Source organism: Chelmon rostratus, chromosome 13 (genome assembly GCF_017976325.1).
Source record: "Chelmon rostratus isolate fCheRos1 chromosome 13, fCheRos1.pri, whole genome shotgun sequence".
In the NCBI taxonomy this organism is placed as follows: Eukaryota; Metazoa; Chordata; class Actinopteri; order Chaetodontiformes; family Chaetodontidae; genus Chelmon; species Chelmon rostratus.
Genome location: NC_055670.1, coordinates 23233819 through 23369016, shown reverse-complemented (window position 1 = coordinate 23369016; position 135198 = coordinate 23233819). Strand labels below are relative to the sequence as shown.

Here is a 135198-nt window from a genome sequence, read left to right as displayed (position 1 = left end):
TGGTCTTCCTCAGGGAGTTGTGTTTGCTCAGTTGTCATAGAGATAGCAGAGCTGATGCCATGTCACGCCACCTCTCCTCAATCAAACTCCTTCTGCTGAGGAATACCATGAGATGTGGGTGAAAGCTCTAGAAAACAACAACAATTGTTATTTTCAACTATGAATATTATGCTCCATTTCTGCCAGTAGATCCACCTGAATCTGTGGACCATATTTAATCTGTTAATCCAGGTTCATTTTAAAAACAAAAGATCTTTGACATGAATTCTGTTTTTTTACTTTTCAAAATGATGCACCTCCCACCCGGATATAAGATGTACACCAGCTGACAGCTCTCTGCACATCCAGCAGCTAACGCAGCATGATTTTTCATCATGACAATGTCAACAAATGCACAATTTAAAAAAAAAAGGCTCAAACTGAAGCTAACTAGCTTAGCTCACTGTTGCCATGGCAGCATTACTTCCTCTTTGAGTGATGAAATCCATTCATTTTATGTTTGCCTCTTCGTGCTGTGCACATGTGCTGACATTTTGTTAGCATTCAGTTAGCATGAGCTAAGCGTGACGCTCTCATTAAGTGCCTCCAGTCTGTCGGAAACTTCTCTTCATTTGTCTTCCAATCGTACTTTGTACATTTCTGATGCTGAAGGACTGAATGAGCTTTGACAGCTAGCACGCTATCCTCCAAAAATAGCAGCACCACCGGTGAATGCTCCGTGATTCCCATCACCTGATGGTGTTTTTCTACACTGTGGAACACGAGAACCGGAAAGCACAAACAAGCAGATTTCGCTGTATTGAACTATTCCTTTAAGCAGCGACAAGGATACATTAACTACTCTGTTGTTTAGATACGAGACATGATGATTAAAAATACTTCATTATCATTCATCATCTCCACTGAAGCAGTCTGAGTAAACTGTGATTCAACAGGACTCTTCCATCGCACTAAATCATCTTGTTGCCATATGGAACTGTGCTAATGATGTCTTTGTTAGGCTGAGGAATAAACTGGGATTACATAAAGAGCTTCTGATGCCAGAGCTCCTCTTACATGCAAACACGATTGTTCACGCGTGCCTTGTGTGTGGGTGTGCTAATCAATGCACGCTTGAATGTATGGCTTTGCATTAGCATCTTCACCAGAGGAGCACAGAAACACAATGAAGCCGTGATTATTATCCTCTCTGATGCTGTTACAGCTTTTTTTTACACATGGTATAATTTATTCTATTCATTCTGAGTTTACACAATTCAACCCTGAAAGTGTCAAAGTGATGAGCCATCCACAATTTATTGTTACTAACTAGTTCATGTGTTAGAGGGATATGTGGCATTTTATTGATGGCCACAAGGTGGGGCTGTTGGTACGAGGCTACAACATCATTCACAAGCTCATGGAGATTTCGCGTAAGTAAGTAAGTTTCATTTTGTTTTAGACTAAAGAATTGTAGGAATATCGTGTTATTTTGTTACTGTAGCGCCCCCTGGGGATCGAATTATAAGAAATGTTACACACTTGTGCAGTGTGGCTTTTTGTGCAACATTCACAAACTTGGTGGAGTCTGAATGTAGCATTAAAGAGTTAAAGCTTGTTAAGTGCATCAGGCCGCACTTTGGTAACCACTGGCAAACAATAAGTGACATCCAAAAACAAACTCGCACATTTGGCTCAAAGTGGTGACAGTTTGTGCCAAAACAAGCAAAAATCGCATTACGGCTACTAAGAAATATAAAATGGCAGAAAAAATAATTAATCCAAGGAACCTGCTGTCTTCTACTTTAATAGCTCGAGCCAAAATTGCTCAATAACTGACCACATGGTGGCGCTATTCAATACATGCTAAAATATACTGAGCACCATGCCATGAGGCAGCTGTGTTCCAGGTGTGATTGCTTTACCACATGTAGTATTTGAGACAGTAATGAATATATGCACCCTCCTATAGAACCCCATTCAAGAGGATATTACAGTAAAAAATGAATATCTGAATAACAAGAGATACTGAAAAGGAGTAAGTCCACCGTGACGCACACATGATTTACATGTGAAGACTGGAATAATATGAGGGATGGAAGTCATGAAAATTAACTGATAAGAAATGATGAACTGAAAACAGAGGGCTAAATGAAAAACGGAGTGATAAAATATCAATCGATCTGATTAATTTAAAGCTCAGTTAATTAAAATAATGGTGACAAAAATCCACCTACATCCACCGTCAATCACAACATAATATCACCTTTTATCGTTGAAAGTGGTCTGAAGGGAGGAGGCGACAGAAACGAACTGAGGAAAACAGAAGTGATGAAAATGATGTTGAATTAATGTGTGTGAGCTGAAAAACAGGCACATTCAGTTGATTTGATAAATGTGACTGACATTCAACTCATTTCAATCCACCTCCATCTGTATCAGTTCATTTCTGTTACTTCACCCTTCAGAGAGTCACGTGTCTATCTGCAGTTATTGACTGAGTGTGTGTGTGTGTGTGTATTCGTATATGTGACAGCATTTCAGGCTGAAACAAAGAATGTGCGTGTGTTTGTGTGCCGCAGTCATACATCAGAGGTTTCAGGTGGAAGTAATGACGTCCAGGTGGTCTGCGTGTGTGTGCTGGTTGATTGATGTGGGTGTTTTTGAATGCAGCTGATCCGCTGATGAGCTTTAAAGTCAACACAACAAAAGCTTTTTCCCTGAATAGATTTAATGAGCTCCTGTCACACAGAAAAGAAAAAGGAATCAGTGAGGAGGCTACAGATGATGCACCAGGAGAGAGTTGGTGCTAATCAGCAGGAGTATAACACCTGCAAAACACTCAAAGTAAGAATGACCTCACCTGCAGGCAGGTATGAACAGGGTCACCTGTGGAGGCCGCTCATTCAGAGCAGCACAGAGGTCAGAAATATATAACAACACTTCATTTTACCGGCAGAAAGATATTTCTTCACAACTTTTACATTTTTGTCAATTTTGATGATAATTCCTTCAAGAAAATTTGGGATTAAGTCTCCACACCCAGTTCAAAATGCAGCCGGATGGTTCTAATGAGGACAAAGTGGTTCCACATCTGTTAAGGCTTAACTATCTTAGCTACAGAAAGCAGTGGTGCCATTCAAACATTTTTTTCAGGTGTCCGAACCCGGGTAGCATTAATCTTAATCTTACTCAAGATTTAAAAGCCATATATTCAAAATATGAAATTAACATTTGTCTACAGGAGATGGAAAAATACATTGATGCTTTATTAACAAGAACATTAAAGATGTGCACAGAACAGACCTAAACCAACAGGATACTGATGCTGACATCATTTATAATACAGAAACATGGTCGCAACACAGTGCAGCTCATAATAATATTTCAAAGCCAGGATGGACATTTTACCATAAAGTAAAGTCTCAGTCCAGCTAAAGAAATACTTTCACTTTATATTTATCACAGTTCATTAAACAGCATTATGACATTATGACATGTCAGTTAACCAACAGATTGTAGCCTGAATAAGAGATGCGCAGTTCATAACTTCCAACATCTTCAGATTTGCTAGCCAGCTGTCACTGTGTGATCGCGCTAACTGAGGAGCTTAAATTAACATTTTTCCATTCATTCTCGTTAAATGAGTCCCCTCGTTTAAAGTTCAGTTCAACTAGATTTCAGATTTCTACCAGCTGAATGCAGTCAGTATCAGACCGGTCTGCTGGGACCAACAGCAGAGTTAAAATAAAGCTTGAGAGTCTGCTGGTATGGAGCATTTAATTAGTCCGAGCTGCTGGATCGCTTTCCGCCTCGCTGCTGTTACTGCGTGTCGGTGGCCAGTAACGAGCAAGGCCTGAAGGGAGCTGTTTGTGGGCTCCCTGAAGCTTTGATCAAACTCACACTAATTGGTGGGAAAGCAGCTAATGGTGTGAAGGTCTGTCACTGTACTCGAGCTATTATCGAGCCAGCTGACGGTTCATTCCCACAGTCGCACCTTAACCGTAGCAGGTTAGCGGGCAGGACTGCTGCCTGGAAGCTGAGCACCCTGTCATCTCGTGGCTTTGAAACACCAACTGCTGCTTCAGTGAGGTTACCTGCTGGGGGAGGAGAGCTGGAACAGCATTTTAAATTGACAGTGTGTGCTGAGGTGATCTGTCAAAGACCAGAGAACCACATAAACACTTCACGAAATGTTAAAGGGGCACGCTGCCAAGTTTACGCCGCGGCGCCGTTATCTTAGTTTGGTCTTAGAGTTAATAAGAGTGAGCCTGGCAGGGGGACCAGGAAGCGAGGGACACTATCATGTGGCATTATGGAAGGAACTAAAGGTCAGGATAGTTCAGGCACTGCTGTTTCAATTTTTAAAGCTGCACCGAACGATTATTTTCATTATCAAACAACTATTTTCATGATTAATTGATTGAACCATTTAGTCTGTACAATGTCAAGAAATGGTAAAAAGAAAATGCTCATTATAATTTCCCAGAGCCAAGTGTCCAAAACCCAAAGACTTTTCATTTAATATCACACATGACAAAGAAAAGCAGCAAATCCTCACATTTAAGAAGCTGGAACCCGCAAATATTTGACACGTTTGCTTCAAAAATGATCAAAATACTTCTTCTGATGAACGAATGGATTTACCGACTAACTTTGATCATTCTTTTTGAAATCTGTCCATCCTAAATCCCCTCTTCTGTTTTTACACTGAATTTAAAATTAGATTTTTGAGCATAACCCTAACCCTAACCCTGAAGTAATTCTTCTAAAGGAATATATGAGTAAAGTAATCCATAATACTGAATATAAAAGTCTCAATCGACACTCGCCCTCTGCCAAACAAAGCAGCATTTACAGTTCTAATGAGATGTGAGACTAAATCTGGCTCCACGTGCCGCCCTGTTGGATTCATTTTGATCTTTGAGGGACTAATTAAAAGGCTCCTGAGCTGTCAGTGCTCACAGTCAGCTCACTGCTGCTGTTCACTGTCAGACTGAGCTGTGACGCCTCATGTTTAGTTTATATCACCAAACCTTTATTGTACATTTGCACATTTTTCCTCACTTTGCAGTGAATATTTAGCCTGCAACAGGTTTGCATTTATTCAAATTAAAAGTAAAACAGTTTTGCTGTGTTTGACAGATCGTTGTTTGTGTCAAACTCGACAATCAATTGAACTCTGACCTTCGACCTCCTCTCCTGCAGGTCAAGCCACCAGCGAGCCTGACAAGAGCCTTCTGATGAAGGGGTCTGGTGGGATCAGCCTGGGAGGCCTCAAGTCCGTCCTGGAAGACACCGTGTCGCCGGCCTTCGGCGCCACCATAATCATCATCATCACGGTCATCGTGTCCGGCAGCGCCTACCTCTGCTTCCTCAAGTACGTCTGCGGCGGCTGCTGCAAGCCCATGCAGGTGGCGCCTTCCGCGGACGCGGAGCCCAATAAGGTGGAGGAGCAAGTGTAGCGAGGCGGAGAGACCGAAAGCCGACGGCGGCAGACGGGAAGTGGCCGAGAGGAGAGAACAAATTCACACAATGAATTCAGGTCATGTCAAACCACCGGCCAAGGAGGCTAAATGGAATCGATCGATCAATCAGCGGCGGCCTCTCTGGCCGCTGCAGATGTGTGACACTCCTGAACACAGAGTCGTTGTTTGGTGGCGGCAGAAGCTGCTCAGACGAGGCTGTTTTCCACATTTTGTCTCCTCTGGTGAAACCCATCTGTAACACGATGTTTGTTCCACAAAAATGATTTGTCACAGTTTCCTGAGTTTACAGTTTTCTTTCTATAATCCACTGAATCAAGGGCTCAGACGGTTGTACCCTGATCCAGGACCAGTGGCGGCTGACTGTGTAGAAAACAGCGATTCATTGCAGGGTCAAACCAACAGCCCTGGAAGGCCAGACGCTTGTTTCCCCCGCAGGCTTTCAGGACGAACAAATCGAGCAAATAACACGAAAACAACCAGGAGTCTCCGACGACTTCAGGGGCCAAACCTCAGGAGCTGCGAGGCTTCACGCAGACTCTGCTGACGGGCTTTGAGTCAGCCCGACCAGCCGCTCCACCGTCTCATGTGTCAGTCTGAATATAATGGATGTGCTTATTGTGCTGTTGATTTATTTGTGGCACCGTGTGTTAGAAAACCAGAGTATCAAATGATTCAAATAAAAGCCTGCGGCCGAACAAATGATGGCCAGTCGTATTGTAATCGCTCACATCATAAATTCACTATAATGTTCATTTTCACAGCACCAACTGTCACAAGCTTTGAGCCTATGTGTGAAAAGTGGCTCATCAGGATTAAAGTATTTTGTCAGGAGTAAATTAGCCTTAAATCAGACCAAAAGTCCCAAAATGGACAAAGAGTCTAGAATTGATTGATGAAAAACAATGAAAATCAGTGCCCAGAGACAGATGGGGTGGGGGTGGGGGGTTGCTTTTAACACCAGATAGCCCTATCAAGGCAGCTGAGGAGCAGCTCATAGAGGACAGGAACAAATGGACTCTCAGAGGTTCTGTCTCAGACATTCAGACTCAGATTCAGGCTGATTGGAACAATATTTCCGGGTTTCACTCTCTTCCTCTTACACTAAAGTAGACCCCACTGAACTGGGATCACGTGTGGAAATGAGTTTCAGCATCACATCTTTGCAGTAACAGCAGCCCTACGTGAGTCCAGGTCCAGGACACATTGTGATGGAATGAGTATAAACTGTTCCCTCACATGTTACATGTGGGTGTAAAATGTGCCAATCGACTGTAGTTGTTGTTGTTGTGGCAGTTTTTGTCTCTTTGTTCCATTTTGTATGTTTATCTTGCTGAAATTTACTGAAAGTGTAGAAATAGGGAGTGTCAGACGAAGTGGCTCCTGGTTCGGTTTGTCCTGTTGGTCCATTGATTTGCTGTCAGTCAGATTGTTCAGGTTCTTCTGTTCAGGGTGTAACACTTGGTCCCCTTTGTTCCCCTTTGTTCTTCTGTTGTTTGTGTAATGGAGAAACCCTGTGGGTGCTGCTTTTACATGCAGTGCCTCCCAGGCGAGGGGTGAGCTAGTTAGTCATTGTAGTTAGCTGAGGTAAAGGACTGGGTCTCCTGTTACCCTGGATGTGGTTTTTCCATGTGTCCCAGTCAAGCTTTGTGGTGAACTTAGCGGCTGCCTGTGTGAGTATAACTCTCCTTCAGTCCTTCAGAGTCTTCATCAGAGAACTCTGAGGTTAAAGTCCAAAAAAGAAGCGAAAGCAGAACGTGAAAACCTGAAACGTCACTCGGTTGAGTTCTTTATTTGGAGGCTGGCTGCAGCTCGTGCTCCAGGTTGATATCTGATCCAGGAACTTTAACTTCTGCACAGATAAGAGGATTGTTGGAGTTGTGATTGAAGCAGCAGCTGCAGTTTGAGAAACGTGTGCAGCTTTTTCAGTGTTCCTGACGATGACATATTTAGCTCATCTCAGCTCAGTCAGTTAACTCCTTCCTCGCAGAATATTTCATTCATGCTTCCCTCTTCATATCAGTGCAAAAGTGCCGTACAGATCTTTGTTCTTTGGTGGAGAAACTTTGCTGCCTTGTGTGCATGCAGTCGCTGACACTTGCTGTGCTGTGGCGCCTTCGGTGCTGCGGGGACCTGCAGACTTGACTGACGAGCAGCTTTTGTTTGCTAATGCTTTGTTTACGACGTACTTCATGAATGCAACGCTGCTGGGCGTCCACATGCAAGCGTCAGACATCTGATCAGAGGCTCGACCTCTGGACACTGAAGTCAGCTCAGCTCAGAACTGGTGATCATTGAATGTTACTGTGTGTCTTATACACTGTTGTGTCCTCTGCTCTGTTGTGTGTAAATATGTTTTGTAAATAAATGCCAGGCAAGTAGAAGGCCACGAAAAAAAATGTAAATAAAAGGATAAAATAAATGTACAATCAATGTCTTAACGTCAAGTCCACTGATGTCAAATGGCAATTTTCCAGTCACGGGGCTTCTTCTGCAGCTCTGGAGGAGCTTTGTCAAGTCTGAGAAAATAACCCTGAAGATAAATATGCAGGTTGTCTGCAGTTGAATTTGGCAATCCAGATATTTTATTAAAAAAAAATATGCAGCAGCGATTGTGAGATAAATGATTTGCAACAGAATAGAGCAGAACAGGAAGGAAACAAATTAGAAAAGGATCAATTGCTATGGCTAAGGCTAGAATAATGTGTGAATTATGATATATGCTGCAAATACACAAAACACAAGCAAATGACATCAGTGGAAACTGTTCCCAGGACACAGCTGGGACACCGACCTGCAAAACCAGGTTCCTCAGCTGTACCCAGCACCTGTGTGATGTGCCTGCTGTAAGCTGAGAAGGTGATAACTGATCACGTTTCCACACCTGAACAGTTGTCTCTGCTCAGAATTGATGACTGCGCATTAATTAAAAGCTGTTCTACGTGACTGTGTGTGAGCGTGTCGATGAAAACCAGCAGCGTATGGTGGAGGTGTGACTTCCCGCAGCTGTGAGTTCCATCTGTGGGATCTGGCAGGGGTTCTGACTCATGCTTAAAACTTTACTGATGCTCCACCACCAACATTCAGCCAAAAAGAAAGCCCTCAAAGTCGGTACTTTAGTGGAGCCTGACCCTCACTACAAACCTTTTTATGGTCACATCTGGACGACTGGACTGCACTCGGTAAGTTTGCTTGCAAGTGTGCTGCTCTTTGTAATGTTTACATTCGGGTTGGGTGTGCAGGTGGAGATTGGTGACGCAGTTCTATCTATGAATGCATGTATGTGAATACATGTTCTTAGCGTGGACCCCAGGAAGAGTTGCTGCCTGCAATCAGTTAGCTTAGCATAAAGACTGGAAGCAGGCAGAAACAGCTAGCCTGGCTCTGTTCAAAGTGATTAAACACAGCTGGCAGCCTATGAAGTTCACTAATTAATGTGCTGACTCTGTTTATTGTGTTTAAATACAGGAAGCTGTGGTCTTACAGGAAGTTGTGTGCTGGAGTTATTTTTTGCCCAGGTCAGTGACTTCCTGGAGCTTTCCCAGCGAGGATCAGGGAGTCACTGATCCCTGAGCTGATCGGCTGCAGTCGGCCAGATGACAGCGGTACCAAAACGACCGTTTCCCTCAACCGTTGGTAATTTGTCACGACTGTGATTTTTTCATGGTTGCCAGAGTGAGAATGTGAAACACGCTGCACTGGGTGTGAGCCACGGTTTATTTGTACACTCCATGAATGTGATTACCTGCTTACTGTAAAAGCTGTGTATTATGGAGCAGATTTGTCCTCGACCCTGAACTCACACTGACTACAGCACAGACAAAAACATACAAACAGTCAAATGTCCGGCGGCGGAAAGTGACCTATTCTGGCATTTATGCACAGTTTTGTGTTTAATGAGGCTGATATTTGATAAATCACTGCCTATAATTGTCTGTCCTTTAACTCCAGCACTGTGCTCTCACTCCGATACGTTCCCTGTCACTTCTGTAATGTTTATGGCCAAGAAACGTCTCACATTAAAAGCAGGCAGATGAAAACACACAGTTTGACTGTTATGAAGGAAAAATTACGTCATTTTCACCTAATTCTAAAAATAGTCACGTCATCATTTGTCCTGTTTTTGCATTTTATCAGAATTGTGTTTAATTGCAGAGATGAAAAGCAGCAGGATGGATAGACGGGTCTAACAGTCATCCTCTCTGTTTAGGAGGCAGCTGCGTCTCTGTTGCGCTCGCATTTAGGTTTCCATGTGCTCCGGCTGGCAATTACAGCATCATAATGCCCGATCTGATCGTCAGAGCATCAGGTGCCTCATTCATTATTCGCCATCAGTGGCTCATTCAGAAGCTGCTACGAATGCAGCAGTAGTAAGAAATGTCTGTTATGAATAAAGCTGCTTTAGATAGTGCTGCAGCAGCTTCCTTCACCACTTCACCACCCCTGTTGCCTCAGCCTGACATGCAGCACCACTTCATTTCGTGCTGCCTGACACTTTAATTACTGTGTTTAGATGTGAACATGAGGCGAAGGTAATGAGGCAGCTTTTACATGCATGTGTAGATAATGGCTGAGGAGGTTTGCAGCAAGATGTCACAAAATCGTGTCAACATATTAACTGTGACCACAAGCAGAAACAGGAAGCAGATCGATAGAAGACAGCAAACTAGAAGTCAATACTACTGTTTTCGGTCAAGCGGTTCCTGCTTGTGATTAATGAACAGATTAATTAGACTGCAATCGTCTTCATCAACCAAGTCTTTTGAAAGACAACAAAGAAACAATAAGAACTGCGCTGAAGAGAAGCTGAAGGCCGTCTGTCTGGAAAACATGTCGTCACCTGACTATGAAGTGAAAAGAAAAATAAAGGAAGGGAAAGAGCAGAACAGCGAAGGGGAAATGAAAACCAGGGGGAGGGACGGCTACACAAAGACAAGTCTGTGTTTTAAATGTCATATGTAAATCAGACTGATAGTGGCGATCCACGTCGACGTGTTTTTATTTGATTTCCTCAGCAGTCAAGAGTGACACATGCTGGATCTGCTGGATGAAGGTCAGAACTGAGGAGACTTCAGGGCCTCATTTAGACAGAAAAGCCCCTTTTTAAAGACGAGAGGAGGCAAAAGCGTGATGGGGTGATCTGTGTTGGACAGCAGCTGAAGAGGAGGATGATTGTTTAGCTTTCTTCAAATCGAAATCTTCTCTTAGACCGCTGCCTTCATAGATAGAAAGAAAAATATCACAGATTCAGCTGGACACGAGCTGTATGTGCAGTTTATTACGAGTGACACTCTGCGGACTGTCCTTGGTCTCTTACAGCAAAGCGAGGGAGCTGATTGTGGACTTCAACAGCACTAAGCCTCCTCTGAGGGAGGATGTCCAGGTGCTTCGCTCACCTTTAAGTGCACCTGCAGGCTGCAATGGGCTGAAAACACAGGAAGCCTCTACATGGAGGGCTAGAGCCGCCTCTACTTCCTGCAGAGACTCAGACGCTTCAACATCTGCAGACTGAGATGCTGCAGATGTTCCACCAGTCTGAGGCAGCCAGTGCTGGCTTTAATGCTGCAGAGATGCTAACAAGCTCAGTGAGCTAGTTAGAAAGAGGATGTTATCTATGGATCCAGGTGTGGGTGGGAAAGGGATGGAGGGATAGTGGATCACTGGAAATGTTTGTATTATATGTCTTAGACTGTAAAATAGATAAATTAAACATTCAGCTTTGCTCTCACATTAAAACACATTAAAAACAATTCTGTGCACAGATAATGGCTGAGGTGTAAACTCAGCTGTGAGAGACGGAGGTTTGCAACAAGATTTCACATAATCATGTCAACATACCAGCAGACCTCAAAGCAATAAGAGTAATCAAGAAATCAATACTAATGTTTTCAGTCACACAGTTCCTGCATTCCTGTAAAATGCAAGCGAGTGCTGAAATATCATTATCACTGTCGACAGAAAGCTTTACCGCTAATCATGTATATTATTTACACTCGAACATCACATATGATGGCAGGGCGGTGCTGAAACATCCCTCACACACCTGATGTTGTTGCAGGCTGGAGGACATTCAGAGGCGAAGAGATGGGAGTTTGGGAGAAAAGGAAACTGTAAATGGAGTCATGTGGATGACAGGAACGGTGCTGCTGAGCTCTGTGCGTTTGACTGTCAGCCTGAGAAATGTCACCGTGACCCAAAGATCAACGTCTGGAAATAGTGTAAGTAGAGCCCATTGCCTGACCTAGCTGTCAAAGATTACCGCCTTCACATTTCCGCTGCTGCCTTGAAGGGCAGCAGGCAAATTACATCTATTCAGCAAGTCCACTGGAGGTCTGAAGAGCTGAAATGACTCTGGAGCCGTTTGTTAATAGCATCTCTGGTGGTTTCCACTTCTAAAGCAGAGTGCTACATAATCAGAGGAACTTTCAACAGTTTTCACTTCAATTGTGTTTCAATTGAATTGGAAAAAAAAATCAGGCAATGCTTTTGCGTGGCTCTGCTGGATTCACGGTATTTGCATTTAAATTAAATTAATCTTATTCCTGTTTAAAAGGGCAAGTTGCTGTTGCTGCTGATGACCTCCACTATGGCTGCCTGAGAGATATATCCATTAACAGACCATAAACACATGAAGACACACACATTAAGACTTTAAAGTCTAGCAGAGACAATCATGTCGGACTGAACTTGATGTATGAAAAGATGCATGAATGATGAGTGACATGAAGGTGGGTCAAACATTTTAAAAACCCTGTGGCAGCGGTCAGTGTGTGTGTGTGTGAGGCTGGGTGCCCTGTTAGTGGATTTGAAAGTCCAGCCTCTCTTCTGAGTTCCAGAATGAAAAATGATCCTTCCAAACTTCTGCAGCTCGCTCACCTCATCTCTGAACAAGATGAACAGCGAAGCAGACGCGCTGACAGCTCCGCTGCAGAGGCAGGGATTCACAGGAAACAATGCAAACAAGGAGAGTCACATTCACTGACATCAGCCTGTGTGTCCATCACAGCTGTGGTGAGTTACTGTAATGCAAAACGCCAACATTTCTCTCTGCTGCTTTAAGAGCGTCCATCTGACAAACCATGGGGCGACTTTAATTATGAGGCAGCCACAGCAAATGCAACGTATCTGTGCATCTGCACAACAGGACCTGGTTGCTTTTGCAGGTTTTCATCAGTGGATTATTTTCCATTTTAGAGAGGAATAATGGAACAGCCAGGAGGAGCCACAGAGAGCCATTACATGAAGAGCAGCAGGAAACTGGCTGCAGACCTCCGCCTCCTAATCAGCTCCTCCTGCGCCACCCTGCTGCATGAGATCAGAGGGAGTCGCCCACAGAATCACTGGAAAAATTATCAAAACATGAGTCCTCGCAGGCAGCACACCAGCTGCTCTTCCTCTCCGCTGAATGCCCGTTGCGATGCCATTACCACCAGTAACCACAGGGGGAGCCAAACCAATCAGGATGAACTTACAGCTTTAACATCTGAGGTAAAGGTTGCAGGTCTGTCAACGTTCAACAGGCTGAGTTTGATCCTGTGGCTGTGCTGCACAGAGCTGAGATGAAGCCTGTGAGTGTGTGTCTGCCTGTTTCTTCAGCTGCTGTTGTTGTTGATGCTGATGAGATGAAATTCAGATCAGGCTCCAGAGACTCAAGCTGATTGATAATCAAATGTTGTGTCATTCCAGCTGCATTTGTGTTCGACATCTGCAACAAAATCATTTTCTCCATTCACTATTTATACAGCCTCTGGTAGGAACTAGCAGGTCAACCGGTTATCTATCCTTGCCTTAGCTTTTCAACTGAACAAGTTTGATGATGGAACATTTGACAGTGGCAGATATTCCAGCAACCCCTGAATGCAACATTTGCTGGACTGTTGTGATATGTGACATCTAGTGTGTCAGTCCAGAGTAAAAATGGCTTCCACCTCTGTGCTGTGGCCAGTGGCCATCAGATAAGGCTGGTGTTATGCTCTGTTTTTCTTATTAATCGTATCTTTGGTTCACGCACACACTCTCTCCAATCTATGTGCTCTGCCTCAGTCCAAGCTCCCTCCCATCCCTCAAATCCACTGGAGAGGCAGGAAGCAGGTCTGGTCCATGTTGCTGGACGTGGTCAGCTCGTCTATTCCTTGAAAAACTCTGATTTTTATTCAGATTCACCTCCAGCGTCTCACTGTTCCAGTCAGGAGCAGACCGATCACACTCTGGAAGCTACGGCCCGACTGCTGACCCCCCTGGTGAAGCTAAAAATATGGTCACATCAGCAGGAACAAAAGTGCTCCACACTCAGCCACCAAACAGGAAGGGATGTCACAGCTCCAATATGGGTAGAAATAAACACAGAGCAGACTGAGCAGTGTATGAGAGTGATGCTGGTGGGTCATCACTAGGAGAATAACTGACTGACTGTGATCGGGTCAAAAGCTCCAAGCAGGTAAGTGGACCTTCACTGTTATCCCAGCATGAACGAGACATTTAACAGCTCTCAGCTCTACAACAACAGACAAAACTTCACCTACTGACCATGTGGTGTAGTTGAAAGATCAGGATGAAGCGATTAAATGGACTGTGAGTGGAAACTGTAATGTTGAACTGAGACTCGCTGAAGTGAATGACAGACACAGTGAGTACTGAACAGTGCTGATACAGAGCACTGGAACCTTTACTCTGGGTGTGGCCAGCAAGTACGCTGCTCAGGTGAGTCCTGGTTGGTAACGAGAAGCTCTTCAGTCACGGTTTTGAGGAAGCGCTAAACTTTTACAGTGTTTGGAGTTTGGTGAACAACCAACCCTGAAACAGGAGGTTCAGGGTTGATATTAAGATGCTCTTTCATTGTGTTGCTGTGAGGTTTTAAACTGGGCATCCCATATTGAGGTAAATGAAGAGTGAAAACCTACACAGTAAACAAAGTAAAGACCTGAAGAGAAGCAGAAGCGCTTTGTGTGGAGTCTATTCTGCTTCTCTTTCCAGTCATTTCATGTGCCAAATATTATCAGGATGTCTTTAAAAAAGAAGGATCTCTCAGACTCTATTATAAGATGTGACATGTTTCTGATGAGGGGGAACAGAATAGGGGCCTCACAAAGGAAGCTGCAGACCCCCCCGAGAATATAATCTCTCCTGACTTCACACTTAATAACACACCTCAGATTGGTGGCAAGCGTGACGTCAGTCCCTCATACGAGCTGTGACTCCCCGCGGCACCAGACGTGGGCTGAGGCCCTGCGTGACGAGCAGGTAGAACAGTGGGCTGTCGGAGGTCGGTGGGCTCTTCGTCTCTCTGAGAGCGCCACACTGACTGAAGCCAACAAGCTTGTGTGACTATTAGATTTTAAAGCGACTGTCACCGGCGCCGCCCCTTAAAGGAAACATTTAATGAACACACAGCAGCTGAAGCAGAAGGGTAAACTCTCGTCTCCACTGGACCTCGTCAGTTTGTCTTAGAAGACGTTTCGCCTCTCATCCGAGCAGGCTTCTCTTACTCCTCTTCCACCCTTCTGAAGGGCTAACTCTTCAGGGCTGGACTCAGCTGTTTACCTGCATCTCAAGGAGAAAGCACACTCCTTTGATGATAAAAATGTGCATATTCTGGACAGAGAAGACAGATGGTTTGAAAGAGGAGTAAGAGAAGCCATCTATGTCAAGGTTGAAAAACCATCTCTGAACAGAGGGGGAGGTCTGAGACACCACCTATCTCCCACATACAATGCTGTCCTTTCATCTCTCCCAAAGAGATTCAAAGATTTAGCCTCTGAGGATAAACAACAAAGCCATTCACACATGTCTCAAGGAGCCCCCCAATGACAACAATGGGACACTAACGAGGCAAACGACTGTTGTTGACACCCTAGGATTACCCCCGCCTCTAGTCTGGCTGTGCATGAACTGATGAAGCCTGCTCGGATGAGAGGTGAATCGTCTTCTAAGACAAACTGACGAGGTCCAGTTGCGAATGATTGAATGCCTTAAAGTTTACAATGACCTGGATGAATGAGAATATTCACAGGCATCTCGTCTCCACCTCACGCTGGTGGGTTTGAGTCTGCAGCTTACAAGCAGGTGTCAGCCATGCTACAGGGCTACAACCATTGGCTGGATGGCCGTGACATTTTATACACACATTCATGGTCCCCAGAGGATGAAGACTTCAGTGATTGCCTGACTTTCCCTCTACCGCTACCAGAAGGTCAAAGTTTGCAGATGTTCACGAGCCAATCAGAGGGAGTCTGGGCCGGGCTTTGCAGGCTCACACGTGGGAAGTTTGAGAAGCTCAAATGTGCAACTTCGGTGAACTTTGACAGGTATTTCACCCCCGACAGGTGATGCTCGTTCGCCTGCATGTGTGACTGAATCCTGCCCACTCAAGACCACAGTTTCCTGATGAGAAAATCACTTATTTCGTAACGTTTATCTCATTTGTTTAAACTTTGCGGTGAAATGACTGAAATATCAAATTCAACCACACAGAAGCTGAAAATCGGATAAAATTGGAAAAACTGGAATGAGTAACTTTATTAAAAGCTGGAGTCACTCGAAGAGGCAGAAAGCAACACTGATGTCAGATGAACATAAAAATACTTCTATACATCTCTCCAAAACATGACGTGTTTGAAATCAGTCTATCAAAGAGCTCACAGACAGCGTTGCACCCAGTCTGTCAGAAGAAGTCTGCGGCGGAGGGTCGGCGTTTAGGCGCACTCTTTGGAGTGCTGGAGCTGGTCTTCCTGGTGCTGCCGGGGGTCTTTTTGACTCTGGTGGAGAGGGGTGTGGCCGGAGACTTCAACACCCCAAACTTGGGTTTCTGCTCCGGGTCAAAGGGCACTCGTGACGACCCGTCTGGACTCACCAGCAGGCTGCGATCAGTCTTCCTAAACTCTGCACACGACATAGAGCAACAGCAGCAGATTGTCATTGATTTCCACAACTATCATCCAGGGTTTTTTAATCGTACACAACAAACAGCTGAAAGGTGATTAAACTGTTGCATGATGCCAGCTGAAGATCATGTGATGACTGAAAGCTCCAGAACTGCTATGTGTGCCTGTATGATGGACTACTGAGGCTAACTAGTACTATTACTGCTTCTGTGTTTCTCAGTAAGCTCTGAGACGCCTGCAGCGCCCCAACCAAATCCAGCTGAACACAAATTGTTTTGTTCAGTTTAGGTGACCTTTTATGACATGCCTGTGTGCTACCATGGTTACTGAATGAGCTTGCAAAATTGCAAAGATCACTTCACTCACAGCTGCAATGACTGCCACCGTTTTGTTCCGGACAGATTCTGAACGTGTACTCTGCTGCAACTAGGAGTTATTTTAGGGCCATTTAATCTTATTTTCTGGTATGAAGTGGACGAACATGCTCCAGCGTTTGTCTGACATCTCACTTTCTGCTACACAGACACAAACACATGACTGTCAGTCCTTTCTCTTGGGAAATGTCCAGGCAAACACTGAGGCTTCTGTCCACAGTCACCAAAGTCAAGAAAAACCTGTAAAGCCTTTGGTAATTACACTGCTGGCTGCTTTTGTAAGAGTCACTCGGGCATCAAACTGTTTCTAATGACTGTTCCCTCACAGAGGCCACTTCTGGGTCAAAGTGAGAAGAAATGAGTCACAACCTGGTGCAAAGTCCAGTGAATTGCCCAGCCCGCACTCTGCAACACTGAGATACACGTTGACCATCTGCGATCAAACGCATCCGGTTTCTTACCAGCTGTCTTGTTGTTCTTGAGGCCGAAGGTCACCTTCTTGGATTCTGATTTTGGAGTCTGAATCTTCTGTGGAATGAAAACACAGAGGAGAAGTCGCACACGGTCACAAGCATCAGAGAACGGCAGACCTGCGCTGACGAAGAGGTCTGGATTGATTCGACGCTTCACAAAGTTTTCTTAGCAGCCAAGTGAGAAAGAATCAGTTTCTAAGTGGGATAAAATCTTTGACTCCGTCTGATCACCTTTGCTTTTCTGTTACTGCTTTTTTTTCCACTCCAGAACGCTTCAATACAAATGATCGTTATTCCTGAGCTCTTAGATTCTATTTGTATTCCGTCATTGACGGGAAAGAAAGGACTCAGGCGTCTCCGCCATCAGAGCATGTACCTTAGGCCAAACCTCCATCAGTGCCCCCAACAAACACACTGGCTTAAACCTGGAGAAGGATCCTGTGTGCTGCACAGCGGCTGTCCACTGGGTACTAAGTGTGACTGTATGTGACAATTAAGGGATTAAGATAGCTGTAAGCATTTTTTATGATAGTTGCAAGATTATTTATTTTAGCATTATTTGCTATCTTGCAGTCTTCTTCCCTTTTCTTGTGCTACATTGGCTACGTTTCTTGGCACGTTAGCGTCACCTACTGTCGATCAGGTATAACAGCGCTTGACCGGGAGAAGGGTTGTGCATGTCATCACCCGTTTGCTCTAAACAGGGAACTTCCATCAAAACACTGCACCATAGCTTCACGTCTAGTCAAAAACTGGGTACCTTCAACTCATAACTGTTCAAAAACAGAACCAACTGTAGCCTAAGAGGTTACCACAGAGTTCAATCATCCCTTTAGTGATAAGAAATGACCTTTATTGATCCCAAGGGGAGAAATTCATCTGTATCAATAAGCTTTACATAGGGGCTATTTTTTGCAGGGGTACTGTGTTGGCCTGTATTCAGTTGAATGGCTGTTCATTTAACTGTGTGTAGCCCTGCTTTAGAAAGAAAAAAAAAACTCTGTTGAGCCTGTGATTGGGCTCTTTATTGACATTCACACTTCTGTGAGTTCAATGATTGAATAAAGCAGCTGCGCAGTCTATTTAATCATCGTTAAGGTGGCTCGCAATTGCTTGGCTCATGACCGCTAAAATGCTACCATGCGAGGAAGCTGGACTCACAAGATCATAAAAGCTGAGAATCCATCTTTCCAGGTTTCAAGCTATGCATTTGTGGCCAAACCACAGCAGTTTGGACCAATCAGTGTCCTACGAGGAACTACTTGCAAAAAGGGGCGTTGTTTCAGTGCGATTGTTCATTCGAAAACAATGGCGGCTCCTGAAGAGGTTAGCGTAGATGCTGCTGTAGCATCAGTTTTATCAGAGCTGGAGAGTTTTTCTTCAATGAAAGAAGAGCAAAGGACAGCACCGAAGGCTTTTTTGTCCACAGAAAAGATGTTTTCGCTCTTCCCCTGACGGGTCGTATGGTTTGTTGATTTGATTGGTTGAAGTTAGCTTGTGATAGACAGATGAAATAAATGTTCTTTTGTGTAGCATAATTATTATTATCATGGTATTAATTATGCAGCAATGCCTGAGATTTAGGTTGGGAAACACTTGTCTACAGAGCAGAATTACTAGATTCTCTTGAAAAATGCAAACAGCCATCATAGACTGGGAAACCAATGAGTTGACAGTATAATGAAGTTATCGTACATTCAAATCTCTCTCACAACAGTAGATTAATTTAATTTATTACAGTAGAACTCCATTTGCATTTCTTTAGCTTTTTTTAAGACCTGTCATGACGGTCCATGTAAAAGAAAAGGCTTTACGGAGAGTCAGGAGCAGCATGGAGTGAATTCATGTTGGATCTTTTGTCCTGGTTTTCAGAGACACCTGAAAACGATCTGTTGTAGTCTGCATGAAGCAACTCTCTGATGTTTAGTTCATCACTTTTACCTTCTTGCTGGCCCGCGGGGTGCTGGGGCGTCCCTTGGTTTTGTAAAAGAGTGGCATCGGGACTGCAGCGTCGCTCTGAAAGGTGATGAAGTCAGGCGCTGACCCAGAGGGAGTCTTCGCCTTCTTTTGTGGCTTTTTCGTGCTCAGGGGTGTAGACAGCTCTGCGGCATCCTGAAATGGAAGATCAGTTTTAGACGTTAATGATGCCTCAGTGTTAAATTAATTCTGATCTCATCTGAAACATCCAACCTCATAAAGTACTCACACTGACGAGCTTCGTCTTCTTGGCGACGGTCTCTTCTTCAGTGAGGCCGTTGATGGATGCCACCGCCTCCACCTCATCGGCCTCGAACTCAAACACGACAGGGATCTTTCTTTTCTTCCTGGCTGATTTCCTGGAGGGGGAGACGACCTGGGCTTTGTCCTGCGGGAGCTCAGCATCCTCACCGCCAACCACCTGCACCTGGGTTTGATCTTCGATCTCCTCCACCTGGGCTGCCGCCGGCTTCGTTTTCTTCTTCTTTGCTGGCGTTGTCATGCCGATCAGCCGTTTCTCGGCGTCCGCCACCTGCGTGGTTTCTGACTCTTTTTGATTCCCTTTCCTTTTCGTCTTCAGCGGAGTTGCAGCACTTTCGTCTGCAGGCGAAGCTTCAGGTGTCGTGTCCTCCAGCTTGTTCTTTTTCTTTGTCTTCTTCTGCACCGCGGAGGCATCTGGTGACGCTTCCTCGCCAACTGAAGTGATTTCAGCATCAGTGTGTGGTCCCTCCACCTCCACCTGTGTATCAGCCTCCACCTTTGTCGCTTCATCAGCCTTGAGGTTCTTTTTCTTACTCTTCTTCTTGGCTGCAGTTGTAGAAGCTTCTTCTGCGCTCACACCATTAAGCGCTGGGTCACCCTCCACCTGCTGCAGATTCAGGCCCTTCTTCTTCTTCTTGCCGGGGGTTGTGGTATCGGCCTCAGGTGTGGGCTCCTCACTACCGACAGGTGTGCTCTCTGCTTCTGCACTGAGCTGTGATTCGGCCACAGTCCCGTCTTCTAACCCCTTTTCTAACTTCGCCTTCAGGGCCTTCTTCCTTTTCTTCTTCTTCGTTGAGGCTGCAGCGTCGCCGGGCGTCTCTGTTCTCGCGGGAGTCTGCTGCTCCTCTGCTGCTGTCAGCTCAGAAGTCTCCTTGTTCTTTGAGGACTTTTCAGATTGCTCCTCGTTGCCGGTCGTGCCTGGCGTCGGTGTGACTGTGACCGAAGGCTGCTTCTTCGCCTCAGAGAGGAGCAGAGTTTCTGACTGACCCTCTGGAGGAGCTGCTTCTGAGATGTTTACAGACTCCTTCTGTGAACCTTCGGTCTCTTTAATTGGACCCACAATCTGCTCCTGTTCGCACCTCTCTGCATTTTCACCACCCTCGCCTCCACCCTGCGCTGCTTTCTTCTTCTTCTTCTTCCTCTTCCTCTTTTTCTTTTTGTTTTCATCATTCACAGTGAGGTCGGCGGGTTCACTTTCAGCTTCAGCCGAGTGCTCACTTTGCTTGTTGAGTTTTGAAGCCTTCTTTTTCTTCCCTGAAGCAGCAGAGACACAGACCACTTCAGTTCAACATCAAATACTTTTCACACGGGACAAGTTTCTCGTAATTAGACGGAAACCTTTGCAAGTTCAATTTATTTCTGAGAAAAAACAGCCTCAAGGACCAGATGCGGCACTTTGTTGAGCATCAGTGTAAATTGTACTTGTGGGGTGTTGATGCAGTTTCTGAAAGGGTCAAATCACTGCAGTAATAAATCCAGAATAGTCCTTTAAATGTTTAAAAGGCCCAGTATGTGAGGCCAGGTCCTGACCTCTGAATCATCACCCAAATGTCAGGTCTGTTCACTGTTCACATCACAGGTCTGATGTCGTGCTCACTGAAAGCTGGAAAACATCTACCTGTTACACAGTTGGAAACATGGCTGAAACTATGGATGCGCTTTAGAAAAATAACTCAAAGTGGCCGGCTGCTCAATAATTCCCGTCATTACTTCACTGTGATGTTTGATCTTCACTGTGCAGAACGATGGATGTGCAGAGTTTGACACCAAAAGGTTGCTTTCACATTCATCTGCAGGAGGAGGAAAGCCTGGAAACCAGTAAAGGTTCAATGTGCTACTTGTGGAAACCTTGTTATTTTAATTTATCATGTGCTTGTGGCTCATTCTTTTTCTTTCCTATAGATATTTTAGTTTTTATTAAATTTTTCATCGTTATTATAAGTGATATTTTACCAACGATTAGGAGAAATAAAAGACTCACTCCTCACACTCACTTCCTATAACAGACTTACATGAGTCTCATGTTTTAATGCCTTTGTTCATTATCTGTGGTGTGAAAACCTCACATCTCCTCACATTCAGAGGAATAAAGTGTGTGTGTCCTGCTCATAGTTCAGTTAGCAAATCCTGAGCAGCGTCTCTCCTGATTGGCTGCTGAAAGCATCGATGACAGCCGACAGGTGAGGTCACAATGTGTTTAAGAGCTAGCTGTAGTTTTGTCCAGAATATGACTTCCTGAGGTTTCTGACATTTCTCACTCTTAATTGGTCTTTTTGTGGCGCTCTGACTCGAGGGTCTGAGGATGGAGAAGGACGCTGAAGCGAAGCAGCTGAAAGAAAACTGAGTGTAAAATTATGTCTAGAGGGTTCAGTGCTAACGCTATCAGCTAACGGGCTTCCACTTCGACTGCATGAAAACTTTAAAGCACGACAGGGCTTCCTGATGTTTGTCATTCACTGACACTAACATGCAGGGAGCTCAGCCTGATGATCAGAATACTGATGCGATCATGTTTTCTGCATTAATCAGAGTGTCCTGCTGAAAGCGGCTGCAGTCGTCCTGCTGCGTTCCTCCGTGTTAATATAAGAGCTCAAACAACACCTGTCTGCTTGTTAGCGATCAGTCCTGCCAGCGTTTCCAGGTAAGCTTGATGATCATGTATTTTATTTATTTATCTAACCATCGTATTTGTGTTCAGCTGCTGTTTTTGTCTGTTTCAGATTTTAAAGCATTACACGAGATAAACGCACCAACATCAGATACCTTTACTTTTCTTGGATGCTGGCGCTCCCTCCTCATCCTCCTCCACGCGTCCACCCCTCTTCATCCTCTTCCTGCTGGCGAACATGTCATCGTCCTCGTCAGTGGAGACCTCCTCTGGATACTCATCCTGAGGGAAGACGCCTGAGAGGGAGAGACAGAGTGAGACGGGACGAGGTCCGAGTTCAACGGCAACGATTGCGTTTTCATCGGCGTGAGGAAAGGCGGCACGATCGTCAGCTCCTACCTTCGCTGAGGTCACGCAGTCTGCCGTTCAGCACGAAGCCAGGCGAGAGAGGAGGAGAAGGAAGATGTGTTAGCAGCAGGACAAACAGCGCAGGTACAACTGCTGCATTAGATGGAACAAAGGTTCACGACTGAAGGCAAGAACCTCCTCAGCAGCTCAGAAGGTGAAACTGCCTCACACGCCACTGTGCTGACTGAATGCTGATTGGCTGCTGTGCAGCAGAGCAGGAAATACTGTGCAGTGATCATTCCCTCCATCTTCATCTATAAATACGACCTCAGCCAAAGCTCTGGGAGCAGTAGAGCTGAGTTTGTGATGAATGAATGCATCTGATTTCCTTTTTAAAGACGCTGAAGCTGGTGTGCAGAAAATAATCTGTTTAAAATAACACCCCCACACCCACATACTGCTGTTTTGGTGAACGTGGAAAGAAGTTTCTAGCTTCTGCCGTGTTACACGTGGTAATACATGAACATTTCAAGGGTTTGATGATCCCAGATTTCTTTAAACAAATGTAAATGTTTTTAATAATGAAATTATATTTGAATTATTGATCTTTAAGCGGTTTTGGTTTGCCGTTTTGGTTTTATTCTAGCTAGATTAAATGGATTAACAGATCTATTAAGAAACAGATTAACACATGAAGTCTTTCAGTTCTGGTCCTGTACAACTGGGTTCTTGTGTTCTTAGTTTTGGTTATGAAAACATGACGGACAGACAGGCAGAGTACAGACAGACAGACAGGCAGGATACAGGCAGACAGACAGACAGGCAGGATACAGGCAGACAGACAGACAATCAGACAGACAGGGTACAGACAGGCAGACAGGCAGGGGACAGACAGGCAGACAGACAGACAGGCAGGGTACAAACAGGCAGACAGACAGACAGACAGGGTACAGGCAGACAGACAGACAGAGCCTGGACTCACACTTTGATGATCTTGTAGAGTCTCTGTCTGTTGTGGCTCGGTGTGTTGCTCCGACTGGCTAACTCAAACAGCTTGTCTGCCAGAGCCGTATAGTCAAACTACAAAAGAACAAACGCCTCATTAAAAACAAGCCGTCGCCATCACGTGTGCCACATCTCACAGCTCATACGACCAACAGACACCAGGAAGCAGAGAATTTAATGTAACAATGATGACAGTTTAGAAAGTTTTTAACATGCAGAACCGAGTGTGCAGACGTTCATCTGGGCGTAAAAAGAGAAAGCCCTCACCTGTAGGACGGGTCCGATGTCATCGTCACATGGTGCCTCTGTGTCAGAGTCCTCCAAGTGAAGCTCATCATCATCATCCTCATCTCCCTCGTCGTCATCTTCTTCCTCCTCCTCTTGGTTTGATTTATCGCCTGAACACATCAGCACAGCTTAACTCTCATTAAAAATACTAAAACACCCTTTGGTAATTAGTAAATCTGTATGTGTAATTGTTCTGGACCTGCTGTACCGTTAATCTGCTTCACTGTCTTCTTCCTGACGACTGCTTTGCCCGATGGTTTCCCTTTCAGTCGGTCTTCTTCGTCGTCTTCTTCAGAAGCCTGTCCTGAGTCTGAGTCCGAGGCCCCAGCTGCTTCCACCTCCTTCATCAGATCTTCGATAGCGAAGGGAGCCTGGTTGATAATGGTGCTGAAGATGCTGCTGCAGACGGCTCTGAAAAGAACCCGGCTGGGGAGACAGACATCAAAAGAAGCAACACGTGACACGGTGAGCGGGTGGACCCCAGGCAGCATCACAATAAATCAAGCGGATGTGGACTCACTCTTTGGTTTTGGCTGCTGTTTTGCAGAACGGCTGAATGAAGATCAAGTTCTGATCAGCGGTGAGCTGTGAGGAGAGAAGAAAAACCACGTGTGGATCAAAACACCGCTCATGTATTCCATCATAACGAAACGCTGCAACAGCATCCCAATGTAACCTTCCTCTGCGGCTGCATGACCATTTTCTACCTTCATCATTAATCCAGTCCAAGAACTCAACACGAGCAAAAAAGGGCTTTTAATAGCATTAGAGAGGATTAATGAGGGACCACTCCAACCTTGAACGGACCCATGGAACAAACCTCCTCCATTACAGCCACAAATTACAGCCTGAACCCACACGCCTGTCATTAAAGGCTGATTCCAGGAAGTCTTGAGAACAGCAATGTCTTACCTCTGCTGAACCCACGGCGGCCAGTTCGCTCATGTAAAGGTCCAGGATGTGGAACTGCAGCCCGATGGGAGCATCGCCGCTGCTCTGCAGGACCTGTGCTGACAGCAGCTCCAGAAACCTGGAGACCACACTGAGGGCACAGAAAACACAATCAGTCCATTCAAAGCGACAGGAGCACAAAGGCTCTGAAGACAACGTCTTCATGCATTACCTGCTGTCCCAGGTCCTCCTCTTCAGCATCTCAAACGTCTGTCTGAACACGAAGCGAACCAGCTGAGGGACAGACAGGCAGACAGTGTGAGACCGACAGAGAGACAAACAGGGAGAGACAGACAAACACGGAGAGACAGACAGAGAGACACAGACAAAGACAGGCAGACAAGGAGAGACAGACAGAGAGAGACAGACAAACGGAGAGACAAACAGGGTGAGACAAACAGGGAGAGACAGACCAACAAGGAGAGACAGACAGAGACAGACAGACAAGGAGAGACAGACAGGGAAAGACAGATAGAGAGACACAGACAAAGACAGACAGACAAGGAGAGACAGACAGAGACAGACAGACAGGGGTAGACAAACAGAGAGACAGACAAACGGAGAGACAGACAGAGAGACAGGCCAATAAGGAGAGACAGACAGAGACAGACAGACAAGGAGGGACAGACGGGGAGAGTCAGACAGGGAGAGACAGAGACAGACGGAAAGGGAGAGAGAGAGACAGACGGACAAGGAGAGACAGACAGAGAGACAGAGGGACAGTCAGGGAGAGAGACAGACAGGGAGAGACAGACAGACAATGAGAGACAGACAAGGAGACAGACAGGGAGACAGACAGGAAGAGACAGACAGGGAGAGACAGACAGACAGACAGACAGACAGACAGACAGACAGGGAGAGAAAGACAGATAGACAGACAGGGAGAGACAGACAGAGACAGACAGACAGGGAGAAAGACAGGGAGAGTGAGTTCAGTGAGTCCAGAGAGAAGCAACAGCTGCTTTTACAGGTAAAACTCATCCTCACACTCACCTGGAAGAACTTGTCCATCCGCAGCCTGTCGATACCTGTCCACTCTCTTTTGATGGTCTGCAGGAAGCTCTCCAGATACAACAACTCTGCAGGGAACAGCACACCTACATCACGATCACCATCATCATCATCATCATCATGCTGTCACTAAATCACATGACATTAAATCACACGTGGGAGACTTACGTCCATCTACATCCTGGAAGCTGTGGATCAGGCTAGAGATCTGCTTCGAAAGCTCCTCCTGAGGAGGGAAAGTTAAGACTGCATGAAACATGTCATCAAGGAGGAGAGACGGACTGAACGCCATCACAGCCACGTTTAAACATTCATGACGAACATATGCAGATCACTTTGACGATTTTATCAAGACCAGTGTGGAAAATCTTTTTTTAATATTTCTTTTCTATTAAAACATTCAGCATATTTATTTCCAGCTCATAATCAGTCCCTCAAGCCATTAATTCATCGACATTAATTGAACAGTCATTGATAATAAGATAATCACTGCAACCATAAGCTCAGCAACAGTCACTGGTTGCAGCCTCTCGAATGTGAAGATTTGCAGTTTTTCTGTGTTTTGTATTATTTCTGATTTGTTATGGACAGTCGTCTTTTATGCTTTGAGCTTGGAGGAAGTCCTTTTTTACAAATACAGCAGATGTTATTCTGTAAGAAGGTTGGCACAAAAACAAACTGTACATGGAGAACAAAACACTGTGCAATGTTTCATCCAGACGCAAAGAAGACATCACCAGTCAGGCATCGAACACTTCGCTGCAGCGTCTGTGGGTGTGTGAGTGTTTTTAACAGCACTTCAACTGAATGGAAAGAGATATAATGCTGAGAGGTGCTGTCAGCTGAGGACAGAGGACAGTATGAAGGTCTGTAATTCAAACACACGGACAGCAGTGAAACACACCTGGAGCAGCGGTTTGTCCTGCATCCACAGGCAGTAGAACAGACCCTTCCACAGCTTGAGCAGCTCATCACCTGTGAATCCACCTGCACAGAGGACGCAGCACTGTGACACATTTCCAGGATGCAGCAGCTCAGTCACAAACTGCTGACTGCAGAGCACACTAGATGTTATTCTTGTACATTTCACAGATTAGACAACTAATCAATAATCTCTTCTGTCAGTGAACATAATCTCCAGATACGGACCTGATTGACTGTTTAAACACAAAATTACGTTGTGCTGCAACAAGTCAGATAACAAGGCTCATGTTCCGGTTGTCTTTGCTACGGTTAATTAGTGGTCAGCGGTAACATTAGCTAGCAACAAATAAATGAGGCTTTCATCTAACAGCTAACTGACCTCCACACGTGTACAGTAGCTACCGTTTATTTCACTGACACCCAAATCCGCGACAGACTGGGAACAGTTCCGTTTCAAACAGCTGTTTTTGGTTTGAAAGCCAACTAGTCGGTTAGAAACTTTAATGCCTTGTTTCCACTTTCAGGCAAAGTTAAAGCTGGCTGAGTCTCTGAGCTGCGGTTAGCAGGCTCTGTCAGAGCTAGCAGGCTAACGCGGACAGGTTAGCTTACCTGTCGCTTTCTGAGACCTGACAGTTATGTACTTCCTCAGTTTCTTTATCGCTTTGGTCCGGATGGGTTTCTCGTTGGAGGCTAATCTCTGTGCGAACTGGACCTCCGGCTCTTGAATCGCCGCCATGTTCACACGGATTCACGTGGGGACTCCTCGCTCAGCTCCTTTGCCTTGCCTTCTCGCCTTCCCACGTTCCCCCTGTGCGGCGCGGGCTGATGACGTCGCACAGCGCACGTTGCGCTTCCGGTCAGCACCGCAGGGCGGCAGCCTCTGACTGCTGCTCGCCCAGCTGTCACCGCGCTGTACGGACGTGCAAATACCACAATCTTCATCATCTGAAACTCAGAAACGGCTCCTGTGCAGCCATGATAAAAACATGATGAAGTATTCTATAAAATGCAGTGCAGTGCTGCACAGACTGCATGAAAATGAGCTGGCCTTGATGTGCCTCTAATGCTTAAAGACTGTTTTTTTTAACAGAGGTATAGTAGTTAGGCCTAAACTTTAAATCTGAGTCACATAATAATTTGAAACAGTTTAACCATGAATGCATCAGGACCCCCATCACATGTCCACCCCTCAAACAGCCTGACCCAGCACAGCACAAAGCACTGGACATACAGTACACCTGCAGCTTTCAGGCCAGTTTGCTCAGTTTATAATACCGTCCTGTCTCAATGGAAACTGTATCGATGAGTATCAACACTTGGATATCTGGAATGATGACAAACTCACCTCTATAGTGCACGTCACAGTATTCTTCACTGAACAAAGGGCGAAGATGAGGTTCTCATGTGTTTAGATTAACCTGGCTGGAGGACTAAAATGAGCTGTGGGGCCCTATTGACTCCAGACTACACCTGTCGGTTATTTACATTTTAACACTTACACCTATGCTGAAGTCCTACCAGACGTCAGGTTAATTAAGGACGATGACTGCACAATACCAACTGAAGCTGTGAAGGAAACAGTCACCAAACACACGCTGGACACAAGATTAGAAGCAAATCAAGCCTCATTTAAAGGTTCTGACTAAGATCCTGGAACTTAAAATATGGATTTCTATTTTTCTAATTTAAATACAAAATTCAGGTACTTGTTCTTTACTTGGGTATTTCCATTTTATGCAACTTCCTACTCCACCATATCTCAGGTAAATGTACTTTTTACTCCACTACATTTGTCTGACAGCTTTAGTTACGAGTCCTGTTCAGTGAAGAGCTCGTATCTCCAGATGTGTTGATGTTGAATGTTTGTGATAAACTGAGAGATGATGTGAGGAAATTCTTAAAATATTGCAGATTGTGTTGTTGTTGTATCATCTCAGTGAGATCTCCAGAAAGACCAGAGACCATAAGAGGGCATTCTGTCATGTTTTATCTACCCCAAAGGCACCAAAGAGGGAGCTTTTCCATGTTTTATCACGTTTTATCTAACTTAGGGGCATCTAAGTTGGCATTTTATCATGTTTTAGCCACCGTTGGAGCATCCAAGTGGAAATCTTTGCACGTTTTGCCGGGTTATGACGTCAGAGCAGCAGAGAAGCGCGTGCGCCGCCGCCAGTCCAGCTGTGTGTGCGCGCGTGTGTGTGTGTGTGTGTGGTGTTGAGGTGACAGTCGCTAACGTTCACACTACAAGGAAGTGGAGGACACGCTCGGCTGAGGGCAGAAACGGACGCAGAACCGTCGACTCCTCCGGCCAGAGGTAAGATCATCAGCGGGAATGTGGCGAAGTTTGTCCGGACACGAGACCAAGCGACGATCGGCGGTTGGACGTCTGATCCAGCCGCGGTGCGGTTTAGCTAGCTGTCGTGAAACTGAGAAGGAAGCTCGGCGTTAGCCTGCGATGTAACCGCTTTGTTTCCAGCGGCGGGGGGGAAGGTTTCTCCCTGTCGGTACATTATTGTTGACTGGAGCTTGTTTTTCCATGATGGCTACCGCACATATGATACACATGCGGGAAATGTCGCTCATTAGTCCGTACAGTAGCGTCGGATACTGTCCACGCCTGCGGGGTCAGATGCTCTCCTCTTCCTCTGTAAACACTGGAGTCGTGTTGGATAAAAAGGGGGATTTAAGGTCTGCGTTCACCCTCTGGCTGGGTGCAGTTGGTGTGGTTTGGACATTATTGCTGGGAAACAGACCAAGATGCACCATGAGCCTCAACCAGGAAGCTCTTTCTGTTTAGAGATTTACAGCCGTATATGGCAGCAGTGATTATATTGATGAAGGTCCAGACATGCATAGACCTCCTGGCTGTAAGGTGACCAGCCCCCCGGCTCCACTGTAGCAGACAGCAGCCCATCTTGTGCAGCTGCTGTTCCCCTCTGCAAAGCATGTAATGATCCACATGTGATGATCCAAGCAGGTGGCTGTGTGGAGCAGCTGAGGCTCAGATGGTGTACCCAGCAAACCTGAGCCCAGGTGTGTCTCACAGGGTTCAGCAGCTTTGAGACTCAGGTGAAAGGTGTTAGTCTGAATCTAAACACCTGGTCAAACCCAGGTAGAGAAAGTGTGTGAAAAATTCTTCTCCCCTGACGACGGCTAGTGTTGTGCCGTAGAGCAAAGTGTCGTACCCTCTGCAGGTGCTCCTGTTCACCTGCTCACACAGGGTTTTATGTGTATTTACTCCATCCTCAGTAAACCTCTGTGACTCGTGTATGAATTAAACTGAAGTATGTAAAGTTTAGAGTTTAATAGAGCTGCAGCCAGTTATTGTTTTCATTATCAATGGATCTTTTTCATTTTGGGGTAAATTGATGAGTATTCTGGTCTCATAATTTCCAAACCCAAATGATGTTTTGTCAGACTTTTGTTCTCCAGAAAAACTACTTGAGTTAAGGATGCATATCCACACATGGTAGAGAATAGAGACCTGGACAAGGTGTTTACATGCTGCAGCATCCTGTTTCAATTGGAGCGCTCTCACTGGTATTATCAGTGGATGATCAGGCTCATCCATGCTTCTCAAAGCAGCGTGTTTACATATGCAAACACATAACCAGGATACACCAAAAAACCTGATGGATCCTAATTCACACACAACAGCCTCATTTAGTTTATACAGACAAAAACAGCAGTTCCTTAACCTTGAGAAGCTGGAACCAGAGAATGTTTGATGTTTTCACTCGATAAATGACTCAAATAAAATAAAATCAATTTGACGGCACATTTTCTTGGTTGTCAGCGCTCGATTTGCATGAAAGCTCATAGTTTGGCTTTCGGCTCTGTTGTAGATTTGACTTGTGTGTTGATTTAAAGGAGGTGAAGAAGAATTTGTCCTTTTCTATTTCCTCGCTGATGGATGTCTCCACTTTCCTGTCTCCTTCTTTATCTCCTCTGTTGTACCCTTTCTCCTCTGTTGTCGTTTCCTTTTCTTCTTCCCTCTCACATCACCCCTTCCTCACCCCTCTCCTTCTCTTATGATCTTTTCAGACTCCCGGTTTTCCATCCAGCTCCAGTGCCCCCCGTGTCAGCCATGTGTCCCCTCACTGCCCGGCTCCCAGCAGCTTCCTCTGAGATGAAGATGAGCCGAGGCAGCGCCGCCACGCCTGCATGCACGCCATAAACCTCATCAACGTGAGCTCACATCAGCTACCCGTCACTGCGATCATCAATATTTGCGTCGAAACATGGCCACAGTTCCCCCTGGGATCCGCCTGCTGGTGTCCTTCGACAGGGACCAGTGGTGAGTCTGAATCTGTGTGTGTGTGTGTCGTCTCTTTACATCGTAGTCCTCCTCCTCATTTCAGCTCACGGTTTACACGGCACACTCTCGGATATGTTGAAACATGGACATTTCAGTGCAGCAGTCAGCATGCAGACCTTTCTGGGTCTGAGCAGGAAGGTCAATCGATGCGTTCACATGATATCTGCAGCTGTGGCCGGTGAATAGTGGCTAAACCAGTACAGGAAATACTACATTCTGCAGAGGGCTTTCAGCTGGCCAAACACACCCTGTGGAGGTAGGGTGCTCCGCTCGAGAGCACAGCTGAGTCTGAATCGCTGATGCCTGCATTAACCACACTAATGTTTGATATAATGATAATGTAATATGATACTGGTCTTTATTTATTTATTTATTTATTACAGAGCACTTTCAAAGCCCAAGCTACAAAAACTGTCCACATAAAGGAGCAAATTAAAACCCAAAAGATATAAAATCATTAAATTTTATAATTTTCAGAATAGTAATGTTCCTTCAACACACACACTGTTGTTTATTTTGACTCAATCCACCTACACAATCCTCAGGCACCGAATGTGGATCAATCCGCAGCTGAAAATAGTCCCCGACAAATTCAGTATTAATGGATTAATACAGCACACAATACTTGTTTGAATAGATTCAGTGTTGGTTTCGGGGGGTTTGTTAACAGTAAGAAAAATGTAGAATATCAGCAGGCTTATCCTTGAAGGGGATTTGGTGCTTCCTGATTTTAAACAACAAGTTAATATGTAAGACTGAAATTACACATCTCGCCTGCTAACAAGCACCCTGTTATTAGCTGATTTGGGACGTCTGCTGGTGTTTTTTCCATCGTAACATTTTGTCTCAGTCTGTTCGAGCCAGTTAAATTGACAGAAATCCCAAACTTACGTTGTCTCTTGTGAAAAGTAACATCTTATATGCAGCTGAGTAGATTTTCATTCAGGTAAAATGACACATTTTTCATCTAAATGCAGTCGTAGTGAGGTTTGTGGAAGCTGTTCAGTTCCATCGAGAGCCTGCCCGGGTTGAGTAGTTCTTCAGCCAGAGGGTAGATTTCACCTTCAGTGAGACACGTGCATGACAAAGCACTACTATATATATGTAAGCCCCCTGAAGCATATACAGTATCCATTAAAGAAACAAGAGCCCGTGTCAAAGCGCTGAACACTCAGGCCACATCGGGATGCTGAATAGTGTCTTTATGTGCAGGACGGTCTTGTGGATTAGTCTACTCGCCTGGTCGACCGTGAGTGCACAGACAGGACTCCCCCTCAGACTTTGCTGTCTCATTCATTCACTTTTTATCAAATCTTCTATCTACTCTTCACTGCTCGTCCAGATCTCCTGGTTCTTCCGCTGCCAGCTCTATCTTTAGAACGTCTTCTCTTCCCACCTGAGGTTGTCCTGCAAGAGTGGTTTCAGTTTCATACTGTACATGTATGAAGTGTGTAATGAGTGTGTGTCCTGTCAGCCAGGGGAGGAGGTGCAGGGAGAGGGGTGGTGTGTCATCGCCGTGCTGCTAACTAGGATGGTTTTATTGCCTTAGAGATCAAAGGGCAGTGAACGCAGCACCGCCGACTTTGACCTCATACCAACATGTTAAACTGCACCAGCGTCTTTTCTATGCTTACACAAATACGCCATTGATTGGTGTATTTATTGCTGGAGGGTTTACCTGGAGTTAATTTTAAGTTGCTCTCTGATTTATTGTTCTAACTTCTCAGGTGATCAAGGGTTTAGGAGTCCTGATGTGACTTTGAGGGCCATAATTGATCAATTTGACACAGATAATGATGCCTATAAAGTTATATTGTTGAGTCAGATGTTCAGCAGCTAACCTGAACCAGCTGTCAGAGCATGATGTGATCAGAGAGGTTGTCTGTGAAGGGAGAGGCTCACCTGTTCTTTGAACAGCACATCTGTACAGTCTGATCTCTGTGTGTGCAAACAGTGAAATGAGACAAAGGACAACATATTTGCCCGAGTGTAAATAATACAAACTGCGGCATACAGACAGGTTATAGGTCAGATAACAGCCTCTGATTATCTCCACCGTGGTGAACATGGTGGTGACGCTTGGTTATAATATAACTCAGATTGTGGCCTCTCGCATTTGAAAATTAGACTAACTCAAATTGCAGTTTTTAAATTAAATCATTCATCGTGCAGCCCTGAGTATCATGCATATTGAGGGGCTTGTTGCTTCGACACGTGCCAGCCAATCAAAAACAAGTGCTTGTCGTGGTAGTGTTTTTATGGCAGGAATTAAATTTTGTGAACTGGATCATTTTTCCCTGTTGGTCATGTGCAGCTTTAGCACACAGTATGTTGTGTGACAGCTGGGTCAGCACAGTGTCTTTCCAGCTGTCTGGCTGTTGCTCTCTGTCAGCCTGCCATAGTCAGGACACACTGACACACACTGGAACACACACACACACACACACATACAGCTTGCCCACCAGCTGTTGCATAAGAATGTGTCTGTTCTCAAACCGCTGCACCAGTGTCTGCTGCAGGAGGATCAGCCTGATGTCTGTGCTGCAGGAGGATCAGCCTGGTGTCTGTGCTGCAGGAGGATCAGCCTGATGTCTGTGCTGCAGGCGGATCAGCCTGATGTCTGTGCTGCAGGCGGATCAGCCTGATGTCTGTGCTGCAGGCGGATTAGCCTGATGTCTGTGCTGCAGGAAGATCAGCCTGATGTCTGTGCTGCAGGAGGATCAGCGTGATGTCTGTGCTGCGGGACAGACGAGTAGTTCTGTAGAAACAAACAGAATGAAATGCAAATTAAACATTGAAGTTACAGGATGTCCTGCATGTATGAAACAGTAGGAGGGTGTGACATTGACCCGCGGTGAAATGTTTGTTTTTGTATGTTTGGCTTTGTCATGAGTACCGACGGCTCGGTCAGTGTTCTTCATGATATCTGTGCTGGTTCCTGCTGACCTCCTCGTGGACTCGCTCTCCCCTTAGACTGCTTTGTAATCCAGCTGTCGGCTCAGATATTCTATTTGGTCAGTATCTGTCTTTATTAAGGCAGGATAATAGTCTCATCACATATCGTTCAACCACTCCTGAAATAGCTTATTCTTTGCGCGCTTACATATTTCACAATGGTTCTCCCCGTCGTCCGATGTGTGTCGTAATCTCAGTCAGCCAGATGCAGCAGGACAGTCTGGTGGTGATTACATAGGTTTCATGTGTTTGCTTGTTACGTAAAAGGACCAGGAGAGGCCTAATGTCATTCACACACCTTCCAGTTTGTGTTAATGTTACACAAATATCCCTGAATACCACCTGCTGTCGATCGCGTCAGTGGCTACCTTTAAGATGTGGAGTAATCTTTGTGAGATGATGAGTGCTTCGTCTTAGATGAAGGAGTGAACTGCCAGCGGTGTCCTGTCTCACCCCCTCAGTTCAAACTGAAATCAAACATGCTGCTGTGATTTAGTTCAGAGGTTCAGGGGGGGTGTTCTCTGGTCCCTCAGCGCTCAGTGCTGCCCTCTTGTGTCTCCTCTCTGCAGGTACAGAGCTCTCACCTTCATCCTCACCTTCCTGCTCTACACCAGCTTCCACCTCTCCAGGAAACCCATTAGCATTGTCAAGGTAGCACACACTCATTGTTATAATGCACACTGTGAAGCACATTCCACAGCATCCTTTTAGGGTTGGGCCCATGTCACAATTTCAAACCGGTTTGATATGAAGCCAAATAGCGGACCAGCCAACACCTGACTCAGCCACTCCTGAGTGGAACACAATGAGATGAATAAGAGCGTAAACCCCACAATCAGGATGACTTAGTGACACATCAGCTAAAGTTTAATATCAAAATAAATAAAGAAAATAATATTTTGGCCACGTGCAATATCAAAATAGGTTCTAAATCAAAATTTAATGTGCTGAACCAACAAGTGAATCATTTTACACAATAAAACCATCGTACAGAAATGCAGGGTTTCTGTCCTTTTGACTTGAAACCTCGCTCATGTTGGCCCCATTAAAGTTTCTGCATTACACAGCTGACACAAACAAGGCTTCGTGCTAAAGTAAAGCTTCTTGTTACCTGCTTTGTATTGACAGAGCGAGCTCCATAAGAACTGCTCCTCCGTCAGCGAGGTCGCCACCGCCGCCTCCAGCGGCGGCAGCCAGCTGCCCTCGCTGCCGTCTCCCCACGCAGACGTGGACTGTAGCTGGAAGCCCTTTGGTTTGTATCTGCTTTGTTCCATTTTAGCTGCTTTGTTCATTAATATATTGAATCAAAATGCTAAATGTTCTGCTGTTGGTATGTTGTCTCTTCAACATGGACAGGTTTGCTAGAAATGTAAAAATCTGAGTCTGATTTGAATCCGTACACAGCTGCTTTTACGGCTCATTTTCTGTGGCTTTGCTGAGGGACGGCCCAGTGAACACAGCGAAAGACGTCCTGTCCTGAACTGTACTTCTCTTCTTATATTCTCAGATAAAAGGAACTACAAACAGCTGCTGGGAGCCATGGACTACTCCTTTCTCTGTGCCTACGCTGTGGGAATGTATCTCAGGTAATAACAGGAGAGGAGGGCGTTTTTTTTTCAGACATCACACATTAGCTAAACAGCTAAAAGAAATGTACACCTGGCATTTAAATCAAGACTGTATCTGGATACGTTATTTGAAAAAGGAAAAAAGCAGAAATCTGCTCTCCTTTTTCTCCTTTCACCAATTCAAACCTAATGCCATCTCACCTGTTTTGTAATCAGGTGGTACATTTTCTTTAACTCCAGTGAGTGAACTGGAAATGCTGTTCATCTGTCAGTGTCAATAATTCCTTTAAAACCTGTTGTAATTGTGATAAATGATGTTATTGTCATTTTAAGAGCATTTTATGCCGCTGATATAATGATAATTTATCTTAATAATGCATGTGCACCTTTTCAAAGAGGACAAGCTTGCTGCTGATGATGAAGATGTTGTGTTTAATGCAGCGGCATCATCGGGGAGCGCCTGCCCATTCGGCTGTACCTGACAGTGGGCATGCTGACCAGCGGCCTGTTCACCTGCCTGTTTGGACTGGGTTACGTCTACAACATCCACAGCCTGGGCTTCTACATATTTGTCCAGGTGAGACTCATCATAATTCACAAGGAAATTAATGAAGCACCGCAAGCAGCTCTCTGCATCTCAGAGGGATGCTGGTGATGTAGTGCCACATAGGAAGATAAATAAATAACCCAGCAGGCCAAATCCAGAAAGCACCACAGATGGGTGTTCACACATGCACACAAACATCACCACATGCACTTAGACATGGTCACACCGATGACGTGCAGCCAAACAACAAATGCTTTTTTAATACCTCTCTGCAAAATGAAACCTGTCCTTGTTCATCCTCTCATGATTTCAGGTGGCCAACGGCTTGGTCCAAACCACTGGCTGGCCCAGTGTGGTGACCTGCATCAGCAACTGGTTTGGAAAGGGGAGGTAAGGTGTGGTCATTCTGTGTGCTGCAGACCTGCTCTGTAAACCACCTGTCAGAGGAGAGGTCATTACCTCTAGAAGAGGAATGCCAAATTTTTAGTTTCATGATTGATCTTCGCCGTCTCTGCATTGACCGGCGACACTTTGTTTGTAGCTTTAGAGCATTTTCTCAACACGTTAACTGTCACTGCTCATCAGCTGACTGAGACAAGACAGCAGCTCCTGAAGAGCCACAGACGACATTAGTTTTCTGCCCAGCGTCTTCTTACCTGCAAACGTGTCTCCTGTTGCGCCTTAGCTTTACCGAGCAAACATTCACCAGGTAAACCTGCACCAGCTCTGTTTCATTGTCAACAAACGATGTGACCCTTTCGGCTGCTTTGGGAAAATGTACTGAAACTGCTGCAGCAGGAAAGCCTTCGCTGCCTGTCGAAGTCACCTCCGCCCTGCTGTGTCTTCCTGTCAGGCGTGGACTCATCATGGGGCTGTGGAACTCCCACACCTCAGTGGGAAACATCCTGGGCTCCCTGATCGCCGGCTACTGGGTCTCCTCCAACTGGGGCCTGTCCTTCATCGTACCGGGGCTCATCATCGCAGCCATGGGCGTCGTCTGCTTCCTCTTCCTCATTGAGCGTGAGTGCAGCCTCCTCATTGGCTGGAGGGCTACAATATGTTCATGTACATAAAGCGCAGTAATTAGTAATAATGAGTTTCATGTTAACCTTATTGTGTCTTTCTCCCTCTCCAGATCCAAATGACCTGAAAAGCATGTATGCTCAAAGTGTGAGTACATCCTGAAACACAATCAGTCTGTCTCCTTTCAGGACTCATGACCCTGCTGGATTTGTGGGGCATAAAATAAGATTAATTATTATTCAGATTGGTGACAAACCAAAGGAAAAACCTGTCAGTGGAGAGAGGTGAGCACTGAGGCTGAAGTCATTTACCACCACAGGGTCGATACAGTGAGAAATGGCTCTTTCACACAGTTATTGATGCTGTTTATAACAGCTGATTTATCAGCAGTGAAGGTATCTGCTGCTACTTAACATTTATTTTATCAACATCGAGTAAAACTTTCACCTTAAAAATGCACCTCCGGGTGAGCAAACACTAATGTTGTTATGATGGTGGATGGCTGTTGGCACATATGGTTATTCTGTTTTCAGACAGTTGTTGACTTTATGATGAAATAAAAACTGGCCTCCATAAAGTCCTATTTTTTAACACTGAGTAAATGAATACATGTTTCCTGCTGCTCGGACATGTGACTCACACACATGCAGGCTCTGACTAAAAAGCACTGTGACATGAGGGACATACATGAAGAGCATGATGCCTGACAACCGTCACCATGGCTACACACACACACACACCTTGATTTTCGAGGCCTTAGTGACCATGCCTTCAAAATAATGTGAGCTGTTTTTAAAGATGTGCGTCTTCAGCGGGAACCGCAGCGAGAGGCGGACTAACAGGCTGCTGCTGTTGATCTTTTCATGGCATTCATAACACCAGACTTCTCCTTTAATGCCTGAATAAACACACTGAAGCTCGTGTGAATAATGACGTGATCTGTTGTTTCTTCAAGCAGGCTACAACCAAGAGCTGGAACGGTGTAAACGGACACACTGAGGTGTGTCTGCAATACAAGGACAACAGCACCCAGGTGTGTGTCGCTATCTGCATGTTGTGTATATGTCTATCTGCGTTTTTCAGACATACGTGTCTGTTTGTTCTTTTTATTCATTAATAGTTTAACTGTCAAAGCCTCTCAGCTCATCTGCTTCATCAGGACTGTTTGGGTTTCATCAGGTTTGATTGATGATGACCAAAAACTGTCATCACCTTCTGATTTAAATGTTGCTAGATCCTGATTGGTGCACAGAAGTATGTGACATCATCTTGCTTCAAACCAGCGAGATAAGAATACAGTCCATCTGTCATGTGGGATAACTACAAGTTAAACTCTCCTCATCGTTAAAGTTGCATCTCTTGTTGTGTTGTTGTGTATTTAGTCCCACAAGGTAACAGCCAGAGACTCAGTGAAATTCAATACCTGAGCAGCAGAAGTGAAAAATAACCAGATCACAGTCCATTAAAGCACTGCTTTAGATGGTACAGGTGTGCCTGATGAACTGGCCACTCTGTGTGAAGAGTGCTGGAATGTGGATTTTCCTGCTCAACACTGCACTAAGCTGCACTTTAACTTGTTATTGTGATCCATTCAGGTGTTCTGCTATTACCAGGGTAGTGTTCAGAACAGGAAGGTCAGTTGTTCAGTGCGTCCAGCTGTCTCATGGTTGCTTCAGCAGCTGTTAGTCTGTCAGATGTTGTGGGATTCTGGATGGACTCTGGAAAAAATCAATCCTCAGGCTGAATCCAGATGCCTGTCCACAACCCCCACCCCCCCAGGCTTTGTGTTCTGGACTCTCTGTAAGCTGCAGGAAGAGGCTTCTGTGGTCAGTCGTAGAGTCTAGGACTGAGAGGCCCTCTGTGAGGGGGGCCTCGGATCATCTGGATTCGGCCTCAGGGTTTCTTGACCCTTTTTGAAATGATGGTTGGGTCGGGTTTACCTCTTATTGTTCTTTCCAAACAGCCACTTAATGCATTCATCTATACGGTGACCCCGCCCACCTATTACATCAAATGGGTTAAAACAGTCCTAGTGTAACGCTTGCATTGAATTGTGTGTTTGTGGGTCTTTTTTTTTTTTTTTTTGCCAGAATAAAAGTTTGGTGTTGTAATTGGTTTCTCATTTGGATAAAGTATCTTAAATTCATTTTCTAGCTTCACAGTTAAGTTAATTCTGTTCCGATCTTTCATGTGTTATCACATAATTTATAATGATTTCAAATTATCTTGAAGTTGCAGCCAGAACAATTAAAAAAAACATTAAAAAAAAAAAAAAAAACTCCCGAAGGCGGCGTGCCGTCATCGTTCAGCCCCTGATCTTTGCCTCGTGTGCCCCCTCCAGAGCTACGACACGGAGCTGTTGCTGCCCAGAGACAGCGTGTACGTCCCCGTGCAGCCGGTCGTCGTGGTCAAGAGGGAATCGGAGCCGTCCCCCATCAGCTTCATGGGAGCCTTACGCATACCGGTCCGTTACACACACACACACACACACACGCTGGTTCATGCAGGCTACCAAAGCTGATTCTGTTTCCCTGCTGAGCATCAGTCAGTGAACATCACGCGCATGCTGCTACTTTAATCCTGCATCTCACCTGTAAAGTTATGTCGAATGTTAACAAACAGAACGTTTGCAGTCGTGTCTGTGTCACCTGATGAATGTTAGCATGGCTCCAACAGTTCGAGAGGTAGTTATTGTAGGAAGGTTTTGCTGCATCGGACGGTCAAACCAGGCAGTCGCTGAAAATCTTCTCCACCGACAACCTTGTTTGAATGTGTTTGTGTTTGTCTCTGCAGGGGGTGATCGAGTTCTCTCTGTGTCTGCTGTTTGCAAAGCTGGTCAGCTACACCTTCCTCTTCTGGCTGCCGCTCTACATCACCAAGGCAGGTGAGGACCAAAGCAATTTATTATTATCATATTTTTCCATCCACACCAGTTTACTAAATACACATATTCCAGATGTCACATCACCCTGAAACGGAGGGCAAGGACCTCCCATATTTAGCTGGTTGAGGCGGCAGATATGGCTAATGGTTAATCTAATAACTAACATCACACAAAACAAGTTTTAAGGTAATCAAGTTGATGGAGAACAACAGAAATGGAGATTCACATTCTTTATCTTTGACTGCAAACTTAAACATGTAAACCCTTTAAAGTAAATGACAGGCAGTGACTAACTGCCATGGTCATATGTTGAAGGAGATGTAGAGCAATGAGCGAGTGAGTTGTGGGGGAATCAGTCAAAAGAAAAAGGCTGAATATCAGCGCGAGTAAAAGCAATCAAGACGGTTAAAATAATAATGTTAAACTGCAGCACATCCCTAAATAATACTGAGCAGGCTGTAGACGTACAGCACTCACATTATCCTCATGAACTTACAAATAGCATGCGAGTGAGGAAAGAAAAATAAAGCAGTCCTCAAAGAGCGATGGCGCCGGCGCCTGCAGGGGGTGTCGACAGGCTCTCTAAAACATCCCGTTGTCCCAAATCCACAGGGACTTATTTTTGTGTTTTTGAAAACTTGGAGTTCCCCTCCACAAAGAACTGAATCAGTCGATCACATTCCTTCACAGCAGACCAGGAGAAGTGTTTCTTTGTGCACGAGGGTGTTGTCATCGGGACTGTGAATCTCCTGGTTTGATTTGATTCAGATTCAGTAAAAAGAGGTGGAGCGCGGGTTGAACTCTGGGTATTTCACACGGCATTGTAACATCACCTGCAGCACGATGCAGCATCTCAGCCCGGCGCCGCTCTGTGGCCATCTGAGTAACGTCACCTTGTTATTGTGCACCGCCTCCCACCACCTCTCAAGTGTCAGACAAAAGACTGTGTGTGTGTGTGTGTGTGTGTGTGTGTGTGTGTGTGTGTGTGTGTGTGTGTGTCTCTCAGCTCACCTAGATGCCAAGAAAGCCGGAGATCTCTCCACCCTGTTTGATGTGGGAGGAATTGTGGGTAGGTGCTTTTGTTCACAGTTTTTCTTGATCTTATCTTGAGAGAGAAAGAGAGGTGTGTGTGTATGGGTGCGTGAGTGCGTGCGTGTGCGTGTGTGTGTGTACGCGCGTGCGTGTGTGTGTTAGTATGTAAGATGATGCTAAGGTGCTTAAGGTTATGGTTGTGGTTAGTCTCCAGGAAATGAATGTAAGTCTATGTAATGTCCCCGAAAGTGATGGAAACCTAACGTTTGCTTGTGTGTGTGTGTGTGTGTGTGTGTGTGTGTGTGTGTGCGCGCGCGCGCCCGCGCCCGCACAGGGGGGATCTTGGCAGGTGTGATCTCTGATAAACTGGGGAAGAGAGCGACCACCTGTGCAGTCATGTTGCTGCTGGCTGCTCCCACAGTAAGTTTCCACTGTGCTGCTACACTCGTTCATTAAATATCCAACCAGCCACAAAGTCAGAGTCAAATCATCGAGTCACGTGACTTCAAACAGAGTTAGATCAGGAAGTTCAGACAGTTCTGTGGTCAGTAGCATCACAGAGTGGCAGATAAATACACCAACTCTCAGCTGAAGGTGTTTGGAGATGTCAGTCAGATGTCAGTTACCCTGCAGCACTTTACAAACAGTTCATCGTGCCTCTGTTTGCATCTGGCGCCCCCTGCTGTGTAGCACCTGAAGTGGCAGATAACGCTGGAGACGTGTGAACGTAACATCAGGCTGCTGCCGTTTAGTTCAGATGTGTGAACAGTGACTGCACATGTGAGTTTTGACCATCATGCTTTGTCTTTGCCCTGCAGCTGTATGGCTTCTCCATGATCAGTGAGTTTGGCTTGGGCCCGACCATTGGTAAGTCTGCTGGTGCTGAATGATCACATAATTCATTCATCAGCTGATGAATACTGATGAATTATTGATGATGAAAGGTTGGCCTGGTTTTCTTCCTGTTGTGTCGTCACATAATGAAAAGTTTTGGTGTTTAATGATTTGAAGTAACTTTCTGTTTGCCGTTTGTTGGTATTTATAGCGCTCAATGAATTCTTAAAGGAAGAAAAATCCTAACTTAATAACTTAAGCAGCGTTTTTCTGCCACCATGACAAAAACTTGATGATTTTTTTACATGATTAATAATTTTTTTCTTGTTATTACCAGATAACAAATTATTTGTTGTGCATGAAAATGTTCTTGTTAGAACAACATATCACTTTATCCTGTGAAATCACAAAACCTTCTCATTATTTCTCAAAGTATCTCGTTATAACATGAGAAGTTGGTATCTTATGACAACAGGAAGCTTCTTTACGTTGTTAAAAGGAGAAAAGGATCAATGTGGTTAAAGACGAGAGGTGGGAGTCGGATTAGCTCACGACACGATATTATCATGACATGTTGCCCGCAGTAACGATGGTATCAGGATACAACGATTCTGTGACAGGCGACACCCTGCACATCGCCATGTTGATAACGATCTTCGTTTAGTGCCTCTTTAACACACACACACACACACACACACACACAGAGACTGCAGGATCATTTCAGAACGCCTGCATGTTTTAATAAAAATATCCATGTTTGGCTGCAGTGTGTCGATAACACGTCTCAAGAGGAAGTAAAAGCATAGATTCCTGTATCAGTACTGTGTCTCACCCCCTCATAAAACAGGGCATTGTGTGTTTTGCCCAGATTAAAAACCATACTGAGGACAACGGAGCAACGTTCACACTCTGCAGACCAGAGACGCTGAGTCGCCGTCTGGCTGACACTTACACCCAAACAACACACTATTACAGCAGATGATTGTGTTAATATGAGTCAGCATGTTGATGCAATGAGATACGTTTTGTCAAAAAAGACATTTAAACTGAATAAGTTGGTATCCAGTGATAGCGGATAAAGGAAATATGTCATAATATGATGAAAATGTATTGTTGTGAGAAAAAGACCTCAGGTTTCATGTTAAAATAATGTTTTTCAGTCGTGGCGACTGACTGAGGTGGACAGTTTCTGCGTCTGTGCCTTCGTCTTAGAATTACACTAAAGAGCCATCTGAGGAGTTAGAAAGTGAAGAATCAGAGGCATTTATGTGGTGACTCACTTCCAACGGAGAAGTGCAGCAGTGACCTTTAACAGAAGCTCTTAAGTGGTGAGTGCATGTAAGTGAAGAGAGGAATAAAATCCAATCAGACGGGATTTTACCCTTCAGCTGCTCCACTGGAGGAGAAAATCTGACACTTTCTCTGTGATCTGTTGTTTTCCTCCAGCAGCAACGAACATGTGAAATTATCCTCCAGCTGTAAAACACAGTCCTAACTAACCCGAAGCTGAGGCTGCTAACATGCGTGGCATATGTTCCTGTCATTTGCACACATGTAGCTGTACAGATAGCTTCAGATTGTCTTCATCTTGATGTGTCGTGCAGTCGATGCAGCAGTGGAGCACTCAGACAGGCTGCTCTTACCATAAAAGACCTTCTGTGGGTGTCAGCGACCAGCAGATGGCTTCATCAGCACAGAGGACACACTCACACACACTCGCTCAGGTGTCCCAGTGTCCCACACTGCATGGACAGGTCGTGACACGACCACGTCTGTAAGATGAGATAAAACTTTATTGATTCCACACTGGGGAAATTAAGATGGTACAGAGAGCAATGATGGCAAGAATAAAAGGGAGATGTAGAAAAAGAACAAAATAGACAATAAAAAAAGGACACAAAATAAAAATTAACTGTGTTAATTGAGTTTAAAAATGATATTTCCTTGAATATTTGAATTGCATGTGGAAGAAATGGAAAATAAAATAGTGTTTTGTACTATTGCACAGCTGAAATGTGTAACACAGTAGAAAAAGAATATTTAAGCACAGTAAAATATGTGTGTGTATATATATATAGTATATTGCATGTACTTTTGAGTACTTTTTCAGTACTCATCATTAACACAGTAGTGCAAACAGCAGGTTTGTGAAGTTGAACAGAGCTGTGATGATGCTGTAGTTGAACATAACATTTCATTATATCACTGCACTTTTTTCACAAGCCGATTTAATCGGCTTTTATGGCAGCTCTGCAGAACGAAACCTCTCAAGTGTGTGTGTGTGTGCGCGCGCGCGCGTTGAAGTGTGTGAATGAATCTGTCTTTTCCTGAATGTTCCTGAACATATCATATCAACACACAAATATAAACACTTGAGTGAAGTATCCCTCTGTGTGTCCAGCTGCTCATCACGTACGACTTCCAGGCAAATAAGGTCACATGACCTGGCTCAGTTTGTCAGAGTATCAGCCCTGATTGGTTGTTAGTTCAGTCTTAAAGAGCTCGTGATGGTCACAGCTGCGGCTTGTTAGCCTCACAATGTGCTTCAGGGAATTAGTAAATGTCATTACGTGGCACAGTGTGATACAGCAGAGGATGAGGTGCAGCAGCTGAGCAGCAGCGGCGGCTCTGATGTGGTGTAATTTTCATTAGTTTTACAATGAAACTGTACAGACTTTTATACTGTTCAGTGGAGTTTGGTGGCTAACATAACATTACTGACTCAGTGTGTGTTTCCCAGGCATGCTGTTAGTGTGTGGAGGTCTCGTTAATGGGCCGTACTCCCTCATCACGACTGCAGTCTCTGCTGATTTGGTAAGCATGCTTAACTCCCATCTGCTTAGTTCATACATGATTATTTCCTCATCCTGGCACCTCCCTCTCTCATTCTGCTCCCCCTCTGACCTTTAACCCCAGGGGACCCACAAGAGTCTGAAAGGCAACGCCAGAGCGTTGTCTACGGTCACTGCCATCATCGACGGCACAGGATCTGTAGGTCAGTACCACTCGTCTACAGGCCTTCAGGTGACAGTCGGTGCTGTGAGGAGTGATTGCGGCTGGTTTGAGATCTGTTGACAGTAAAATATCACCATCGGCTGTTACTGCTCAGGGCAAAATTTTCCATCAAATATGAGACTGACAGGAATCAAACACGCACCCACAAGTGATCGTGGTTGTGTTTGTGTGGTCAGGTGCAGCACTGGGCCCCCTGCTGGCTGGGCTGTTGTCTGCAGGTGGCTGGGATCAGGTCTTCTACATGCTGATGACCGCTGACTTCTTCGCTTTGTTGGTGAGTGCTTGAAAATACAGAAACAGAGGTTTCATTATGTGCGTGCGTGTGTACACACAACTACAACGATTGTTGATGAGTTTCAGTGAGTTGTTCTTGAAGCTGCACTAAACAAAGCTTTTATATTGACGTTGGATCAAATTACCAGTAGCCCTTTTTATGAAGATGTACATATTCACTAGCTGCTTATAAGCACATGTATTCATGTATATTGGCTCTTTATTAATTCATACAGGACTTATTAACACCTCATTCTGTATGACCATAGACATTAACGAAGAGTTTTCCTTCAATAACCTCCTAATTCCTGCTGATTGATCATAATAAGAATAAGGCATCAATTGCTTTTGAGTGCTTTCTAATGACTAATAAAGAGCCACTATGCTACTAATGTGTATGCTAATAAGCAGCTAGTTCATGGTGAGCGTGTGTACCTTTAAGGTCCAGTGTGCAGGATTTAGTGCCATCTAGTGGTGAGGGTGTAGATTGCAACCATCTGAACACTGTTAGTCTCATCCTTCTCTACGCTGGCAGCTAAAAACATCGAAGTCTCTGTCTAAAGTCAGTGTTTGGTTTGACCACTCTGGGCTCCTGTAGAAACATGGTGGCCTCTGTGGAGGAGGAGCTCCCTATGAATCTACACTAATGAAATCATAATTATGAATATTATATTCCAACTCTGCTATTAAATCCCCATAAATCCTTCACACTGGACCTTAAATATAACGTGTTACCAAATGAGGACCATCAGAGAATTATCACCTCAGCTTTATGGAGCTTTTTAGCCTTTTTTAGCTGTAATTTTGTTGAGCTGCTCACAGCTTTCCTGTTTTGGTCCACAGTCTCTGCACAGAACAGGAAAATGTTTTAAATAGTAAAGAAACTAACAGATGTAATAAAATCAATTCATGAACTAATGTTTGACGTTGTGTGTTCGCAGCTTTTGCTACGACTTGTGACAAAGGAGCTGGCCTCAAATAAATCTCGTCCCATCTCAGCTGTGGAGTAAGTCCCGTTTCTGTTATTGCACCATGTGCTGTAATGTTTTTCTATTGTTGTTGTCAGTTTACAGATTTCCTGCATTAGTAAATTTAGCAGTTTAGCAAATATCTGTACACAGTTGGAATCCTCAAGCTGATCTTCAAGCCTGATCATCTTTGTTTAAGCGCAGTGAAAAGATCCTTGCTGGCTGGATCCACTGCAGCAAAAAGACTGATAGCAGCTACATGGAAAACCTCCACCCTCACTGTCACTCTGTCAGTGTGGTAGTGCATATAGATCTATCGATTATTGAGTAATGTCAGGTCAGGATCAATGGGCTCAAACAGGAGGTGCTGGAGGGCCGAGAAGGAGCAGCTGAACAGCAAAAAGCCAGAACAAAAAGTGGAGTAAAAAAACCATTAAGCTCGTAAAATGTACGAGGACTGTATGAACTAAATGACAGGAAGCGCAGTTGCAGGTTAATGAATGTGAGTTATGAGCTGAAACACTGGCACTGACCCACAGCTCTGAGTAAAACATTAGTGACCTGCATTTTGAGACCAGGTAGGATCTTTTTTTAGCTCACGACATTAACCAGGTGCTTGGAGGAAACGCTGCTTATGGCCGTTTGTGCTGCCAAATGTCATCAGCATGAAATTTATTCCCCACACGGCAGCTCGGGTTGTATCAGTGACTCCACCAGCTTCATATGAGATGTGCGTCTGGAGGTAAAGATCCAGATGTTGTGATTTATGGAAGTTAGACCTGAAGCGTTCATGCTGCGTAGCGTTCACAGTGTACGCTGCCATGTCGTTTAACTGCACATCTGATACGCTGTTTCCTTGACTTAATTCTTAAACTACTGATTCAAAGAGCCACTGAGTCACAATATGAAGGCAGAATTTAAACACAGCAGCAAGCCTCAGTTCACTGAAGCAGTCAAATCAGACAAATGTTGTGAAACCAGGACAATAAATGTAATTTAACAGCTTGTATTTATTTATCATGTTCCTTCATGGGCAGCGAGTTCACTTCTGAGTGCTTATGGCTGTAAAAGTCACTGACACTCAACTTATCAGCGTGGTGTTAATGTTTGTCTGTCCTCCTCAGGCTGAAGGAGCACTGAGCACTTTGATTGCACCTCCTCCACACAGGAGCACCGAGTGCATCGCAGCCACTGGTCTAAGCCTGAAACCTGAGACCTGAACTGTCCTGGACACGAGACATTAACCACACACATGCACTTAAACAAGACTGAAGCTGCGTCTCAGAGGAGGATCTGAAGCTCTGAACTGATCTCAGTCTGGAGGATTTATCTTTCTCTACGCACACACACACACACACACTTCCTGGTCTCTCTCTGACCTCCTCCTCCACTGACCTGTTTCCTCTGGCAGCCAAGTCCAGCTTGAACACACCACCTGCTCAGTCTGCTCAAAGCAAGCCTTACTTTGACATGTCTGTCAGGACTTCACGTTAACTTATTTCTTTTGGATAGCATCTTTGAAACGGCAACTTCCGTGACTGTGTTCTCGTGGATCCCACTGCCGTCGTGGACAGACCGGGTCCACCAGAGCCTGACCTGACCGGAACACCTCCAACCTCACATAACGATGACACGACGGGACCATTTTAAAGTTTATACCTAAACTCTGCCTTCCAGTGGGACCATGGTGGAACAAACCCAAAGTAATCAAATATATGAAACCAGCCAATCAGAGCCCTCCGTCATTAAGAATGTGGTTGTCAGAAAGGTGTGCACGTTGTTGTAAGTCAACTTTTAGCTCTTAAATCAACATTTCTTTGGTTGTTGTCGAGAATGAACTTCTCCCTGCAACCACAGTGACATAAGCTAGACAGAACACTGACTGATGATTGGTCAGGACAGAACAGCCCCTCCCCTCTCCAAACAGGAAGTCGCTCTCATGAACGCAACGTCCGACTGAATAATAAAGAGAAACAGAATGTCTCCGTCAGGCTCGCTGGCATCCGTCAGGTCGAGAAGCAACTGTTTAAATTTAGTGTCAAAGTTTGCCTGTTAGCTAGTAGCAGCCGAGCTAGGCTAAATCCCTGCAGTTAGTGGCTGAATCCCTGTGGACTCACTTTAAGATGCGTCTGTTGCTGATGTTATTCAGTGGCTGTCTGTGAGGTCTGTGTCACATGTTGTGTGTCAGAATTATTTGCACCGGAAACAGTAAAAACAAACAAATCGAATCTCCCGTGGCCCCGTTCACACATGAAGCTGAGGATGGCCCTCAAAATTTAACTGTGGAGTGAAAGAGAACTGCGCTGAAGTTCAACTGCTTAGTTTTTCTTGGACACACACAACGTGTTTAACACCCAATTTATGGTTCGCTTGAAAACAACACAGGCACCTTTTAAAGGGTCAGTTCACACAAACTCTGAGAAACGCCACTCATCTGTGGTTGAATCTGTGAATCCAGACCATTGTGGTTCCAACTGAGACATTCTACAGCATCCTCTGTCCCTGTTGTATTGGATCATCCACAGAAGACCCTGTCAACAGTTGTCATAGCAACCGTCCCTTCAAACACCCTTTGTGCAAGTTCAAGTTTTTGTTGACATTTTGAAATGTCACATTTTAATACTTAAAAAAATCCTAATTTCTGTTGAATTGGGTTGAAGGCAGAATTCTCCTCCTGGATAATTGAACCAAAACTGTCCCAAGTTAGACAGAAATTACCGGAGAAAACCTATGAACTGACCCTTTAATCTCAGTGGAAACTCTGTTAGCTTCTCATGATCTCTGTGCATCGAGTGTTTCCATGTGACCACGATCGTTTCTCTTCCCACTATTTATATGAAAGAAATAACATTCAGACCAACATTCTCTGATACTGGTTGTGTGAAGGGAGCTCAGACCATTACGACCGTCCTCTGTAGTTCTGGCTGATGCTGGTTGTGTGAAGGGAGCTCAGACCACTACGACGTCCTCTGTCGTGTGGACGTTGCTCTCTCACTGTCACCTTTGCCTTACTGAACCAAAGAGACTTTGGGCATCTTGCTGTAATTTAAATAAGAGACTGCTTTATTTTGAAAGTCGTGTATGTTATTCCTGTCCATTTTGTGCTGGTTTCAGATTCTGTTATGAAATGAAGGCACCAAAGTTGTATTTTTATATGACCCCTGCAGATATTAATGTAAAGTTTCTGTGTGTGATCTGCGTCTGAATGTAAACTCCTCGCTGACTGCTCAAAGCTCATGGAAACACTTCGCAGTGCCGTGTTGATGAGTTGTTGTTTCAAGTAATGACTGAATCTGAAACTCTTATATCTGATCTTGAAATTAAATTTAGTTGAAAATCATAAACTAAGGCAGAGAAAAGCTGATTTGTGTCATATTTATGATTATATCCTGTTAATTTATTGGCTGTAAATTGTATTGGTGAATCTACAGAATGCAGACAGCGGTAAAGTTATATAAATGTGTATGTTGAACTCTGGGATGATTTCCTGTCATGGTGGTAGCATTGAGACAACAGTCTGCTTTCCTTAGAACAAGAGCACATGTGTATATTTATTATGTGTCAGTCGGCCTGTACTTGAAACATCGTGTGCCTTGTTTGTTGTTTGTCTTTTTGCTGGGAAGTTGATTTTGTACAAATAAAAACATATCAAATGTTCCCTTGCTTCTCTGCTAATGGACTGGGTTTGAGGACGGTTCACTCCCAAAGCATTATGGGGAAAAAAAACCATTTGTTTTCTTCACTTAACTCTTTCATGGTGGTGTATTTGATGGCTCTTTGCAGGTCCTACTACAGACCGGCTAAATCGGTCCAGTTCATGGCATCGAGTGGCCTTCAGACTCAGCTGCAGGTGGCAGGTGTCAGCTGAAATGGTAAATCCTGACAGACTGAAACCCACTCAGTGACACAGGCAGACCAGAACACACACACACACACCCACCCCCACACACACACTCCACTAAATCCAAAATTCACCCTCTGCTTTCACATTTACAGCCAAAATGTTTTGCATGTGGAAAGAAGTTCAAGTTCCAGTTTGTTGGTAAAATGAAAGGAAACGTTATTTTCTGAGAAATTAAAGCATAAAAATTATTTTCCTTTCGGCTTCGTTCAGTCGTCATGGCGATACTGTACGCATGATGAATGGGTCTCTGTTCATTCTGTCACACTGACTCTGAAAGGATCCTTAAATGACATAGTAGCATTAAAAAATGAAAAAACTAAGGAGCTAATCATCTTAGCTTAGCATAAAGACTGCAAGGGAAGGGAAACAGCTAGCCCGGCTGACTGCTGGAGATGATAGATTATGTCTGATTCATAGAGCAGGGAGTTATTCCTCTCACTGCTTACAATAAGAAATGTTTTTACAGAGCTTTCAAGGTGCTGGCGGGTGTTTTTGAACTTTCCCAGAACCAGACCAGCTGTGTCCACTGCCACCACTCTTTATGCCACAGCCTGCATTTTGCCCGTTTTAGCTCTTTTCTCGTGGCCGCGATGGACGGATCATCCAGTAATGACTTCTGCACGAAATCAGAGGTGTCGCCACTTTCCACCTCTGCACCGCAAAGCTTTTCTTTAATGTCAACGAGGGAATGTGCATGAAAATTCCAAACAACCGCACTCCTGAAACCAGCTTTTACCTTTTCTATAGTTTCCACAGGCTGTCTGCATCCACCTGACTTACTCACATCTTGTGTCTGCATGGTGTGGGTGTTTAGGATGAAACACATACAAAAGCAGAGAGATTTAAAAAAAAAAAAAAAAAGCTTTAAATCCAGGAAACATTCAAGTGTCTGAAACTGAACAAAGAGGAAAAATGAAAGTCACTAACAGAACTGTGGGTTCCACTTTCTGGGGCGCCCGTTAAAAAAGGTTTATAAATTAATGAATTTGTTAATAATGAATAAATTATTCTTTCCTGGTTGCAGAAACCCCTTTAGCTTGTGTTCACCGCTTCCATTTTGCTGAATAATGGTCAAAATCAATAATCAAAAAAGGCTTAAATATCATGAAGCCCACAGTTGTATGTTAATACATTGTTAATAAATAGATCAGATGAAGTCTTTTTCCAGAAGTGATCAAGTAATCTGACAAATTTCTCAAAGCCTCAAAACCCAAAAGCTGTTCTTTTAATGATCTATTAATAATATGATTGATTAACCAGTATTAAAGGCATTAGTAATGACACCTCTGCAGAGCGCGACCTTTTGAAAAGTGGGATCAAAATGTACAAGAGAATAAACGTAAGGTTAAAAAAACACAGCAGGAATAAACAGGAAGTGTGAGCAGGAAGCAAAGGGAAAAGTCCTGCAGTCTGTCGCCATGGCAGCAGCTGGAGCTAAACACGCTAACATGCTGATGTTCATTAACATGCTAGTGTTTGCTAATTAGCACTGGACACATGGTAGCAGAGGCTGATTGAATTTCTGTTCGTTTGCAAGTATTTAAATTAAATATTGAATATTTGACTCGATGACGGTGCTTGATGAAAAGACACCAAACTCATTATACTTCATCCTGATTGGACCACGAGTGTTTGTACTAAATTTCATCACAATCATCCAATAGCTGTCGAGACTGAAAACCCTGACCGTGGACCTCATGGTGGCGCTGGAGAAAAAGTCAGAATCATTGTCAGGGTTCATCCTCTGGGGACCATGAATGCACCAGTTCGTAGCAGTCGGTGCAGTAGATGTTGGGATGTTTCCACATGACGGGCCGATGGAGCTACCACTGAACCGCCTCCAGGACCACGACCCCGCGGCGGCTGTTTCTAAACTGTTAAAGCTTCAGGAAGTTTGAGGCGCGGCTGATCAGCCCTGAACCATCACGGATCCTCAGAAACATCCAGCAGAAGACGTGTCTGCTTTATATGAACACGAATCTGAGCTGTGATGCAAAGTAACTGAGTACATTTACTCAAATACTGTCCTTAAATCATTTTTACTTCAGTATTTGCATTTTATGATACTTCTATTATTTTAGCGGCAAATATCGTACTTTTTACTGTATTGCATTTGTTTGACAACATTAGTTACTAGTTACTCTGCAGATTAGGATTATTAATACAAAATATGAATTAACTGATAAATGATGATGTGTTCTTATAGACTGAGTAACCAAAACAATGCAAAGTCTTTAAATGAGCCCAATCGTTAAAGCGACAAACACAATCAATCAATAATGAACTCTATGATTCTGCACTAGTACTTTTCTTACTTGAAGTATATTTTGATGCTAATATTTCTGTATGTTTTAGTATTTCCATACTGCGGAAGTACTTCTACTTTTGTTCCGTGCTGCAGTCTTGTCAGGGGGCTGAGTTGACGTCAATCAGTCTTCTCTCTGATTGGTGGAAGCGGAGACGGTACAACTGATCTCCCCCAGGTGCTGCACGCAAAAACACACGCAAAGCAACACTTGCGTAACTTACCTGTGCAACGTTGTGTGTGTGTGAGTGTGTGTGTGAGAGAGAGAGTGAGTGACAGAGATAGAGAGAGAGAGAGAGAGAGAGGGCGCGTGCGTGCCTGCCTGCCTGGAGAGCGCACGCGGCTCTGGAGGCGGGGACGCGCGTGGCCGGGCTTTATGAGATGCGTTCAGGTAGCCAGGTGACAGAGCAGAGAGAGGAAGAGGAGGAAGAGTCCGGCTCTGTACCGGTGTGTTTGACAGGCAAGCAGGCAGGTGGGATGTCGTCGGCCCGCTGAGCCGCTCTGACCCCCCACCTCGGTTGGTTTAACGGCGGCGGGTGTCGGAACGGAGCGCCGACACGGAGCCCGGAGCAGGAACCGCACAGTGACGAACCGACGCCGCGGAGAGGAGAGGGGACCATGGGCTCCGCTTCATCCTCCTACCGGGTTATTTACCTGGACGTGGACGGCAGAATCCAGAAGGTAGGACACCCGGCGCTGCGTGGGGGCTGCGTGACGCACTGAGAGTGGAAAAAGAAAAGAAATGCGATGAGAGAGACAGCGTTCAAACAGTCGCCTGGATAACTTCTGATGAAGTGATGCAACATCACAGAATCACGTTCATGTCATTTAACAGGAAGTTATTTTTAAAAACGACAGAAAGTTTCCATAATGCCAAAAACAACCTGTAGGCTGACACAGCCATACACAATTATTTTAACCATCATCATCATCATCTTCATAATAATAATTATCAGCTTTCTTTGTATTGAATTAACCTGCTTCATCATTGAAATTGTGATGGTTCATTTATGTTTAATCTGCAGTTTTTCATTTTTATAACATAAATAATTAAAAACTACAGAATAAGTATAAATGAAGCAATTAATTAGGTTCAAAATTTGATAATTGATAATGAATTAATTTAATATTGCCACACAGTGAGTGGGACAGGCAGCACATTCTGGTGCCTCTGCAGTCAGGCAGTAATACGGTGAAGGTGTTTGTGGTTAGCAGGTAAATGAAGCTGTACAGACAGGAAATGAGCTGCAGTACCATGAAGTCACTTCATGTCACCCTGAGGACCCCAGGCTGTCCAGGTGTTACTGTGAGGTCTGAGACAAACGCAGCAGCTGTAGATCCACAGTGGACACCTGGCGAGACCATTGACAGAAGTATGATGACTTTCATTTTACCAGCAGTAATTTCTGATCTGACTAAAAGAGACTTGAAGCTAACTGGAGAGGACGGCGTGCTCGCTTCGTAGAATACGTGATGAGCTTCATTATAGACCCCCTGTAACTCTGACGTGATGCTGCAGAGAGGTGAGAGGCTGGCTGGAGGTGCACAGCCAGCGTCAGGTCTGTGTGTCTGTGTGTGACTCAACATGCTGTCTGTGTGTGACTCAACATGCTGCTGAGTGTGTGTGTGTGTGTGAACAGGTGACTGTTTACAGCAGAATAATCTCACAGGTTTGTTTGTGGACGTGGTTTCTGCTCCACTGGTCCTTCTGAAGGCTGCAGAGCTGTGAGGTTGAAGAGTAACTCAGGCTCTGACCTCTAAATACACTCCACACACACACACACACACACACACACACACACACACACACACACACACACAGGGTATTAAACACACATCCAGTTCGGATGTAGATGAAGAAAGAATGTAGGTCATGCATCTTATTAATGCAACGAAACACAGAGTGGAGCATCAGGTCATTCACTGGCCAACCTGACAGCTGCTGCTTCACCTGTGACAGCGACCGATGACCTTTCTGTTCGAGTCCTGCAGATTCAGCAGGAGACACAAACAGACAGATATGTGGTGATAACAACATGATTTGTTGTAAATAACAAATATTGCCATGTGCACATTAGTCGCACAGCTAACATAGACTCAAACACTGAATAAGGACGTGACCACATCATCTTAAATACATTGCATCTGACCATGTCTTTGCATGCTGAGTGCGACTGATGCCTGGAAAGCCAATGATTTTTCTCATTTCAGGCCGTCCTTTGCGATGCGTGTGTCATTAATAGACTGATCGGTCAGCACTGTTATTTGTGCAGCTTCTGCACACGACAGCGACGTGTTTGGCTTTGGCAGGAGGAACAAAGCTGCTGCCGTAATGCGCTCGTTTCTATCTGAACAAAATCCAGAGTTTGTGTGAGATACCTGAAGTGACTCCTGCTCTGCTGCATTGACGACGGCTGTGTTCGGGTTAATTTTTGACAGAGATTAGAAATAAATGTCATAAATGTTTGACATTACTGTAATATAATTCTAATGTGTTTCGTACACAACCTTATAATAAAGTCAAATCATCCGTTTTCACTGCAGCCTTTTGGAGTGAAATCAAAGTAATGTAGCTGCAGCTCTGCGCCTGTGCTTTTAGCTCCTATGTGCTTCAAATAGAGGCTTAAACACTAAAAGTAATGAGAACTTGTGGTTGATTCAAATCTTGGACAAAAATAAAAGCAGTGTTTTATGTTCAGGGTCACAGAGTTTCTCAGTTCAGATGAAAGAACAACCTCAACAGCTCACTGTCAGCCTCAACCACAAGAACGAAAGCTCCCAGCAGAACATCCACATTTATTGTGATCTGAGTCACATGAAAAACTCATTAATGAAACATCATCATCACACACACACAAGCTAAAACACACGCCATTACTCAGTGTTAATTCCAGATGATTCATCCCACCGTTGTTAATGGGAAGGTTTGCTCGGCTGAAGTCCTTCTTCAGGATTGAGTGTAGCAGCAAAGCGCAGCTCAGTTTACATTAACAAACCAACGGAGGGGCAGCAGCAGCTCGTAAAAGGCCGTATAATGAGGTTTATGCCTCACTGGCACTTTGCATTTATTGCGTCGTGTCTTCTTCATGGAGTTCACGCAGAGCGTGTGTCCACGGCTCTAAACGTGTCAGTTCTTCACGCTTCGTGTTTCAGGCATCAGGCAGAAACGTGTTGTTGGTTCAGGACTAAACAGACGTCACATTTTCAGTTTCAGCAGTTTCTTCAATGGTTCATGTGTTCTGTGTGGTTGTATTTGATGTCTCAGCAGCGGCCAAACCTTCCGTATTGACGGTCGATAATATTGAGCTGTTTGTTCCTTCGATCGTGGTCACTTGATCGTGGTCGCAGATTGAAGGTTAAATCAATTCTTTTGGCTCTGAAACGAGGAATGATCAGTAAGGACGTGCAGCCGGTGCTCGATGTGTGTTCATGTCTGTACAGACGCTATACGAATGTCTGCTGGACGCATTTTGAATTGTAAATCTGTTGCATGTTCAGCTTTTCATGCAGCAGCTTGTATCACAGTCACCGTTATTTCCACGTCGTGAGCTCTGTGGTCATTGTTCTCTGCGTTTTTTTCTCCTTTTGTTGTTTCCGGCCTTTATTCAGGTCCTGTGTGCGTGATTAGGTTCGAATATGTCGTCTTTATATTGTATTTACATAACAGTAGAAGAGTGCGGCGGGCTTACGGTGAGACGTCGTCTTCCTGGGTGAAGCAGCAGCAGCAGCGGCAGCAGGGCACCCATTATGATAAAGTGGGGTTTGTTATTGAAATCAGTCGCGACATCTTAAAACGAGAGCGTGAATTTATTTAGCAGTGATTAATACTGCAGAGAAATAATAACACTCTGCTTTGAACACCCTAAAAGGATTTAACTCGTCAGATTCATGACATCATATCCTGCAGGACACTTTACTGCTGCACACTCGTTCACATTCAGCCGAGTGTTGTTTTATTTTAAACCCTCTGTGCAGATGAGCAGCTTCTCTTCCTTCTTCTGTTCTTCACGACAAAAGTTCAGCATTCAAGATGGAGTTTTTGTGCTGGAGTGGACAATAAACACAAATGCATGCAGCCAGGAGGGCGGCACAAGGGAGCATTTAGCATTTACACTGCAGCATTAGGCAGATCTGATGAGGCTCGATGGGTGTGAGAGGAAGCATGCTGATACCTCTGATGTAAACTGGGCTCGGGAAAAGAGTTTCTAACTGCTAACTGATGCTTTTTGTGCTGGTTTTAACTGTGACGGCAGCAGAGAACCAGCAGAGATCCAAGAAATATCCAGAATAAATATTAGTCCAGCTGTGAATTCTGTGTCATTATGCAGAGCTGAATTCGGTTTATTAAGCCTGACCATGAAAAGGTTTTGCACTGTGTTTGAGGGCAGAATTAAAAGCAGCTGCAGGTGTGATGTTTCTGAAGGTCGTGACCTCCACCGGTCTCTGTCTCCTCCACCTGTGACAGGCTGCCACTGCCAGACTGCTGAAGTGCTCTTTGACCTCCCTCCTCCGCAATCATTCACCCTCCTGACAGCGTCGTTAAAGTGCCTCGCTAACACTGCCAGGCCTCCCTGTGTCGCCCCTCGCTGGAACTCGGCTGTTTGCTGGTCTTCGATGCCGTCGCATGCAAATGCCTCCGTTATCTATGTGGGTCATCCCTCTTCGTACGCTGCGACGTGACACAAACCGTCTGTCATGTTCAGTGACAGTGCTTGACCTTGTTTGTGAAGGATTGGAGGAGAAGAGACGGAAAGCACGAAATATTTACTGCCTCAGTGCTGCAACGTGCACGTTCTTTAATCAGCAGAAGAGCCTGGAGCGTGGGAAGCCTCCACGCCGAGTCTCTGAGCCTCTCCCCAGTGGCCGACTGCTCCACTTTCACATACTGTAACTGTAGTCAGAGGAAGGAGAACTGTAATATCCCGCTGGGGGAGCTCAGTTAGTCCTCTCAAGTTTAATTAAAAGTACAAAAACATGTTGTAAACATCTGCACAAGCAGAAAAAAGTGGCTGATGTATAGTGTACTCCAAATTAAACTGCGTTGCGTTCAGCAGAAGTATTGAGCCATGTGACCTGCCTCATGGGGTTAGGGTTAGGGTGCCATAGAGTCCCACTATCGTCCCAAAATTATTAGAAACACGTCAGTGAGCCTTACTGTAGCACCAGCTGACATGTTCCTTCATCACCATGAACACACACACTGCAGTTTGTTCTGACTCAGTCCCACAAACACCAACCTGCTGCCACAAATACTCAGTAAATGTGTGTTAATTCACTGCTGAAAATAGTCCCAACGAACGCTCTATGTCCTCCTGCTTGAGTCACGTTTGCTAAAAGCTGCCTTGGTCAGCTCTCGTGAATCTGAGTGTGTTTTTATGTATGTCTTCACTAAGAACCAATGGGCTTAGAGCTGAGAGTCACAGAGAATGTGGAGACGTAGGAACGTTGGAACGAACGAACACATTGTTGGTTTTAGCCTGAAATCATTATCACACTTTTCACACTACTTGCTATAACTGTGGACTGAAAAGTGTTTGTCCGTGGAAAGTATAGGCAATGTTCCTTAAAGGCTTTCTGACAGAAAGCCCTTTCAAAGCCTTTCTGGGAGAAAGGTGACTTAATATAAAGTCCACATAGGGAGGATGTTGAGGTGGATGAATTGGTCAAAGACAGGAGTTTCAGTTGCTCTTTGGTTCACTTGAGGCACCAAAGCTACTTGATGCGGTTCAGGAAAACGTGATGGTTTGGTTGAATCAGACTCTTCCACAGTGTGAATCACGTTAGAAAGGCTGCTGGAATCAGATTTCTTCAGAAAACACCGTCAGATATTCAAATTAATGCGTCTGAATTTCCAGCATGCCAGAATGTTTCCACAGGAAGTCATGACGAGCCCTACATGGCCTCTGATTGGTTAGCACTCATTGCCTTTGTTGGCTGGCTTGGCCAGGTTTCGGCATGAGGAGTGAGGAGCCAATCAGAGGCAGAGCAGGGCAGATCGGGCAGCACCATCTGTTGTGTCGGGTGCGTGTTAACGACGCTCATGTTCATGTTCATTAGCTGAAAATGGATACGTTCAGCTCATATGAGGAGGTTCAGTGAATGTGCTCTGTTAGCGTGTTCATGCACAACACTGGCAACACGACTGCAGTTTTCTTAGCATTATCTGTGCTAACTAGCGAGCAGGCTAACTGACAGACCAGAGAACACAGAGCCAAAAATGCTTTGCATGGGTTGCAGCAGTGGAAGTGGCAGTTCTTTCTTTATTCCTTAAATACTACACCTATGTATATTTAGATTTTTATTTCCACTGTGACACACATGTATATATTTATCTACTGTGCAATAGAGCAAATAATCTACTTAACTTATCCAAAGCAACCATGTGCAATCTCAATCTGCAGTTTTTCATGTCTTAATACTTTCCATTGGCAATATATTTTTATTGACTTTGTATAGAATGTACATATATATAGTCTACTTCTTATTTTGTATTTTTTATTTGCCATTGCCTTTACTATTGCTGCTTTTATTGATGCTGCCTGTAACACCAAATTTCCCCAGCTGGGCATTTATAAAGTTGATCTTATCTTAACTTATCTTATCAAGGAAGTATTCATAGAAAAAGAACTCATTGTGACCTATATGCAGTTAACAAAGACACCTGCTTAAAGTTGATTTAAAGAGTTCCTCTGAGCTGAATCCTTGAAGTCCTTGTTGAATCTGGATATTTAATATTTCTTAAGAAATGAACCTGTTCTCTTTCTGTTCTTGTGTTAAAGTTTTTCAGTTTGTGCTGGTGTCTCTAGATAAATTATATGCCTCGTTAACGGCACATAAACTCACACACACACTCAGTCTTTACTGCATATCATTCATTTCCCACCCAGTTTTCCCACGGTTCTGTTGAATATTGCGTCTCCTGGAGCTTTCAAAAAATAAAATCAGTAACTATAGATGTGTCTCTGTCAGCTGTCTGCGTCGCTCACTCTCTACATTTCAAGCTTTATTTTAAGTTCCCAAAAACAACAATCTGTATCAGAGTTTCACCAAAAGCTGCAGCAAAATATTTTCATAACCTTATGATACCACACTTCATTAGTGTGCTCTGTGTGGGAAGCACACTTCCTCATACTCCTCAAATATGAACAGAAGATCTCAGATGCCCTGGATCAATAAAATATCTAACATTATGGGCAAACTTGAAGTAAAATGGTCACACTTCAGCTTTTGCTTCCATAATCACTGCTCCTCCTGGTGGATAGATGAAGCATTGCAACTGCTACAAACACCTGCTGCTCAGGGACGGCATCAGCCGGTGCTGTATTCACATCATCAAGGGGAGGGGGTGGACCAGGGATTAGCCACAGATCTGTCCCAGATCAGCCACAGATCAGTCCCAGATCAGCAACAGATCAGTCCCACATCAGCCACAGATCAGACCCAGATCAGCAACAGATCAGTCCCACATCAGCCACAGATCAGACCCAGATCAGCAACAGATCAGTCCCACATCAGCAACAGATCAGTCCCAGATCAGCAACAGATTAGCCACAGATCAGTCCCAGATCAGCAACAGATCAGTCCCACATCAGCCACAGATTAGCCACGAATCAGTCCCACATCAGCAACAGATCAGTCCCACATCAGCAACAGATCAGCCACAGATCAGCCACAGATCAGCCACAGATCAGCAACAGATCAGTCCCAGATCAGACCCAGATCAGCCACAGATCAGACCCAGATCAGACCCCGATCAGTCCCAGATCAATCCCAGATCAGCAACAGATCAGCCACAGATCAGTCCCAGATCAGCCACAGATTAGCCACAGATCAGACCCAGATCAGACCCAGATCAGCAACAGATCCGACCCAGATCAGACCCAGATCAGACCCAGATCAGCAACAGATCAGCCACAGATCAGCAACAGATCAGCCACAGATCAGTCCCACATCAGCAACAGATCAGTCCCACATCAGCAACAGTTCAGCCACAGATCAGCAACAGATCAGTCCCACATCAGCAACAGATCAGCCACAGATCAGCAACAGATCAGTCCCACATCAGCAACAGATCAGTCCCACATCAGCAACAGATCAGTCCCACATCAGACCCAGATCAGCCCCACATCAGCAACAGATCAGACCCAGATCAGCAACAGATCAGCCACAGATCAGACCCAGATCAGCAACAGATCAGCCACAGATCAGTCCCAGATCAGTCCCACATCAGCAACAGATCAGACCCAGATCAGCAACAGATCAGCCACAGATCAGCCACAGATCAGACCCAGATCAGCAACAGATCAGTCCCAGATCAGTCCCAGATCAGTCCCACATCAGCAACAGATCAGACCCAGATCAGCAACAGATCAGCCCCAGATCAGCAACAGATCAGCAACAGATCAGCAACAGATCAGACCCAGATCAGCAACAGATCAGCAACAGATCAGACCCAGATCAGCAACAGATCAGCCACTAATCAGCCACAGATCAGACCCAGATCAGCAACAGATCAGCCACAGATCAGTCCCAGATCAGCAACAGATCAGCCACAGATCAGTCCCAGATCAGTCCCAGATCAGTCCCAGATCAGTCACAGATCAGCCACAGATCAGACCCAGATCAGCAACAGATCAGCAACAGATCAGACCCAGGTCAGCAACAGATCAGACCCAGATCATCAACAAATCAGCCAACTGTTTGTGGATTTAATGTTGTCAGGTGCACGTCAGCTGTTGGATTATAAATCATGTGTGATTGTGTGTGTTGTTCTCCCTCAGGTGGTGTTCAGTAGATTCTGCAGCCCGTGTGACATAAAAGAGCTGTTCTGTACAGCCCTGGGTGTGCCAAGGTATCACACACACACACACACACACACACACACACACACACACACACACACACACACACACACACACACACACACACACACACACCTCCTCAGCTCTGTTGATTCTCTGTCAGCTTTCGTTGGTTGCAAACAGCATAGTGATAATTAGCTCCCATGAAACCGCTGCTCCTGTTTCACTCGACATTTGACACGTATGACAGCAGTGATGTGTGCTTAATGCTGTGTCACAGTGGTACCTTTTTCACTCTGTTGCTTTACATCTAATTCACTCAGCTGTCATTAGCTGAATCACAGCTCCCAGATGCTCCTCCGCTGTTTGCTGTGGAGTTCAGGTGACTCCCGTCCAGTCGTGATTTATTATACTGTGTAATCTGTGTATGAATAAGCTTCAGTGGCAGGAGGTGAAGTGGGATGTTTGCAAACAGAAACGTCATTTGACAGATCAAATCGTGCTCATTACAGCTTCAGAAATCCAGCTCCTCAGTCCAGCTGCTCACGCTGCATTCATTATATGTTTTAGTGCAACACTAAAAGGAATTTAATCTGTATTTATTTGTGTCCCCATTAGCTTCCACATCTTGGTTGCCAGTCCTGCTGGGATTGAGGGTTTTTATATACATTCCTCTCAAGAAACTTTATTTAAACTTGATGCAAAGTCAGGCTCCATTGAGGACATTCATTTCAGACTGTTTCTATGAAATGTGTAATATGTTTGTTATTATTAGTATTATTATTCATACATTCAGTTGCATTATTTGATACATTTTTTTGGTTTGATGATGTTTACTTGTGTTACTTGAGGTTTGCAGACATTGTTTATGTGTGCTCCATAAGGAGGAGACGTGGAGTCGTGTTGTGTCTCTTTACACTCACTTTAATGTAAAATAAAATGTCTCAATATTACACCTACAGTAACACATCAAAACGAAGAAGCATTAAATCAAAAGTCACAGTGACAATCAGCTCCATGAGCAGAGGAGGTGTCATGGTCTCTCTGAGCAGGAACGGCCTGTTTGTTATGTGATTTCATGGTTTATTGCTCATTATATTGACTACATTGATACTTGATGCTGATAAAAGAACTTGTTCTGGTCACATGGCCTTTTTTATGCATATTTACGTTATAATTGTTAGCATGTTAGCGTGCTGACCTGAGCACTCAACTCAAAGCGCTGCTGTCCCTCCATACAGAGCTGCTAGCATGACCATAAACTCTTAAAACAGGAAGTGGAACCACGGCAAACTCTCTCTGGTGCTGTTCTAATCAAAACTGTCTGTTCTGCAAGTTCTAACAAATCTCCATCAAAGCAGCTTCATTATGTGACTTTGGTTTTGTTATTGTGGTCGAGCAGGACGTTATCACGCCCCGGAGGACGATGTAGTGGATCATCTGGATGTTTTGCTCTGACATAAGATTAGATCCAGACCTTTAACGTCTCCTAAATTTATATTCCACCCTTCTGCTCATTAGCAGTTCCTGCAGCAGTCGGGGTATGACCATGTTTTTTGGATTTTATGTGACATGCAGGACCCAGATCTTAGGTTCCTCTGAGGGGTTTCTGAAGGGTCTGTCAGGGAGATTAAACCTCAGATTTACAGGCGACGTCCAGTAAAACTTGATGTGTTTTTGTCTTCATGCAGGAACACTAATCTGTCTCTGCTGGATTCGTCCGGAGCCATGGTGTCCATCGACCCCACCATGCCTCACAACACAGAGAGGTATTGGAAAAGCTGCATCCCACTGACGCCTGTATTGATTCATTGATTGTTTGACAGAACATTTGTTTAGTCCACCAGCTGGCTGTTTGATTGAAAGACACATTCGCTGATTGGCTGTAAATCCTTCCTCCCCGGTCGTTAACGTATTGGTACAATGAGCTGCCGTAAAATGTGATCTGCAGGTTTGAGGCCGCTCAGCTGTGACCGAGTTTGGCCTTTTAATTCACACACAATCGGAAGAGAAGGACAAGTTTGTTCTGTTGAACTGTTGGTTTTCAGTGAAAGCCCTGATGGAGGCCCAGGTCCTCCAGCAGTTCTCCTCTGGTGGAGATCTGGACAGTTTATTCCAGCATTTCATTGCTGCTCATGCTAAAGCTTTGACCGCTGAACCTGCAGCCAGTGTTTCCCACAGAGAGGATTCCCGGCAATGTGCTCGTTTCTCATTTCCTGCTGGTGTTTTATATTTTATGGATGACTGAACAGGGAGTCACCTGCGTCTGATACCTCTGCCAACTGTGTCAAAAACAAGAGAGACCGAAATAGAAACGCTGACTTTACTTTTTGTGCCTTTGATTCTCCTGCGTGTTTCTAACCGTTCATAGAATATGCAGATCTTTGAAAGCCATTTAAAATGTGCTTTACTAACAAGCAAAGTCAATATTTACCATGAGCTAAAGCTTTAGGAAGTGCAACTCGTTACGGCTGAGCTACTGATTTACCTGCCGAGCGGCCTGTTTTGGACCACAGTCTCAAACAGATGAGACGAATGCAAACAAGTGTGAAAGTACAGCATATTAAAACTATCTGATAAAATAGATAAAAACTGTAATGCGTGATAAGTGAGCCCAAAAGTTATACATCTGTTAACGCAGAAAGTCGATGTAAGAGAACACAAAATGCTAAAATACGCTCATATCATCACATGTTGTGCGATGGATGAGCGTATGTTAGCATGAATAACAGCATGTTTGATGAACGGCTCCACAGTGCTGCAATAAATGATGCTGGAGCATCATACCATGTTTCTGTCTTATTGCAGCGTTCAGGGAACAGCTGTCTGTCAGCATTTGTGCTCGTGTAATCGGGAAGATCTTCATCCGTCCTTTTCATTCACACAGATGCACGGCCGCCACTGCAAACATTTAGTAAAGATGTCCTGATGTTGTCGGTTTCACTTTCGATTTACCATAAGCTGTCGCTGTTGTCTAACAGCGTATCATGCATAGATGCATGCACACATGCCGCACTGCAGCGTTCATTTTCAGGCTTTTCATGGCGCACACGTTTTATTTCGCACCCAGAGATCATGAATGATTTCCAGGAGCGGCCTCCATAAACAGCACATGACACCATCACGTTTCCAAGAGGAGAAGACAACCGACAGCTGTCATAAAACAGAGTTCGATGAGATTGCGAATGAGGGCATGAATTTGTGAAAAAAAACTGCTTGTGGAGACAGGCGTGATGTTTGTCCAGTCAGATCAGATTTAAGGCCATCGCGTCCAGTTTCATTCATGGAAATGGAATTGAAGTGACCTTCAGGCTGCAGCAGTCCAGCATCATCCACGTGGTCCACCTGGACCAGAAAACACAGGTGGAGTGGCCACTTCTCCCAAAGCTGAAGCACAGTTCAGTTCAAACAGACGCCTGATCGCCGACGGCAACCAAAACCAAACGACCCTCCAACACGAATGATGAGCCTTTCACTGATCTCGTTAGACAAAACACTTCACGCACTCTGCTCCCAAGGTTATAGATGCATGCATTCACACACATGCACACACACACACACACACACACACACACACACACAGGCACACAGGGAGGACACTTAAATAGGTGAGTGTGTGTGTGAGTGCTTGTCTGTTATCTTATCTTCAGGTAAAATCTGAAACCTTTTATTTGACAAACACCATCTGAGCGTCTTCCTCATAAACAGGAGGTGTGTGTGTGTGTGTGTGTGTGTGTGGAAAGGAGGTGGGAGGAAAAGTACAGCGTGTCTGCCCTCAAAACTAACCTGTATGTGTGTTTCCTGTTGTATTTAAGATCGCCGTACCGAGTGGTGCCTTTGACTGGAGGACAGCTGGCTGGTGAGTTCCAGAGACACACACACACACAAATCTCAAATCTCATCATGATTGATGTGAATGTCTCAGTTTGTCTCAGTATCTACACGGCAGCAGCTTCTGCCTCTGAAACACCTGCTGTGTAGTGTTTCCATCTTATCCTACTTTATACTTTAGACTTGTAGTATTTGTACAGTGCAGTATTGCTACTTGTACTTGAGTAAAACGTCGGAGTACTTCACACATCCCTCCACATAATGAGGAAATGGAACAGACTGAGGTATAAGAGTGTTACAGTTATTGTTATTTGGACAGGGAGGCTGTTGCTTAATGTGAGATAAAAACACTTAACCCAAATTTCGCCCAATAAGTAATGAGTGTGGGTGTGTGTGAGTGTGTGTGAGTGTGTGTGAGTGTGTGGAGGTGATCGACAGGCTTGGTAAAGCTCAGGTGGAAGTGTTATATAAATCTCTAAATATAAAATCTGCAGCTCCTCTCAGCTTCAGGAGCTTCAGACAGAGCTCAAAGAGAGAGAATACTGACTGACACAAACACGACTCCACGTTGCTCCACAGCTGCTGAATATTTAAATTAGCAACCTTTTGCTAATAGGTTTATATTGATGTAAATGTGATGATGTGTCGATGATGTTGTGTATACAACTTGTTTCTGCTGCCGCTCAAGTGGCCAAAAAAAAAAAAAACATCAGTCAATGCAGGTTTCAGCAAATGGTTTTTTTTTGTTTTTTTTTTGTGAAATGCTGTATAGTAGCATTTAACGCATTAACTTAATTAAGTTCCACTGCTATAAAAAAGGGTGAAATTGCAGGACTTTGGCCTAAATGGTCTCAATTAAACACTGGAGCAGCGTGAAAAGTCACAGCTGGTAGATTAAAGGACACATTAAAGAAAATGTACGTGAAGAATTGAACAAAAACTAGAACAACAATAACGAGCTCGACAAAAACAAGTGTGATAAAAAGACGAGTGGAAGTTCAGTCATGTCGACACTGACGAGGCCAGATGAAGAGCTTCGTTTCCTCTAAACGGCGTGTTTGAGCGTATCGTGACGAAACGTACGTTGAGCCCAGAACATCTGTCTGCAGGTGTGTGTTCACATCTGTGACACCTGCAGCTGAGAGCCAAACACAAACACATGATTACAACATGGCCAAAGTTTTAGTCAGAGTCAGTGTTTAGCCATACAGACACACACACACACTCTTTGATAAACATCTATAAAAGTCTCCTGATCTCGTAACTTCTTCACTGCAGTAGTTCAAACCCATATAAGTGGTTTTATGGGAACATCATATCCGTGGCCGCGCTGAACTCGGACACTGACCTCCTAAAACCCTGTTCTGGTCTTCACTCATCAACAACTCCAGTCACATGACCCACGATCAGACACTGACTGGTCCGTTTTACTCCACTCCTCCAATAAGAGTGAAGCGATGGGGAGTAAACTCCTGTCAAACCTCATCAGGGGGGCCGAGATCGTAAAACACATTCAGTGATGTGAAGATCCTTTTTTTTTTTTTTTCAAGCTGAACACGAACGCCGCTCAGGACGCCATGTTTGTTTACATTCCTGTTCCCGGAAGTTGTTCTCTAGCTCCTCCCTTCCAGTGACATCACACAGGTAGTTAAAGAGGGCGAGCTGTGATTGGTCAGGGAATAATGTGATTGTGTGCAAAGTCATGACTCTATAATCTATAAACTGACACAGTGACCGCGGTGGAAAGTAACTAAGTATATTTACTCAAGTACTGTGCTTCAGTATTATGTTGAGGTACTTTAGTTTTTCCATTTTCTACTACTTTATACTGACATATTGTACTTTGTACTTAATTGCATCTTTCTGGTAGTTTTCAGATTCTGATTAATAATAGAAAATTTATCAAAAAATAACTCACGATGTATTACTACGAAGCAGTACATGAAGCAGTGTATGCAGTAAAAAATAAGACCCGCCTTTAGCAGCTGCAACATTAAAGTACATGTTAATGCATCAGTAGTAATAACCCATTAATATCTGTGTATTAGTCAGAAATGGGTCATTCTGCAAACATGCTGTGGTGGATTTACTGCTGTTTCACTGAAATAAACTTTTGAAAGCATACCACAGAGTATTTGTACACGGTGGTATTACTACTTTCACGTGAGTGCTTGTTGCACCACCGTCAGTGGCGCTCCAGCTGAACCAGCTTAATTAATCACAGAGAGGAATTTTTCCTGGCGCTGACCTGTGACCCCGCGTCACGGGTGGAATGCGGCCGACACAATGTACGAACGGCGGGGCCACGGTGTCTTCTTTTTTTCCTTTTACAGTTTCTCGTAGCTGTTAGTTTATTGGCGTTGAACTTTACCCACAACAGTGGAGCTTTTAGCCAATGGCAGCGCTGTGTTGTGTGTCCGCGCTGTTCCCAGCGTGTAGAAAGAGGAATCAGAGGTGTTAACACATCAGTGTCAGCTGCTTCCTGTTCGCTCTGCTGATGGTCACTGATGGTGAGACCGCGGGGACATTTTATTTATCTCCTCTCTTCTCGTCTTCTGACTCTGCCATCTGTTGCTTCGACCGCCAGACGCTCTCTGATTGGCTTACATAACCTCTGTGTGTGTGTGTGTTTGTGTGTGTGTATCAGGACTATTGATGCCCAGTACTTGTAGTTGCTGTTGTGTTTATAATGAAATATTGTGCTTCAGTGAGTTCGAGCTGTTTAGCATAGACACCTCTGTGCGTGTGTGTGTGTGGGTGTGTGTGTGTGTGTGTGCGTGCTGTATATGTAACACCACGCTTGCTTTCTCCACAGATAAAGAGGAACTCTTTCAGAATGTACTGACGCAGGTAGCAGAGCAGTTTTCAAGGTAAGCAGCTGCCCGAATGTGTTCGTCCTCTGCTGATTCTGTAGCTGCTGAACTCTTTCTTGTGCATGTCGTCTCAGTTTTCTGTGTCTGTTACTTGTGTTATGTTTTGTCCTTTTCAATCAGAATCATCTTTTTTTTTTTCCAGTGAACTGAAAAACAAGCGTGTCCTGTCGCTCGCCTTGATGCAGCTTTTGGTTGATTTTTTAAAGTGTTTTCTTATCGGGGGAGGCTCGTTTGAGGCACATTTAATCCTTCATCAGCTGCAACATGTGAGCGTAACTGTGTCATGTGGTGCTGCTGCTGACTGCAGGCAGGATTTCACTGCTGCCGTGTTCATGTGTGGAGAGTTTTATCCTGTAGCAGATGTGTACAGGACAGGAGTCCAAAGGGGACAATGCTGCAGGACATTAGACTGAAGCGAGTTGTGTGTCAGTGCAGCCTCAGGTCTGATTCAGTGCTGCAGTGTGATCAGGCAGATATGATATGAAGTTGTATAACATAGGCTGATAAAACCAAGTGCTGGCACTTAATACAATCTGTCCTCTGTAGTAATTACATAAGCTATGGAGGGCAGACTGTAGGGCTGCATCGATTGTTTTCATTGTTGACTTATCAATTTCTTATGTTGTCAGAACAGATATTTAGAAACAAAAAGAGAAGTCAGTTTGAGATGCTGGTGGACGGTAATGAATTCAGCTGCACTTCTGTTGGATGTTGCTGTGTGTTTGTGTGTTCTGCAGGTACGTTCAGCACACATGTTCGAATAGAAAACATACAGAGCAGTTTAACTTTATTAAACATCTGACGTGTTTGCAGACGGGGCTGATGGTCGTCGTTCACCTGTTTTCTCACCTGCAGCAATTCTGTGATGATTTTTTCCCCTCGTTTTTAGCTGTTTGTTTCTTTCTAAAATTTTTCTTTGTGTACTGAAATGACGGCTGCAGCAAACTGGACATGTATGTAAAGAAGGTTTGTTGTTGTCATAGAGACAAGGTCTCAGCTGCAGAGCTTTTCCTTAACGCCCTCCCACCTCCACCCACCTGTCCGCAGGGCGTTCAAGATCAACGAGCTGAAGACCGAGGTCACCAACCGTCTCGCCATGTTGGAGAAGAGAGTAGAGCGTAAGTCTGCCATGTTTGTGTCCTGCTGAGAACAGAAATACAGCTGATTTACAGTCTCTTTAAGGCTAACGGCTGCAGTGAGCCGTCACTTCAGCCGGCCTCTGCGTGGCTCTGAAACCTGCACACGGTCTCATTGTTAGAGTGCTGTACAGTAGTGCTTGGTGCACATCAGAGATAAGTGCATGCCTTCAGTGCATGTTATTTATGAGGCTGTGATTAGATTAGCAACAGCTGCAGAGGCTGCGGTCTGCTAACCCACCTCCAGCCTTACTAAGCCCACTGAACACTGACCACAGTTTAACCTGTTTGGAGCAGAGAAAACCGTGTCGTCATCTTCACCCTTACACAACATCCCCCGTGAGGTCGCACAGCAGCGCCCTGTCCTCGTCAGCTGACCACCATCACGTTCCAGGCTGCGAGGAGGAAGTTTATTCTTGTGAGGCTGCTCGCTGCGCTGCCTGTCCGATGGCATCCCGGCTCTTGGGGTGGATGTGTCCCGAGTTGTTCAGAGATAAAAGCCAGCTGTAAATCACCATCAATAAAGCTGCTGCGATAGCCAGGTTTTTTTTTTATAATGTAGGTCTCGGTGTTCTCAACAGGCCAGCTGGTGTGGTCATTACCCACAGGAACATTTAATCAGTTATCGTTTTGCAATCATTACATCCTTCCTCGAACGGCTGTGATCAAAGATAAAGGTCAAGCTGAATATGTGAGCTGCACCTCCATTCGGTGTTTTTCACGAGCAGCAAAAATCAGACAGAAATCAGCAGCTGGAGTCTCACTTTTTATTAACTGATCTGTTTGTACTGAAAGCTGCTCCACCGCTGCTCAGCTGGAAATCTGCCAGGTGTTTTCTTTCCACCTTCAGTGATCATTGATTCAGCTTTTTACACACCTGTACGCACGATTTTCTCATCGCTGAGGGGACGAAAAAATACAAAATAAACTCGGTAATCAGAGTAGTTACAACTTCACAGGATAACAAATGCATGAAACTGAAGCTCCGGGTTGCACAAAATCTCCCAGACTGCACTTTTAGGTAGTAGTTATATCATTTTTTGTCAAGTTTGCGGATCAGTAGCCAATCAAAATGCTTCATCGCAATAATCCAAAAAAATCTAAACAGCTAAATATTGAATATTGATTTATATTGTTTTGCCACATTGCTCACAATGAACTCCAGAAATGTTAAAGGAGGTTCAGATCTGATGTTTCTAAAAACAGTCACATAAAAACACAAGTGGTCACTTCCTGTTGTGCGTACACTGTAAAAAATGTTTAAAAAGAAGCCTTTATTTAAAGTTTTTACTCGACTGCTGAAGCTAATATGAGGCTTCAGCAGTCAAATCGAGCTCGTCTCTTTGTCCTGGCCGTCGGAGGAGATCTGAGGCAGGATTCACTTCTGCATGGTCCAGGCCAGACTCACAGGAAGCTGTCTGTGACATCACACTGCAGGTGGGAAGCCTCGCTGTGTGTAGGTGTGGGGCACGGTGTAAGACACGCACCTGTGCACACGTGTGTGTTGGCGTTTCTACATGTGTGTGGGCTGCGTGTAAAGCGCCGTGCGTGAACCCGCCCGAACAAACAGCAGATTGCGTCGACGTGTTGCGGCTGACGGATCGACGTCTTCTGTGTCTGGCTGCATGTGTCTTGCCACATGACGCGGCTGCGATTTCATAACAGCCCCCCCCCCCCCATGCACTGACCCTGTCAGTAACCATGACAACACGACCTGAGTTTGCTTTGGTCACCATGGCGATTCCCCCAACTCTACTGTATTCAGCTTTCTTTTGAAGCGAAGTGATGATGAGCTGATCAACAGGTTTGAGCTCTGACTAAAACTAAAAGTGTTCCTTATAATCCTAAGAGAGAACTGGAAGGAGGAGCGACTGAAGGATCATATAATGATGTATAACTGCAGGAGCTGCAGTGTCGTCTTCTCTCTGAGGCTGCGGCCATGTTTGATCGGTCTGACCCTGCAGGACAAACTTCCAGCTCACGACAGAAACTTTCGTGAATCCACTGGAGGAAAAATGGCCTCAGGATTTCTTTCCTCCGCTCATGAAACAGACTTTTCTCCTGACTGGCTGCGCTGCTGTGGTGGTTTCACATCTGACGCACAGCCACTTCACACAAGCACGCCAACTGCCTGGATACCTGGTCGCTAAGGCAACAGTGTGGCACCCACACTGATCTCCATCCTCTCATCACTTTGGTCGCCATGGTCACCTACTTTAGTGGGAGCTGGAGTGTTGTCGGAGGCAACCTTTTCGGTAGGAGGAGGTGGGCTGATGAGAGAGCGGAGCCAGGAGGCAGATCAGACGACGAGGAGGGTCACACCTGCAGGATCTGTTTCCTCTCCCAGCATCCATCTCCTACACCACCAGCTCCCGTCTCTCTCCGACCCCCAGACCTTCTCCTAACAGCGCGGAGCGATAAATATCACAATATTTCACCGTATTTCTGCATGATACTGAGACGTATTTTTGGTTTAGAATCACAGCAGCTGTTATAACAACAAGTTATATTTCCAACATCACATTGTGATCATCATGTTGAAAGTCATGCCGTTCAGTCCGTCTGCTGGGCCACTGATTGGCTGACCCTAACTCTGTCAGTCCAGACTGCTGGATGTCTGCTCTGATTGGCTGCTGTGATCATCTCTGCTGTGATAGGTTGGGACAGAAGTTGAGCCTCACTCATCACACCTGTATGGGACTGCCCAGTAGTACTTTTCTTCTGGTCGGGGATGCACCTCGTCTCCACCTGGACAAACAGTCACTTCCTGACGATGCAGCCTTTCCGGAGAACGCCCCGTCCTGTTCAGTTATTATTATTCATTGATCATCACGGCGGCGCAGGGTTCAGAGGTTAATGGTGTGAACGGCGTTCACTTCAGGAGGACTCGTGGTTTAATGAATGACTCTGTCTGCCTGCAGTGGAGGGGATGAAGGTGGTGGAGATTGAGAAATGTCGCAACGACATCAAGAAGCTCCGCGAGGAGATGGCGTCCAGGAACAACAGGTGACACAATCAGCTGATCCTGATTACTGTGTGCTCCAATCAGCTGCTGCTTCTGTTGACTTCATCTTCCTGTGAAGGCAAACATGCACAGCGGTTACTGCCGGTTACTATCAGTGTTACTGCAGTAATAACAACAATAGTAGTTATTACTTTATCGATATTAGTGCCACTATTTTGATATTCAGTTGATCCTTTAAGTCATTAATTACCAAGTATTCCAAACTGGAACCCCAAAGTATTAAATAAATTAAAAAGACTTCATGAAATAAAAGAAACTGGTCGTTTCGTTGGGTGATTCAGAATTACTTTGCTATCGTTGTATCTCGAGCTAACAGGCGCTAACAGGCTAAATCTGACTTCAGCAATCAGCTCATTTACTTTAGAGAGGTTTCTGATTGGCTGTGAGCAGTCACCTGACGACAAGAATGATGAATTAACATAAATTTAACATTTTTCAAAAATCATTTCACAAATTATTGTTGTTTATTTCTATATTTTACATAATTACTTTATGTGATTATTGATTTCATAGCGTCTTATGATTAGATATTGAACACTTTGGGGTTAAAAACCAGATGTTTTCTGGTTCATCATCATACTCTGATCACAGTATCTGTGGGCTTCGAACTGATGACCCCTCGGGCTCTGAGAACATCTGATTGACATTTTTCACATTTTTTTTACAATTCATATACTATACTATGACATGTACTGATTATTATTATATTAGAATTAGTAGTATTAGTACTAGTGTTGTCATTAATTCTTTTCCTCATAGCCTCAAGCTGTTTTATTTGTTTTCAGTAACTTCCTGGAGGACAATAAGAAGCTGACTCCTCGCAGAGACGTGCCCTCCTACCCAAAGGTGAGCTTCCCCTTCAAAGTGCCTCCCACACACTGTGTCTGTCAGCCTGGCGAGTCTGCGGACGTCAGATGAATAAGACATGCCAGCGTCTCCACTGTGGAGACGTCCACAAAAAAATCACACCCAATACGATTCATACGATGTGACGGTTGTTGATCAGGGTCAGCTGATCAATAGGTCACTGTGAGATGATCAGCAGCTACCATGAAACACACTCAGCTGCTCATGGCTGGTGCTTCCTCCAGGATGCCTGCCGGGACGTTTGTTAGACATTTAATAACTGAGCAGAATGTGAACATGTACATACTATTGAACATCATAGTAGGTGTGTGTAGAGGTGTGTAGAGGTGTGTGCAGGTGTGCTCCAGCTGGGCGGACCCTGACAGGGTTAACTGAGAGCTCTGTTACCTGCAGTACATGCTGTCACAACAGACCATTGACGCCCTCAAAAAACCCGCCTTTGATGTCTGGCTGTGGGAGGCCAACGAGGTAAGACTGACCAGCTGACCGAACCTGTCTCACCCACACTTCCCCTCTCTCTCTCTCCCCTCCCTGTGCCCCCCGTCTGCCCTGCTGCCCTGTGTGTGTGTGTGTGTGTGTGTGTGTGTGTGTGTGTGTGTGTGTAGTACCACCTGTCTAAGGAGACAGTAGAAGCTCTTAGATTGCCTACATTCGATGCTTGGCAGTGGGAACCAAATGAGGTGAGACTCGTGCTCTGATTAATCAGCTGATGATGAAGCTATAAATGATCAATCAGTGAATATTCTATTAATCATTAACAGCTGTGGAGTTCGTCCATCCGTATTTTGTTTTCATAAAAAATGACAACAAACGGAGGTGATGAAACTAATGAGATAAAAAAAATACACATGAAAAAGAAAAATAAGTTCCAACAAATAAAAAATTCTGCCTTTTCATTCCATGATAATCTTCATCTCATCATTTCTGCGTCTCTGACCGCTTCCACACTCATCGCTGTCTTTGTTCTGTCAGATGCTGAGCTGTCTGGAACATATGTACCATGACCTGGGCTTAGTCAAAGACTTCAACATCAACCCCATCACACTCAAGAGATGGCTGGTGAGTCCTGGACCAGAACCAGGAACCGAACAACAGTGTTCATGCCTGGCTCTTTTTGTTAGATTCTTTTGGGGATTCATGTGATCAAAGGTTTCAGCCCTCTTGTCTCTCTTTCCCGTCCTGTGCAGCTTTGTATCCATGACAACTACAAGAACAACCCCTTCCACAACTTCCGCCACTGTTTCTGTGTCACCCAGATGATGTACAGCATGATCTGCCTCTGCAGCCTGCAGGTGAGCGGCCCGAAGCTCCTCTGAACGAGGGCTCAACTTCAGGCTCACATTACAAGGACCAGACGTTGGTCCCCGTCATGTTAAGACAGCACTGGAAGGTCGAAGTGCTGAAGCGTTGAGACATTTGACATCAGCATCGGAACATTCCTCACCTGCGAGTCAGACCAGAAATACACATGAGCCAAGAGTTAAATGAGTTAAATAAGATCCATCGATACCAACTTGTTAGCTTAGCATAGCATAAAGACAGGAAACAGGGAAAAACCTCCTATAAACTGTTGTTTCAGTTTCAGTAAAAGTTAAATAAGTGATATATAATGTGTTAAACAGTTATTTTAGATACTGTTTTGTGCAAATGTTGAACTTCTCAGCTGTTCCTGCAGCATTGTCAGTGCGTGGCGACCTCTAGTGGTTGTTTTAGGAGACTCACCACTGTGATGCTTTGCTGGAGACACACGGCTGCCCGGGACGTGCAGGTGTAACGTCGTCACTTTATTATCACCTGAAGCTGCTTTTTAACTTTTCATTTCCTCTGTGAAGCCTCTGTGTCCCGCCTCCACCCTCCACTGAAGTAAATACATGCATGCACATGTGGAGGGGACAAGATGTGCAACAATAAGAGACGTCGGGGGGGGGAATGAAAGGGTGAGGAGGAGGAGGGCGGGGGCGTGATGAAGGGGAGACGTCTGTCTGAAAGGGGAAGGAGAAAGAAAAGAAAAAAGGAGCTTCCTCTTCTCGGAGAGTCTCCCTCTCATCTCTCCCCCCTCTGTTGTTAGGGACGACTATTCACAGGAGGTTTAATTATCACAGGCCTAATGACTGATTATGAAGCATCTGCACCAGCGATGTGCTAACGAGGTCCCACACACACACACACACACACACACACACACACACACGGACATGATTTTAGAGTGAAAGGCTGACCTGATGCATTCATTGATAAACGTGTAAATGTGTGTGTGTTTGTTTCCTAGGAGAAGTTCACTCAGGTCGACATTTTGATTCTCATGACAGCTGCTGTGTGTCACGATCTGGATCATCCCGGCTTCAACAACACGTAAGACACACACACACACACAAACGCACGCATGCACGCATGCACGCACGCATACGCACGCACGCACGCACACATGCACGCACACACACACACACATTCCTTTCTTTCTGTTTTTTACACCATCTGTTCACCTCCTTTTCTCCGTTTCCCTCCACGCCCCCCTCTCTGCCATCTCTTCTTACCTTGTCCCGTTTGCATTGTTCTCCTCCTTCTCTCTCTCTCTCTCTCTCTCTCTCTCACTCTCTCTCTCTCTTTCTCTCTCTCTCTCTCTCTCTCTCTGTCTCTCTCTCCCTCTCTCTCTCTCAGGTACCAGATCAACGCCAGAACAGAGCTGGCGGTTCGCTACAATGACATCTCCCCTCTGGAGAACCACCACTGTGCTGTGGCCTTCCAGATCTTCTCTCAGCCCGACTGCAACATCTTCTCCAACTTTGACCCCGAGGCCTTCAAACAGATTCGTCAGGTAGGGCTGTGTGTGTGTGTGTGTGTGTGTGTTATATACTGTGTTGAAACATTGTGATGGTACAGTTTCTATTGTCAGGTCAGTTTGATTTATGCAGCTCAGTATCACAAATCGGAAATTTGCCTGAAGTGGTTTTATAGTCTGTGCAGCATTCAACACCTTTGGTCTTTAAACCCTCGATCCAGATCAGGAAAAACTCCCCCAAAAACCCTTCAACAGGGAAAAATGGAAGAAACCTCAGGAGGAGTAACAGAGGAAGGACGCCCCAGGACAGGACGTACAGACAGGAAATAGATGCTGTTTGCACAGAGTAGATCCATAAATTTAAATCACAGCGTAAACAGTGAATTATAGGTTGTGAACAAATATGACAGAACAGACCTGAGAGGGGGGGAAGAGGAGGGACCAGGGAGCGAAGGCAAACATCAGATCTGTCAGGATGAATTTTGGATGAATGCAGACAAAAATATTTCTATGTGATGGAGCTGTGCAGCTATAAAAGCATGATGATGGCGTCAGACAGTGTGGAAAAAGACGATTTTAGCAGCTTTAAAGCTGCTTCAGGGGAAACAAAAGGGTGGGGGGAGTCTGAAAAGAGAGACGCCTACATACCTGAGACTACGTCCTGCAGTGTCCACGCTGTTCGCAGTAAACCTTCTTCCTGTGGGTGTGTGCCGCTGACTCGTTTGACCTCGCGGCGTCTTTCAGGGAACCATCACTCTGATCCTGGCCACAGACATGGCGCGACACGGCGAGATCCTGGACTCCTTCAAGCAGAAAGTCGACAACTTCGACTACACAGACGAGGAACACGTCACCTGTGTAAGAACACGCTTTCATTTACCTGATCGGACGAGTAAATAGGAGCTATGATTGGACTGTGTTGTTGATGTCATCCTGCATCATCAGCACTCTAGTAGAGCGTTTCCATGTTTTGCTCCTTTATACTTTAGTACATGAACGTCTCAGAAAGAGCTCCACCTCAGCTGCACAGTTTAGCCATCATTAGAGTCACACTAGCTTGTAGCAGGAGGATTCACACCTGGGCTCCACCTGCCGTCTGCTTTACCGGTGATACATTAACTCTCTGTGACCTTTGCCCTCGCTCTGTGCAGCTGAAGATGGTGCTTATCAAGTGCTGCGACATCTCCAACGAGGTGCGGCCCATGGAGGTGGCTGAGCCCTGGGTCGACTGCCTGCTGGAGGAGTACTTCATGCAGGTGAGACCCCCAAAACAAAGGCAGCTGTTTTTATGCAAACACTAAGATAAGTGACGGGACTTCAGATTCTTCATACATGTTTATAGGACACACAGTGTCCACACTGGGATTTTACTGTGGTGATCTACTGTGTGCACACATCTGTTTCCTGTCCGTCCTGTAAAAGGGTCCCTTCTCTGTTGCTCTGATGTCTATCTGATGTTTGACATGTGATAAAAGATAAAATATCAATATCATCCTCTATTATTTGTTTGTGAGGCAGCATTTCTGCCTGCTGTGATTGGAAACCACGCTGATGGTCAAGTGCTGTCTGCCTGTCTGTCTGTCTGCCTGACTGTCTGTCTGTCTGCCTGCCTGTCTGTCTGTCTCACTGTCTGACTGACTGTCTGACTGTCTGTCTGTGCTGCTCAGAGCGACAGGGAGAAGGCTGAGGGGCTTCCTGTGGCTCCGTTCATGGACAGAGAAAAGGTCACCAAGCCGACGGCTCAGATTGGCTTCATCAAGTTTGTCCTCATCCCCATGTTTGAGACTGTGATGAAGGTGAGTGTGCAGGACGAGGAGCAGTGATGATGAGGAGCTCATTATCTCTGTTCACGATTACTTCAGTGTAATTAATTAGCTCTGCTCTGATGAAAGGATTTGCCAATCGCTGATCAATTATTTCAGCTTTGTTTTTTTTCCATGGGCCTCAGCTTCTGTTGACAGTGATCCACTCTACATTTCATCTCACACAAAAAACAAGGATTCAAACAACGGCGACTATGAATCTGTTCTATCAGAACTTTTCCTTCTTTCCCATCAATCATCTGATGACCCCTCAGATTGATCTGATCCACCTGCAGCAGCTCCAACAGAAACATGCTGCTCCAACATTGATGCTTCAGGATTAACGCTCAACTACAAGTACAACTCTGTTTCCAAAGAAGTTGGGATGTTGTGTTAAACAGAAACAGAATGTGATGATTTGCAAAATACTGAAACTTCATATTTAACTGAAAGTAGCACAAAGACAACAAATCAAATGTTGAAACTGAGAAATTTCATTGTTTATTGTTGAAAATAGTTTCCTCATTGAGAATTTGATGTAGCAACACGTTTCTAAAAAGTTTGGTCAGTGGCAACAAAAGCCTGGAAAAGCTGTGAAATGCTAAAAGAAAACAGCTGGTGGAGCATGCAGTTAATCAGGTTACCTGGCAACAGGTGTGAGTCCCGTGATTGGGTATAAAAAGAGCCTCCCAGAGAGGCGGAGTCTCTCTGACTGACAGTGGGGGAGGGGCTTCACCACTCTGTGATGGACTGCGCTGGAAAACACTGTGGCAGTTTCAGAATAATGTTGTTTAGTGCAAAACTGCAAAGAATTATGGGATTTCATCGTCTGCAGAACATAATGACGTTAAAAGATTCAGAGAATCTGCAGAAATGTCTTCACAAGAGACAAGACACGTGCTGCAAGTTAGACGTCTTTTTCAGGGAAGGCCTCGCTGTCAAACCACATCCTGCTCGTTGTCCAACAGCACGGCTCCAGAACCAGAGAGTCCGGCTGCTAAACTGACCCGCCTGCAGTCCGACTAAAAAAATGATCGGAGCTTGATGAAACGTGAAACACGACAAAGGAGGCGCCGAACTGTCGGGCAGCTGAAATCCACCTTCAGAATGACAGAGTTTCATAAACCATCACATTCTGCACCACTCACAGCACAGCGCACTGTATCTGAATCAATCCCACAATGCAATGCGTTGCATTTCATACACGTGGAATTCATGTTTGTGTGACTGCATTGCCAGTGATGAAATCCTAGTTTACTGCTCGTTATAGAGAAACTTCAACAAACAGTGACAGTTATGTTAACACAAAGTAATGTGTGTGTGTGTGTGTGTGTGCCAGCTGTTCCCTCAGATCGATGAGGCCATGGTGCAGCCACTCAGAGAGTCGAGAGACCGATACGAGGAACTCAAACAGATTGATGACGCCATGAATGAGGTTGGAGGATTTGTGTGAGTGCGTGCAGTTTGTCTTGGTTTGGACGGTGACTGATGAAGCCGTGTTCCCTCCAGGTGCAGAAGAAGAAAAGTGAGAACTTGACTATGGGAGGGAAGAAGAAGTGAGCAGTTTTGAGGAGGTAGGAGGAGCAGGGCTTCCTGTGTTTGCTGTCAGTGCTGGACCAGGTTTCAGAGCGCCGGTTGTTCTGTGTGTTTCAGCAGCAGCGAGCGAGGTGACGTAAAGTCCTCAGACGTGTTGGTTCGAGACGGGCCGGACATCTTTCCATCGCTCCGTCCTCGCCTCGCTTCGCCTGCTGGAAGGCGGAGCAGCGGCAGGACATGGGATCTGGATCTCCAGTCCGTCGCAGACTCTGATGGACTGGGTTTGAGACAGCAGCGCCACACAGCAGCTCTAGTTACAAACTGCTGATGGACTCAAGGACCAGCCGGAGCACCCAAAGCCCTTTTCAGGAAACGTCCACATGTACAGCACAGACAACTTCACTGAACAACATTTAGATACTTAACTTGTATTGTTTTTTATTTGAAATGTGTTGTTTTTTACAGATTGTACAGATTTTTAGTGACTTTTGTTTTTTCCTATAAAAAATAAAAGGATTACTTTAATTACAAAAGCAGTCTGGACTGTTCATGTTTCTGCTTTAATTATCTGTAACACAGCTTCAGGTCTGTAAACCTTTTCTGTCCCCTATACATCACGTCATGCATGATGACAAATTACTGATAATTACTGAACCTGTGAAGTCTGCAGCAGCCTCACAGCCCTCCACACTCAGTGTTCATGTGATTAACTGCAGGGGATGAAGCTGCACTAATCAATTACTTTTAGGGCTTCAACTAACAATAATTAGCATTACCAATTGTTTAGTCAAAATGTCGAAGAATTAAAACTGTTCAGCACAATTTCCCAGAGCACAAAGTGACGTCGTCAGTTTTCAACCAACCGACCAAAACCCAAAGACTCTTCATTTAGCATCAGAAATGATGAAGAAGCAGCAAATCCTCACGTTTAAGAAGCTGCTACCAGCAAATATTTCACATTTTTGCTTGAGAAAAATAGCTTGTAATTAATTTTCTTGGATCAGCTAATTGATTTGACTAATCGTTGCAGCTTTGAATGTTTCTGTTAACAATGGATCTAGTGACTGCAGTGTGAAAGGCATCGCTCATAGTAACCAACCTATAGGAGCTTTCAGACACAAACACGACTCCACATGAATACTGGTGCTCTGTAACGGCTGGAAATAGGAAATTGCAACCTCATGAGGTGATAACAAGTCGTGTTTACAGCTTGGTCTGCTGCCTCTAAGTGGCCGAAAATTATTATCATGAATAGTTATTACTTCTCTCTCCTCCTTTTCTGCCTTCTCCAAAGCAGCTACTCGTGGTGCGTTTGAGGACACGTTAACCTTCACCACGCTGCTCACACCTGCTGTGATTCTCCTTTAAATCAAAGACATTCTTCAATTCTGTGCATGATGTAGAAATATATAAAGAAATGTGACGTAGTGCCCAGGAAGAAAAAGAAACAAGTGCGTAGTGAAGGATGTGAGGAGAGATTCATGTTTCACTCAGTAATGATGCTGAAAAACAGAAGCATGTTTATTTCTAAAAATCAGCCAGAAATTTGTGCCAAACATAAAAAAAAATCCATCTCTAGAGGCCACGTGATGAAGCACAGACTCTCCACGTGCTCCGTCAAACGCATTCAACTCAGATTCATCACTCAAAGCATCATAAAGGAAACACTGAAGCTCCTTCCAAAGTGTCCGTTCAGGCGGATGACTGAGGTCCAGCTGCTGATGTCTTCGCCTTCTTGCTCCCGTTCGCTTTGTGTGCCTTCGTCCTCTTCAGCTGCTGCTCCTCCAGCCTCTGCTGCTTCTTCTGCATGTACGCCGTCACGTTGTCGAAGCTCACCTTATACAGGTGCTCGAAGCGGCTGTTGGCCCTCGTGGGAGCTGCTGTGTAACAGGAGAGCAGGGGGAGAAGGTTGGTGACAGGAACCACAGCTGGCTCAGATCAACAGGTTTCAGTGATCCGAGATAAAAAAAAACATCTGGATCAGATTAATGAATGAATGAAGCAGAAACAAACAGATGATTCTTATTTTTTAATTTGAGAATATGCAGGTCTGCTGCAAAATGGAGAATTACTGATACAGACATCCTTTCATTGTATGCCAACAAGAAGGGTCAGAGTTAGCAGTGACGTCTGTGATAAATGACTGTAACGATGTCAATCAGCCAGTTTGAGGCTGTTCTGTACAGCTGTGATCAAGGTTCACACCAGATTATCATGGACTTTTAATGAAGTAACATGGCTAATGAAGACTTGATTCACTGACGGTTATTTATGTGGCTTAGACAGACTGAGGCTGGTGAATACTGAATCAACAAATGTGAGTTCATTAACATGTGAAACAAACAGATTTATTTAATGTCTTTTCTACATTTTCTCAACATCTGAGGCTCACTGGCGCTCTTTCAGTTACATCATCTTGTTGCGCCCTCTTCTTCTGCAGTGGTATAAGGGCTTTCTGACTGGAGCATTGGCGCCACCTACTGCTTACCTCCGTGAATCAACTCATTTCATTTTCTTTTGCTGATTTTGTCAAAATTTGGCTAAATTTCTGATGCATTTGGATGGAAACTCAGCGTCTGTCAGAGAGGCAGGAGGAGGCGGCGTGTGAGGTCATGTGACACTGCAGGTTGTTTCTGTGTAGAGGGCGTGGGTGGGACGAGGATGAGAGAGGGAGGCCAGAAGTGTGTGTGTGTGTGTGTGTGTGTGTGTGATTGATGACTCACCCTGATGAAGCGTCTCCCAGTGTGGCCTGAGGGCTTCAGTCACTCTGCTCAGCTCAGGACTCTGGGCGTCACACTGGGTGGAGCAGCAGAGCACACAGGTGAGGCCAGTCAGCACAGACAGGAGAGATGGAGTCAAATACTGAAGCTCCCGCACCAAACCCCTCTTTAAAAAATGACATTTTAAGTTCCCAGACGGAACAACACAAATACACAGTGAGCAGCGTGTTATGTTCTCTGCTCAGTGCGCTTGAATTAATTCAACCCTTATTTACACTAAAGAGTCCTCTTCAACAAGTTCACACCACAGAAACTGTCAACAATGAATAAACAAAGGCCAGATCATCAGAACGCTCTGCATGTGTCTCACTGTACCTCCCAGGAGTCTCCTGTGTGTTTGTAGACTCGGAGCGGTGCTTCGCTGGAGTCCATCAGCGCCCACAGCCGGCCCTCCGGGTCAAAGGTCACGTCCAGGGGACAGTGGGGCAGGGACAGCCTGCTGCGGGGCACCAGCTTCTCTTCGGCCTCCTGGTCCACAGTGAAAAACTGAACCGAGGACACTCTGCGGACACACAGGACACATCAGACTGATCAGCTGATCGCTGGATGGATCCATCATCAGGAAACGGATTCCGGTTGTGGCAGGAAGTGATGTCGTCACCGATTGGCCAGCGGCCCCCGATCCGGACCTCCACGGTGACCCTGTGAGGTTTCGTCATCAAGTAAAAAACAGTTTCCTGTCGCAGCGACTCGAACAAAAAGAGACGAAACAGTGTGGTGACTGCAGAGGAACTGATACTGACTAGATTAATGGACTCTGAAAACAAGCTTCAGTTCATTCCTACGCATTCTTTAAGGGGTCGTTATTAAAAGCCTTTATTTACTTTGCGTGTTTGTATAACACAGGAGAATACTGGCTAATAAATAGCCAAATAAACAGCACGCTGACTGTGGAGGGAGGAATCAGGCTTTGCATTAAAGCAACGGGTGAACTTTCCATCAAGAAGGAACATACAGGTGTTGTAGTTCATTCACTGTTAATATGTCTGATGTTCATTCTGGGGCATATGAAAAGCACCTGAGTAGCAAAGTGAGTCTCAGAGGAACCTGAAGGGGTACGATGGCGTCCTGTCAGCTGATTCACACACAGGAAGCTGCTCTCACCTTTCACACTGCACGGCGACATGAGCATCAGGAGAGCTGGTGATACGGCACACAGTTGGTGTCTGGGAAATAAAACACAGACAGCGTGGAGGAGTCATCACAGGTTTCTTACTGGTCATTTGACAGAGGAGGTGATTTTTTACTCCCTGTCTCTGTACTGCTGACTCATAACTAAATGAGCCAACATGGAAAACCTTTATTTACAAAGACAAAACTGACAGTGAGCTCTGTTTAGCAGAAGTGTGCTGCTTCCTGTGTTTTATGGAGCCATCTAATCTTGTGCTAATCAATATCTTTACATTAACAATGGATGAGATGACTGTGACACCACCTCTGCAGGACTCCTCAGCTCTACGGAGCATTTTAGCATCTTTCAACTAACTGACCTGCATGTACGGTGAGCACAGAAGGTCAAAGCTGAACCTGGAGTCAGTCTGTAGGTTTGCTCATTTCCTTTGTGTGCTGCTAAATGTATTTTAGTATCTAGTATTATATTTAAATGTATCTTTTATTCTAATATTTATTGCACTAAAAATAAAATCACTGCATGTTGGCACTGGATCCATGGAGCACAGGAGGGGAAGAATAATAAGATAAAGAAGGAATATTAACCTTTCAGACTTAATAAATCACAGAATTTTAATATCTTCGTCAACATTTCATTAAATTTGAGAGCCTGACTATGTTTTGACTTTGGAGCCATCGTCCCGGTTTGCTGCTGTAAAGATGAAAGGATGCAGTTTAAGAGCGAGCAAAGGCTTAAACAGAGCACAGCTGACGCTTCCACAAATAAACTGCTACAGAGTGAAACTTCCACCGATCGGCGGCCGGCATGACGACAACTGCTCGCTTTTACAAGACAGTACAGGTGGAGGTCAAGAATCTGCAGGGATGCCAACAAATGACTGGACATTTCCAGTTAATACAATACCAGGTTTGCACTCTTAAAATGCTTTAAACATAACTCTCACATAACTCTCAGCTTTAAAGATTTTGACTGATAAAAACTCTGACACTCAGACTCTCTTATTAAAATACACACACGTTATATGTATGTTGAGAGAGTTAATGGTCGCTTCCATCAGTCACTGAAGTAACAAGCCTACACTGGAACAGTCACTACAGCTGAACACACTGGAACAGCCGTCCGCAGGACATAAACACACAGATGGAGAAGCTTCGAGTTCAAGAACGTGTGCGTGACCTGTTTTACTACCCCTCCACCTCCACCTCCACCTCCAGCTCAGCAGTAACATGAGAGCGAGACCACCGCCATGCCGGCAGGTCTTTGAGGCTTAGAAACAGAGCAGTGTTGAGCTAAAAAACCAAACTCATACTGAGGGGACCATGACTGTGTATGAAGTCAGGAGTTACTGACTGTTTCTGCAGTGATGAAGAGTCAAACACGCCGCGGTTACCTTCTGTTTGTCCGCCTCAGAGCTCGGTGTCTCTTCGAGCTCTCTGAGGTCCCAGCTCTGCAGCTTACGGCCGGACTCGTACTCCCACAGCTTCACGGTCCCGTCCTGACAAACACAGACACACCTCACATGACGCTGAAACTCACCTCCTGCTCTGATCCCACATGTTTCCAACAGCGTTCAAACCCAAAGAAATCTGTATTTGTATTCAAGGCTAACGGTTCGTTTCATTTGGTCGATTTTTGCTAACAACGGTTAACAGTGAAGACGACATCTCCCATGATCCCGCGCTCCCTCGCGACTACACATACCCCTGATCCTGACAGCAGCAAGTGTGGATGACCTGCCGGGACCAGCAGAGCACTGACGAACCTGAGAGCAGCAGGACAAAAAAACAGGGACAGCCAAGATTACAACAAACTCTATTCATGGTGGGTAAACTCACCGAACACGTGAACACACAGGTGTTTTAGGGTTTTCCTTGCTTTGCGGCTCAGTTACTCACTGCTGATGACCCAGGCAGAAGGACTGGATGTTGTACGGAGACCTGAGGAGACTCACTCTGATCTTCTCATCGCGGTCGGCTGTGATGATGTACCTGTCGTCCGGCGACGTGGTCTAAAGACAGGAGAAGAGGGAAATCCTTCAAACACAAACTGTGACGAGGAGATGCGTTAGAACTGCCCTCAGAATTCATGAGAGGATAAATATGTCATGAAAGCAGCAGCAGTGAACAAAAAAACTAAACTAAAAGTTATGAAAGGTGTCTGACTGGTTATGATAATTATTATTATTTTCATTTTGGGACATTTTTCAACTTTTAAAAAAGTTGACAGTAGAGACGTGACAAATGTGAAACGAAATTCAAGAAACACTTACAGCCTGTTTTCACAGACAGGCAGACAGGCTCACTCTATACACACATAAATGTGACCTGAAGTGTATTTTCATACTTCAAGTCTATTTTCTCCTGTTTTATGTGCATAACTGCAGCGACTGTGTGTGTGTGCATGTGTGTGTGTGTTGGGAGTCTGAGTGCATACAAACACTGATATCTACATAGGAGGAATGTGAAGTGTTGGCTGCCAAATATGTCACTTCACTAATGCCTAAAGCCTACTGAACTGAACTGAGTTCAACTAAATTAAACTGAGTTGAACTAAATTGAACTGTGCCTGAACGCACCCTGTGTGGACACGGACAGGGGACTCACACCTGAGGTCTGTGAGCCAATGAGAAGAGAGTCGCAGGCATGAGGTGCATCACTTCCGTTAGTCGTCTTTTTTGTTAGTCAACAAAACGTTCCTGTTTATGTTACATTAAGTACAGATGATGTAGAAAACACTTGAAACAGGTTGTAATATATCACCAGAAAACAGAAACACCTTGTGTTGTTAAAGTCTGAGGGCGACACAACATGTGGTCCAGTGGATGATAATGTTCTATTAAATAGAAACCAATGTGCACATGGTGGTTGGAGTTCCTCACCACAGCTAACAACATGGACAGGTGGCCCATCTTCAGCTCGCCCTCCCTCTGCGGCTCCACCACGGAGAAGGAGTACACGTCTCCTGATTTGTCCGCTGCCAGCAGCTCGTTCTCGGCCTGGCTGAACATCAGGGAGGTGCACCTCCTCATCACAAACCTGCAGCACGCACACGCATACGCACACACACACACACACACAGAGGTGGTATTAACACACCTGTCAGATCCTTTACCTGTACGGTAAGCAAAGCTGCTGGACTGACCTGATGCTGATACAGCGCCATGAAGGCTCGCAGTGAAACAGGACCAGCCTCTTGTTGTCATCCGTCAGCGCCACCAGCTTTCCAGATGGAGACACGGTGAAGGCAAGGACTTTGTCACTTCCTGTTTCCTCTGAGGCGCCATCACTGACGACAGAGGAGACCAACCACAGCCAATAAAATTACAACATTCATAATACAAAGACTCCATGTTTTTAGATCTGTTGGCTCACAGTCCATCGTGATATTTAAGAGAGGGGAAAACTATGGATTGAAATTAAGTTGTGGGGCTCTGTTTTAACTTTTTTCTTGCATTTGACAACTATTTTATGTGCAACTGTGAGACATGTTTTCCATAAAAATTCATGATATAATTATGAGTTTGTTCAGTAGGAGCAGCCTCCCGTTGCAGAACACACAGACTTACTTGACCAGCAGGAGTCACCTGCCTGTTTTACCTGTTGTTATCATCCTTCGTAGTCTTTGGCTTCTTCTCGGCGGCGCTGCAGTCAAACACAAACGGCTCTCTGCAATAAAGCAGCGAAAGTGACAGACTTTTTATTTCTAACCATTTATATAGTTAATTTTGAGCTCAGGTCAGTCTACCTGAAGCTTCAGGAACACTGTTAGAACAGAGTAACCAACTGATTATTATTACTGACTGCGTGACTTCTTCATGAACCAGTCTGAAATACTCCCTCTGTTAAGCAGATTAAGGAAGGATTGTACTCAGCGCTGTCAGACGGTGGTTTTCCATGTTAGTCTTTCAGTGGGATAATTTGCTTATTTTTTATGGTTTGGGCAGTTTCCAGCTTGGCTCTATTCCAATAAATGGCCCCCTCTTTGGGAAACCTTGAAAAAAATGAATGAATAATTATTATTATCAGTTGGTCATGATGCTGTGATAAAAGAAGAAAAAACTGCTCCACTGAATGAAAATCAGAGATAATTTGGTGGCTTCCAGGCTCTGACTGGACAATACTGTTTGTACTTTACTTTTTATTTAAAAAAGGCAAAAATTATGGAAAGGAGTTCACAGTTCCGGTGTTATCGCCCAGTCGTGGTAATATTGAAGTTTGCTGTGAGCTTCTCTTCTCACTGAAATACAGCTGAAGCAATTAGCAAACTAATCAGTTTAGTCAAACAGCGCAAGACTGATCAGCAATCGGATGTTCTGAAGTTATTTATTGATCAAATCATTCTCTGGTTCCAGCTGCTAAAATGTGAGGATTTCTCTGCTTTGCTCTGTTTTACATCATAGTAAACTGAGCATCTTCGGGTTGTCGTCCCAAATGTCCCCAGCTGGGGATTAATAAATCTATCTTATCTTATCTTGACAACTGTTCACACATCTGAAGACAAAACCTGTCATCAGCTTTTTTCTCTCACTGACATTTTAGAAAATAAACAATCAATTTGATCAATTGATCAAAAAAAGGACACTTGTAGCTCTTATTGATTCTCTTATCAGCAAATCAATTAAACGACTACTGTCTTCAGCAGTAAATCATATCTTTCTTGTAGAGTCACTTGTGTTTCGACAAATAGCTTCAAGCTTCTTTAGTCTGGAAAGAGTTTGTTAAGCTAAATTTACACACATTATTTACATTGTTACTTGCTGACTCGAGTACTGTTTGGCACCTGTACTGACATTTTCTAATGATGCTGAGCTAACCAAGGTACCTCAGGAAGACAGTCTGCAGCTAACTACGACCACATCACTCTGTAGATAAAGACAGCTCCAAACATGAGATGATGAAGATGAGATGAAGGCCAAACTGCATCACACAGACGCACAACTCCTTCTCACGCGTTTCCAAACCACATTAAGTCCTAATATTGAACAATGTCGAAATTAGCTAAGACATTTCCCCCACGCTGCCAGTCTCTCCAACCCCGTGTAGAGCTAGCTAACAGCACTAGCACTGCGAAGACACCCTGACCCGCCTGCAAACAGCTCAGAAACGACCACGGCAGAGTTTAAAAGGTGTTCGCACCTGGTCTGTTTGCTGTGAACCGCCACGAGTTTCGTGTCGCAGCTGAAGACAAACCAGTCCCCACAGAAACCCACGGCGGCCATGGCTGTTGTTGTGCGCGCATCATGCGACGCTGGCGCACGCGGACAGCGGCGTTTAGTCGCGTAGAAATGACATCACGACGAACGCAACACACGCCCCCTCGAGAAAGTACAGAATGTACACAAGAGATGCCAGTGTGGTGACAGAGGGGGGGTTTCCTCTACAAAACACACACGTGTAGCTTTTTTAAACCACAATATCAGAGCAAAGTATCCACGTAGGGTCAGAAACGTTTCTGCGGCCGCATTTTATGACGATTAAACTACTTAAATATATCGAATTTAACACGAAACGTGGCCTGAATGAGTGAGCAGAGCAGGCAGATGTTCACAGCGATCACACACTGACACACGGCAGATATAACAGCACATATGAACACACAGAACATAATGACAGACAGACAGACTGTATGAAACAGATGAAGTGTAGCAGTACACGCAGGGCTTCTGGTCTTGAAGGGGGCGGTGACCGTCACATTCATGCGTTACATAAAGGTGAGACCGTCGGAGTGCGGCTGAGCCGTGGTGCTTTGAGCTGCTTCTGCACCGCTGACCACCACACCAAGCTTCTGCAGCTGCATTTATCAAGAGGTGACAGCCGAAACTCACTGATTTAACACCAGCTACCTGCCCCTCAGGTGCTGTTCGCCTCACTGTCAGGACTCCATCACTGCTGTTTGTCCTCTTTTTTTAACGCGCTTCTGTTTTCCTGCACGATGCTCGTATATGTGAAGATGTTGTGACTGCGTTGTTGTTGCCGTATGACTGATCGTCGTGTGTTTGTTGATGCACAGCACAGCCACCCTGCACAGAAAGATGGCGGCTTCCCTGCTGAGGATAGGACGGCTGGGCTGCGTCAAGGTAATCAAACTTCAACTTACATCCACACTCATGTGTCCCTTCATGTTCGTGTCACTGTTGGACGCACTGAGTCCGTAAATTGTGATGTTTGGACGTTTTATCAGCTGCTGTTCTGTGTCGTCCTCACCGCCAGCCTCATGGCTGCATTCAGGCAGAATAATGCTCTTCAGCCTGTGGATGTGATGAACGCAGCTCCATGTTCAGCTCTGTAAACGCTGCTTTTTTTCTGTGGATGAAAACGTGAGTTGGTGAGGCTGAAGCTCAGACTCGAGGCGGTGTCTGCAGCCTGTCAGTCAGCTCAGAGCTGCAGGCTGAAACCAGATTCAGAGGCCTGCTAATGACTCTCACTCTCTGAGCTCACTCAGCACTGACATGGCAGTCGCTCTTCATGTGAGTGTAGGGTGGGAATGTTTGCGCAAGGTCATTGAAGCTTCACCACTATACAGTCAGTTATTACACTGGAAGCTGTCCATGCATTAAAATGCTACTGGCCATGTTTACCTAGATTCACAAAAATGATCTGGATCTTGAGGAAATGGACACAAGACCTCCAGAATCAGTTTCCAGTTTGCTGGAACAGCACAGCCATGAAACAGTTTTAGGTTTTCACTCAGTGTAAACCTCATGTACAGCTGCACTGTCAGTGACAGATCATGTCGAGCAGTAGCACACTCAAACAGCAGAGGCGGTTTTAAAAGTGGGTAAATGTTAATTGGAGAAACACCTGTGGCCTGTTGCTCTGTCATTGGTTGAGCAGCAGATTAAAGTGGTTTGTGTTGTCTGGAACAAAATCACATGATCTCTTAAACCCCACTGCTGTGTCTTCAGGTGCTGAAGTTTAGACCTTAATGCCACCAGTGGTCATCATATCCGGGCTTTAAGTGAGACCTGCTGCAGACCTGGTTGGGCTGAGTCAGATCAGATAGTATGAGAGCAAAGTTCTACCGTTCACGTCCTCGAATCGTTCAGCATGTAAGATGTTATGAAGGCAGTAATGTGGCTCAAAGTTATTACATTTTGAATGGTGTGTGTGTCTGTGTGTGTGTTCAGTGTTTGCAGGCTGAGAGCTGGAGTACTCTGAGAAGAGCGCCTGCAGCTGCAGCCCTCAGCTCAAAATCTGGAGGTTCCAAGAAGTCGGGGAAGAAGAGCAGTTCAGGTACGTTTCAGAGCACCGCTGCTGCTGAGACCTTCAGTCCTTCAGCGAAGCTCGCGCTGCTGGAGCTGTGGTGCAAATGTCACTGAACTGGTCGAGGAAGGAAAGCGCCAGGCTTCAGTGTAGGTTTAAACGTACATTAAAGTTATTCACTTCAACTACAAAAACCTCTCAGACTTAGAGCATCTGCACATCCCTGCTGGTTTTGTAGCTTTACTGGATGTTTTACATGATTGTTTGGAAGAAATTATTAACTTTGTTTATTAATTGGCCAAAGACACAAACTTTTAGAAAGATTAATTGGGTGTCTTTGCCTATAGAAGACTCACAAAAGGCACAGTGTTGTCTACAGATGAGACTCAGGAAAATCAGTCTCTTGTCTCTTGTGGACATCACTGCTCCGCTAGAATAAGGACACAGTGTTAGCAGGTTCTGGTCTGGACTGCTCTGCTGCTGCAGTTTCAGGTATGATGTATTGGTCTACCTGTCTTGCATTATTAGGTCTAATCTACTCCCTCGGTCTGTGGTTGCAGTGCAAACGAGAACTGCTCATAGTTTTGAATGATTGTTCATTGTAGACATTCAGCAAACTCACATGCAAACCAGACTGTATAAAACGTGGATGTAGTCCCTGTGGCGTCACCCACGGGTTTCTGAAGAGCCACTGTGAAGCTCAGGGACAGTGGTGCCATCTTGGCAGTGCTTGACTCCACCAAAGTACCAGCTAGCCCAAAAATGGGTGAAGAGGTGGAGCGTGGGTGGAGCTGAATGGAGCCTGGTTGCTGAACCTTAGGGGCTAGCTGTCACTCAAAGCTGCTATGCCCATAATTATTCATAATTCTAGGCCTTAATATCATTTAAACAAGTGAACTATGGAGTTTATTCTGCTTTTCAGTTGCTCATTTTAATGTGGGGGTCTATGGGGATTGACTTGCTTTTGGAGCCAGCCTCATGTGGTCATTTGAGGAACTGCAGTTTTTGGCACTTCAGTAGTACAGAAAAGGTCAGCGAGATTCCAGCACACATGCCCCACGTCATGGTAAAAACACGTAACAACACGCAGCAGCTGTGCGGTCATGGCTGCAGGGTAAGAGAGCCGTTGTCTAAATAAAAAGCCTGTGTAACCTTTAGCTACTAGAACCAGGATTTGACATGTGGCAGATTTGTTGGGATGTGTTTTTGCATCAGAAAGGTGAATGTAGAATGTAGATGCTCAGGTTATGAGCTGGATTACCTTTTGTCATTCAGTCATGTTTGCACCACAGTTCCTCATATTCATTTCTGATTGTCTTTCGACAGTTTTTGAAGTTTATTCCATTGACTAACTGCCCCGCCAGCTGAGTTTTAGGTCCTTTTCATGATGATATGTTCCATTTATTTCAATATAAAGCTGCTATGGTCAAGGCTCCAGGTGTTCTTTTCCTTGAGAGTTCTCTTTTACATTTCTTTCTGTATTTCCCGTTTGTACATGTAGCAGATCCCAGTTTCCAGGATGTCTTTGGGTTTTTCGCAGTTAAATGTTGGCGTTTTGTTTCGTGTGGGTTTAAAGTAGACATTCTGTCATTCAACCATATACATATGTTTTAAAAAAAAATAATGCATCTTGTCTGCTTGCACTCCTTCGTCCTAGACAACCAGCCTAAAACATACTTCGATATAGAGAAACTTGTCCAGCACAAGGCGTATGACTTTCCCAAGAAAGAAGTGTCTCCAGCAGCAGTAGCTGCTGCAGCAGCTGAGGCTGCAGCTAAACCAGCAGCAGAGCCAACGCCCTCTGCCGCTGCACCTGAGGCTGTGCCAACCGCCCCTGCGGCAGAGGCTGCCGCCCCTGTGGTTGACGCCACTCCAGCTGCTGAAACGACCCCCGAACCTGCTTCAGCAGCTGAAGCCACACCCATTGTTGAAGAGCCTGCTGCTGTCGAAGCAGTCTCTGAATCTGCCCCAGCAATTGAAGCAGCACCTGTGGTTGAAGCTCCACCTGTTGTTGAGGCTGTCGCTGAAGTGGTTGCCGAAGCTGTACCGGTGGTCGAGGCCATCGCTGAAGTGGTTGCCGAAGCTGTACCTGTGGTTGAGGCCGTCGCTGAAGCGGTTGCTGAAGCTGGACCGGTGGTTGAAGCTGTTGCTGAAGCTGCAGCATCTATAGCTGAAGCTGCTTCTGCTGCTCCACCAGCTGAAACTCCTGCTGAAGCTGTTGCAGCCCCAGAAGCTGCAGCTGAAGCCCCAGCTGTCGAAGCAGCACCAGCCCCTGACGCTGCCCCAGCAGACCCTCCTGTCGAAGCTGCTCCTGAAGCCCCTGCTGCAGAAGCTGCACCAGTTGTGGAAGCTGCCCCTGAGCCTGTGGCTGAAGCTGCCCCTGTAGAAGCTGAAGCTGCCCCAGAGCCTGTGGCTGAAGCTGCCCCCGTAGAAGCTGAAGCTGCCCCCGTAGAAGCTGAAGCTGCCCCTGTAGACGTGACCCCAGAACCTGCAGTTGAAGCAGCCCCAGAGCCTGTGGCTGAAGCTTCCCCCGTAGACGTGGCCCCAGAACCTGCAGCTGAAGCAGCCCCAGAGCCTGTAGAGGCCGAAGCTGCCCCCGCTGAAGCTCCTGCAGCTGAAGTTTCTGCCCCCGTGGACAGCGCAGAGGAGCTGGTGGACCCCGCTCCAGTCGTGGCTGAAGCTGCAGGAGAGGAGCTGCAGGCGGAGGCCCCAGCTGAACCAGTTGAACCGCCTGAGGGTACACACTACAACCTCCCCCTTCCCCCACAATCCTTCTCTTTTCCTCTGTGGACCCTGCAGTCCCCCAGCAGTCCTTTCATCACCATTTATCTGAGTTTACAGCAGTCATTTGTGATGAGTGTAAAGATAAACTGTAAAGATACCAACATCACAAACACATGTTTTTGTTCTAGCTTTGCACAGCTTCTTCCTGATAGTCTCTTAGTGTTACTTGATGGATTTCAGCCCATAACCCTCAAACAGTATCTCCCCCTCTTCATGCCATATACACCCTGTCCCATGTGGCTCCCTCATCTAATGTAGCTACAGTTTAACTCACTGTCTAACATATTTGTGCTACTTCAGCCATGATGCATGTTTTAACTGCACAGCATTTGTCTTAAGAGTTTTGGCCTTATTTCTGGACAGTTTTTGGCTTTTCACTTCATACTAATCTCTGCCTGCTAACTGCACTCATTAGTCACTGTAATCTGTTCTTCACACCTTTTTTACTAGTTGCTTTTTATTTCAGTCAAAATTGCAGATGTTTTCTTTCTCTTTTAAGATCCGCGGTTTAATTCCCGTCCGTCTTTGATGTTCCCAGCACCGCCATCTCCTGGTGTCGTGTTGTGCTTGATTTTGTTCTGGTGATTGTTAAACACTAAAGATAATGTTAAAGGTGCTGTTTCCTCTGGTAAAGGAGAACGTGAAGGTCGCGTCCGTCACCTGTCATCGTGTTTTTTTTTTTTTTTTCTCTCCTCCTTCCTCCCTCACACTCCTCACACTTGTTTGGGAGTCGCATGGTAAAAGTAATATGTAATCAATCCCTTAATTTTTGATGCAAGTGTTGTGTTCATGGAAACTATGTAAATGTTAACTTTCCTTCCCCTTTCTTTCATGGTAAAAGCACTTGGTGAGATTGCACCCTGGTTGCTGTGTGGCGTCAGAGTTGAAGATTTTAAATTGGTTCTTTGTTTTGTTTGGACCGTTGGCAGCTTGTACCTTACAACAGTTCTGTAAACATGTAGCTTAGCATGACCTATCACAGCAACCTTGTAACCTGTCGACTGACCTGACCTGTCCCACGTTCTTTCCTGTCTGACCCCTGTAGCTGCTCTGCCTACACTCCCAGGTTCTGTTTTGTGCATGAGGGTTATGGTTGATACTGGATTGGTTATTTGTTCTAGCCAAATGGACAGCTGATATCCAAACACATGGTCCTGGTTTCTCTATGTTTCTGTGACGAGAGATTCATTCTTGTTTTTGTTTTGTTTTCTCAGCTCAAATGGACCCGATTCAGAAGCTCTTCTTGGACTCCATACGCGAGTACTCCACCAAAAGCCAGTAAGTCTCACTGCCTCCACCAGACAGCTTCTGGTTCCATCCCAGTTTGTGTGTTGTATCTGAGCTGGGTTTGGAACAAGTTCAGCTAATCCAGGGGTAACTGAGGTTTAAGATGCAGCTGCATGTTCAAAACAAACTCCAAGGCTCAGAATCCAAAGTGGTCTGCAGTGTCTGTGCCTTCATCTTTCTTTTAGAGTGTGGGAGATCTGCTGTGTTAATATTACCTGAAGCAAACGGGGGCAAAATCTGCAACACCAACCGAATGCATGTTGGAAACCACGGCGTGATGCAGACAGTCTGTACGGCTGTAATTACACAGCTTCAGTCATTTTATGTACTATGATACTGTTGTTAATGTATGACTGACCTCCTCAGTCATTCATAGTGCAATCTCTGGCATCAAAAATGATACTTCTTCCAAATGAAGCATTATTCTGCATTTACTTTGTTTTTTCCATCAAAAACAAATCAGATTTGATGATCCAGCAGAGTGTCATGGCCAAAACATGCTTTCAATCTGCTAGAAAATGAAATGTGACGGTGCTGATTGATCTTCATCCTGCTCTAGGGCCACAGGGGGGCTTGTGGATGCAGGTTCAGAGTACGAGAAGGCCCTGGCAGAGGAGATATCAAAGCTTCAGAGACTCTATGGTGGTGGAGACCTCACATCTTTCCCAGAATTCAAATTCACAGGTGAGCCCAGTTAATCGGCTGTTAGAACCAGTAGTTTCCCTGTAAACAGCAGCACTTAGATTATTGTGTGCAGAATGTTTCCTGATACTGAAGGGTTGTGAATGAACTAAATGGAAAAAATATATTTTACTGATAACCAACCAATCAGATCATGGCATGAGATGATGCAGAATACACTGGCCGGCACTCGTCTTCTGAGGTTTTTCGACAGGTAGACGTGTCGGCACGATGGACACAGCTTGTGTATTCTTTTGCTGCCTTTTCAAGAACTGCAGTAATTATAAATATATTAGAATTTAGTGTACAACAGCTCATTGTTACTGCAGTTTATTGTAGATATTCAGTCTCCAGAGGTTTATTATTGGTGTTTTTAGTGACAACCCGACCTGTCGTAGCACCTTCATCAGGCCAGAATTCCCTCTGGTTCCCTTCATGCTTGCAGGGAAAAACCCTTGAAGTGTAATTTTGAGGTGTTTTCCTGATGATTAACTGTGTGTGAGGGCTTGTTGGTTGCATGCTTCGTTGATCAGGTTTATCCTGTGACATTATAAGACCAGGAAAAGTATCATCAGCTGCTTGAAAATGTAAACGTTGCTTCGACACCAAACACGCACTGATTTAATATCTCTTGCTTTGTGTTTGTTAGAGCCCACGCTGGAAGAAGTTTCCCAGAAGTGAACAGCAGCACTTTGCAAATGAACTTTTCTACCGTCGCCTTTTTCCTAGTGTCTTTATAGCGTGTTAACAGCCTGCTTAGTGTCAAAGTTACTACAACCCTCGCCTCTAGTTTTGTATGAGGATAGATGTTTGTTTCGGTAGCTGGATCTTTTATGGGAATGTCAGCTAAAGCATCAGATGAACATTTCTGACAAAGTGAACTTAGAGCTGTGGGATAAACTTTGTGTAGATTGAACCGTGGCTGAGCTGAATGTCGAGGAAAAACAATAAAGTCCAGTTCATACTTGTGGTATGCGCATGTCTTTCTGCAGCATCAACACATCAGACATCATTTTATGATGAATATCACTCTGTTTTACACTGTTAGACTGGTTAGAGTTTTATTTTCAAACACCGAAAAACTCGCAGTTAGTAAATTTAAACATAAAATGTAGTAGTGCATGATGAAGGTTTGTGAACACAGTGATTATATAATTATATTTTTGGTATAATTAGAATCTGATGGAATATAACGCACAGTCTGATAACATGTTGTATGTGAATGTCGCTGGTTTACGGCTGAGTTTGGGCACCTTGAGTTTCAGCAATAAGTTTCTCACAGAGAAGCAGAGGACAGCGGGCTTCATCCACAGCCCAGGACGGAAAAGACAGAGGACAGCGCCCGTGGTTTGAACCCCCGGCCCGCGGACTAGAGGAGAGGAAGAAATGTACGTATCTAGATGTAACCACTGAGCTAAGCCTCTGCCAGTGCTGGAGGACGTAGAAGCGCTTTATGAAGCCGAAGACCAGGAAGAAGACCCGTGGACTGCTGTGAGCGGTGACCTGGAGAGGATGAGCGGGGTCTGAGGGGGCGAGGTCTCACAGCGTTTGGGTCACAGAATTTAATGTAACACTGGTTTCAAAGTGACAGCGGACCACAGACATACAAACCTATGTCTGTATGCCTCTGCCCTAGACATACAAGTCTGACTACGTCACACGTACGACACGCAACACAAGAAAACAGCGTGCCTACGTCACGCAGTCGGAAGCCTTTTTGAATCCCGCTGAGTCCAAACAGTCAGGCTGTATTTGTGTTAATTGTGTCACGTGTCGTGCTTGTTTTTGTGCACCTGAATTTGTCATGAATGCAGAACCTCTGCAGCGTGAACACCTGAATCAAACCACCGCAGCAGTTACTGGTCGTCCAGAGTGACGTGTGAATGACTGCTGCCACCGTGTGGACGGAGGATTACAGAGCTCCGCAGAGCAGCCGCACCTGTCCGAGACAGGCAGGAGGGCGGCCTCCTCACCTGTCAAGACTGTGACAATAAATGAAAAAGAGAGGTTATGTTTAGCAAATAAAATGTCTTATCTTTATACTGTTTAAACCTCGAACAGTTATACTGCTTGTACTGAAGTCCAATATTTTTTGTAGAGCTGCAGTAATTAATTAGTTGTCAACTATTCTCATAATTAATTCATCAGTTTGAGTGAGTTTTTAAAGAAAAAAGTCTCAATTTTCTAATTACAGCTTCCTAAAAGTGAATATTTTCTGTGTTTTTTTTCCACTTCCTTTCCCTATCTTTGGGTTGGACAGAACAAGACATTTGAGGACCTCAGCCTGATCCACATTGTCTCAATTTTCTGACATTTTGTAGACCAAATAACTCAATGATTAATCGAAAAATTGATTGTCTATGAAAATAATCATTAGGTGCACCCCTGTTTTTTCAAGTATTGAGAGTAAAAGTCTTCTCAGTTTACAGGAAAAATGACTTCAACCATTATCAAAATAGTTCATCAGTAGTTTTCTGTCAATCCACTAACTGATTTATCATTTCAGCCATTCTTGCTTAAACTGTTGAGTAGTTTAATTTACAACAAAGCATATTTTGGAGCATCATGTGTTTTTTGCACAGAAATTTTAATTTAAAAGTAACCAGTAACTAAAGCTGTCAGATAAATGTAGTGGAGTACAAGTATAAAAGTGCATCAACTGGAAATACTCAAAGTATCTACAACTTGTACTTAAAAACAGTACTTACATGTACTTAATAACATTCCACCGTTGACTCAGCTAATCCTCTATCAGTAACACAAGCACCAAAACAGCTACAACAGGTTCCAAATTACACGTCTTATTTATTTGTCTGTAAAATCTTAGCAGACCAGTCACATACTGGGCACAGCCTGTTACAACTTATCTCCTCTAGGAGGCGCTACAGAGCTCTGTACGCAAAAACAACCAGACACAAGAAGAGTTTGTGTCCACGGCCCGTCAGTCTGATCAGCAGGTAACATCAGTCACACAGTGACAACAAGCCTGTTACACTAAAACATCCACTTACCTAAAAAAAAATCTTAAATATGTATTTGATTGTTTAGTACGCACTGTGTTTCACATGTACAAATAATCCATTACTCTCAAGTGTATACACTGTATATAGACATGTATACATGCATACTGTATACGGCACATAACATGTACAGAAAGTGATCTTGTACTTTACCCATTCCGTATTTATTTTGTTGCACAGTTTGTATTTGTCTATTCATAGTATATATGTATATTTGATATTTTATTATATATAGTTTGTTCTTTATAGTCTTATTTCACAATTTTTCACTTATTTCACTGTGTGTAATGCTGCTGCTGCACTGCAATTTCCCAGCTTGGGATAAGTAAGGTATATCTATCTATCTATCTATCTATCTATCTATCTAGATCAGGAAGCATCAAACCAACTGTAGCTCCTTTTTTACAACAGCTACCTGCATCTTTGGGTCTTGCATTGAGGCCTTCAGACCTTGACTCCAGTGTGCGACACTTTCCTGCAACAAATTAAAAAAAAAGATATCATGTTTTTGTTGTGTATAAGAATAATCAGACCAGCTCTATAGAAAAACCAAACAAGAGAAAAATGCAGACATTAAAAACAGCATGTGTTTTCTTTCCTCTCTTCCACTGTTTTCTGCAGCGTCTCCATGGCAAATAAAGATGTGGGCAAGACAGGGAAAACAAGAGAGGAAAATAGAAGAGGAAATGTTGAGATTTCCTCTGGATGTGTGGTGTGTGTCTGTTCCCGACATGCTCGCTCGTTGCCTTCTTTCCCATGGAGCGTTTTAGAGGGAGTCAGAAAGAAAAAAGCTGCCTTTGTGGAGGCACTCGAGAAAAATCTTGCTTTTATTTTGTAGTTTCAGACAGATGCTGGCAGACAAAGTGGAAAAGATTGGCTGGATAATTTGTTTTTCACCTTTTTTTTTGTGATGCTGGGACAAACTAGGACCAAAATTACTGACAAGCCTCGAGAAGTTGATTCGAGTTTCTAAAAGAGACTTTTTTTCAAGCAGAGAAACAATCAGTGATTTTTTCCACTGAGAGGAGCTTTATCCTCCCTTTTTGCTGTTAAGAAGCATACACGCACACATTATAATATTCAAGTTAATAGTTTTGAGGTTTGGATTTTTTTAATTAGACAAAACAAGCATTGTGAAGGTGTCACTTCGGGACAGCAACAGAAAATAACCAATGGACTAATAGAGAAGATAATGGCAGAGTTTTTTTTACAGTGTGATATTAGTACTTCTACTAAGTAAAGTATCTGAATACTCCCTCCACCACTGATGCAGAATACTCCTGTACTATATCCATTCTGCTGTCGCTGGCTTACACACATTAATTGGCACATTCTCCTTATTGGCTGTCTTTATATTACTCGATGTGTAATGTATCACACGACTTCACCCTCTTTGGCCTCCTCTCTGTAGAGAACCTTTCAGAGTCAGGGTGGACACCTTGCATCAGTGCACAGCTTTGAGGAGCATCGTGTGATTCAGGCTATGATCCTGTGTCGCACACATTCCTATCCACTCACGTGGCTTGGAGCCTACGATGTAGCATGGGTATGTGACTGATGACACAAAATCTAAAAGAGAGGACACAAAAAGTTTGTTTAAACCATCGTTTGTTTTATATTGTGTTCTAATCTTCTAGGGTCGTACCTGGTTCTGGAGTGATGGTTCACCTTTTAACTTCCACTACTGGCATGTCGGAGAGCCGAATTATTCTGCAGGGACAAGCTGTCTGGTGATGAACTCAGAACCAGTCACTCTGTTTGATTGTTTGTATTGGCTTCAGGATGAACCAGCACACTGAACTGCTTCCTCTTCCTCTTTTACATCAAATGACATCTTGGCTTGACAAGAGAAGTTGTGTCTTCAGGTTTGTGTAAAGTGTTTGATGTAGACATGAAGTTCAGGTTATTAAAATATCATTGTTGCTGCAGCAGCAGTGGGGACGTCATCATATTCAGCGTAAAATAAATTCTCTCAGTCACTTAATGTGAATGATTTAAATTGGTTTAAATTTATATATGCTTAGCCTCATTAAATCTATTTGGATGGTTTGTTGGTTGTTTGTGAAATGAGCCAATTTACACATGAATAATTATCTCTGTCTGTTGGAGCTATTTATTTATTTATTTGTTATTTAGTGTTGTTTAGATAGATAGATAGATAGATAGATAGATAGATAGATAGATAGATAGATAGATAGATAGATAGATAGATAGATAGATAGATAGATAGATACTTCATCTCTGCACTGCAATTTCACAGCTTGGGATAAATAAAGTATATCTATCTATCTATCTATCTATCTATCTATCTATCTATCTATCTAAAGAGAAATTTGCAGTTCCAGCAGCTCAAAAGGTGGACACACAAGGGCATGTAAAATAAGAACAAGAACTACTTTCAAGTAATGACAAGAACTACTTTCAAGTAAGTGGCAAAAATACAATACAAAATACAAAATAACAATATAAGAAAAAATAGTGAAATAAAAATAAAGAACTAAGCTATCCAGTATAAACATCTTAACATTTTGCTATACAGGATAAACATCTGAACATCTGGCTATTCAGGATAAATATCTGTAGTACAAGATAAACATTTGAGCAGTTAAATATGTATACAGTAGTGCAGTTGTGCAAAATAACAGTGTGCAATAGTCGGTTTGTCCACACTTGGGTCCAGCATGTGGATGTGTGTGTGTGGTAAAGTCTAGCATTTAGATGTGTGTGTGATGGGGTCCAGCATATGGATGTGTGTGTGATAAAGTGCGTGTGTCCATGCGTGGTTAGGTGTGTATTGCGTGTGTCCATGCGTGGTTAGGTGTGTAGTGCATGTGTCCATGCGTGGTTAGGTGTGTAGTGCATGTGTCCATGCGTGGTTAGGTGTGTAGTGCCTGTGTCCATGCGTGGTTAGGTGTGTAGTGCGTGTGTCCATGTGTGGTGTAGGTGTGTAGTGCATGTGTCTATGTGTGTTGTAGGTGTGTAGTGCGTGTGTCCATGCGTGGTGTAAGTGTGTAGTGCGTGTGTCCATGTGTGGTGTAGGTGTGTAGTGCATGTGTCTATGTGTGTTGTAGGTGTGTAGTGCGTGTGTCCATGTGTGGTGTAGGTGTGTAGTGCATGTGTCTATGTGTGTTGTAGGTGTGTAGTGCGTGTGTCCATGCATGGTGTAAGTGTGTAGTGCGTGTGTCCATGTGTGGTGTAGGTGTGTAGTGCATGTGTCTATGTGTGTTGTAAGTGTGTAGTGCGTGTGTCCATGCGTGGTGTTAGTGTGTGGTGAGTTCGGAGTTGTTGTGTTGGTTATTGTTTTTGTCGCCCTCCCCGAGAGGTGTTGAAGAGCTGTACGGCGTGGGGGAGGAACGATTTTTTCAGTCTGTCCGTAGAGCAGGACAATGACAGCAGCCTGTCACTGAAGCTGCTCCTCTGCCTGGAGATGGTGCTGTGCAGTGGGTGATCAGGATTGTCTATTATGGACAGGAGCTTGTTCTGCCACAGATGTTAGACTGTCCAGCTCTGTGCCAACAATGGAGCCTGCCTTCCTCACTAGTTTGTCCAGGCGTGCTGCGTCCTTTTTCTTTAAGCTGCTCCCCCAGCACACTACTGCGTACAGGAGGGCACTTGCTACCACAGACTGGTAGAAGATCTGCAGCAGCTTTTTGCAGATGTTGAAGGACGCCAGCCTTCTGAGGAAGTACAGGCGGCTCTGTCCTTTCCTGCACAGAGCGTCAGTGTTGGCTGTCCAATCCAGTTTCTCGTCCAGCTGCACTCCCAGGTATTTGTAGGTGTGAACCACCTCCACGCAGTTCCCTTTAATGATGACCGGTTCTGGACATGGCCTGGGTCTCCTGAAGTCCACCACCATCTCCCTGGTCTTGGTGGTGTTGAGGAACAGGTGGTTGGAGTCACACCATGTGATGAAGTCCTGGACCAGTTTCCTGTACTCATCCTCTTGTCCACTCCTGATACAGCCCACTATGGCTGTGTCGTCCGCGAACTTCTGTACATGACAGAGCTCCGAGTTGTACTGAAAGTCGGACGTGTACAGGGTTTAGTTTAGTATTTAGTTTTGTTTGTATTTAGATTTGATTATTCTAAATCAATTTATTTGATTTCATTTCATTATGATTAGATTTCTGTTAGTGTTCTCTTTATTTGGTTAGTGTAGGTGTTTTCTTGTTTGTCATTTGTGGTTTTGTTTCATTTGGGCACGTTAGGGGGGCACCTGATGATATAAGTAGGGCTATGGTGAGGGACCAGCATGCACCTGGGTGGGCAAATGGTTTTTTACCGGAGCGGGAGGGGCACTGTGGAATTTCTTTATTCTTTGCTTGCTCGCTGTTTGGTCAAATAAACCACGTTTTTTGTTGAAACTGAACATTTGTTTGGACATTACGTTTTTCCCATCCGCGTACACATCAAACCCATCGTGCAGCAGTGGCCCTTTGATTTTTTATGATTGGAAGTTTGGTTTGAATTTGTTTGTTGCTTGGACAAACGGCTACTACAATTAAAACAATCAATATTGAGTAAAATACAAATCTTTACTGAGTGAAACAGAACTCTATTCATAGTAGAATTGGACCTCTACTTTGAGGCAGTTACTACTCTGTACAGAGTAGAATACAATTCTGTATTGAGTGAAATGGTGCTGGAGTTGTTCTTACTTTATGCTAAATTGAGTAAATTTAAATCTAGTGGAGTAAAAGATGAACTCTAGATAGAGTAGAAATAACTGAAAATGTAACTCTGACGAGAGTAAAATTTGCTCTTTTTGGACTGGGACCAAATACTATATTTTTGGGAGTAAAATTTGACTAAAATTGAGTGAAATGTACTCTTCAATTTTTTTCTGTGTACCAATACCTGGAATCAGTGTCACTTTATCAACCACATCTACCTCCTCTGTAGAAACACTTTTTCTATTTTTTTCCTAGATTCATTGTACATAGCCTTTTTTTAGTTTTGAAATTATTTTTAATTTTGACCTATTTGCACAATTTTCAGCCATGATGTTTTTGATAAAAATATAATAGTACTAGGGTTTAAAAAATTTACACTTCTTCCTACTCCCTTTCGCTCATGTAATCTGAGATCAACATGAATTGAAGAGGGTGACACCTTTTTTTCTTCTTTATTTTTACTATTATCACTTTTTGTCTGTTTGCGTTGTTTTTTCATTACATGTTTGAAAAAAAGGAATCAATATAAAAATACACATCATACAGTAACACAATAACATGACGTTCCTTTATTGAATAGAATAAATCAAAGCAAGTAATCCATCAGTTCCTTTCAAAAGTGAAGTCACACAGTGCTCTACAAGATAAAAAGCACAGAATCAAAGCATATTATTCATCACAAGAATAAATACACATTCTCAAAGGTCTGTATATAAAACACCCTGCATGTCTGCACACTGGAATAAATGCAGGACAAATCCATACTTAACAAATGAACAGACAAATGTCAGGCCTGTACACACAGTACACAACACAATAGGCCAAATGAATAGCTATCTGCTAGTGCAGGCCATATTCAACTTAAATGTACAGAATGCACTTTAACTGAAATCATTTAAAACATATTGGTCTCTGATCAGCCGACCACTGTCGTCATCTGAGGGCACTCTGGGGGCCCTCTCCTTCAACAGGCAGGCCACATTATGGAGGACAGCACAAGCCACAGTAATATCGCATGCTCTGTCTGGACCGACCCTCAGATGGTGCAGACATTGGAAGCGTGCCTTCAGGAGGCCAAAGGTAATCTCGATCCGAGCCCTCGTCCTGGCATGGGCATTGTTATATGCCTGCTGTGCTTCCTGAGGGTCTGCGTAAGATGTGAGGCAAAAAGGCTCACAGGCATACCCTCAGTCCCCCAGCAGCACACCAATCGAGGTCATGTGGCTCACCTTGTGACAGGCGCCAATAGACTGCAGAGGACCAAAAGATTCGGGAATCATGGACTGAGCCAGGCCACTTTGCCACAACATTGCTGATCAGGTAGTCAGCATTGCAGACCATCTGAAATTATAAGATGTAGACTATTAAACCAATCAATGCACATCACAAGCAATGTACAGTGTTCATTAATGTCATAAAGTCATGTTCACCTGAACATTAATGCTGTGAAAGGATTTCCTGTTCACAAAATTTCTGGGTTAGGTCAGTTAGTGGTGACCCACCACCCGTGCCTTGCTTGTGGGTTTTCTTTTTTTTAATTGCTATAAGTACAGACAATATGTGAGCAGGCACCCTCTGGGTACAAAGTATGTGCATGCATAATATTTGTCAGGGCACTTACCGTTCTGCAGGATGTTCTTGTACTTTATCTTGACTTGCTGCCAAGTTCGTTTGGGCCCAGTCACGTTTAATCTGAAAATAATAAATTCAATAAAAAAAATGAACAAAGGACACACACACACACATAATGAATTAAACAACAGAGGAGCATGAGGAGCAAATACGGAGCTGCATTTACATGATTTTACTCACATCTGCAGTCAATTTCACTGGTAGTTCCAGCTGTTTCATAATCAGAATACAACTACGTTTTTGGGGATGTTAACCCATAAGAACCCACGGTGACACAGGTGTCACACGTCCAAATTTTCCTAAAACATTAAATAATCCGAGTTCTCAACGCCCAGTGTGACACATCATTTGAGATCTTGGACAGTAGGGGGTGGTGTTTTGAAAAAAAATGTCAGAAATGTGTTCTATGTGGTCTATTTAGTCTGTCTTATGTCCCCCATAATTTTCCTAAAAGCAGAAATGGGTCCGGGTTCTTATGGGTTAATAAACTATTTGGATTGTAATTGTGATGGTTTCAGTGGAGTAGTGACTGTGTGTTTGTGCAATACTTACGCATTCAGGCGATCTGCAATACCACGCTTTCTCTTGTTGTTTTATGGCAGTGTTTTCCTTTTTTTTTTTTACTTTGGTCTTTCACCTCTTCATATGCGTCCATAATTATCTCCTGCTCCAACGGGGAGAAGTATGCTGCATGAGATTCCGTGGTGAATCAGTGAATCTGTGATTGATTGCGGGCCCTATTTGAGGAGCTGTGTGCTGCAACTTATCCAGGATTGGTTTCACCTGGCTTGATGAATCCGTGTCTACTTATCCTGGCTTGGCGTTTGTGCAACCAATTAAGCCTGAACTCTGTTGTTTTGGATTGGTTGAACCAGGCTCAATAACTTACCCTGGATGTCTGAATCCTACTTTTGTGCAACAGGCCCCAGGAGTCCACAGAATAATACCAGTTTGTAAAGTACAAAATGGACAGTTGTCAATTCAGTGATAACTTTTCCATGTCTGTGTCCATCTGTCATTGTCAAGTTCATTGGCACAATGAGTTTGCATATGTGGAGTGTTACTGTCAGGAGTTCTGTGGGTCACATTGAGTATGAAATAACACTGAGTCGCCTTTAATTTTAGCCATACAGGACCAATATCTATTTTCTTACACATGACACCGTAACACCTGGTTATGTTTAGGAAAAGATCTCAGAGGTTGTGTATGTATCCATAGACAAAGGTATGTATGTCTATGGTTGAAACCACTAATTGATCTGACAGCCCCACAATCGAGGCTTTGTTTCAGCTGTGTTTGTTTTTAACGTGCTCTATAAAAAGTTTACTTGAATTGAGGCAAAATAGTTGGTGACCCTTGATTTAGATCAGGCATCTCAAACCGGGTCCATAAAGGGCCGCGTGGCTGCAGGTTTTCATTCCAACCCAGGAAGAGCACATCAGGCCAACCAATCAACATCAAGGGATCACTTAGTTATCAGCTGAAGACTGAGATCAGCTGATTAATTGATTCCAGCCTGGTGTGTTCCTCCTTGGTTGGAATGAAAACTTGCAGCCACGCGGCCCTTTATGGAACCGGTTTGAGATGCCTGATTTAGATGATACAGGGGGAACCAGAAAGGATGAAAACGGAAATGACAATTCAGATTATTGTAAACATAAAGACTATTTGTGCAGTCACAGGCCTCTCTCCTCCCCATTGTAGCAGGGCGGTCGGGTCTTTTTCGTCTGAGGTGAAGACAACGCCCCAGGAAATGGGGTCAAATGCAGTTTATACCAAGTGAAAGGTCACAGGTTTAATTACACAATGAATCGAGTGAGACGCGATTCCAAAGTTTTAACAAATTTTATTTCAACTAGCAATTAAGATTATCCTATTAACTTGAAGAAATTGTTATTGCTGGGGTAAATCAAAAGAACCAAACTATACACATACACAAAATCTTAAGAGCTAGGGCTTACAAGAGCAGCCAGCAGGGAAGAGGCTCTACTTAACACCGAGTGAGAAATCAGGGACACCCAGAGTGCACTTCACTGCAAAGAAATACCAAAGGATCTGGCTGCCAAGCACTGGGGGCCCACAGCTCCTGTTCAACAGGAGGAAACACAATTCAATTACAAGCCCAGCAATAGAAATGCTAAATTAATCTCAGCTGATTGGGACTACAGCTGATTGGGATAGCTGATCAGAGCAGCGTAAGGACACAAAACAAAGCACAAATAAAACAAACTACTGTTAAAAGGGTTAATAAAATAGCGAAAACACAACAGCAGCTCTGTTCGGAGTGGCGACCGGCTTAAACGTGGCCGCACACCGAGGATCGGAGCGCAATGATGAGTTGGCGTGAGGGAACCGGGAGCCGAGATGCGGGGCTAGAGCTAGGGTTAAAAAGGAAACGCAGCCATTATTAGAACTCATTTAAACAAAACTGCAGCAGCAACATAACAGACCTGCCTCACAGATGGATAAGCCGATCCGACGCAGATGATGAGCGCTATCACCTGCCGCCAGCCAAACAGTGATCGGGCAGACAAGAGCGGGTCGATGCTTACCATTTAAGCAGTTTCGACGTACAAAAAAAAAAAAAAACAGTCCACGCCATTGCGTGGTTGTGAGTAGTGATGTGGGACAGGTGCGTACCTGCGCATATTTCCCCCAAGCGCCGCCTACTAATCAAAGGATGTGTGCGCATGCGCCGAGTGCCACAGTCATCCTGTGACGTCATCATATGCCACATCCTTTGATCAGTAGGCGGTGCTTGGGGTCGCTTTGATCCTGACACGCTAGAGGAGATACATGAGCCAGCATTCCTAACTTCTGTCAGTACCAATTGAAAGCACACAGCAGAGTCAACATATACCTTTATACCTTCGAGGGATCATACATTCTCACCGCAGAAAGTACTTACTTAACTAGAAATGCCTTTTTTCAAGAAAGCTGTACCCCTGAAGGAGTATGAGTTACTCCAAGGGACACTTGAAGCCACTCAGTGCCAAAATGAGGCGCTGGCTAATAAGAACAAGTTCCTCATGGAACAAAGCCTAAAGCTCTACGAAGAAAACAAAGAGCTTCGGAATCAGCTGGACAAATTCATTCAGGAGAAAGAGGCCTGGGAGGAGGACAAGGCCCGTCAGGCAGCTTCTGAGGCTGAGGCTAGGGTTGCTGAGGCTGAGGCGAGCGTTGCTGAGGCTGAGACTAGTGTTGCTGAGGCTGAGGCTGAGGCTGAGGCGAGCGTTGCTGAGTCTGAGACGAGCGATGCTGGGTCTGAGGCGAGCGTTTCTGAGTCTGAAACGAGCAATGCTGGGTCTGAGGCGAGCGTTTCTGAGTCTGAAACGAGCAATGCTGGGTCTGAGGCGAGCGTTGCTGAGGCGAGAGCTTGTGAAGCAGACACTCTGCCCAATGTTCTTGATGCAGATACAAAGAAGAAGAAAAGGCCATGGTGGTTTCCAGGGAAGCTCAAGTTTTGGAAGAAGACCAAGGATGTTGTTCATCCAAGTGAGCCCATCCAGCTACGTATCATTGATGCGCAAACAAAAATCATCAGTGAACAGAATCTCTTGATCCAGGAGTTGAGGGGCGTCAGTGAAAGGTTTGCCCATCTCTCTAATAGGGCAGGACAGCTTGAGATCAGGGAGGGCACGGACAAGTCGACCCAGACCGCAGGACAGCTTGAGATCAGGGAGTGCACAGACAAGTCGACCCAGACCGATCCTGCCCCGCTCACTGAAAACACAGATGAGCCGTCTGTGCCTCAGATAGTCTGTCCACGTACGGGGGACATTGTGAAGTCAGTTCGCCTCAGGCCAAAAAACTGAAACAAAACTGAACATCATCCAAGAAACATCCCATTTGGCAAATGGAGGTGCAAATAAGAACAGGAACAATAAGGTGCAAATAAGAACAATAAGGGTGCTAATAAGAAGGTCCAGACAAAGTATGAGAAGCTTTCTGAGTAGGGCAGAATCAAGAGCATCTTTGTCTCTGCTTAAGTCCTAAACCAGAGTGGTGGACAAGGGTAGAATGAGGACACTCGTTTGTGTGGTTTTCTCCGGGTGCTCCAGTTCGCCAATAAAAAAAAATTAACCAAAATTAAACTTAGTCACTAGTATTATAACTAATTTGTTAATTGCTTGCCAAAAGTAATAAAATTAGTATTTTTATATAATTTCTCTGTTTGGGGAAGTTGTTCTTTATGTGAATCGAGGGTCTAAGGACAGAGGATTGTAAAGACCCTTGAGGCGCATTTGTGATTTGTGACATTGGGTGGTAAAATTGTCCAAAACTGTCCGACCTTCGAGCCCAAGTATCTTTGTAGTTGCTACTGCAAGTGCTACTGAGATATTTTCGCTGCTCTTGTACTTGCTGAATGACGTTACACCGATGCTGGTGTTCTTTGAAATCTAAAGTTACGGATTTAAAAGGGTTATATGGGACAAGGAGCAACGCAGTCTAACCAGCCAGGGAGACAAAGAGTCAAATTAAATATTTCCATGTAGACTTTTTGCCTTACTGCCCTTCTGCCTTAGTTGCCCTTTTGCTGCCTGTTTTTGGGAACAACTATTTTTGTTAATAAACCAGCCTGCTGAGCTCACCTTTGTCAGGAGGGTGGGGGACTTAGGGGGATCTATGAGGGGAAACTAAGGGTTGAACCCAGGTGCAGACAAACAAAGGGGACGTAGACTATGGTAAGACACTATGGGAAAACATTGACAAGGTACATGGCAAGGTAACACAAACAAAGACAAGACTAGATAACACTTACATGAGACGTGGCATGGACATGATCAAAGACAAGACACGGAAAACCACTCACGACTGGAAGGTCATGAACACAGACAAACTAAGGAATGCACTAGAATCAAATTAATACGTTTGAGTCACAACGAAAATCTACAAGTAAGGAAACTATAATTACACACTCTAGGGACAAGGGCTATACATACAACGAGGGAACACTGAGGGGGAAAAAACTGAGCAATAGAAACACGCTAACTCAAAACACAATGGGGCATGGATGAGACAGGGGCAGCACAGGTACTCTAACACAAAACGTGGCGGACTATAACAAAAGAAGACTACAAACTCAATTACATAAACTGTGGCAGAACTATAACAAGACAAGACTAGAAACTCAATTACATAAACTGGGGCAGGACTAATGACATAGACACGACTAGGAACAAACTATCAGGGAATAAAATAAACAGAAAAATGCTCCCAACGGAGGAAAACACAAAAGCTATGCAAGACCTTGAGGACTTAACAAAACGACAGAAACAAAATCCCTTCTTGAGAACTCGGAGGGAGACAACACTACTATTAAATAAAACAAAACCAAGGGACAAACAAGGAACTGAAATTCGGCTATAGTTAGCGAAAACAAAACAAAGCTTGACTATGCAAATAATAAGAAAAGGAAAACTCACAGAGAACACAGCATGGACAAGAACAAAGACAAGAAACAAACTTACAGGGACTGAAACAAAGGACAAAGGCAAACCAAGGAGACATACACATGAAACACGACACGGACGTGAACAAAGTTAACACAGCACAGAAACACTTACGTGAAACCAGACTTGGACATGACAAAGAAACAACACAACAAACACTCACTATGGGACTATGGCAAGAATTTCAACAATAACGCAGACTATGACTTTGACTATAGTTTCTCAGACAACGACCCGACAAGGACAAAGGGAAGACATGGACTTAAATACACTAGGGGCAAACACTAATGACGCACAGGTGGAAACGATCAGACAATCACACGGGAGGGAAAACACAGGAAGTAAAGTAACAAAAAGACACATAACATGAACCTTCAAAATAAAACAGGAAGTAACCAAAACCAGGCAAAGACAAGACACAATGGGGAACTTCACAAAATACAAACAAGACAGGGCAAGGGTACAGACTAAGACAATACAGAACTCTAACATAAAACATGGCATGACTATGAAGACATTAGGGATAACACAGACTAGAGAAACGAACAAGAACTAAGAAAACACTACAATGAACACTTACAAACTGAATAAGGCAAAAGAACAACAAGAGAACACTAAACAAAACCGACGTGCAAGGCACGGGTCATGACAACCTTCAGCTTCGTTTGTGTTCTGCCTGTGAGTCCTGAAGCCCTGAAAGACCTACGGGCTTATCAAAGTTGCTCCAACCTATTTCCCACACAGGCATCAATATGCTTTGCCTTCTGCACAAATGATACTGTACTTTAATTAACTTTATTTTGAATATAATAAAATCAACAAGTCTTAAATAAAATTGACAATATTGAAAATGTAAGACCCACTTTCCTATGTTAAGCTACATCCATCATTTTCCAGAGAGGTTGTGAATAAACTGTTTTAACTCTTCTTTAATTCTGTGTTTCTATCATGACTGCTTTGTATCTACAGTGTGTTTGTGAAATCAACATTGTCTCATATCTTTTAGTAGATTATTGTGTTTAAATAGAGAAACAACGCACTTTCTTCACTGTCTGTAATCCCAACAAGGCAGTTGACAACCATCAGGGAAATCTCATAACACACTGGAGACAAGAGTTCCCAGGATAAAGCAGAAGTACTAAATGGGAATAAATGTCGGCATGAATATTTCACCAATGTCGTTTTTAAGCAAGAGAAGATGAATTTAGGCAAATTAGATAAGAAAAGCATTTTTGAGGTTGAACCGAACATGTTGAGCACAGACACAGCCAGAGTCTTTGACGTGCCACAGTCCTCGGACAGGACAGCCAACATGTGCTCAGGCTTTCAGCACCGCGGACAGCAGGAGGTTGTCTGTTTAGTGTGGTGGTGACGGCACAGATTACATTCTTTTGCAACATTTGGGATACATTAAAAAAAATGCAAGTCATACTTGAATCTCTGGTCTCAAAGAGACATCTCTATTCTTGGCAGAATTTTCCTCACAAAAATGGAATGTCTCTCGAGATTCATTTACCCAGCCTCTCACTCACTCACTCTCACTCTCCAAAAGTGCAATAAAATCTATAAACCAGGCTAATTTTAATTACATTTGGAAAAGGAAAACACACTACATTAAAAAAGGAATCATAATTCAAGACTATGAGGAAGGAGGCCTAAAAGCCATCGATATATAGAAAGTATCAATGGCACTACTAAAATTAACTGGCTAAGATCATTATTAAAGAATGAAAACAGCCTTTGGTTTCACATTCCACACCATATTTTCACGAAATTAGGAGGCATCAATCTTCTCCTCAGGAGTGACTATGACTTAAACAAGCTCCCCATCAAACTATCAGCCTTTCATAGACAGGTCTTACAATATTGGAAAATGATTTACAAACATAACTATAGCCCTCATAACACCCCTATATGGAACTGCAGGTAGATTTTATTTAAGAATAAATCACTTTTCTACAAGGTTTGGTTACAGAAAGGTATATGGTCGGTGATGCATCTATTAGATAGTACAGGGAACCTTGACTTGATTTATTGGCTATCTCCTAAATTCTCCAACCTCTCTAGTCTCTCCATAGAAAATGTTTTATTTGGTTTACCAGTGAAGAACACGATGCATGAAATGGCCATCAACACTATCATCATCCAAGGAAAATTCTTCATACATAAAAACAAATTCAGAAAAAGCAAACCAAATTTCTATGTTTTCCATAAAGAGCTCTGTCACTACCCCGTAAACTAATGCAAGGAAAATGGACCGAATTTTATAAAGTGCATACATTTTATCTACCCATTCACATACACTAATATATTTGGGAGACAAATATCATCAAAAACAACGTATGTAACTTTAAATGTGATGATTAGCAATGTTTACTCCTTATCTATTTAGGACATGGGTAAGCACCAAACCAACGCATGTAATTTTCTCATGATTTTATGATTTACTGGTACCAATGTAGGTAGCACTGTTATTGTGACGATAAATATTGAAATATTTATATTAAACATCTGTGTTTAAAATAACCAGATCCTGAAACGCAGACCTTACAGGTGGGTTTTCTGAATAAAGAGCACAAACACTGATTTTTATTTTATTAATCATTTTGATATTCAGTGATAAATATATATATGAACACACACACACACACACACATATATATATATATATATATATATATATATATATATATATACATATATACATATATATATACATACATACAGACACACACACACACACACACACATATATACACTGCTCAAAAAAATAAAGGGAACACTTGAACAACACAATGTAACTCCAAGTCAATCACACTTCTGTGAAATTAAACTGTCCACTTAGGAAGCAACACTGATTGACAATCAATTTCACATGCTGTTATGTAAATGGAATAGACAACAGGTAGAATTATAGGCAATTACCAAGACACCTCCAATAAAGGAGTGGTTCTGCAGGTGGGACCACAGACCACTTCTCAGTTCCTATGCCTTCTGGCTGATGTTTTGGTCACTTTTGAATGCTGGCGGTGCTTTCACTTTAGTGGTAGCATGAGACGGAGTCTACAACCCACAGGAGTGGCTCAGGTAGTGCAGCTCATCCAGGATGGCACATCATTGCGAGCTGTGGCCAGAAGGTTTGCTGTGTCTGTCAGCATAGTGTCAGAGCATGGAGGCGCTACCAGGAGACAAGCCAGTACATCAGGAGATGTGGAGGAGGCCGTAGGAGGGCAACAAACCAGCAGCAGGACCGCTACCTCCGCCTTTGTGCAAGGAGGAAGAGGAGGAGCACTGCCAGAGCCCTGCAAAATGACCTCCTGCAGGCCACAAATGTGCATGTGTCTGCTCAAACAGTCAGAAACAGACTCCATGAGGGTGGTATGAGGGCCTGACGTCCACAGGTGGGGGTTGTGCTTACAGCCCACACCATGCAGGACATTTGGCATTTGCCAGAGAACACCAAGATTGGCAAATTGGAGCCCTGTGCTCTTCACAGATAAAAGCAGGTTCACACTGAGCACATGTGATAGACGTGACAGAGTCTGGAGACTTCCTGGAGAACGTTCTGTTGCCTGCAACATCCTCCAGCATGACTGGTTTGGCAGTGGGTCAGTAATGGTGTGGGGTGGCATTTCTTTGGGGGGCCGCACAGCCCTCCATGTGCTCGCCAGAGGTAGCCTGACTGCCATTAGGTACAGAGATGAGATCCTCAGACCCCCCGTGAGACAATATGCTCGTGCGGTTGGCCCTGGGTTCCTCCTAATGCAAGACAATGCTAGACCTCATGTGGCTGGAGTGTGTCAGCAGTCCCTGAAAGACGAAGGCATTGATGCTATGGACTGGCTCGCCCGTTCCCCAGACCTGAATCTAACAGAGCACATGTGGGACATCATGTCTCACTCAATCCACCAACACCACGTTGCACCACAGATCTCTCAGGAGACCATCCGCCACCACTCAGGAGCACGCCCACCTCCCGCCGCCCTCAATGGACGCCTCTTCCCGTTGAACAGGTGGTCATTTTCTGCCCTGAGCTCTATCAGCCTCGGTGTGTCTTCTGTCAATGAGACACATTTCAGATTTGTCAGTGAAGAGAAACCTACAAGCCATGAAATACATTATTTCACTCAGATAACACCCAGAACAAGAGACGAGAAGCTGATGCGTTAGTGTTGGTGAGATTTATAACATAACAAAACAGGTTGTAGATAAAAGACTGCTAAGTGGAGACAAAACTGGAGACAGATGTTTTAATATATGAGGCTGAACGCAGAAATCAGCTGCTGCGGGACTTTTATCCATCAGTACAACAAAATAACAGCGGTAAACGTCTCTCTCGGGTCTGGGATGTCCCGTCACTTCTCCACATTTGACATGATTTCTCTGATCTATCTGTAAAGAAATAAGTTTTCCTGCCCGCCGGCCTGCGCAGTGAGAGGCGGTTGCTAAGCAACGTACGTGTTTACTTTCAGAGCCGCTGCGCAGTGAGAGCGGCGACAGACGAGACTAGGATCATTTTTTTGTTCACATAAGCTAAGATTACTTGATTGAAACATGACGTCCTCGTGTTCTTGTATTATTGCTCTTTGGAGAACGTATCGTTCTGTTAGGCTCATCTGAATTTCAGCCATTCATTGCAGGATACTTACACTAGCGAACTTTCTCCTCCACCTCGTTCAAACGTGACAGCTGTGGGGGGAAGTCTTCATACCGTTCAGTTGACAGACTTCCGGGTAGGATGCAATCATGTATCCTCGCTCATGGCTCCCCCGAGATCCCTCCTCGCTCCTCGATCTTCGCTCCTCCGAGCCGCAATACGCGCTTTGGGACGGCCGACTAGATGGCGGACCAGGAGTACTTCCGGTTCGAGCGAGGATCGAGGAGCGAAGACACGACATTTTTGAGAAATGAGATGCACCCCGACACTGCTTACTGACTCGACTTTTGACCCTTGGCCGGACGGCTAATCTCGCGAGAGGAGTCTCGGAGTTTCGTCGAATGTGTTCAAACTGACTGTCTTGCCCTTCACCGCTTTATAACCGTCAAAATTTCAGTATTTCACCAGCAACAAGTGAGCGGCGTTTATCCCGGTTCAGGGCTTAAATGAAAGCTGTAATTCTCGCCGCCGGGTACGGAACCAGGCTCCAGAGGGATGTGGTGGCCGACCGCAGCGGGAGGTTCGCTCACCTGGCCGGCACTGCCAAGCCGCTGCTGCCCGTGGGACGGTGCGCCTTGATATCCCACTGGGTCCATTCACTGACCGCCTCTGGCTGCGTGGACTGCGTTTATGTCGTCGTAAGTGTCTACTTTATGTAGTCTTATACTTTATTTGACTGTTTTCATTCTGTCCTACTGTTTACGCATGTTCATATTTAATTTCAGAGGGAAATAACATACTTTTGACTCAACTATATGACTAATAGTTTCTAGTGTCTTTGCATATTAAGATTCAACATACAACACACTGATGCACGTGCATCAATAATAATAATGATAATAATCCAGTAATGTGTAATACAAGCATGATACTCTGCACAATGACTACTTTTGGATACTCTGAGTACATTTTGCATCCAAATTTTCATGATTATTTTTGTTATTGTTTGCAGCAGGGACCAGGGCTGATGTTTTAGTTGTAGTCCAAGTGTGAGTTTCATCCCTGATATAAAAGTCTAAACCTGAACTGAGAATGAATGTCCCGCTCCCTCTTCTCCTCGCCACAGACCAATGCTCTTTATCATGCTGCATTTGAGGAGTGGGCATCACATTTCACAAATGTCAAGATTCTCAGCGATCAGACAAGAAGCAATGAGGTAAATGCAGCTTTGCAGCAATTGTTTCTGAAATGTTTTGGCCCTTAGAGACTTTTCATAACATCCTCTGGCTCAGTAACCCAGGATCATGTCACATAATGGAAGCATGTGCTCTCCTGAATTTTCCTTGAGCAAGTCAGTAATGCACTTAAGCTCAGTAAGGCATTGTCTTTTTAGTGATTGAACCTCTAAATCCACCTAACTTTCTGATTCCACCAGGGCCGCCTTGGTGCTGTGGCCTGTCTGCAACTTGCAGTGAAGCACTTCGAGATCAATGACCACGTCTTGGCAATCGGGGGGTAAGTTTACTGAGTTAACATTATCGATACTACCATGCACAGTTGTTACAGCTGTGAAATCAACTTGACACACCTCACCATCCTCAACAGTGACACCCTCTTCAAAGAAGATTTCAGCCTCAGTAAAGTAAAAGAGAGGTTTTCTGACCTCCAAGCAAAGTGCGAGGACAGCTGCCTGGTGCTGTCGTACCAGTGCAAAGACGAGGGTGAGTTCTTCAGGTAGCCATACTGAAGAAATGAGGCTGTAAGAGGCAGCTTATGGAAGCTGTGAGGGAAAGGGGTGAGCATGGCTTTGACTCACGCTCACAATTAATTGTGTATTGTGTGTCTGTACAGAAACTCATAAATACGGGATACTGGAAGTAGACAGTGATCTTCGCGTCCTCTGTATGAAGGAGAAACCTCTTCCTTCCGAGACAAAGTCGAGGAGAGCAGTAAGTCCATCATAAACACTGAACATAGCCTGCCGATAATGTCCCATAATGCCCGTCCACATGGAAGTCCTGTGGAAAAAGGTGACAGCCACCTGAGATAGTACGTATATTCTTGAGAAGAGTGGCTCTGTCCCTGTAGTGCTGTCAGTATTAGGACATTGATACATATTTTGTCATCTCATTACTTCACTTCATTCTTCAGGTTAAAGTCCTGACTCTCAGCTTTAATTGGAGGGTGTTTACATCCACATCATTTACAGTGTTTGTCTTGACTAGTTTTGCACTGAAGATAACAGCTTAATGTACTACTGAACTGAAGACAGTCTGAATCATTGCTGAGCGTCAGCCTATGTGAACTGTGACACGGTCATTTACTGCTGTACATAAACTGTGATGCGTTTACTATATGCACTTGTGCATTTGAACTGTGTTGCGTTCACTTACTGACACTTACACATACTGACGTTCAATTCAACGGTGACGCGTTCACTTGCTGATTTCCACCTCTAGTGAGCACAGGAATCTCATCGTCTTCATTTCAAATGAAGCTGTGTCACTGTTCTAAAAGTCTGACTGCACTGTAGGTAAAAATGCATCACATCATGACAATGAACAGGCCCTGAGATTAAAGTCAAGTGTCTAAAAGCAAATGTTTTAGTATGCACTGTGTACAAAGAAAACACTATGTAATCAAAATACTGGAGCTGGGCCCTACATCACTCATCAGCTATCACTGTAATATAATGACATGCTTTTTAGTATAACAAATAGTCATTTTTATATAGCAATACAAAAAAATAACTTCATGACAGGGTATCAAATACATATGTTTCCATATTTAGTCAGTGTGACATATATCAAGATGTGATGGTTACTGGTATTTTCATATGGCACCCAACATGTACAGTGTATATATTTTATGCTGCCTATCAAACTTTCAGGCGACATCCAGCTAATACATTCATTGTTTTTCAGTGTCCCTGTTTCTATGTGTTTTCAAAGAAAAGCCTTCCTCTGTTGGATACCTTCATGGAAGAGAAGAAGGTAAATGTAATAATTGAAAGTCCTACACGTGATGTGAATTAAGAGTAAATTATGTGTTTCTTAACTTCACTAAGTACAATTTTTTTTCTGCAGGAGGCGCCTATTGAAGAGAAAGATGCTCCAGGAAACTTTGTGTCTTGGCTCATTCAGAGGTAATTTCTGCTGGTCCAGGTTTTGTTCAGCAGTGTTATCCAAATATTTTAATGCTGCTTTGTGACGAGCAGCTGGTCTTCTTTCATTTGACTTGGATTCATTTGGGTGTCTCTTACATTTTGTTAATACTCAGCGAAAACAAATACACTTTTAAAATCAATTTGTTGTGTTTCTTCATAAATTTGAGTTTTTCGTGTTTTGTTTCTTCTTTCAGAAAGCCAGTTTACATTCATCAGATTTCCGGGCGCTTCGATGTTGGAAACCTGCCTTCTTATATCGAATGTGACCTTTACTTCAGAGAAAAACTTAAAGATGTTGAGTCTTATATGGTGTAGAGAAAACAGAAATGGACAAAAACACCATATTTATTGTGCCGTGTTAAAAAAAGTATCCAAGACAAACACACACAAAAGTTTTAAATCTTAGCCTATTTCGAGCACCTGTCACATCTGTAACAGTAAATCAAGAATCTTAACTGTAAATATGCCATTTTATAACTTTTTTTTTTCCATTAAAATGATTTTTATATGATTTGTCTACCCAGTGAGAAGTCGTGTGCATTTGTCAGAGGCTTTTTCATGTTTGTCCTCCATCTTTGCGATGCGGGAGCCAAACTGCATGGCTCTCTTGGGCAGGACGGCTGATTGGCCGAGGCCCAGCTGCTTCGCTGTCAGTCTCAGGAGGAGTTTCTCCCCGACACCTCGAGGAAGTGACAGATCTGCCTTCTCCCACATGGGCAGAGAATTCAAGTAGCTCACCACGTCCTCGTCCAAGTAGGGAAATCTGCAGCACCAGAGTTACATCGGTTAGATACTCTAACCTGAACATTGGATGTAGATGGACTCACATCTTTGAAATGTCTGATTTAAAACATATCTTTCCATAAACAATATCAATGTGAACTTTCCACAGAACACACTGTCAACAGAGCTGAGACAGGTCTAATCAGGCACAGGACGTGGAAACTGTGGGTGAACCATGGCTGTGAGGGTCTTAAAGTAAATACTGCTTATCTGACTTGAATAGAAATAAAAGATGTAATTTACATCTTGCAGCCTTGGAAGAGAAAAGTTGAATCCCAAAACTTCATTTTCACTGCTTATATTAGACTAAAGACACCACTTTGTACCTCAAGAGGTGTTAGTCAGCTCAGGGCCACTGGCTGCATGGCTAAGTGAGCTAACTAGTTAACAGCAGTTAGCCACAACACAGTGAGCAGCAGTTAGCTGTTGCTCTGCTGAGATGCTGCCCCCTATTTGTTTGGAGAGATCTTGATCAGATGGCCGACCAAATACCTTTTGAGTTTTCTGTTGAACAGAGAAAATATGCGGTCAAGCTATGCTCTGGTAAGATGGGTAAATAGATGCCACACTCACCGTGCCTCTTTGCCATGGTCTCCTATGACTCTGTCATCTCTGCCCAAATTCCTGGAAGAGATCCTGCCCAGCTCCATGGCCAGTTCCTGGATCAGTCCCTCATGTCCAGACATCTTAAACCGGACTCTGTGTCTGGAGTAACCTGCTAGCTGCTCATCTGCTCCAATTCCTGTCAAAATAACCTGCAGACACGAAGTAGCAACACAGAAAAGCAGGTCAGTGTGATTGTTGAGTCTTAATTGCAATTTATTTTTGGATAATTTTGTGTTTTTTTGTGACTTATATTATCATCAATCAGGGCCCCACTGTTTATCCCACAGTTCTCACACTAGTGTAACAGCCCAGAGGACAGAGCTCAGAACTATACGTTCCTGGAGAGTCTAAAGTCTGATGTTTGTACTTCACCTTTGCTGATGATGTGAAGGGCCTCTGGTCACTGTCCTCCGTGATAAACCCTGTCCCTCGTGCTGCAAACCACACAGCACATCCAATGCTGTCATCGAGCACCGTATCCAGTGGGTGCACCAAATGACAGATGCGCTCCTCACGCATCTGCTGAAGCTCCTCCTGCGTTACATTTATTTCAACAAAATTCCATCTTCTTTCAGGGTTCAAGTCTTGTAATTCCTTGAGGCCAGCTCTTCCAGTTATTCTGTCTGGAACATCAAAGGGGCTGAATGTTCGTGAATCAGCTCCATCAGTCTTGGGATCTGTGGGCTTATTTTTGTGTTTTCTGGGTTTCTTTGCAGACTCTTTCTGCTTCTTTGGCTCCTGTTGTTTAAACGCTACATTGAGAAGGTCTATTGGTTGATGAGCAGGTATGTGACGGTCAGCAAAGGCAGCCAGGATCATTGAATCAATGCCTCCTGAAAAAAGAATAGCAACACTCGCCTGGTTATTAGCAGGAGGGGAATTCTCTTGTACCCTGAAAGGCAGCGACTGAACACGTCGCCTTACTGCCTCACTGAGAACACTGATAAGATGGTTCACTTCATCATTTTTCTCTTTGCTTGCAAGCAGCTGCTCCAGATCCTTAACACATGATTGTGAATTTGGATGAATTTCTTTCTCATTTAATGACTTTGGGATGGATATATTAAGAGGGCACACAGGTGAGGCGAGTACAAGGCCAGACTGGTTCATCACAGCAGTGCAGCCGCCAGGGACGGACTCCAACATAGTTTCATAGCAGCTCGAGACATCATTTCCTCCATGAGCCCAAGGATAAACCTCAAACATCACAGAGCCGGCTTCTGAAACTGCCTTCAGGTCAATCCTGTACACACCAACTGCTGGGACTTCTTGCCAAGAAGGCTGATCTGGTCCAGAACTGTGGGCTGCCACTGAAGTCAGGGTCAAGGTGTTGACCTCTGCATCAAATTTCCATAACAAACTCCGCCTACCAAAGAAGTCTCTCCCAAACCAGAGGTAATCTCCAGCCTTTTGGTAGTAAACCAACCCCCACGGTCCCTGTACAGTGGACAGTACTGACAGAATCTCTGAAGGGCTGTTGCAGGATGATAGCCGCTGAGAGAGAACAGCAGTGTCATTTTCTTCTGGCATCACTGGCAGACCCCCAAAAATCTCCCCGTTCCACTCCAGGACATTTCCAGAACTGTCTTGAACTGGCTGAGATGTAAGGAGGCCTCTCATGTGAAGAACATGTGCAGAGAATAAACACTGATAGCAGGCACCTCTAACTGTGAGATCCTGGCTCAAGTTGGGCCCTCTTCTCTTCAAATGTTCATGAACTGTTTTGTCCCACTCAAACAGAGACGGTGACAGACTCAACAGACAAAAGATGCCGCACATTGTTGTGGTTAAGTTCAGCTTCACATATCCTGCAGTTCCTTCTTTAAGTTATCCAGATCCCCTGGAGACAGAAAGTATCACCTATTACGTTCATCTGCCACATGATACTATATGATCAAATTATATTTATATTGTTGTTGGGTCATGAGAGATAGACACCATTTAGCTTATCTGGTACAATTATGTTAATTCACACGTTTACAGCTTTCAACTTACGTTTGCATGAACTCAGTGTTTGACTTCTGTCTGCTAGGAAGAATATGTTACTGTTCCTCTGCTGGATGTAAACTTTCTAGGGGACAAAAAAACAACAAATTGTGCTCAATACATACGAAAATACACATGTACACATTTAAATAAATGAATAAACAAATACGTCAATTTCAGGTAGACTTTGGCTCCTTTAACTCTAAGTTACTCACTCTGCTTTTCTTCAAATTGGAAAGCTCGTCCACTACAACCTTCTGCTCCTTGATCTGTAAGTTAGCGACACGAATTATTTCAGTGACCCGATAAAATGAAAATTCTTCAGCCAACAACTCAAAATTCCTAAGAGCCAAATAGCTAATGGGAAGGAAGCAGAGTCCGTATATTTGAATATAAACGTAGATATATTTATACCCAACTTTCAGATATGCTGCGTGTTAACCAGCTAGCTAATGTTTGTGGCTACATTACATTAGCAACACGTTGTGGCTAACGTTACCTTTTTGTTCAGTTCCTCCTTCACAGCAGACTGTCCTTCAGAATTATCGTTGGAAGACATTTTGGTCAGAATAAAGGTAGATAAACACAGTTAAAATTTTTCATTAATGTTGTACCAGCTAACTAACTTCAGTGTAAACTCATTTTCAGCAGCTTTGAAAGCTTTTCCGGTTGCGAAGGTCTGAACGGTTTAGACGTTACTGCCCCCTGGAGGTGGGCGGTTGACATATACTTTTTTTTTTTAGATTATTATTCTGTTCTATTATTAGAGATTCTGCGTGTAAAACTGTTCCCCTTTTCCCCAGGTTGAAGTATATACTAAAAGAGCTAACTGTAACTATTTAAAAAGAGGACAATTTTCTCAAGCCATAAAGGAACAATTACTCCTTCACTTTATCACAAGCATTCACAACATTCAATGCATTTATTTAACTTTTATGCACTCAGAATCCAAGTCATTCGTTCATTCATTTCTATACCTGCTTGATCATGTTCAGGATCACAATGGAGGGATGGATGCTATCCCAATATGCAGCGGGTGAGAGGCTCTATACACCATGGACAGGCCGCCTGTCTGTCATAGGGCTAACACTCACTGTAAATAGATACAGGCAGGCTTTTTAGCTGAGGCAGAAACACACAAGGACCTTCCTGCTGTGACTGAGCTGCCATATGTCAAGCCTCCAGTAAACAACATTTGGCTTGTTCCAGTCACTTCAAATCATATGAATCTAGTCCCTGTGTTGTTTCCACCAAGGTGGGAAATTAACTCAGATGATGGAGAGAGAAATAAGGAAATTAATCCTCTTGTGGTCACAGGAGTATCACAAGGCTGGATAGGAACTAAAAATCTGGAATCAACTGCAGAGATCACTGATGTAATTAGAGTTGTTTCAAAAACTCTTTCATGTGACACATAAATTAAGTCAGATTTTGTTCTGGCCTGCCTACATTATTTTGTTATTGTCTTCTTTTTATTTGAGATAGAAAGAACACTACACAAAAATGATGACATAAAATCAGACGTATATTTGAGCATGCTGACGTCAGCATGCCAACATTTTCACTATAGTTACAAAATGCTGATATTAAGCATAATGTTCATGTTCTCCGTCTTAGTTATGCTAACATTTGCTAATTAGTACTAAACACAAACTACAGCTGATGCTGATCGAAATGCTGTTATTTGTCACAGATATTTTGTGAAAGCAAAGAACTGGACCAGTTAAAATCTTGACCTGGTGATGGCGCTAGAGGAAAAGTCAGAGGATGATCAGAGTCAGTTGGAGTCATCCTCTGGTGACAATGACTGTCTGTACCAAAAACTCATTGCAGTCCTTTGGATCCATTGTTGAGTCTGGACCAAAGTGGTGGACCAACATGACTGGGATTCAAACCAGCAACCTTCCAGTCACATGTGGTTCAGCTACATAAAAGAGATATCCTTCTTGACCTGAGATCCAGTGGCCTGGCAGCGGTCAATAACCGGTAAGAGAAATTACCATGGATGATGCAAATGTTGATCTTCCTCCAGCAGGCCGGTCAAGCACCTTTCAGAGTGTGTGACAGACAAACACACCTGTCTGAGGTCTCACGTTGGTTTGCTGCCCAGTGGGCTGCAATGTTATATTGATCTGAAACAGCTGTCAGATGTTTACTGTTTCATTCCCTGGAAACAAGGGCTGTCATTTTGGAGAAGGTGGCCAGACAGTGACCTTTGATGTTTATCGTTCTCTGGTAGAGCTGTCAGGCACACATCAAAGTCTTAGGTCCCGGGCAGCCGTAGAAATCCACAGAAACAATAAGACCGCAACACTGTTATGTTCCAAAAATGGCCATAGGTAATAATTATGATCATTGTTTCTGGTATCCTTTGGTCACTGAGATGGCTGGTATTGGTGGCTGGATTTTGGGAAGACCTCATGAGCACAGCCTGAATATCAATGAAACTGCTGAACCAGGGAAGCTGTACTGTAATACCTTTCAGCTCTGTTGCAACAAGGTACAAGAGCTCAGCACAAAAAAGAACAGAAGCCCTGCATGAAAAAGAGATGAATAATCTGATCCAGCCTCACGCACACCGTCCTTCAGGTGAGATTTCACATCCTTCCTCCACCTCTATCTCTTCTTTAGCTGTGGCTTGTGAGTGTCAGGCAGCGTACGGCCACAGCAGGCAAGTCATTCTCGTATTTTTGTCCTGGAAGTACAAATTTAGCCGACGTAAACACAGCTTGTTGTTCCACAGCCGGGCTTGAAAAGGGATTCCTTCAGGGACAGGCATACCTGCAGGTCACATGACCGCAAAATGACACAGCAGCTGTCTGACCGCTGATGACAGGTACCTGAGCCTGGCTGACACACCGACCCACTAATAGTGTGGCTGGTAATCTGTTTGTACCAGCTCAATGTGTGCAGACTTTCAAACGGTTGTGTGATCCTTGAATAGATCACAAAGGGAAAGAAGTGTCTATTGTCATCGTTTGGCTCAAAATATGGGCTTATGTTCTGTGTTAGTGTCAGTTTTGCTCCCTCATGCGATGAGATGGCACAGAGTAGGCCTACATGTTGCCCTGGGCAGAAACTAGTGCTTTGTGTATTTTTTTAACATCTGCATGTCTAAAAATAACAAGATTTATTAGTAGCCTAGCAGCAGTATTCATTATCTTACACAACCACCCAAAGTGCTGGTTGACTGGAAGAGGTAGCTTTTGATAACTTGATGAAGCTGAAATAGAAAAGGCTTTGAAATAATAGTTTTTTGGCAAATAATTTTAATTGCCTTTTACAAAGAGTCAGATTAGAAGATTGATACCATTTTCAAGCCTGTACACTAACCATGAGGCTCTAGCCATCACCTGGTTATCTTAGCTTAGCATAAAGAATGGAAACAGGGGGGAACAGCTAGCCTGGCTTTGTCCTGAGGTTACAAAATCCAACTATCAGCGGCAACCCCTCTAAAGCTCACTGATTGTTTGTTTAATATGTATAAAAACAATAAAAGCAATAGGTTGTGGTTTTATGGGGGGTTATGCAACAGATTATTTCCTGGCATGGTGCAATAACCTCCCGGAGTCTCCGCTGATATGTTGTTTAAAAACTATGCATAACATAAATTGTCCTTTTCAGAACAGATTAAACAAACAAGATGTAACATATTAATCAAGGAGCTTTAAAGGTGCTTCCAGGTGGATTTGATTACCTTCTGGCTGTAGCTCATATTTAATAGACAGACACAACTCAGAGCAAAGAGGGAATGGATGTATTCTCCAAAATGATTACCTTACGCTTTAGTTCATCACTTCACACATCAGCATGTTTACATTCTGAGGCTAAAATCTTTTACATATTTGAATTTGCATGCATGAGAAAGCAGCACAAGCTTTCCACGCTGCACCTGTTGCTGTGATTCCTGCTTAAAACACTGGGGACTGGTTTCTAAATCAAACTCATATTTTACAGCATGAAACAACATGGCTGGATGTAATAATAAATGTTTAGTGGACTGCACTGAAAATCTGCAAAGAATTGACAAAGAATCAAGAGGCTCGCGTCATTTTGGTGGATTCAGCCAAAGTTTTGACATTTGTTCTTGAGTGTTGCGCCATGAGTGCTCGAGGGAGATGATGAGGAAGGCGCACATGTTTGTTTCATCTTCCCTGCAGTGATGAAAAACTAATTTTTGGTTTTTGGTCCTATAAAGAACAGTTATCAGATCAAAATGCTTTACCTGTGATGTGATATATAAGAGGGATGAGATGCGGCACACAAACCGACTTTCTTGCATGTTTTTATTATTCATCACACAATGAAAAGCCGAGACGGTGAGGGTCAAACTCAGCTGAGAGCAGCCTTTTATAGTCCACTGTGCATCCAGGTACAATCGAAAGAAACATATTAGCCATGTGCTCACTGAGCCGGTGTTTACTGCTTTCTATGGATGTGGGCCCTCATCTATGCAGCCTGTAATTACAGCTGTGATTCTCCTCTGTTGACATAGGTGGACAAATGCAAGTCATCCAAATGTGTGATTTCTGCACAATTCGTCTTTGTTCACTGCCAGGCTTTGTTGCAACAGGCGTCTTGGTAAACAGCTTTAGGCAATAACGGAGGTTTCTCCGCTGGCAAAATGTTGAAAACGTTCAGCTTTAATTTGTGTTGTGTGACATCAAATGCACGGGCGAGTTCAGTTAATATTTAACTTTCAAAGCAAACTGTTTGCTCTCTTCTGTTGTTTGTGTAGTTTTACCACTTCAGTACTGCTCAGATGCAGTTTATATATATAGTACAAAAAGAAAGTGCAAGATAAAATTAAATGAAAATGATAGTATTGGATTTGGCAAAGGTGTAGCATTACCTCATTTAAGGTGGAACTGATTTATTGCTCTGAATTAATTAACTGAATCTCTACCAATTTTAATATATGTAACATAAGAGGAGTTTAATTAGTGACACAGTTTTGGTGTAACTTTGACCTGTAACCTGCATCCCACTGACTAAAAAGGACCATTTCATTGTAACTGGCAACATCTGTAGCCTAAATTATGGAAAATCACAAGAACTCACTGTCCTTAAGTACATTTTTGTCATACATGTACTTAACTTACTTTGCACTCAGTATATTTTCCCACCACACAATTCTGTACTCTTGCTTAAGTACAATTTTGAATGCAGGATTTGGAGTATTCTTACATTGTGGAATTGCAAGATGAGTTAAAGATGTGAATACTGCCATGGAGGAAACCAGTGCAGCAAGTATTTAAACACAGGAACCTGACAACAGCTGGCAAGAGACATTCATTTGTTGGATAAAGTAGTAAATTTACTCAAGTACTGTATTTAAGTACAGTATTGATATACATTAAGAGGAGTAAAAAAAATATTCACATTTAGGAAGCTGGAAAAATTGACTCACATCGATTAATCAGTTATCTAAATATCTGGCAATTAATTTAACAATGAACAACTAACCGATTAATCCTCGCAGATTCAATATGAATCAACAAATACATTATGACACATTATAAATTAAGCTATGCAGCAGTATACGTAGTAATTAAAGCTCCAGCTGCAAATATTAAAGCAAGAGCACATTAATGAATCAATAACTATACTTTAAGTATGTATTGTATATATTTAAAAATACTTTTAACAGAGTATTTATACACTGTAGTGTTGCTACTTTAGTAAAGGATGTAAGTTCTTCTTCCACCACTGTTTGTAGTTCACCTTTAGTCAGTGTTGACTGGCGTCTAATTCTTGCTCATCATTTCTGCTATGAGAAAGTCGCACCCGCACACGCGCGCGCGACGTGTGCGTCATGCAGGTAAACAGGTAGATTTACGATGTCATTAACAATGACACCTTTTTTGAGCAGAAATGCTGCAGCTTTTCTTTTATTTGGGGCGCGCGTGCGGTGGGAGGGCCGCACTTGTTTTTGACACGAGGTAAATAATGGCCGGTCACGTGACAACGTGGGTATATTCGAGGCGGGACGTAAACAGAGAGCAGCAGAACCGAGGTAACCGAGTACCGGAGCGGCGCTGAATCCAGCCCCAAGCTTCGTGGTTTTCACGACCAACCGGCTCTTTAGCTTATAAAACAATTTCTTTCCGACTTCAGCTACAGTGTTAGCTAAGTTTGGAAAGGAGAAAAAGGGAGAAACGCCGTGTCTTTTTTGTTTTTGTGTCGCCGTACGATGCTGTGTTAGCCGGGGGATCGACCTACTTTAACGATACAGTACAAGAAGAGACGCGGTAGAGCGAGAAAAAAAGCAATTTTCACTTGGTTATTTTTGCCATTTGGACAGCTTTAAAATGGATAACTCTGGACCTAAGAAGACGTGCTGTGGTAGGTTGTTTTTATTTGCATGCGAAATGATCAATTATTGCCCAAACGGAGCCTTCACATCTGTGGATAAAGATGGACATGGACACAGTTAACCTCATGTTTTCTTTGCAGAATCTGTCCGAGACTTCTTCACTTCAGCTAAATTCCTTATTTACATGGGACATGCTCTGTCAACATGGGTAAGTGAAAGGCCGGCACTATTACAGTTGCATTATTGTCTATTTAAATTGCACCCCATCATGTATTTGTACCCGTTCGCCGTGATGACAGGCTCCATATGTGGCTTTTCACTGTCGACCTGAATGTAATACAGCATGAATGTGTTATTGTTGTTGTTATAACTGTCATTACAATGTGAAATGACATGTTTTCACTGTGTAGCTCACCACACTTACTAATGAAGGATGGATTAGACTGAAGCACATGAAAGCAGCGAGGGCTCTTATTATTTATGCAGCACCCAAACCACATTTCCTATCAACCCGGACATGGAGCTGTTGAGTCAAGTATCAGTCCGGCCTATAAATAATGAGAATTTAAATTCCCAGGGTGACCGAATGTGGAACTTTGCCGTGGCTGTTTTCCTGGTGGAGCTGTATGGGAACAGCCTGCTGCTCACCGCCGTGTATGGGCTGGTGGTGGCCGGTTCCGTGCTGCTGCTGGGGGCCATCATTGGGGACTGGGTGGACAGAAATCCCAGACTCAAAGGTAAAGGGGAGCACACATCAAAACCAAGTATAGCTCCTCCTCAGGGGTTGTTTATAGCACAAGTTTGTCATGAATGAAATGCCAAAACTTTGTAGGCTTGATCGTGATAATAGAAGTGCAGCACTGTCATGCTCTTGCTGAATATTTATCCAGAGGAATTTGGCAAAGACACTGTTAGATGAGAGCAGGGAATGTGTCCAACGCTCTGATGAACTAGTTTGTCAGACAGAAATCTGTTGTCTTTGATCAGATTTCTGTCCCTAATGTTCTTCGTGGCATTTCCACAGTGGCCCAGACTTCGCTGCTCGTCCAGAACAGTTGCGTCATCGTGTGTGGGATCCTCCTGATGGTTGTTTTCCAGTTCAAAGAACAGCTTGTGGAGCTTTACAATGGATGGATTCTGGTAAGATCCCCCCTGTGCTGTCTTTACACACATGCTGTTTCAGCGTGATCTGATGGGGATTTTCACTGAAAACACTTTTACTCCTTTTCCTCAAGTGCAGCACTCTGACCCCAGGATTGGAACTTGCTGACTTTAACTGATAGGGACTCCTGTCAATATACTTTATGAGCTTTTGAACAGCTTTTACAGATGAGTGAAATGAGCGGAGTTCACTCCCGGAACACCTTTGACTGTTCTACTAACTTAAATTGAAAGTAGATTAGTTGTTATCTAAATGTTTGTTTTAAAAAAAATATGTATCATATATTTTGTCATAATTTGTTGATGCTCATGATACACAGCAAATTCTTTGTCTTGCATAACAATAATTAATAACTGAACTTGTAATAATATTATATAGAACAATGCTTGCTGTGTTGCATTCATAAATGAAGCATTAGAGGTAATTACACACGTCCTCAACAGTCTTCTGCTGTAAAAGATATTTTGTGTCGGTGTTTTGTAAAGGGGCCTGTTTACACTTGTTGAGCTATGTTGCTTCAGTAGAGCTCCCTCTACTCTAGTGCACCTTATTCTGCAGCAGATCTGCAGAATGGACAGGTTTCCCTCCGCTGTGGGAGACTGGTTGAAACACAAAAGCCTTTCTGTTTTTGGAGAATGTCTCAAGCGTTGCCCACTGCGTTTGTGGTCTCTAGAGAAAGGGAAGGATTTTCACCATGTGAGAGTGTTTACAGGGACGGGTGGTGTTGGAGAGCATGTGGCGGTGGAGAGAGGTCGGTGAAACAGGAGCTTGGGTGTCTAGCTCAAGGCTGTGTAGTCAGCAGGTTCTTCAAGGCCTGTCACATGATGTGTGTAGAGAGAGAAATGTAGCCTGGCTGGTTGTGTTCAGTTTACGTACAGACCAACAAACAAGCCAGCCAGTGTGTTCATAAATGACCCATTTCTACATTAAATATGCTGTGTTTGTTTGGTCATTGCTGCTGTGGTTGAGGTCACATGTTGAGTATTATATTATCTGTCATGCTCTCTGAATTAAGCAGCTATTTTTCACAGAGTGTTGTAGATTATTTTTTCCAGGAAGTTTTTCGTTTACATAAGATGAAATGTGATAGTAGCCCTTGGGCCGTGAGTCGTTGTCTCCAATCTGACAACTATTCAGGAAGTCTCATTTTACAGTTGGATTTTTCAAGTCAGGGTTACAAAGTGTTTCAGTCCATAAAGCTGTGTGTCACTCATACAAATGTTTTTTTGGTTTTGTTTTTTCAGACCACCTGCTACATTCTGGTGATCACCATCGCCAACATTGCTAACCTAGCCAGCACGGCTACATCCATCACCATCCAGAGGGACTGGGTGGTGGTTGTGGCCGGTCAGGACAGCAGCAAGTTGGCAGGTCAGTGTTTCTTGCCCGCTGCAGGCTTATCATCGAATATAGGTCTCACATGATCCCTTATCAGACCCGCTCTGTGAGGCAGACTTTGAACCCCAGATGCTGACTCACTCTTGCTTTCACCTGTTACGACCCTGATTGTTGTAAATTCCTTAAAGGTTTGCTCACATGGTGGAAAACTCTTAATGAACTTGACAACCTTTGTCATTCTGCTGTGATAGTACCGTAATTTTTGTAAACTATCCTATGAGTATAAAACCTTCCAAAAAATGAGGCCACCATTTGATCACGTTTCCCACTAAATCAGGAACTTAATATTGACTTACGCACCCTTCCACTCTTGCATCAAACAGACATGAATGCCACAGTGCGGATTATCGACCAGCTGACCAACATCCTGGCTCCCATGCTGGTTGGTCAAATAATGGCCTTTGGCTCCCATTTCATTGGCTGCGGCTTCATCTCCGGCTGGAACCTGTGCTCCATGTGTCTGGAGTACGCGTTGCTGTGGAAGGTCTACCAGAAGACGCCGGCGCTGGCCGTGAAAGCCGGCCAGAAGGAGCAGCAGCAGGAGCTCAAACAGCTCAGCCCCCAGAAAGGTAGTGACAAGAATCTTGTGTTTGATCTGAACTATCTGAGAGTTACTATCTGTGTGATGATCCAGGTTGAATTGAGCTAAATCTCGTGATGTTTCTGCCCTTTTGCAGACTTGGAGGACGGCCAGAGTCCTGAGGAGTCATCTCAGCCGCTGATGAACGAAACCTCAGTGGTGACCAAGCCCGACTCTCCCAAGCAGCGCGGCTGTTGCTACCAGGCGACCGAACCTCTGCGAACCTTAAAGGCTGGCTGGGTGGCGTACTACAACCAGAACATCTTCTTCGCCGGCATGTCCCTGGCTTTCCTCTACATGACGGTGCTGGGCTTCGACTGCATCACCACGGGCTACGCCTACACGCAGGGCCTCAACGGCTCCGTGCTCAGCCTGCTGATGGGGGCCTCGGCCGTGTCGGGCATTTGCGGCACCGTCGCCTTCACTTGGGTTCGCAAGAAGTGCGGCCTGATCCGCACAGGCTTCATTTCGGGCATGGCCCAGCTGTCCTGCCTCATGCTGTGCGTTGTCTCCGTCTTTGCTCCCGGGAGCCCCTTCGACCTCAGCGTGTCACCCTTCCAGGACCTTTACACCCACCTGATCGGAGAGAAGACGCTGCCGGAGGCCGACCACAGCCTCACCAGCGTTCTTACCGGTGGAAACGCCACTACTGCTGCCCCAGCTGAAGAGCTGCCACCTCTGCAGTCCTACATGTCTGTTAGTCTGCTGTTTGCTGGCGTCATTGCTGCTAGAGTTGGTAAGTGTGTTTAATATTACGTTGTTCTGAAGCAGAGTAGAAGCTCCAAAGTGCAAATGATCATTGATTACCATTGAAGTTAATGGGACATAGTCTAAATTGGTTTGTTAGTGTTATTTGAAAGGAAATTACAGTGCTCATGCTTTGCTGGCATGTTTTTCTTCCTTTCAAGATTATAATAAGCTGTTTCCTAAATTATGACTTCCTAAAGGTGACTGAAGCAAGAACAAGAAGGTCCACAGGTTGAATTTTTGCACAAGTCACCATAATTTCACATCCGACCTCTACGGATGTGGCGCGGATGTCAGAGCAATATTTGCAACCTTTGATTCTCATAATGTGGCCTGCTACAGCTACTGTTGTCTTTTAAAGTGGTTTTATTGTGGCTGTAAAAGATTCCATTAGGACTAACAGCTGATCTCTGTCCTGTAGGCCTGTGGTCTTTTGACCTGACGGTGACTCAGCTCATCCAGGAGAATGTGATCGAGTCGGAGCGAGGTGTGATCAACGGCGTCCAGAACTCCATGAATTACCTCTTAGACCTGCTGCACTTCATCATGGTGATTCTGGCGCCGAACCCCGAGGCCTTCGGCCTGCTGGTCATCATCTCCGTCTCCTTCGTAGCCATGGGTCACATCATGTACTTTGCATTTGCCTTCAAGAGCCTTGGAAGCCGCCTCTTCCTCTGCTGCTCGCCAGAGCAGAAGGTGGAGACGGAGGACAGCCCCTCACTTCCTACCACCGTCTAACCGCATTAAAGAGACTCTGTCCTGGGTACATATTTCTTAACCCTTACCCTGCATCTTACTTATCTAGCATCTTTTCTTGTAGCTGGCAGAATGCTAATGCTAACGTAAAACCAGACAAAGGTAACCTAACGTGCTTTGCATAGCCATTAATGAAGCATTACACATTAGCAGAGGGAGGTAAGTAGAATGCTTACAGTTTTAGAGAACTAATCCATAGCAGAACCTTAGATAAGGTAGATAAGATAACACTTTCAGTCTGGGAGTCAGGTGAGAGCCTCAGTCTCTCGTCTATGGGTCCACGCCCTTTGATACATGTACTGTCAAACAAGGATCCATCACATCTAGGCTCCTGACCCCAATGTGTGGGTCCTGTTAAAGAAATCAGGGGATGAGGCGCTGTACAAGATTCTCCTCCTAACAGCCTGGATCTAGCTGTAAAGATGTTTAAAAGGTGCTTCAGCTAACTAACAGGCAAAACGAGGGCAAGGTCTTGCAGGGAAGCAGGCACTGAGGCTTGGATTAAAGGGGGCGACTGTTGGCTGAGACCCCCAAACACAGAACGCCCCCCCGTTTTCTGACACTTGCCTCTCAGTGACTTCATTGGTGCTGTAGCTGTGTCTGCTAGCTGTTCTCTGATAGCCTCCTCTTGGTTGTATCAGCTTACATATACATGTATGATGAGCAGGTTGAGGATGTCCCCCTCCAGAGGGCGGGAAGAAGCTTTTTATTTAACCAAACACAAAACTGGGATCTAGTCTCTTTAACATGTGGTTATAAGGGTTATGCAATTAACTGTATTTATTCAGGAAATGCAGACGGTGGTTTTTGTAACTGTATCATCAGTATTGTGTTGCGCGCTAGCGGTTGTGCCATAAGAAAGAAGTGAGAAATCCTATGCAGCCTTGTCAATAGCTCTCTCAGTTACCAAAGTCCAAGTCCACATGTGGCATAAAAGGAAGTGAGGGAAACCTGTTATCTGTCTGAAGCATTCCAAATCTATATTTTTACACCAGGTGACAGTAGTTGTGTAGGTTCATTAATGCTTTCATACACCCCGAGTATATCTGAATATTTCTAACCCACTCTGAGATTGTACTTAAATTTTGTTTTTCTGCTAGTTTACGTTTAATGCTGTTATTTTGTCACCTTTTGATCTTCATGTTCTCTTCAGTAATTTTTCAATCGTGATTGTTGTTACACCGGCACTTTAAGTGATTGACGTCTGTCATAACGCGTGATCAGGCATTTGATCAATATTTTTGCACAAGGCTGAAGTCCTGACTCTCCCCTCCCTAAAAAAAACCCCTTCCTGCTCATTCTTAGTTAAATCACTAACAGTCTCCTTGTGTTTTTGGGCGCTGTGGGGGGATTGTGGTTATAAAAGGCACATATTGTAGCACTCAGCACCACGTGTTCATGAGGAAAAACTACCTGGCTTGTGAAAAAGTCTGAATACGCCGTGAATTTACCCCAGATACCCCCGTTTTCTCTAAAAGTCAGGCGAAGAGCTTAGTCTCTTATCTGATCTCAGTTAACTGCCTCAGACTGCCAACAGGCTCTGGACCGGGACTGAGTCAGGGTTTTGCTTCTTATTCTGTAAGCTTCAGCAGAGGTGGAAACATTTTACTTACAGTTCTGACCCTTACGTTGACATCTTTGCTGCTACAGTAGAAGTTAAAGTTTGTGGCATTTATGCATCCTACTTTCCCCTTGAAGTGATTTTTTTTTAGTTTAAAATCACAGATATTTGGAAAGTAGCTTTGCTTTAAAGTGAGGCTATGTCGCTTTTTCTGAACTGTGGCCACTGTGCATATGTTAAAGTCATAAAGGAAGCAAACTGGCTGAGTAATGTCCGTTACACAGCAGTAACTTTACCTAAAGTTTGCGAACATAAGCTAACATTAGCCATCATAAGATACTGGTCACGCCAGACCCAGTAAGGCTGTAGCAGCAAAAGCTGAGTGTGTTGAACTGAGCAAGGCTGTGTTTTAATGCTTTGATTTTTCATTTGTTGAAGAGGAATAATGTTTTATTTCATCTCTCAGAAATTATATAATCTCACCTTTAAAATCTAAGAAAAAGTAGCTCTAACTCGCTCCTTTCCTCCTCTGATCAGTGATTTCTGTCGCCTTATTGTAAATTAGCCTTGACAGCTGTTAAACGCACACATGTGGCTACATCGACGGTAACTGGCCGCACCCCACCCATGAAAAACCGGGCCAGTCTAGCCAAGATTTTGGTAAGGGAGGAAGAAATGTTTAGGTTGGACGCAGACGTAGCTCCACCAGATGTAGGAGAACAGAAGGCCACTTTTTAGCTGCACACTCCCATGAAACCTGGTGGAGGATGTGGTGGTGAGTCAGGATGTCTGCAGGTGTGCCATGAGGTGCACACTCACAGGGAATGGAGCTTGGTTTCATGTTCCACTCGGGTTTAACGTGACCTCAAACTCGTTCTGGGCATGAGAACAAAACCAGCTCTTCGGTCGGTCTGCTGATTCAGGAATATCACACATGGCCATAACTCTATATTTTTAATGTAAATAACATTAGCTGTCAGTCAATATAAACTTACTTAAATACACAATTGGAAAAGGCAAAAAAAAATAACTATACCGTGTTTACTGTTGCCATGCTGTTTTTTTTACATGTTTTTATATACATAGTGTTAACATTTTGTGTCAAATTGAGGTTTCTTAAAGATTTTTTAAATTTGTGTATAAAGTACAATTACTGCATTTTATCTGAGTACATCTGTATCATACTGCTTTAATCTGACTATATATCTCTCTGTATATACAGTATATATATATATCAGTGTTATATATATAGTTTTAGTTCAGTAGACAAAAGCATTAAATCATAAAGAAATCAGCCATTTTTGTGTAATAATCGCACTCCACTGAATATAAGAATGTTGGTAATGCTTGTATTGCATGAGGTCTCCAAAATAAAGAAAACCATCACAATTGCCTGTCTGTTTAGTCGTGTGTGTGTGTGTGTTTCTTGGTCTTGGCTGCTGATGTGTGAGGTCACATACCACAGCAGAGTTAGCTGCTAATTTCCTCCCCAGAATCCTTTTCTTTCAGGCAGCCAGCGTTAAACTGAGTGACTTAAAGCTGAGCTGGATGATCTGGACCTGCATGCCTGCAGAAAAGACAAAGAGTGACCTGGTTTTGCTGCGACAGAGGGGCTCGGCCCGGGACGTGTTCATGGCCATTCTAACACTTTATGTATTTATACATTTAATTGCTGATATGCCCTTAATAAAACCGTGAGTGTATTACGGTCATACCAGGAGCTAGTGCCACTTTAAGAGGTTTACGTAACACCAAATACCACAGATCACAGACAGCTAATGAATACACAATAGTTCCTTTCTGAGTCTTTGCAGGCAGGTGATTGCTCACTTTCTATCACATTGTAACAGCTTCCTTTTTTTACTCTGTGAAAGTCAAACAACACCATGAAGGTGAGGGCGCACGCAGACCATTACGTTAAGCCAACAAATGGATGCTTTCAGGAACCACTGAGACAAATCAGACAACTTTGTACTTCAGACATCTGTGACCTGCAGCGCGTTAACAGCACAGATTTAATTTCATTTGCTGTTTTATTTCCACATCCTGTCTTG

The 135198-nt window shown here is 44.2% G+C and overlaps 9 protein-coding genes across 18 annotated transcripts; 5 read left to right on the top strand and 4 right to left on the bottom strand.

The window, feature by feature from the left end:
* Positions 1 to 15951: 15951 nt before the first annotated feature.
* rrp1 (ribosomal RNA processing 1) lies at positions 15952 to 27351 on the bottom strand. 3 transcript variants are annotated; one of them, XM_041950633.1, is made up of 16 exons: positions 27175 to 27351; positions 26546 to 26628; positions 25810 to 25867; positions 25624 to 25709; positions 24803 to 24864; positions 24592 to 24721; positions 24200 to 24264; positions 23879 to 24105; positions 23659 to 23789; positions 23369 to 23466; positions 22438 to 22457; positions 22194 to 22334; positions 19399 to 20684; positions 19134 to 19304; positions 17181 to 17247; positions 15952 to 16343 (listed from the first exon to the last, which is right to left on the bottom strand). In XM_041950633.1, exons 1-16 carry the CDS (start codon positions 27299 to 27301, stop codon positions 16126 to 16128), a joined length of 2970 nt encoding a protein of 989 aa, XP_041806567.1. In that variant the 5' UTR covers positions 27302 to 27351; the 3' UTR covers positions 15952 to 16125. The 3 variants fall into 3 exon arrangements, with proteins under 3 accessions (XP_041806567.1, XP_041806569.1, XP_041806570.1); XM_041950635.1 differs by having other exon boundaries at positions 22200 to 22334; XM_041950636.1 differs by having other exon boundaries at positions 23888 to 24105.
* Positions 27352 to 28745: 1394 nt separating this feature from the next.
* slc37a1 (solute carrier family 37 member 1) lies at positions 28746 to 49639 on the top strand. Its single transcript, XM_041950711.1, has 20 exons — positions 28746 to 28879; positions 30610 to 30862; positions 34408 to 34489; positions 34967 to 35090; positions 35346 to 35424; positions 35848 to 35983; positions 36267 to 36343; positions 36807 to 36973; positions 37089 to 37123; positions 37935 to 38009; positions 39318 to 39440; positions 39770 to 39860; positions 40867 to 40929; positions 41227 to 41312; positions 41711 to 41759; positions 44467 to 44540; positions 44643 to 44721; positions 44918 to 45015; positions 45956 to 46020; positions 47107 to 49639. The coding sequence occupies exons 2-20, from the start codon at positions 30807 to 30809 to the stop codon at positions 47120 to 47122; spliced, it is 1575 nt and encodes a 524-aa protein (XP_041806645.1). The 5' UTR covers positions 28746 to 28879; positions 30610 to 30806; the 3' UTR covers positions 47123 to 49639.
* A 3157-nt stretch (positions 49640 to 52796) lies between these two features.
* On the top strand, positions 52797 to 79368 carry pde9a (phosphodiesterase 9A). 3 transcript variants are annotated; one of them, XM_041951537.1, is made up of 19 exons: positions 52797 to 52872; positions 60972 to 61042; positions 62684 to 62761; positions 64808 to 64851; positions 67639 to 67693; positions 68744 to 68814; positions 71754 to 71838; positions 72643 to 72703; positions 73330 to 73404; positions 73697 to 73783; positions 73912 to 74016; positions 74994 to 75076; positions 75383 to 75539; positions 76248 to 76361; positions 76655 to 76759; positions 77171 to 77299; positions 78645 to 78740; positions 78815 to 78879; positions 78962 to 79368. In XM_041951537.1, the coding sequence occupies exons 1-18, from the start codon at positions 52810 to 52812 to the stop codon at positions 78863 to 78865; spliced, it is 1530 nt and encodes a 509-aa protein (XP_041807471.1). In that variant the 5' UTR covers positions 52797 to 52809; the 3' UTR covers positions 78866 to 78879; positions 78962 to 79368. The 3 variants fall into 3 exon arrangements, with proteins under 3 accessions (XP_041807471.1, XP_041807470.1, XP_041807472.1); XM_041951536.1 differs by having other exon boundaries at positions 78959 to 79368; XM_041951538.1 differs by lacking the exons at positions 52797 to 52872; positions 60972 to 61042; positions 62684 to 62761; positions 64808 to 64851; positions 67639 to 67693 and adding an exon at positions 67317 to 67333 and having other exon boundaries at positions 78959 to 79368.
* Positions 79369 to 80338: 970 nt separating this feature from the next.
* Positions 80339 to 88237, bottom strand: wdr4 (WD repeat domain 4). Of its 2 annotated transcripts, none has more exons than XM_041951540.1 (11): positions 87889 to 88237; positions 86350 to 86418; positions 85895 to 86038; positions 85632 to 85788; positions 84649 to 84761; positions 84455 to 84515; positions 84144 to 84248; positions 82726 to 82787; positions 81937 to 82123; positions 81565 to 81637; positions 80339 to 80718 (listed from the first exon to the last, which is right to left on the bottom strand). In XM_041951540.1, the coding sequence occupies exons 1-11, from the start codon at positions 87969 to 87971 to the stop codon at positions 80534 to 80536; spliced, it is 1239 nt and encodes a 412-aa protein (XP_041807474.1). In that variant the 5' UTR covers positions 87972 to 88237; the 3' UTR covers positions 80339 to 80533. The 2 variants fall into 2 exon arrangements, with proteins under 2 accessions (XP_041807474.1, XP_041807473.1); XM_041951539.1 differs by having other exon boundaries at positions 80339 to 80721; positions 87889 to 88235.
* Positions 88171 to 95671, top strand: si:ch211-140m22.7 (uncharacterized protein LOC570370 homolog). 5 transcript variants are annotated; one of them, XM_041951530.1, is made up of 7 exons: positions 88171 to 88559; positions 88768 to 88829; positions 89880 to 89985; positions 91613 to 92692; positions 93954 to 94017; positions 94586 to 94710; positions 95357 to 95671. In XM_041951530.1, the coding sequence occupies exons 1-7, from the start codon at positions 88379 to 88381 to the stop codon at positions 95386 to 95388; spliced, it is 1650 nt and encodes a 549-aa protein (XP_041807464.1). In that variant the 5' UTR covers positions 88171 to 88378; the 3' UTR covers positions 95389 to 95671. The 5 variants fall into 5 exon arrangements, with proteins under 5 accessions (XP_041807464.1, XP_041807467.1, XP_041807465.1 ...); XM_041951533.1 differs by having other exon boundaries at positions 88183 to 88463; positions 88763 to 88829; XM_041951531.1 differs by having other exon boundaries at positions 88421 to 88559; positions 88763 to 88829.
* An 18592-nt stretch (positions 95672 to 114263) lies between these two features.
* zgc:136439 (uncharacterized protein LOC678627 homolog) lies at positions 114264 to 117760 on the top strand. Its single transcript, XM_041950560.1, has 8 exons — positions 114264 to 114781; positions 115210 to 115299; positions 115519 to 115598; positions 115689 to 115804; positions 115935 to 116032; positions 117008 to 117076; positions 117170 to 117228; positions 117444 to 117760. The coding sequence occupies exons 1-8, from the start codon at positions 114590 to 114592 to the stop codon at positions 117562 to 117564; spliced, it is 825 nt and encodes a 274-aa protein (XP_041806494.1). The 5' UTR covers positions 114264 to 114589; the 3' UTR covers positions 117565 to 117760.
* asnsd1 (asparagine synthetase domain containing 1) lies at positions 117577 to 120417 on the bottom strand. Its single transcript, XM_041950559.1, has 3 exons — positions 119011 to 120417; positions 118606 to 118787; positions 117577 to 118012 (listed from the first exon to the last, which is right to left on the bottom strand). The coding sequence occupies exons 1-3, from the start codon at positions 120415 to 120417 to the stop codon at positions 117766 to 117768; spliced, it is 1836 nt and encodes a 611-aa protein (XP_041806493.1). The 3' UTR covers positions 117577 to 117765.
* LOC121615989 (ASNSD1 upstream open reading frame protein-like) lies at positions 120345 to 121280 on the bottom strand. Its single transcript, XM_041950561.1, has 4 exons — positions 121124 to 121280; positions 120840 to 120893; positions 120634 to 120709; positions 120345 to 120478 (listed from the first exon to the last, which is right to left on the bottom strand). Exons 1-4 carry the CDS (start codon positions 121181 to 121183, stop codon positions 120438 to 120440), a joined length of 231 nt encoding a protein of 76 aa, XP_041806495.1. The 5' UTR covers positions 121184 to 121280; the 3' UTR covers positions 120345 to 120437.
* A 5355-nt stretch (positions 121281 to 126635) lies between these two features.
* Positions 126636 to 134535, top strand: slc40a1 (solute carrier family 40 member 1). The gene is made up of 8 exons (XM_041951327.1): positions 126636 to 126969; positions 127081 to 127148; positions 127518 to 127677; positions 127965 to 128080; positions 129347 to 129473; positions 129824 to 130069; positions 130178 to 130816; positions 131249 to 134535. The coding sequence occupies exons 1-8, from the start codon at positions 126936 to 126938 to the stop codon at positions 131563 to 131565; spliced, it is 1707 nt and encodes a 568-aa protein (XP_041807261.1). The 5' UTR covers positions 126636 to 126935; the 3' UTR covers positions 131566 to 134535.
* The last annotated feature ends 663 nt before the right edge of the window (positions 134536 to 135198 follow it).

Bases quoted from the DNA above. Each gene is read 5' to 3' on its own strand.
- pde9a (XM_041951537.1), top strand. From the start codon at position 52,810: ATGGGCTCCGCTTCATCCTCCTACCGGGTTATTTACCTGGACGTGGAC. The intron at 72,704-73,329 runs GTGAGCTTCCCC...GTGTGTGTGTAG, and splicing joins ACGTGCCCTCCTACCCAAAG to TACCACCTGTCTAAGGAGAC. The intron at 73,784-73,911 runs GTGAGTCCTGGA...CGTCCTGTGCAG, and splicing joins TCACACTCAAGAGATGGCTG to CTTTGTATCCATGACAACTA.
- si:ch211-140m22.7 (XM_041951530.1), top strand. From the start codon at position 88,379: ATGAAACAGATGAAGTGTAGCAGTACACGCAGGGCTTCTGGTCTTGAA. The intron at 89,986-91,612 runs GTACGTTTCAGA...CCTTCGTCCTAG, and splicing joins GGGGAAGAAGAGCAGTTCAG to ACAACCAGCCTAAAACATAC. The intron at 94,018-94,585 runs GTAAGTCTCACT...ATCCTGCTCTAG, and splicing joins GAGTACTCCACCAAAAGCCA to GGCCACAGGGGGGCTTGTGG.
- LOC121615989 (XM_041950561.1), bottom strand. From the start codon at position 121,183: ATGTCTTCCAACGATAATTCTGAAGGACAGTCTGCTGTGAAGGAGGAA. The intron at 120,894-121,123 runs GTAACGTTAGCC...GCTAACTTACAG, and splicing joins AGGAGGAACTGAACAAAAAG to ATCAAGGAGCAGAAGGTTGT. The intron at 120,479-120,633 runs GTAAGTTGAAAG...TTCTGTCTCCAG, and splicing joins AACACTGAGTTCATGCAAAC to GGGATCTGGATAACTTAAAG.
- zgc:136439 (XM_041950560.1), top strand. From the start codon at position 114,590: ATGAAAGCTGTAATTCTCGCCGCCGGGTACGGAACCAGGCTCCAGAGG. The intron at 115,599-115,688 runs GTAAGTTTACTG...CATCCTCAACAG, and splicing joins CACGTCTTGGCAATCGGGGG to TGACACCCTCTTCAAAGAAG. The intron at 117,077-117,169 runs GTAAATGTAATA...TTTTTTCTGCAG, and splicing joins CCTTCATGGAAGAGAAGAAG to GAGGCGCCTATTGAAGAGAA.
- asnsd1 (XM_041950559.1), bottom strand. From the start codon at position 120,417: ATGTGCGGCATCTTTTGTCTGTTGAGTCTGTCACCGTCTCTGTTTGAG. The intron at 118,788-119,010 runs GTGAAGTACAAA...TCGTGTCTGCAG, and splicing joins CCTTCACATCATCAGCAAAG to GTTATTTTGACAGGAATTGG. The intron at 118,013-118,605 runs GTGAGTGTGGCA...CTGGTGCTGCAG, and splicing joins GACCATGGCAAAGAGGCACG to ATTTCCCTACTTGGACGAGG.
- rrp1 (XM_041950633.1), bottom strand. From the start codon at position 27,301: ATGGCGGCGATTCAAGAGCCGGAGGTCCAGTTCGCACAGAGATTAGCC. The intron at 22,458-23,368 runs GTGAGTCCAGGC...GCTGAACGGCAG, and splicing joins CTCTACAAGATCATCAAAGT to ACTGCGTGACCTCAGCGAAG. The intron at 17,248-19,133 runs GTAAAAGTGATG...TTCATTCCACAG, and splicing joins CCCCGCGGGCCAGCAAGAAG to AAGATTCAGACTCCAAAATC.
- wdr4 (XM_041951539.1), bottom strand. From the start codon at position 87,971: ATGGCCGCCGTGGGTTTCTGTGGGGACTGGTTTGTCTTCAGCTGCGAC. The intron at 86,419-87,888 runs GTGCGAACACCT...GCTTTATTGCAG, and splicing joins GTTCACAGCAAACAGACCAG to AGAGCCGTTTGTGTTTGACT. The intron at 85,789-85,894 runs GTCAGTCCAGCA...TGCGTGCTGCAG, and splicing joins TGGCGCTGTATCAGCATCAG to GTTTGTGATGAGGAGGTGCA.
- slc40a1 (XM_041951327.1), top strand. From the start codon at position 126,936: ATGGATAACTCTGGACCTAAGAAGACGTGCTGTG. The intron at 126,970-127,080 runs GTAGGTTGTTTT...TTTTCTTTGCAG, and splicing joins ACCTAAGAAGACGTGCTGTG to AATCTGTCCGAGACTTCTTC. The intron at 127,149-127,517 runs GTAAGTGAAAGG...TTAAATTCCCAG, and splicing joins GACATGCTCTGTCAACATGG to GGTGACCGAATGTGGAACTT.
- slc37a1 (XM_041950711.1), top strand. From the start codon at position 30,807: ATGGCCACAGTTCCCCCTGGGATCCGCCTGCTGGTGTCCTTCGACAGG. The intron at 30,863-34,407 runs GTGAGTCTGAAT...TCCTCTCTGCAG, and splicing joins TCCTTCGACAGGGACCAGTG to GTACAGAGCTCTCACCTTCA. The intron at 41,313-41,710 runs GTAAGTTTCCAC...TTTGCCCTGCAG, and splicing joins TGCTGCTGGCTGCTCCCACA to CTGTATGGCTTCTCCATGAT.